Genomic DNA, 144,179 nt, shown 5'->3' on the forward strand with positions numbered 1-144,179 from the left:
AATACTTGAATCGATTCCCAAATTATGTCATATACTGTTATATACTATTTATTTCAGCTTTATTCTGTTCTACATCTAACGATTCAAGTACAAAAGTTATTACGTTAAAACGCAGTTTTTTTTCTACGCTCGTACTTATGAAAATAAGCTCATTGGGCTTTCATGGAAATTATCTCAAAGTCGGGTTTTTAAAAAAATTCTTTGAATGTCTATAGAACCCCCCCCCCCCCCCCCGATTCAAGTTCAAATCATAGAGAATATGTCGGAAAAAAGGTCTTCTAAAAATGTTCTTCTCAGGAGGATATCGGCTTGGAATTTCGTATTGCGATATACTGCGATATTTTTAACTGTACTGCGATGTGTATTGCAATATTTTCAAAAACAGTTAAAATAACCTTTTCTTATTAACCTCCATTTATGAGCAGAGTGTATATAACTATTATAAATACGTTGTAGCAAGAAAAGTTCTTGTTGATTTCACTATAGTTTTGCCACAAAATGCAACCATACAACAGCAACCTTACTGTTTGGCACGATTGAAATCGTTTCCGACATCTTGAATTTCATATTTTTACATTAGAAATCCCAAGCATTTTGCGGGTATACCGATACTGAAAAATTTAAAGATATAAAAATCACAACAAATAAATTAAAAACAGTCAAACCGAACTCAAGGGGACTAAGAAAATACTTCGACATAATCGAGGATTCAAGATATTCAGGGTAAAATACTTAAGGAATAAGTAGTTGTGACTTCAACATATCCATGGTATTTGAGATATCCGTTTTCGAGATACCGAAGTTCAACTGTATTATAACACTTTAGTTGTCATTAATCAAAACAAACTCTGAAATATTGGGCAAATAAATATTAATGCTAAATACATTGTTCTGATAGTTTCTTCTTCAAAAACAATGTCTGATATGAAAGTTGACAACATATTCTGCATTAGTCCTTTGAACACTTATGGCAAATGGTTCTCTTGGGTGAAATGTGAAAGCGACTAGACGACGAGCAGTAGGAGATGGGTTTTTACCCAGCATTCCTGCATAGATTTTAAACTTCAGTAAACCTGAATCTCTGGCATAAAACCTGCAAAAACAAATGGAAAATTTTTGCAAATAAATATCTGAAAAAAAAATGGTACAATCCAATGCATCATACAGAGAGGTATATTTAGATTTACAACTTGTTTGCACTCACCAGGTAGTGAAGAAAAAGACAACCTAAGTCATGAATCAGTCTGTGAAAACTTGACATAACACACATATATATACAGTAAAACCTAGATATCTCAAACTCAGTGAGGAGGGAGGGGGGAGGGAGGGGGGAGGGGGGTGAAAAAACTTTTGGATATCCAAGGATTTAAGATGTTGAGGTTTAAATACATAGAAAAAATGGTTTGGACTTCCAACTCACTTCATCATATCCAGGATATTGATGTTTTGAGATATCAATGTTCAACTGTATTGGATATACCAAAGGTATGCCTGATGTACATATAGAACACTTATACATTACCTAATTGGGTGATCACCACAGGCCTTTGGTCTCTCCATCATGGACACCCACTTGTCGTCGTAACTGAAGAGAGCCAGGTCAAGGTATGGACTACTGCTGTAGGATTGGGAGCTGATAGGAAGCTGAGCCAGGAGTCTCTTCACCGCCTCAGTATGGCCACCAAACTTAGCATTAATAATAGTGTGCTTGAACCTCTGCTGAATTTGTCGTGCATGGATGTTGCTTGAGGCAGAACAAGGGAACTGAGATTCGCTGTGCAGGGCTGCATTTCTGAACAAGTCACAGAAATTTTCAAAGAGCTGAAGAAGATTTTCTGAGGTATTTTCAAAGACAGCTAATACTTCTGTTGTGATCATGTTGTAAACAACAAAGAAAGAAGGTTGGGAGTTAGGGTCCTGACATTTCAAGGTCACCACATCTTCACTGGCGTACTTGATCAGCAAATGGTTTTCATCCAGAAGCTGCATCTTCCACATCCTCAGTACTTTGAACTGATCAAAATATTGATAAAATTTACGTAGTGCGTAAGAAGTTCCCTCTGCCTGTGCCCTGTGAAAAAGGAAAACCATGAGTCTGTGTTTGAGTGAATTGATCGTCTGCTCTGTATAGGGCCTGATGACTTGACCAGAACCTCTTTTGTTGCCCTGGCTAAAGAATAACTGGTCATCTTCATAACAGAATCGTCCAATGCTCCTAACATCCACAAACTTTCCAGTAGGAGTAACATGAAAGATATGAATGGTCTGTTGTTGGACAGATAAAATAGCTAGTGTGTTCTTATACAAATATAATCCTTGATTGTGAGATAGGAAAATCTTGTCAAATTTGAATTGGCGAGTGTCACACAATATACCAGTTTCCAAGTCTATTATATGTAGGGAATAGTCCTCTAGTTGATACTTGTGGTTAGGAGACATGGACTCGTTATTCTGATAAATGTCATGAAATAAAGGATGGGGGTCCTCTGGGATATTCATAGCTGATCCAACAATGACGTAATTTCCATTGTCAGTAAATAGACTGCACTCCCTATTTAACTGTTCTCCATTCTTAGCAACTAGAGTTTTGTGTCTCAATTTGAAGAATCTGCCAAAGAGTTTGGAGCGAATGTTGACAGAGGCCTGATCATTGTTCAATGACATGAAATCTCCACGAACATTTTGTAGCAAATCTTCAGCAGCAGCAGAACCCTATAAAGATATTAAATATATCAAATCCAATTTCTTGTAAAAATGGGGGGGGGGGGATAATGGGGTGGTGGTGATGGTGTGGTGTTAATTTTTAAAAGTTAAATATTCTATGAATAACAAAGTAGTTATTTAGAAAACCCTCTCATTTTTAATTGTTTTGATGACAAAATTGCAAGGTGCTCTTTCTCTGGACTTGAGAGATAGTAGGGTTCAATGTACCAATATCGCAATACACAACAAAAAAATTGTACTCCTTTTTGCAGTACAGAATCTTATACCTATGTATCACAATATATAACAATGATAACATCTGAAGCAATTCATGCAATTTCTTTCTAATTTAACCTAATGAAAGTGATTTCAGAGCTTATGAAATGTTACATAATGTATTTGTCAATTTTATGAAATAATCTACAACTTTTATCCTTTAAAGGTGGTTGGACACAGATTTGAAGTTAATATTTTCTCAAGTTTTCGGTATAATATCATGACTTATATATTGCTATAGCATTTCAAATGGAAATAAAATAAAAAACTTATTTTATCTGGAAATTATTGAAACTACAAATTTCGGGACGCATTTGATTGATACATCCTAGCACCTTTAACAATGCAATAGAGGATTTTTCATCTGAGAAATGAATTTAATAGCTTCCCAATTTATATGGTACGAACTGTGTTGGGTCAGTTTACGCTTTATAAACCGTGAAGCAGTTTATAAAAAAGCATAAACTGTTCCAATCCAGTTTATACCATATAAATTGGGTAGCTATTAATTAAATTCATTCCTCATAATTTAATTTTCATTCATTTATTGTAAGAAGATAAGATGATTGCCCTTTTAAAAATAACTTCAAATTGCACAAAATAATATAATGTCAGTCAGATTGATACGTTTTTGACACAAGTCATTGTGACATAGTCAACACAGTTTATTTGAATCATATAAAGTAATTTTTTATCCAATCAAATGGCGCGTTACAACCAGAATTAAATTATTGCAAAATAGAGACAAACAAATTATATTATATAAATTGTGAAAGATGAAATACAGTGTTGCAATATTTTTCATGATATAGTCCTAGTGTATCATGATATGCTTTAGCCATTAAATTACACATTGTTCTTGAACCCCCACCAACCTTTTACCCCCCCCCCCCCCCCCCCCCCCCCCCCCGAATTTGATTTTGAAAGCTTTTCTAACCTGAAAAGTGTAAATCTCCAGTGAAGTCTGGTCAGAAGAAAAGGCAATGAAATATCTGCCATCTGGTGAGAACTTCCTCAGAAAGCATGGTGGCTTCTCTACATTCACAACAGTGTAATTAGGGAACACATTTGTGTACAGTGAGCGTACTTGATGGAAATGGGTCCCAGGGTGCGAGGCATGTGTTTGTCTGTGGAACAGCCTGTATACAATATTCTGGTTACTAATCCTCCTTGGGAGAAGTTCACTCCCCTCATATCGCAGTCCTTGTCCAGTTTGATATGCCAAGTTATGCGAGGACATGCTTTTTCTCATACTGCCCTCTGGAAACATAACCATAACTCATATCAATTATACTGTTTGGAGTATCTTCTTTCAAATTTGTTACTTTAGTTTCAAGATGAGCCTGGGCATGAATGTAAGTACCAAAACATGATAGACCTATATGGATCACAATAAATTTACATGCAGTTTTCCAAGAATTGTACTACTGAGCAAGACAGCCTACATGAAGATGTTAGCCTATAATCATTATGTTGAAAACTTACTGACTTGCTCCTATTAAAGGCATGTGTAAAACTGCAAATCCACCATGGCGTGGTACTTGAAATAAACACAGTCTTTACCAATTAAGGGCGATTCCAAATATTTTTTTTTAAGTTTTCATCAAATTGGTCTTGAAGAGGATTTAAAAATGCCCTTTTATTAAATTATTTCGCTATTACATTAAATTGGAATGAAAGATGGCAACTCATTTAAACTTAATTATTTCCAACAGCGAAACAATTTAACCAGCAATGTTTTTTTTCTGATAATAAATATGTATCATACTAGTTAGTGATGCATATTAAAGAGTTAACCATGTTTATGGTGGTCTACAGACTGATTAGTAACAATTATACATCTGAAGTTTTACGTCTGATTGGTTGTTGATTGATTAGACACTTTATTATTATATGTTTATGTTTATTCACCAATCAAGGGCCCTCAGGGGGCATATACAATTATTTCAGAATGATTACATATAAATAATATTAAAGTATATTGTAATATGAAAGAATATAAATCATATCTATCATGAGGGTACAAATGAAAGATGCACAAAAGCACGAGTAGGATACTCATGAAAATGCAAGATTTGCAACATAATCACAATAGTCTGAAACTGGATCAAAAATATTGAGTAGGAAGAAAACTAAAGGAAGTTAAAGAAATTGACAATAATAGCAGTATGCTAATACATGTATATAGTGTGGCTTGAATACATAGGGCACCAGGGGACGATGCCTCTGCATAGTCAATCTTACTGACACACCTGTACCCTAAGTATTCAAGACACTACTCATTCAGAATATGTCTACAATGTTTCGAGTACTCGATAATGCAGTTTACCTGTTACATCTTTTGTATTATTGTAAATATTACAAGCTACAAAAAACAATCAGCACTAATTATCCAATGACAGGGTTTATAAACATCCAATATATTTCATTATTTGCATTTGTCTGTCACTCTCTACTTTCTGTTTTGGTATCAAATTAACTCGTACATTGACCAACTCGTATTGCGTAAATTCATAACAACCCATTTTTTTTCCCATCAGTACCTCTTTAAAACATTTCATTATTATTTTGAGAAATTAAAAACAATTAGTCTGAATTTACATACTTTTTGGTAAATACATTTCCTTTAATTAGAGACATTAATGTCATTATGTCTCTGCTCAAACATAATGAAAACATATATACTTATTTTTTGTGAGTTGAGATCAGATTTAGTTTACAATATCGTCATTTGACATCAGACTCTAAAATTCAAAATATCCTTTTAACAGGATTCCAGCACATCAATAAAACCATTTAATGAACGTGGAGCAGGGATCCAAGTCTGTGTAAAGAGGCAATAGACTCAACCCAGCCTATCCCTTTTCTTTTTTTTTGGGGGGGGGGGGTTTACCAAAACATGTATTTTTTTTAATATAAAAAAGGGAAACAAGCTAAATGTGTAATAAATATTATTTAACCTGCACATAACACCAACCCACCTCCCCCCACATTTGCCCTTGTGAAAGGGGCCTATGGGGAATGACAAAATATCAAATTTACCTCAAAAGTTTAATCCAAAATTTGAATGAGAAATTTGTTCTAACAATATACATACAATTTCATTCTTTAAAAGCTACACATTCATGGTAGGGATGGAAAAATAAAAATAAAATCAGTATTTTATCTGACTTTTTATTCATATAAATATATGTATTCATGAAAAAAAGTACATAATCACAAATCTGCTCTCACAACCAAAATCAATTTCCATTATCTCCATACAAAACTTTTTATCTAACAAAATGGATAACATTAAAGCTTTGCTCCAGTGTGGATATAAAAAAACAAATAAATACAAATGACAATAAACAAGAGACATAAAATCACTAAAATGCCTTAAAGTTATAATAATGGATCTCTTTTAACCATGTCATATTCAATGTAAACTGGACATCTTAACTCAGTTTAAATCAATTAAAGCACACAGTATTCCTCTGACGGTTTTGTTGCAGTTTCTAAATTTTCAGTTTCAAATTTCTATGTTTATCAATCTCTATTTTTAGTCATCTACTGTTCAAGTAACCTTAAATTCACTTTTGTAAATTTCATGGTTTTGTACAAGCAAAAACATAATGCTGCATTCAGCATAAAAAATTCATTACTATAATAATTTGTTTCCATAAAAAAATATCATTAATGGAAATCCTGTTTTGTAAGAAAGTAAATTTTTATTCCACAAATTGGGACAAGTAGACAGAATTACAATTTTATAGAACAGATTATGACTATATCCAGGAATTCTTAAGATCCCCTAAAGGTTACAATAACTTTTTTTTTTTTAAAATTAAATTCAGCAGTGTTATTTCATGTACTCTAAGCACATTTATTCAGATCTTTGAAGTCTGTAAAATTTCTTTTTCTTGTTTATAAAATTTGATTCTTTTTCTTGCCTATTAAATTTGATTCTATATCTTGCTTAACATGTTCATGCTCTAGATTATTTACATGATTCATAAAAAAATCTCAACATGTTGAGACCATCAAAAAAAAAAATAAAAATAAAAAGGAAAAAAGAACAAACTGAAAGCATTCAATACATGTACAGAAAACATATTGATGCACTGCATATCAATTTGGCATAAGCATGTACCTATCTCTTATAAGAAAATGAGATAAATTCTTGCATAGATAAGAAATAAAAGCTTTACTGAACTCCAGTTCAGTAAGAACACAACCTTGTCGAGGAATTTGATAACCAATGCTCAACACTGGATATAAAGAATGCCTTTACCTCTGCTTTAAATGTAAAAATAATAATTACTGGCATATTCCAAGGCATTGGCAATTATACTCACAAAAATTTACAATCAATTAGTCTAATCAGAAATATCAGTAAATTGTTCAAAAACTTGAATATCAACTTTGGCATGTAAGAGGTTGGAACATTAGGTGGGGTCATGAAAAATCATCCATGTTATTCACCATACATTGTACATAAAAGGAAACATATTAAACAAATTTCACTATCTGTCAACAGCATTTCAATTTATGGGTGTAATGCAGACATTTACTAAATTCTACTTTGAAATGTAATGAAATGTAAGATAAAAATGAAATTCTGTAATTACTAAATCCCAACCCCAAACTGACCTACCATCACAACAGATCCAAAAATTTAAATGCAAAAATCTATAGACAACTACCAAGGTAAATCAATATGAATCAAGAAAAGTGACTAGTCCTCTAAAATAGAGAAAAAAAAAAACAAAAAACAAAAGAAAGTAAACCAATATCTTCAAATATGAACCATGATGGTATTTCATTCATGAATCACACAAACCTACTCCTAATCAACAGCTAACATTTGGAATGTCTGTGATTTTTGAGCTGCATGATCATTAACCTTATCCTGAATGACCATTGAATATATAACTGGAAAAAATGGAAAGTTTCATGGAAAAAAAAAATGAATGTAGGGATAACAAGAAGTCTGTAAGCCAATGTTCACCAGTAATACCCCCACTCTGATGTGAATATACACTCTGATGTGAATATACACAAGTTCAGTTATGGACATACACAGGGATGAACAAGAAGTTGACATCAGATTCGTACAAAAATGAATCCCACCAATGATATGCCTAAACAAAGAGTGGGTTAAAATTTCATGCATCTGCTATGAGTAGTTGCTGAGAAAACTGAGACGAAAATTTATTATACATGTATGGTACGGACAGGCGCACGGATAAACAGGAAGTTGATATTTGATTCGTACAAAATTGAATCCCACTATATGGCATGCTTAAAAAAAGAGTGTCTTAAAATTTCAAGCATCTGCAATGAGTAGTTGCTGAGAAAACAATGATGAAAATTTGTTATGTATGCACAGATAAACAGATAGTTGATATTGGATTCATACAAAATTGAATCCCACCAAATGGCATGCCTAAACAAAGTGTGTGCTAAAATTTCAAGTATCTGCAATGAGTAGTTGCTGAGAAAACTGCGACAAAAAAATTTGTTACGGACAGACACACACACACAAAGACACACAATGGTAAAACAGTATATCCCCCTCTCCTTCGGAACGGGGGTATAAAATGATGAGAGCTCACAGCACTAAGTGTTTTAACAATCCATATGAAAAATGGAATGAAAGAAGACAGTAAGATCTGGTATATAAAATAAAAATCTATAAATGCAAAAAAATATCTAAAATCACAGTAACAAGGGAAATTGCATATGCATGAAAAAATGCATCAGTTAAATACAACCCTATAAAACAAATGCTGACTGTTACACAACCACAGGTTGTACTGTTTCACTGCTGCATTAAGAGACCATATACTTCAAAGTAGACACTCATATCCATACTATATTGCCTTGCTGTAGAATGAAATGGGTACCGGGTAACTAATTGCCTTTGGGTTTCACATTCATTGTCCAAGCATTCCTTTACTTGCCAGCTTGTCCTTCTACAATGCAAACACAGGTATAAATGTTTATTTAAAATGATTTAAATTTTCAGTACTGTTTGAGTTGATATTTTGTCATTTTCAGTCAAACCTCATTATTTCAAACTTGGAGGGATTGAGAAAAAACTTTGAGATATCCAAGAATTCAGGATATTGAGGTTAAAATACATAAAGGAAATGTGGTTGGGACTTAAACTCACTTCAATATATCCATGGAATTTGAGATATATATCAGTGTTCAGGATATCAAATTTTCAACCACAGTTAAACATTGTTATCTCAAGCCCTGATATCTTGAATACCATGGATATGTCTAAGTGATTTTGCAGTCCCAAACACTTCTTTACATTTTTTAACTTAGTTATCTTGAATTCTTGGATATCTCAAAATTTAATTTCTGTCAAGGTGGAGATAACAAGGTTTGATTGTATACATGTATATAAATTTGCAAAGTCAACTGATCCGATATTTTAATACTAAACTTAACTATGAAACATTTATACATTGAAATGTATAATTTTAAAGTGTTAGTAGGTAAACATATTGGATCTATATATTTAGTTACTAACCAATCCCCCTCGCCGGCGCACTCTGGTGTTTGGTTGTTGTAGTTTCTTTTCCCTGATTTGTTTCAGACGTAATTCCTCCTGTTGCACTCTGGAGGGGAAATCAAAAAATAAAAGTTCATATTTAGTGTTTTTAAATAACCATTAAAGAATATTTCAACAGTTGAATCTATCAAAGTGTCTAGATATCAAAAAGATTACATGATATCTTTGATATGCATATCCACATTTCTATTGACATCAGATACATTACATGTAGATGTTAATACCTCCAAGTATTATGTCGTTGGAGAGATTTCTAAAACTCACCTTAATTTGGCGACATACTGCTGCTCTTTTTTCCAGAGGTCCTTAAAATCATGACAGAAAGAGGACCACAGAGAGAAGAAATATTCCGGCGTGACCTCCTTCTCACCAGACTTTGGTTTCACAGTGTAAAACATGTACAATGAGGCAAATCTGAAACAGAGATCCGACGGTTTCTCAGCTTGTTCTATTATGTATATAAAATGATAACACATGTAGAACTTTGTGCTGACTGCAGTTTTTCTTGTAATAGTGTTAAATAGATATATAAATTTTATGTTGGGAAGACATCAGGTGATAAAATTTAAAAACTGACATGTACCACATTCGTTACATATTGAGCATGTTTCTTTCAGGAAATAACAAAATCTACCAGTACTTACACACTCTTTGCTTCCTTTAAATTCTCCTCCTGTTCTTTAAATTCTTCTTGTCCTGTAAAAATTAGACTTCAACAATTTAGAAGAATTCAGACGACAATTAATTATCCCAACCTATAAAAAATTCTTGTACTATTTACAGGTACAGCTGTAGAACTGTATACACCAACCTTTGTTAAAGAAAGTCAACATAATATCCTTAAAGGGCTGTACATATTGTGGACTGGAGTTCTTTATCACCTTCTCAGCCCTTTTCTCTGCAGCTGAAATGTTCGTAAAATTATATAACATTTACTGCGAATTCACTTAATGTCTTGTACATGTATATATGAAAATATACATGTATATATTAAGGAATACAATATATAAAATCTACGATAACTTGTTGAAAAATAGATTTATCCACCAAGTATCTAAATATAACACATTTACAGTAAACTAGAGGTACTGTGAGCAAGTTCACAAAATGATACCTCCCTGCTGCAGATTATTTTCAATTACTTTTCCAAATCAAACATTATACACACCAAATAAACTGATGTGAACACTTATGATGGTGAACTGTCAAAGCAAAGTTACATTTTTACCACTGAAATCTTTCTGGATTCTTTTGAGCTCCTTTTCAATATCATCAAACTGGACTAACATGGCCTGCGTGACATCACTGTACTCGGGAACAGGAAGCTTAGCCTTCTCTGTCCCGGCTAGATCTCGCTCAAACTTTGACACGTAAGTCGACACAATGTACTGGAGTAGAGTCATTCTGTTATCCTGTCAATTTAGATTGTTATTGAAAATTTTCAGAGATCTCAAAATTAGTTGTGGGCTTGACAAAGAAACTATAATTGGCAACTTTTTGTATTAAACTTTAAATTTTAATTTTGTTCATTAATTGATATCAGTCTTTTCCTATACCTTTGTTTTCACATCTTTTAGTTTGGCCAGGATTTCTATTCCAAACCCATCTGCCTGTCCTCGAGACCTGTTTCCTAGAATTCAAAATGTTTAACTGAAACACAGCCTTCTTCATACAAAAATACAAATTTATAATACATCAACCCGTTTCTTTTATGCCAATTACATTTCACTTCCAAATTATTAGTCTGCACTTGTTTGTCATCCAGCCTTCATACTTCTACCAGTTATCATCCAGTCTTTACTAACTCACTGCTTATGTCCATAGAATTTCACAACTAAGTTTTCAGTTACATGTACTTACCACTTGGTCTTTACTTGCTACCATTTAGTTCTAACTTACCTCCATTCATGTAGTTTCCTATGGCTAGCACTATACCCAGTATATCTCTTACACTCTTCCCTTGGATCAACATCTACAAGAAATTAATATATATATATATATATATATATATATATATATATATATATATATATATTTACCATTTCATCTGAACCTTATTCAGTTTTTATTGGAAAACAGCTTACTTGGTAAATTATGTATATAATTTTGGATCCCATGTAGGTAATTCAATTTCTCACTGTCAAATTACAGAGGTTTTCTCTTGAGTCTATAAAGCTACAAGGCACTCACCTGAGATGTCATTTTGAGATTGTTTAATTTATTGTCTATCACAGATATGCTTTCTTGGAAGCTTTCTTGAAATAACAGACAGAAAATTCTCTCTGCAAAGTCAGGAACTTGGTTGAGATCAAACAAAAATCTGTGAAAAAAAAACCCCACATTAAATCAGTTGAGAAGTACCATAGCCATTGTTCTGGTGGTGGTTAATTCTACTTTCCATTACCAATAAATTCACAGCAAGAACAATGATCTGTATGAATTAAAAGAATAAAATTATATCTGACAAAGACATGCATGCATATTATAGAATTGTGTTGCCCACAATTGATTTTGTTGATGATACTAAAACTATATACAGTTGACCTTTGGTATCTCTAGTACTGGTATGTAAAATACCATGGCAAAGTTAATCAGTGCTCCTGACTTTTTTTTTCAATTAAACATGTGCATGATTAAAAAAAACTGATATATGAAACACAAAAGTGTGAAATACCCAACTTACATCAAAATTAAATTTAAGTTTGCATCTGAAATCACTAACTTGTCAGGTAAAGTAACTGAACTTACTAGCTGATCAGGAAAAGTATCTGAACTCTCTTACTGATCTGACAGGTAAATTATCTGAACTCACTTTCTGATCAAGTAAAGTATCTGAAGTCACTTTCTGATCAAGTAAAGTATCTGAACTCACTTTCTGATCAGGTAAATTATCTGAACTCACTTTCTGATCAGGTAAATTATCTGAACTCACTTTCTGATCAAGTAAAGTATCTGAACTCACTTTCTGATCAAGTAAAGTATCTGAACTCACTTTCTGATCAGGTAAATTATCTGAACTCACTTTCTGATCAAGTAAAGTATCTGAACTCACTTTCTGATCAGGTAAATTATCTGAACTCACTTTCTGTAATCTACTTATGAGTACTGGCAGTAATATTGCATTGAGAAGTCATTAATCAGTATCTTATCTCACTTATTGACAAATAAAGTATTCATACTCACTCCTGATTGGTGAAATATCTGAACTCTCTTACTGATCAAGTCAAATATCTGAGCTCAAAGATTGAGCAGTTCAAGTACCGGTATTAGACTTCACTTACTGATCAGGTTTATCCAGCATAACATCTGGATTCTTATCTACATGTTTCTTTAGTTTCTTCATTTCATCCTCATCAGCTCTCTGAAAAAGAAAATCTATAAATCAGAAGTTTTCCTTCTATTTCTTTTATGTGCATGTTTTGGTCACACAAGTAAGTTTCAAGAATGTGATCATTATTTAAAACAAACAATGTATGCTCGCTCACATAATCTTCTCAAAATGACTAAATGGTAAATATATTATGCATGAAAGGACAATTCACACTTGATCTGAATGAAGATATTGTCATCAACTTACACTATCATAAATGGTTTTTAATTTCTCTATGTCCACACAAGATGTATCACAAGTCAAGATAGCTGCACAAGAAAAAAAAAATCACTGTTATAGTACATCTTAAAACACAAACAAAATATTTATATGTACTGGTAACTGTGCATTTTTAAAAGAGAGTTAATATTGAAAACTGTGTCCCAATTCTACCATCAAAATAAAAGAAAAATAAAAGATATACAAGATTTTCTTTTATGTCACCAAGACTTTGCCTCATGAAAACAAAAATGATTCCCATTAAACTTACCTAATTCAATATCATTAATATCCACTCGTAGACTAGATAACAGGATCCCTACCAGCTGGGAACGCTTAGGGCTTAATACCTTGGCAACCTGGAACATTAATTGGTAACATCAAAACTTGTTATCACCATACAACTTAATATTTTTGCCATGTACCTCCTCAGTTTATGTAATTTTAACAAAATACACTTGACAATTCCAGTTTAACAATAATTTCTTCAAATTAACTGAGTTACTGTCTTAATGAGATTGTATTGAGATGTCATCAATCAGCTGCTAGATTTGACCTCTGCTGACCTGTTTGGCTGGAGATTTGGTCCGGGTTTTGCTGGCTTTTTGAGAGGCTTCTGATGGAGGCTTACAGAACAGTTTGTCCACTTCTTCCACATCAATGGCCGCCTCATCAATCTCCTCCCACACCAAACGCATGTTGTTCAAGCTGTACATAGAAAACCACAGTTAACTGTCTGAATAAAGTACAATTTATATACCGTAAATACTCGTCTATGTCGCTTTTTTGGGAGTTAAATTTTGGTCCAAGATTCTGTGTCCAACTTATAGGCGAGTCATAGAAAGATTGGTATTTTTCTCAATGACGAAAGGTAGTATTTTATAAGCAATCCCACGTTGAGCAAAGTCTTTATATATTAAATCATTTATGTATTTTAAAGATTACATAGATTACTGCATAAAGTACAAGTATTTATAAATTCTAATAGTTTTATTTTTATCTAAAGTGTGTGTTACTTATTTTTTAATGATTTAAAATTAAATATCAACGTCATTTTTAAGAAATATTGATTTTATATGCGAGTATATATGGTAAGATTTGTTTACACTAAATAAACCCTCAAAAATGAACCATTCGGACAAATTGAAAGTTTGGACTTACAAAGTAAGAACTATTATGAGTGCTCTCTTAGCAACAATCTACATACAATAAAATAGGCTTATAACGAAGTGCCAGGGATGGACGATTTTGCTTCATTGTAAATGTAATTCGTTATTTACAATACATTTTAAAGCTATGGGGAATGAAAATCATTTCACAGTAAGTGTCAATTCATTACATGTCAAGTTCACTATAAATATGTTTTACTGTATCATACTTACATCATATAAAATTAATTCAGGTAAAATCTGCATTGAATATGTTTGCAAATTTGCACTGAATGTGAATACTACCATACATTACATATATTTGTATTGTACAATGTCTTCAAAACTTACTCTTTATTTTTAGATTTGAGATTATGGACCTGTATCCTCTGCCAGAAGAGTGGTTTCATTGGTGATTTAGTCTGGATAACAGGCTTAAGAGATCCTACAGGAAATTAATGATCAAAAATATTACTTCTCTTGCAGTACAACAGTCAAAGTGCAATGTGTTTTTTTTCATGAAACAAATTTTGCTTATGAACTTCTGAACTGAAATGATTTTTTCCCCCCTATGAAAAGAATTTTAGCACACTTGTTTATGCACTTCTGAACTGAAATGAATTGATCTGATTCCAATAAAATCACACAAAGTTTTCACCTTTTCTGACTACCCCTGGTCCACCTGGCACTGGAGGAGCAGGAGGGGGTGGGGGACCACCTGGTACAGGTGGAGGGGGTGGAGGAGGTGGAGCTCCTATCCCTGGGGGTGGTGGTGGTGGTGGTGGAGGGGGTGGGGCATTGGGTCGTAGTTCATCAGGAGGGGGTGGCATTGACATATCTCCTTCATCTTCATCTCTGTAAAGAAACAAAACTAAAACTCTAAAATACTGAATATGGATAACAAGTGAAACAAAGGCACTTACCAGTATACAGAATCTGTTGTTTGGGGAGAAGCACATTATAAAATCTTGCATAGAAGAAGTTCCTGATATCATATTCCATACCTTGGTATGTCAGGATACTCTCCCTTGATACATTCAGGTGTGATGGGGGTATGGAATCTTTGAGAGGCAGGTGTCCCCGTAACTGCAAATATCTCCCCTCCGGGGGTCATGAAGTCCTGCTCTAGTTGTTTCTGGGCCTCCACCAATGCTTCATTCTGTTCTTTGAGATCTTGTAGCTCTTTCTCGAGCTTGACGATCCTCTCCGTGCTTTCCTGGAGTCTAGTCTGGTACTCCTCTCGCAGGTGATCCACCAAAGACTGGTTCTCTGTCTACAACACACAGAGAAAACCATCAAACAAAACAATTACTGTAAAATCTGCACATCTGTTTGGATATTTTACACATTTCTATTAAAAAACTAACTTTTGGAATTTCTTTTTCAAGTTTTTATGATTATGTTTACCAAAAAGGAACAATCTCCTTCCTCTAGTAAGCATACCTTTAGCTTTTCAACTTCTTGCTGGTATTCCTTTTTTACATTCACAAACGCAGCCTGTTGTTCTGTATCATGGACAAGAAAACAAAATGTTCTTAAAATTGTTTATCTTGAAAATATGCTAACAGACTTTTAAAAATCTCTATTGAAAATTAATTTTCCTTCATTTAAAATTTTGGAAAGACTGGTGGATTAAGTTTTTAACAAAATATTGCAATTATTTTCAAGATGTGATTAAAATGAAACCATTATCAAAGAAATTAAATATACAATGTATTTAATAAAAACAATAATAATAATGGCAAATCTTCACGATTGTATATATATGTACTACAGTATTCTAATAAAATGTATCACTACATAAATATTCATTTATACTTTCAAACTTTTGAACATAAAATGTGCACTTATATAAATGGTTTCACAATTTTTAATGGTTTTAGAGAGTTAATATTTTAAAGAAAAAAAAAATCTCTCAAAGCTTCATGTAAATTGTCAATACCATTGCAAATGTTTTAAAGCTAAAACAATATTATGTTCATTTGTTACATAATAATTAAATCACATTGAATTTTCAAAATCAGCTACAAATCAATTCACAGTTGCCAGAAGTGGAAAATAGTTAAAATTGTATAACTTTTTTTTTCTTTTGAATAAGTTGTATCTTTATGTGTGAACTTCAGGATTAAGACTGATCATTTCAGAGGGGGGAAATGCATAAAGAACATTTGTATATTTATAAAAAAAAACTACTACTCTTAAATTGTTATTTACTGGTAATGAGTAAAATCTGGCAATTTTAACAAATATTTTCATGTCAATTTGACAAGATTGAAAAACAGACAAATTCAAAATTTTAAATGCTGTCTATCAAATAAAGGATTTCCACTGCTAGCAACTTTGAAATTACATGTCATCTATACCAAAAAAAAAAACCAAAAACACTAAAATTCGAACCCTTCATAAACTTTGTGATGTAATTCCTGTAGTAACGCTCTGAAAAGTACCACATTATTTAAATCATATAATGATACTCATTTACAGTATTTCCAATGTTCTAGACATGTAAAATGTTTCATCCCCAAAAAAATCTTTATTATGCTAAAAAATTACAGAATCCAACATAGTAGATATTCACAACAAGAAAATGGCCATACCTGCTTCTGTGTACTTATGTCCAAATTCGTCTTTTTCTGGCAAGGGAGGGGGCCACATAGGGCCAAGTTTTTTAATGTCTACATCCTGTCGGATGGGAGCATTCTCTGTGTGAGTCCAGTAATACATACAGTCAGGCTGGAAAAAAAAAATAAAATAGAGATTGAAAAGAAATTACAGAGATCTTATTATATCATAACATGGAGGCTTGTAACTTGATAAAACTTAAGGTTCTTCATCCCTTGCACACTCATATAAAATTATTTATGATTTTCAAAAAAAAAAAAAAAATCCAATATAGATTCAAAATGCACAAAATTTCAGCATACCTTGCATGGCAAAATTTTACAGAAATGGTCTGTTAACTTAAAAATTTTCTGAGGAATAATTTTCACTAATCTTTGTAAGAGTTATCTACCTTATCAAAGTATCAGTGAACCTTAAGAATAGAGATGTAAACTAGTATTCATCTCCAATATTTTATCTTACTCTGATCAAGCTTTTCTAACTGAAAGTCACAAAATTCCACATTCCAAATGTATGCACTTAAAGATCCACATTGAAAATTAATTTTAAAAAAATCATTTGAGAAATCATTGTTAAAACTCTATGTTTTAGCATTAACACAAATCCATTAAAAATTCTTTTAAAAAGTCATTTTGTTATCACTGTTCATTCATTCAACTGGACAAAGTCAGACTTTTACATTTTGGTACTGTAATTTAAATACCAAATGACAGTATAAGTTCACTTATGACTAAGAACTTTAAATGAATGTCAGTATCACATTTCCCCATCAATAATCTCTCCATATCTCAGCTGCCACTCAATATAAATATCTATGTAAGTGTATACACAAACAATTTTTTACGACCAAAAAGTCAATTTAGCCACAACATAACACTGTCACCACTACAAAAAACCTGCTTGTAAAAAACATATCAATTTCCTAAACTATGGCAGAAATCCCTTATGTCCATATTCAGAAAGCTTGTAAACTTGCTCAGGCATGAAGCATCTCCTTTGATTCATGCATATTTGATAGTTATTCTATATTGTTCATAAAAAATGAATCTGATACGCTGGAGTAACCTTAGAAATGACACTGGAAAGACACTGAAGCACTTGATTATCATTTACAGAATTTTTCACTTCATTACTGGCATATTCAACTGTTCTTCTGACCAACTGGTTAAATAGAGTTTGTCATCATTTCTTCTAAAAACAATTTTCAGGCTTGTTAAATTTTACACTCACTGGATTAACATACTGGATTACAATCTAACAAACTGCAAATAATGACAAATAAAATACCATTTTCCAGACCAGTGACCTTGAAATCTTACAATTTCAATGACAAAAGCTTTTATCCAAGATTTAATAGTAACTGTTTCTGTGTACCTTGTACCAGTATATTTTCAACTTAAATTTTGTTAAAATATCAGAAAAATAAAAACAAAACAAAACAAAGAGGCCCATGGTCCACAACACTCAGTCATCCAAATAAAATTCTCTTCCTAACAATAGAAAATGTACATGTAGATAAATGAAACCCCAAATTAAGGTCACTGATTTGAACAGTTTTAATTTACATTGTATTAAAACTCAATGTTTACTTTACAAATTAAACAAATTGAGGCTATCTTGTTCTTGGGAAATTCAAGATATTACTCTGTAAAACTGTATTTGTGGAAATTTGGTTGAAATCGATCCAGTGGAGAAGAAGTTGAAAATATGAAAAATTTTATACTGACAGACAAACGCCAGATAAACTTCCATCACAAAAGCTCATTTTTGCCATTGTTTTGGTGAACTAAAAAATATTCGAAGTTTTGAATATTATCAATTAAACAAAAAAGTGATGACAAAAAAACCCCTTAAATTAGTCTGATGATGTGAATATTTAAACTTTATGCTATATTATTTATGGGTATGAAATAGGGATGGCAACGAATATTCGAACATTTGAATATTCATTCGATGAGTTGATATTTGAATATGAATTTAAGATTCGAATATTCAGTGTTTTTCAGATTTCATAAAAAAGAAGTACTGGGATTAATAAATTTTGATTAGAACAGTGCTGGAATTATCCCTGTTTAATTTACTAGCGATCAATTCGATTTCGCCGGATTTCTTTCACCACTTTCTTATCTTATAGATTTACTAAATTATGTTGTTTTGAGTAAGGTGTTAAAGAATTATACAATAATCCTTTATGTATAATACAAAAATTACTTTCATAGTTTTATTAGTTACATGTAGACACGATCGGATCTAGAATCGAGAACAACAAAAGGAAATCCTTCTCAGAATATCTAAAAGACGTGAAGAGTATACATATTAAAATAAATTTAATTGATCATTGAATGAATGTCCGATAGAATTAGTCTGTAATTAATGTAAGGGGCTCAATTTCAGAATAAATGTGTAAATTACTTGATTATCCCGGGTTGTACATAATCCTGAATTTTTTATTCATTATCGGGAAATTAGTTAATTATATATGAAAATTTGTCTATGGAAATATTTGTTCATATTTTAAAAACATTGTATCAAAGATTATTATCATATCTCTTATTAGGCAGAATGGCAGATAATTGTAATTTATTAAAAGTATTGAAATCTGAACAGTATACCGTTACGACTATATCTTGCCTTTGGTAAGACGACCGGTTCCTCAGTTGAAGCTACTATACGCAGGTTTTATTTGTTAAAATGGCTCTTTTCTACATTTAAATCAATTATTAATTTCAAGCATTGACAAATATCAAACGGAATTTCTTATTGTACACCTACAAAAGTTTTCATACAATTTTACTTCCAATATAAGTATACCTATGCTACACCTTTCATGAGAGTAATGGGATGCATATTTAAAATAATACAGATTTTATTTATTTTATCGAATATTCGAATATATTCGAAGACTTTCATTGAATATTCGAATATGAATTATTAACAAAATTGACATCCCTAGTATGAAATATGTGTTAACATGCCAACACACACTCTTTCTGTCCTCCCTCCCTCTCTCTCTCTTTTGCTAACAAAATCCACAATCTGTAAAAATGCTAAAGCATATAATGTTATGTATAGATTGTGTATTAAATAAAGAATTTTAAAAAAAAGAAGCTTTATGCTGACAGGAATACATTTCAATCTTTAAAGATTATATACAATAAATTGAATGTGTTAAACAAATTGACCACTTATGACATAATTGGATTTGATCATATGACCTACCCTTATTTACATAAAAGTTTATAAATGATGTCTCATTTCTTAAATATAAATGTATCCTCACATGGTTTCACTTCAAATCAAGAATTGAGAAATCTTCACAAAAAATTGTTATCATGAATAAGTTCCTCAATATTCTTCATTTGTTGATACAGTTATGGGGTCTGGGTCATGAAACTCAATTTTGAAAACTAGTTTGACAATGGGCATTTAAAAAAAAAGTAAATTTAACATTCTTTTCAGCAGGTTTAGCATGGAATAAACTACTATGCATAGAAGTGAAGTCTATGCAATGCAGGCTTTCTTTTTCAATGAATTCCATAACGAAGGAGACAAGCACAAAACTCAAAAATCACTATTACTGTAAAGCATTATTCAACATTTGCAACAACACAAAAGTTACACTTTTTTCAGAAAACTGAACTCACCTTGAAAATTTGTTGGTTTCTACCCTCCTTCTCTGCCATCACCCCTGAGGCAATGAGACATGTACAGAATTGAGTAAGAACCACACTCATGTCGTGTCGCGTCATCACCAACCTAAGGTAGTGTTTGTCATCGATTGTTGACTGCAACCAGTTCAGCAACATCTGACCTAAAAAATGTATCACAAATTGCTTATTCCACCATATCAAACATTTAGTACACTTTATAATCACAAGACAGTATTTCTCAGAGTTATGATTTTTCAATGCGACTGAAACTGTATGCTCTAATTTAATGCTGAAACTGCAGAAATGAAACTCAAATAAACTGAGTAATTTTTTCTAATTACCTTCAAATACTTCAAACTTTGTGAAGTCCAAAGTTCCAGGAATGGACATAGGCCAGCTAACGGCATCCTCCAGGTTATTTGGACGTCTGCGGAGAATTTCTTTTCCTCTGGAATCACTGAGTTGTCTCTTCTCATCACAGAAAACCAATGGGGATGAAGGAGAAGGGGGAAACATTGGACTTGAGGGAGAGGACTTGTTGAGGGGTGAATTTTCCCCTGACAGCTTTCTATTTCTGAACTTAGCATGACCTTTTTCTTTACTCAAGTCATCAATGTCTGTTTCCTGGTCATCACTGCATGAATGGTTGCTGTTGATTGAAGGTGATTGGGGTGTGAGTTCAGTTTTCATGTGTGTGTCTCCAAAACGTTTACTGAGAAATTCTTGGTCTCTGTCTTTCATGGCTTTGTCCAGATCTGTTACTCCAGTCATGCGTTTTAAGGAGGGACTGCTTACGTTAGACTGACCACTCTGCTGTGGGTAACCAGGATGAGATTCTTGTTGACTTTTTCCTTGATAAAGCTGACTGGACTGGAATTCTCTTTGAGGTGGTGTTTGGTTGTTAAAGTTAGGAGGACACTGTTGACTTCTGCCAAAGTCACCAGTAGAATTTTGTTGATTATCAAGTTCAGGCTGCTGCTGATTTTGGAGAAGTTGATTAGGACTCTGACCCATCTGTTGCTGACTCTGAGTGTTTGGAGAACCTCTGTCATAGGAGTTATTTTGTTGCTGAGGACTTCTTCCTCTGAAAGGGCGGCGGCCTTCAACTGGTCTCTCAATCTTCTCCTCAGATGAATAGATAAGTGTGGGGTCCCTCAAAGGGTCAACACTGTTATTTTCCTGTTGTCTATTTACTTGATGTTCCTCCCGAGAATTCAGTGACCGATCTCTTCGCCTTACTTCTACTTGAGGTCTGCTCTCCTTGTCCCTGTTGAATGATCTAGATCTTAACAGTGTATAAGTGGATTGTAATTTGGCCATCAATGGGCTGTCTTTCCCATAAGCATTTTCTCTGTGTGCCTGAATAATAATTTCTGCTTGATTAGAAGCTGGCATACATAGTTCCTTGTTATCACAGCTTGTGTACTGTGAATTTTGACCATCTGGATTACTATTTTTATCTGGAGTTCCAGAATTTCTGTCTTTTCTGAGATTCGCTAAAACTGCAGGTGGTGGGGGCATGGCTTCCCTTCGGCGACCTCTGTCTAAGCTTTGTGGTCGCCTCTGCTTCCCTTCATCAGAACTAGGGGCCTCATTACAATTATGACTAGAAGATCCAATGGATGATTGTACTGAAGCACTTGCACCTCCATTTCTAACTACTGATCCAGTCTGAACTTGAGGCCTTGAAGGTAGAACATTAATATCACCCCTCATGGGTCCTTCCTGTCTCTGAGGTGTGGTCATTGGGGAATTTTGATCCTCAGATTCTTGTTCAGAATCTCTGGTGACATACCTCCGTCTAGGAGTTCGTTGTCTTGAGGCACGTTCACCTGAATTACTTCCTCCCATCTGAGTATCGGGATTTTTGGCAAGATCAGAATTTTCTGATGGCAGACGATCAACACTTCCATCTCTCTGTGGAATTTGTTGTCTTTCTCCACTACTGGCTCTTTGTGGATGTCCCTGTCTGTCATGACTGCGATCACTAGCTGGATATCTCTGTTGGTCTTCATATCTTTGTGGATTAATAATTGGTTGTTCATATCTCTGACTACCACCCCCATACCCCTGTTGATGCAGCTGAGGCTCACAATCATTACTGATAACTCTCTGTCTATCACTGCTACTAGCTCTTGGTTGGAAATTCCTTTGCTGTTCACCACTGTTGTTTCTTTCCCTGTATCTGTGTCGATCAGCACTACTGTCTCTATGGGGATACCCTTGTTGAGTTTGGTCACCCTGCAAGTAGCTTCGTTGATTTACGTCATCTTGATTGAAACTTGGTTTATTTGAGTCTCCTTGAGGATACCTCTGATGACTTTGGTCTCTCTGAGGATATCTTTCTTGACTTGGGTCACCTTGGGGATACCTCTGTTGATTTGGGTCCCCCTGAGGATACCTCTGCTGATTTGGGTCACCCTGGGGATACCTCTGTTGATTTGGGTCTCCCTGAGGATACCTCTGCCGATTTGGGTCACCCTGGGGATACCTCTGTTGATTTGGGTTTCCTTGAGGATACCTCTGCTGATTTGGGTCACCCTGGGGATACCTCTGTTGATTTGGGTCACCCTGAAGATACATCTGCTGATTTGGGTCACCCTGGGGATACCTCTGCTGATGTGAGTCACCCTGGGGGTATCTTTGTTGATTTGGGTCAACATGATACCTTTGTTGAATTTGGTCACTATGAGGATACCTCTGTTGATTTGGGTCACTCTGGTGATACCTTTGCTGATTTAGGTCACCTTGGAGATGCCTTTGTTGACTTGGGTCATCATGGGGGTATCTTTGATGATTTTGCTCACCCTGTGGATACCTTTGTTGGCTAGGGTCACCCTGGGGATACCTTTGTTGATTTGGGTCACCCTGAGGACACCTTTGTTGATTTGGGTCACCCTGAGGATACCTTTGTTGGCTTGGGTCACCCTGTGGATACCTTTGTTGACTTGGGTCACCCTGAGGATACCTTTGTTGGCTAGGGTCACCCTGGGGGGGATACCTTTGTTGACTTGGGTCACCCTGGGGATACCTTTGTTGACTTTGGTCACCATGGGGATATTTTTGTTGACTTGGGTCACCCTGGGGATACCTTTGTTGACTTGGGTCACCCTGGGGATACCTTTGCCTCTCTCTACTACTGTTTCTCTGTCTTCTATCCTGACTACCTGACCTTGGAGAATACCTCTGTTGTCCTCCATCTTCTACCTGAGATTGCCTACCTCCTCCCCCTCTAACATCCTGGTTTAAATTACTGTAATGTAAGCCTCCTTTATCAAAGGGATTAACACCACCCTGAATTGGAGCACTTCTTGCATTCTCAGAAATGTGGAAAGCATCCAGACTCCTAGTTAGATCTTGGACATTTTCTTGTGGATATGCCATTGCTTTAAATTATCAGATTCTTTTCCATCATGATTTGGTTCCACAATACATGTAATGCTGAAATGTAAATTCACCTGCAAAATAATTTAAGTTCTTGAATAATTCATATAAAAATCTATTAAAACATAAAACTGAAATAACAATTGTGGCATATTCTGTACATGTACATAAATTGGCATATTCAAAATTTAGTGCAATCAAGGGATATGGAGTTTTTGGCGAAATCATGAATTAGTGCTACACATGTCTGTGCCATGTATTGTATTAATAAATGATTTATTAGCGGTGTTCATGAATTGCACCAAAGCCACTTAGCCTAATATATGAGGCCCGCTTTTTTAAGTACACATACAGTATTTACTCTATTTACTGTTGTACTGTATATTTTATGTGTCATACATATGGTACACTCTAGTTAGGTCTTTCCACCTTTCTGTGGAAAGACCTATTGAAATTGTTCTGTTTATTATTATTATTTTTATTATTTTTCTGCCGAATGGTTTTTTGTTTCAAAAGTTATCGAAAAGATTTATGGTCCATAAGAATGCACTTCGTAAAAGATTTTTATAGTTGACCCTGCGTATATGAACTTTAACCCCTCAAGTTACAACCCCTTTCGCAATAAAAGCTTGTTATAGCTACTCCTTCGAAACCTTAAACCGTAGAGATACAAAACCTTCACTAATGTCTTTGACTACTTTAGTAGACTCCTCAATCTATTCAGTGAGAAAGGTTGCAAAGACCCCTTTAAAAGTTTTTGATGGTTACGAATAATTAATTTTTTTTAAACGATTAATTGTAGAGACATGGGACCAATGGCGTTGGCGTGTGTGACCTTTGACCTTGAAATTTATATAGAGATCAAAGGTCAAGGTCATTCAAAATATGAGAAAATTAGCTTTTTTAAAATCTCTTTTGTCTTTCAACATATACTGAATATCTTTGCATTTATAATATTTCCTTCTAAAACTATTTCAAAGATTTCATTCTTGTCCCCCAAGCTTGACCCATTCAAAAGTTGTCACCCCTTTTGCAACAAAACCTTGTTATCGCTACTCCTCCGAAACTGTAAACCGTAGAGATTCCAAACCTTCATCAGTGTCTTCGACTCATTTAGTACTCTCTTCAGTCTATCATTGCAAAAGCATTCTTTGAGTCCCTTGTATGAGTCACTGCCCCTGAAAGTTTATGCTGCTTGCATTTAATGAACTTTTTTTCAAAACGGTGTATCCGAGAGACATGGGACTAACTGCATCGGCATATTTGGCCTTTGACATTGAAATATAGGTCAAGGTCAAAGGTCAAGGTCATTCAAAAACATAAGAAATTCCTTATATATGTGTAAAATATGTATATAGCAATTCACCAAATGACCTTGACCTTTAACCTTGACCTTGGATCAATGGAAAAGTAAGGACATGCATCCAGCTCCAGTATCAGGAAAAAACATAGAAAGTAAAGATTTCTTGGTTGTGTGTGTGTGTGTGTTTTTTTTTTTTAATGACCTTGACCTTTGACCCTTGATCCAAAGGTCACAATCAGGCTTAAGGATGTGGAAGTAGTTACAATTCTTAGTTTAAAAGAATAAATAATTCATCCCCCCCCCTTTCTTAAAAAAAAAAAATCACATCAACAACAACGTAGAATATTTCTGGAAAATTCAAACCAGACCTCGGATCGACACCATATTTGTTACAAATGTAGTATAGACCTCAGAAAAACTTTCTGGAGAGTTTTACGGTGAGTCTTTTAAGTTTATAGAAGTCATAAAGTTTCACGGCAAAAACTACAAAAAAAGTTCTGTTGTGTTTAAAATTAAAGTGCAGGTGAACGAAGAAATGAACTAAACCTTTTATCGGCTATTTCTTCAGATGTCGTTAGTAGCATTCGATTCTCCTGATATGATACGACATTTTAATACCAAGCATCCTCTCTTTCTTTTACATTGGGAATTTATTTGATTTTTATTTAGAATTAATCGGTGTCCAGAAATAGCAATTTTCGATAGATTAAAAACAATTCTCGCTTTCATTGTCGTTTTTCCCTTCTAAAAATGCATGTTGGGAGTTTAATTTGTGCTACACATATTTAATTTAACCCAAAGAAATGCTTATTTAAATGTTTCATATTTATTTCAGGATATTCAGTCAAAAATGTTAAAATCCGAATCCGATCTTTTAAGCTTACAACGAAGCTATTTACAAAAAATTCAGCATGCTCACAATATCAATGAATCGGGCTACAGTCCATTAATACATTTTCATTAGGGAACAGTGTTAACGTTTTCTCACGCAGCCCGTCCCTTATTATTTAATATACTGCTTGCAAATTCAGGAACTATTTCCTTTTGCGGAACTTCTTTCTTCCCCTACCGATTCTAAAAATACGCTTGCATTTATTCTATAGTCCTAAACATTTTAACACACTATTGTTATCGGAATGCGTGGCCTAATGGTTAGCGCACCTGCCTTTCAACAAACCAAGGGTTTTGAGTTTGATCCCATCTGGAGGAGCAATTTTTTTTTTTTTTTTTTTTGGTGGTTGCATTTATTGCATTTTTCTTCATTTTTTTCAGCCCAAATGATGCGGAAACACTTAAAAAGGTGGAAAGACCTCTAATTGTTCTGTGAACAATTAGTTTACTAGTTTGTACTGTGTTTTCAGTACAGGAAAATTGATTAAATTTTTGACAAAAAAATATAAATTATGTATGAATAGTTTAGAAAATATGAAACCAGGTTGCAGAATTTAATGCTGACTAGACCATTCTGTTTTCAAAAAGTGACAGTACTGACAGAGCACTTAGCCACTTGGTTTGGAAAATATTTTAATTTGTAATATGTAATTAAAGATTCCATCCAAATTGTATTCTAAATAAATGTAACACTGACAATATGACAATAACATGACATTCAATGTCACTGAATTCAGTCTTGGCTAGAAGTTTCAAGTGTTATTGTTTGAGAATTATCGGAGAATTCTAGAATAGGAAGAAATCTAAAAATTAAGAATTTTTTTTTTTTTTTTTTAAATTTATGTCAGACATTGAAACCTTTTATAGGGCAATTAGCTTTGTTAATAATACAATCTACATCTTTTGATTCATACTTCTACATTTTATTTTGCATGTTGCTAACAAAACAACACAATAATTTTCAGTAAATTTTTATAGCCTGTATTTGTCTGTGTCTAATAAGGTTATCCTTTGTTCAAACTTTTGATAATTAAAAACTGAACTACTCGGTAAGGAAAGGGTCTTCTGTCCAATGGATTGTACATGTCTCCAAAAATATTTATAACAGATGGGTAACAGCATCCGTCAGATTGAGACCTTCCACTAACCATGTGGGTGCTCTATCTCTGATTGAGTTACCCAGCTGATATTAGATAGAACGTTCTTTCGTTAAAATGACATTGTCCTATGGACCCGGTTTAACAATAGAATTCGTTCCATGTATTTGCAATGTAGCGAAATAAACACGGGCGATAACTTGAACTGAGTGCTTATACTATGGTCAATCCAGAGAGTTCCGAATGTCCACATGGCGTGTAAATTTGAAGCGAGAAAAAACGTTGAGAAAATGAGTTGCATTTTCATCTTTATATGGATTATTTTTTCAGTTAAAAGGCATATACAATCTCAAAAAGGTTTGTTATGATTAATTTGGTAGTTATTTTCAGTGCAACTCCTATTGTATACTTCAAAATAATTTCGGAGTGGATCCACTCCGATTTGCTACATTGCAAGTATTTGGGACGTATTCTAACTGTGGTGAGGGCTTGTCCCTGGACACAGTTAGATTATTCTAAGCCGATATATCCAATCACTGTTACACTCTTCCCCCTTTTCTTGAGGTTTTCCACTCTATAAACCTCACTGAGATTATTGTAAATACTTGGCACCAAACATTAAAGGCAGGGAAATGTGTCAGTCTTACTGGGACTCGAACCCTGGACTTTGCCATGTGGTTGCTCTACCACTAAGCTACAGAGCCAATGTACCCAACCCCCACTATAGTGAGCTCAGCAAGCTCTGTGGACTAATGTGTAAGAACAGAGGAAATCAGAATCAAATCTGAAGTGGATCAACGTTGAAAGTGTGAGTGTAATGGTAAAGTTTTTGGTGGTTTCAAGTCATATGTGTAAAATGTAAATACAACCGTGCTCGCCCAAACCTTAAAACATATTATATAAAGGAAGTGCTTCAACAGAAACATAGATAATTGAAATCAAAGTTAGAACTGATGCATTGCTGTAAACGTCAAAGTTTCTACATAACAAAGGCATTTTATTCCACTTGGCACAAAAGTATGGTCCTAATTTGCGGTTGTCTCCTGTTTTATTTATCATGATTAAAAATGAATAAATAGACATCATAATACTCCAAAGGCACCATACATCATAACATCAACTTACCCAAACTGGCCAAAATTTTGACAGTCCGTTGCATGTTGATGTTACCCTAGCCATTCATTTTCGTTTCCGGTGGTAGCAAATTACTCGGTGCCTGTCATGCCGAATCCGCAAAATTATTTCACTTTTTGGACATGTATTTATAAAATAAATTTTTTAAGTTGAATAAACAAGTTAGATTATGAGTTAACTTATTTGTAAGGCACATATTTTGATCAATCATGGAATTTTGATAAAAATCACAATAATTTCTTTTTTAATATTCTATATAAATACCTTATTTTACCCTGTTCATTTTTCAGTAAACAAATTAAAGGAATCTCGAACCCGATATTTCAGAAAGTGAAAGTAGAACTAAAAGTAATACTGTCAGTTTTCCGAAAGCTTGAAAAGGCGGTGTATCGAAACAATGAGATCAAAGTTAATAAATATTGTTCGATTAAGTAACAGACTTCTTTCAGCTAATAAACTTGTGAGTAATTCAGACATTTTCAAAGCTTTTTCGACAAAGGTTTGTTTATTTCTTTCAAGGAGTCTTGGGATGTCATTTGTAATTATGTGTCTCTAATTATAAACGTGTCGATACTCTTCAGAATATCAGATCAGAAAGCCTTTTTTCAATACCACTAGAAGAAAGGGAACTGAGTATTAGCAGAATGTAATGATTTAGTTAAAAGGTTAGCTAGCAATGGTATTTAGAATCACGAGTTCCTTTGAAATATTTGCTAAATTTGTCATTTAGTGTTTATATCTTTCCATTTATAGGTAGCCAATACTTCTTACTATAGTCATTCTTCATACACAGCCTACACATTTAAATGCCCCTCGGCAAATTTCTCAACAGGATCAGTATTAAGAAGGTAAGCAAACTCAAAATCCATAACACTGTGGCAATCAGACAGGTTCAATCGCTTTTGGTCAGATAGCATATTTTATAGCAGACCACCTGATTAGTGATTCAAAGGTCCTGGGTTCGAATCGTGGTCTGTAAGTTGCATTTTTCTCCTTTCTTGTTACAATATATTTATTTTAAATATTTGTGACAGGATGGGAAAAATGTGACGACCAGGCCAGGAATCAAACTCAGGGAACCCTGAACACTAGACAGGTACTCCACATCAGAGTCTTTTTGCCACTGGCAAACAAATCTCCCTGACTACCACACAATTGCAAAATTCTCAATGTGCTTAGTCTGATGCATTGAATAAAATTTATTTATTTTGCATGTTAGCCAATTGTCCGAGTCAGAGTATCATGCAGTGGCAGATGAGACTATGGACTCACTGACTGAGATGTTTGAAGACCTCCCAGAAGTGGCACCATGTGATCCAGAATATGATGCTCAATATTCTGTAAATAATTCAGTCTTTTTTTTTTTTTGCTTTATTGATGTCACAATTTTAGAAGATGTATCACTTAAATCTATGGTAATCCTAATAAGAGGCCCATGGGCCACAATGCTCACCTGAGTAAGTTTGGTCCTGCTGTTCTTCACCAGATTTTCCCATTGTAAACTGTATTGTGGCCCTATGCACCTTATCCCCCTGGGTCATGATTTGAATAATTTAGAATCTTCACTACCCTAGGACGCTTCCTTGTATGTTCCAGCTTTTCTGGCCTAGTAGTTCTTGAGAAGAAGATTTTTAAAATTTTTCCTATATATTTCAATGTAAAACTTTGATTCCCCATTGTGGACCCACCCTACCCCTGGGGGTAAAGATTTTAATAATTTCAAATCTTCACTACCCCAGGATGCTTCCATGTAAGTTTCAGTTTTCTGGCCCACTGGTTCTTGAGAAAAATTTTTTAAAAGGTTTTTCCTATATATTTCAATGTAAAACTTTGATTCCCCATTGTGGCCCCACCCTACCCCCAGGGGTCTTGATTTGAACAATTTAGAATCTACACTAACCCAGAATGCTTCCCTGTAAGTTTCAGCTTTTCTGGCCCACTGGTTCTAGAGAAGAAGATTTTTAAGGATTTTCCCTATATATTTCAATGTAAAACTTTGATTTCCCATTGTGGCCCCACTCTACCCCCGGGGGTCATTATTTGAACAATTCAGTATCTACACTATCCCAGAATGCTTCCATGTAAGTTTCAGCTTTTCTGGCACAGTGGTTCTTGAGAAGAAGATTTTTAAAGATTTTCCCTATATATTTCAATATAAATTTAGAATCTACATTACCCCAGAATGCTTCCATGTAAGTTTCAGCTTTTCTGGCCCATTGGTTCTTGAGAAGAAGATTTTTTAATGACCCCACCCTATTTTTGTCTTTTCTTGATTATCTCCCCTTGTAAGGGGGCTTGGCCCTTCATTTAAATAATTTAAACTTCCTGTCACCCAAGGATGCTTTGTACCAATTTTGGTCAAAATTGGTCCAGTGGTTCTTGAGAAGAAGTTGAAAATGTGAAAAGTTTACAGACGGACGGATAGACAGCTAGACAGACGACGGACAATAGGCGATCAGAAAAGCTCACTTGAGCTTTCAGCTCAGGTGAGCTAAAAGGTTTCATATTTTAAAGGTGTAGAATAATAAATTCCACATAGTTAATTTGAAAAAAAAAATGAAAATGCTTATACTGACAGATTTTTAATCTGACATTCTTTTTATTTAGTGCCATTTGAAATACATGTATAAATACAATCCTCAATAAAAAATTGGCACACATTTCTTTACCATATGCTTTGCTCACTTTAAAGGATGAAGAGGGAAACATCTTTTAAGTTTGAATTCATTTGATTCATTATGCCTATTTTGATTTTAAACAAATTTTTTTAGAGTGGTGTGCTGACGGTAAAAATCAGTGATAAGTTTGGTACATACGTCATCAATAAGCAGCCTAGTAATGTCCAAATCTGGCTGTCATCTCCTGTCAGGTGAGGTATACATTTATTCCAAGCCATCCCTCTTCCCCTAAAGTACAGTCTTTCTGCAAAATTTGCAGAAAAGTTTTTGTTTACAAAGAAGAAGGTACGGTTTTAACTTTATTGTGCCCTAAAATTTAATTTTTCAAAAAGTTTTGAAACTGGCTTAAATATATGTTGAGTATATGACTGTGATAAATCAGGAAAGAATATGGCATGAAGGAGTACCATTCTGGAAATATGACGTCATTAATTTGATGCATTTATTATCTATTTTAATCAGAAAAACCTCAAAATGACCCATTTCAAGGGTTATTTTCCTTAAGAAAATAGTGCCACAGCCGTTGCCCACTTTTATTTTTGGATATGTTGTGTAAAATTCTTTGAAAAATCACATATCTCAAAATCTTTGTGGGCGAAGCCTGTGGACAGTATTATCTGAAAGAAAATTCCATTGAAAATTGGTGCCTTCTGCAACTTTTTCAGAAATTACAGGAAAATGCACAAGTTTATGAAGTCACAATTAGCATTTAGAAGGACATGTGAGAAAAATGATTTGTATGATCTTTCTGCATGGAATGTCAATGATTCAGAAAGCATGAGTTATAATTTTTTGCATCACTTTCATTTTTAAGAAAAACACAGGGCAATATTTGTATTGAAACCCTACCTTGTTCTTGTAATATGCTATGATAAAAGAATATCTTTCCTTGGAAAAAAAAATTATATCAAAAGACTAGACATCTTTTCTCCAACATGTGAGAAATGTTTTGGTTTCTTGAAATGAGGTTAGAGTATATATCTTTTATATAACATTAAATTATTTTTCCAAGAAATTCACTGAATTTGTTATGATTTTTAAATGACTTTTTAGCAGCCTATAATTATCCAGTAATCCAAACTGAACTATATCTAATAGTTGCCTACATGTTTTTGTTATTTTGATATTATGTACATATATTAATTTTTGTAAAAAGCTAATCAACTTTTTAAAACAAAACTGGTCTATCTAGGTTGGATAATGATGGGGCGGGGGAAAAAAAACTGTGATGTTTGTCATATATTTTTCTTTTCAAAGAAAGTAACTCAGGCTTAGAATTTGAGTAACATTATAAAATATGAGTAAACATCTTAGCATTGTGAAGTACATGACAATTCCATCGATCTAAAAGAAATAGAGCTGCTATGCCTTATCAATTAATAGATGTTTACCTTAGTAATGCTTCATCAGAGACATATTTCATACATATATTGAAATATGAATGTATTTTCTGATTATCAACAGTGGTCCTTTTCGCTATGACTTTACTGATGAAACATGGGTTTACTCACGGACATCACAGACTATGCATGAATTACTGTCAGAGGAAGTGTCCAAAGCTCTCGATACCCCTGTAGACTTTACCACTTGTTCTTATGGATCTTGGAAAAAGAGTTAGCCACCAGAGTTTGAGAAAATTATTATGAACATTGTAATGAATTGAGGCTTTGTACTGTAGGGATGATTGCAGTGTATTTTATACAGTCATGTATCCCTAGTTTTTTTGCATATATTTTAATGCATTGTTGAAAAACCACAGTCATGCAGTCTTGCTTGAGGTAAGAGACTGGTGTTGGGTTTCCAATGATGATTTAATGTTCCAGGATAATACTTTCAGTTTCTTTTGTTTAATTATAAGTGTAATAATTATAATTGTAAATCCTTGTTTTATTCTGTAAGATATTCCATCCCATTCTTTGAAAATTGTTTACTGACTAGACACATGTTAACAAAGCTAAGCTGTTTTGTTTTACTGAAATATTAAGCTCATCAAATGCTTTACAGAACATAGCTATGCTGTTTTTGCTGTTTTGTTTCATTGAAGTAAAGCCAATGAAATCTGAGTATATTCATATATATTTGTATGATATTATTGCATATTGTTTATATGTTTGACATTTTGTATGAGTATTATTTTTTTTTCAAACTTTTGATTAATTTCCATGTGGTTTATTAAATGATAATTATAAGTTGTCTCTCTTACATCAGATAGTTGTTGATCATTTCTTGTGTTCTCTCAAATCCTTAACTAGAAATTGAACATGAAATAAGCAGAAATAATTTAATTTTGTTTGTATTCTAGCCTCTGATTGGATAATATCCAAAAAGGAACACAAATTATTTCTGTATAACCTGGTTTGGTATGGGGACACACCCCCCTGACAACCAGCTGAATCATCTGTATCCATACAATCCTCTCATTTCCAGTCCTCGGGATTCATGGAAAATTCCAGATTTAATAATTGTACCTTTAACTTAACAATAATTCGATCTTACCACATGTTAACAAACAACAAGGCTGCCGCTAGGCCTATGCATCAGTTTTTACCTCCCCTCGCTTCCCATCACTTCCGTTACTACGGTTGTATTATTGAGCGGCAAATTTGAACTAATAAAAAGCAACGAAATTCTACACCCTTAGTTATTTAATGATTTTAAAATTAAATTTTAAGGAATGACTCTAATTCTTGGCCAAATTATCCGAGTATAACCTGGTTTGGGTCAGTTTACGCTGTTTTATAATCCGCTTCGCGGATTATAAAGCGTAAACTGACCCAAACCAGGTTATACTCGAATAATTTGGCCAAGAATTAGAGTCATTCCTAAAATAAATCAAGTTATTATATAGTCTATTTATAGTCCCTATATAATCTATACAAACGCAAACAGTTCATAACACTACATATTCACTGGTTTTGAAGCCGTATTCACGGGAGGGTCGGTGCGCGTGCAGTGGCATTGTGACGTCACAATCAACATCTCAAACAACGTTGTAAACAGTGGTTGCAACGGCAAGAGCCAGCTGTGTATCTGAGCAGGAAAAACAGTAGCCAAGCCTATCGCAGGATTATTTTCTAAACATTTCGATGTCTTACAAACAGCAAACGGAAAACACGGAAGTTATAACTTGTAATCTGGACATTTTTTTTTATTTTTCCACGACAGAAGTACGTAAATGAAAGTGATATCATCATGCAGCCTTCAATGTCTTATTTATTCAAATCCGGACTATATACAGTCTAGACGAACTCCAAATACAGCGTTTCCGGAAGTAAGAAAATGAGACTGAAAAAGACTCCGAAAATAGAGTCCGCGCATGCGCACACACACAAAAAATGGCGATTTTTGGCCAAAAATGATGGGTCTACAAAAACTCTCCGTGCAAAGTTTTGGGAAGTATGGCAATTATTCTAGTACTCAGAAATGCTAAATAAAAGACGTCAGAAGAGATCGTATTTGTCAGATTTTTGATTTTATTTGCATAAAAGGAGATATTTACTTTCAAAGTTAACGTTTCAAGTCAGATCAATTACAGAGAAAATGATACGTTTTGAGAAGTAAATATGCATAATAAAAGGGACATATGTGCAAAATGGGACAATATATATTGTAACTGTTAAAAACTTGACTGAATTTTACACATAAATTAGCATTACGGTTTTTTATTTGTGTACAACATCTGAATTGTACGCGCAAGTTTTTGCCATCGTTATTTACCGATTTTTTTATCACATACAAACAGATATTATTATTAAAACATTTTTATAACTATTATATATCAATACAAAAACTTTAAATACTCACTCTTCTAGATATTAAGGGCACAACATGTCTTCTAAAAAAAGAACCTGTTAATCTCTACTCCGTGGTGAAAAATGCGCATTTTCTGATTAAAATAAATACAAGTTGGGTGTCTTCAAAAACAAATAAAAGCACCCTTATTGTAGGAACGACATAAAATTAAATCAAGGAGACTATAAATTAATTAAGCAAGTATTTCTTACCGGTAGTATTGAATTCGATGTCGTATATCCAATTCACTATTATGCAAGTGTTTGAAGCGATAAATAGGTCAATATCCACAAAATAATTTAATAAATGCAATTATCCATTCAACAAAAAAATAAAATGAAGTAACAATGCACTAAATACAGCCTTTTGCAGCCGTTTATTTGGAGAAAGCGAACGACAATCCCTTGTTTGTTTACATCGGACGCCATTTTGCCGCAATGCATGATGGAGCCAAAGACTTCGTTTTAGGAGTTCACGCTGTTTTGGGAGTTCGTCTAGACTGATATAATAAAACAAATATGGACTCTTTCGGTGGTGAATATGGTTTGTTATTCACCAGAAAAATATCAATATTGACCTCGGCTTCGCCTCAGTCAATATTGATATTTTTCTGGTGAATAACAAACCATATTCACCACCGAAAGAGTCCATAATTGTATATTATTCTGCTATAAAAATCAAAACCAGGTAGAACAAAGCATGATTCAGGCACCAAATATTTCAACAAGAATAGCTAACAGATATATAGGACTGCTGATAATGACCCCCCCCCCCCCCAAAAAAAAAACCAAAAAACACAGCTGAAACATATAAAGCTTGGTTGTAATAGGCAATATCATTGAACTATGCTATTCATTGTTTGAAAACTTACAGGTATTTGTGCTGAGTTTTGTGTTAATTAGATACTACCGGTAGGTCATTTTTGTTCTGCCATATGCTATGCTATACACTACTCTGCTGTGTAGAATAATTTAGACCACTGTGATTTGCTATTCTGCAAAGCATAGAGCCCTGTGCTTAGAATGCTACAGACCACCGATTCATAACCTGTGATACTGACCATTGAGCCATGCATTACTAAATATAGATAATTGATACACTAGAGTTCTGTGATATATGCTACAGACCATGGAAACCTGTACTTTGCTGAAGATCATGAGACTATTTTTGTGACTGAGCTCTCTGTAGTACTCACTAGATTCAGGACAAATAAAAGGAGAATTTTGTTACTTATTTCATAAAATTTTACAAATCTTACTTTAATCTCAAAGACACTAATGCACTTGTTCTAACATTCTATTTATAAAACTACTTCATGTTTTACGTAGAGTGCTTGGGAAAACACTTTGAAAAAGTGCCGAAGTTACATAACAGGCTTCACTAATCTCCAAGATTTTTGACAGGGAAGGAAGTGAGTGCAAAACAGGAATTAAACCACATGACCTTCCACTGAGCCTGTTCATCAGCTGGGTTTGATAGAACAAGGAAATAATTGATGTTTTCTGGTATAATCCCTCCTGGATATTTTAATGTCCAGGGAGATTGTTTAGAAATGGAAAGTTGAGAGTAAAGAATGAATACATGTATATATTTTATGTTTTTAGGTACAAGTATCATGCATATACAGTTTAGTAAAATTAGTCATGTGGTTTAAATGGGTGAAAAAAATGTGATTTGGCCCTTACATAGAATATTTTGCAATTTCTTTCCCAATATATCCATCTGTCAAAATATCCCAATCTTAATGCGTAACAATGATATTTGATAAGACATCTTTTTCCTGCCCAATTTCAAATTACCCAAGCAAATGAATTCAATGTCTTTGAATGTTACAGTATAGATTAGTTAAATTACCAAATTTGATGATGTACATTGTATGAGGTGCGTTTCGGTATTTATTGCCATTTAGTGATATCACCTATTCAAATAGGTGATATCACCTATACGAATAAGTGATATACTTTCAAAACACTACTCCTCCTACAGTTTTCGTTTGATTTCAATAACTTGGCACACAAGTAGACTACATTGAGATACATAATTCTATTTATTGCTGCATGTTGCAAAGTTTCAAATCCAAGTGCTACTTTTCCTTTGTTATACATACAGACCAGTAGAGCTACAGTCTCATCAGACTTCTGGTTGATGGCTTAAAATATGAAGCATGATAAAACATTACCAATTTGAAAGCAAGGATTGTGATTTTCCAAAATCACAAGCAACTGATTAAAAATATTCTTCAAACCCTGGAAAACAATTTCAAACAAGCAAATTCAAAGAATTCCCCGAAAAGGTTCCCCGCTTTTGGTGTCATAGTGGTTATTATGGCATATTGTGACAGTCCTGTTTATGTGTCCTTCAAACTTCTAGGTCAAGGTTATGAAGTCAAAAATAATATACCTTTCTGAAAGATGTTGTGATAGGTAATGTACATGTAAAATATAAATGTCCCATCTTCTTTCATTCCAAAGTTATTACCAATGTAAAAAAAAATCAAAAAGACTATTGGTTAAACTTTAAGTTCAAGGTCACAAGGTCAAAAACCAGAGTAAATTTGGAAAGGTCTTGGAACTGATAATACACTTGTCAAATATAAATGCCCCATCTTCTCTCATTCAAAAGTTATCAGCAATGTCAAAATTGTTGAAAATTAGGTCAAGCTTCAAGATCAAAGTCATGGTTTAAAAATCATAGTACATTTGGAAACCTCTTGTCACAGGCAGTGCACTTGTCAAATATAAATGCCCTCTCTTCTCTCCTTCAAAAGTTAGTAGCAATGATAAACTTTTTGAAAATTTGGACAAACTTGAAGGTCAAGGTCATGGGGTCAAATATCATGGCACATGCAGAAACTTCTTGTTACAAGTAATGCACTTGTCAAATGTACACATCCTATCTTTTCTCATTTTAAAGTTATGACCAAGGATAAAGTTTTTGTGACAGACTGCAGATGGACAGACTGGCAAACAAATGAGATTTAATGTCTACTTGCTTTCGTGAAAATGGGGGGATAATAATTTAGAACAAAATTAAATTTCTGTTACAACAATTTTATTGACCAGAAATATGCATAATAAAGCCATAACAATATCATTTATCAAACAAATTGGTAAGAGATCTCTAGAGTGTTTTAATTATAGGCTCATATTTGATTTCAATAGCACAAACACAAGACACTGATCAGCTAGAGATCACTATAGTTCAAAAACAAAATTCAACAATACATGTTCTTGTAAGTTTTTCTTGTTTTGATAAGTACCATTAGCACTAATGTTCAAAAAGAGACTAGAAATAGTAAACGACAAAAATACTGTCAGACACTCAGATTATATTTCCTGTATCTGTAAACAATTCCAATACATATTCCTGAAAGGTCATATCAAAGAAGTTAATGTACATCTGCTTTCATGGTAAACTGAATTTACAATATCTGACATGTATATATGACACCTGCAATTATCTAGTAATGGGGATTAAAAAATACTATGTTCATCATTATAACATTATATTGTGCACAGTAGTGTTGTTTTGTGTATAAGAAAATTTTCAAAATATGTGACAAAATATTACCAAGGTAGGTATATTTAACAAATGTCCCTGTAAGTAACGTCAGTAACACTAAAAAGGGTTTTCTCATGATTAAAAAAAACCCCTCTCCATGTCTTATGTAATGTTAAACAATAAAATTTAGTGTTATATTAAAAATGCCATTTATGCTGCAGAAAATTTTCCACACCTTATAAAGAAAAACATTACACATAGAAATACATATTCAATAAAAATATGAAAAAAAAATTTGATTTTTTTTTTTGTCATCTGAATTTATTCAATCAGCACTTTCATTAAAGGCAGGCTAATTTGTACAACTGCACCGTATGGTAGAATCAGAAATATAAGGCAAAATTAATGAAAACAGGTGTGGGTGTCTCAGTATACAGATCTCTGTCTTATTTATGGATAAAAATCATATTTGGGTGAGAGAGAAAAAAACCACCGGTTTTTATTTGCAAAGTGAAACTTTTAAAAATAAAGTTCTACAAAAAAAGGCCACTTCATGAAATCTATTACCTCATGCTAGAAAATTTTCAGCCACATGCTTCTTGTCATTGTCAAGGTTAAACCTTTTAAGGTTTAACCTGGGACTGCAAGATTAGGAGTGTTTTATGTTGTGATACATTACAGTTGAACTTTGGTATCTTGAACATCAATATTTTAAATATGTTGAAGGAGTTGGAAGTCCAAACCACATTTCTTGATGAAATTAACCTCAATATCTACCAGGTACAAGTTTTTCTCAGTCCCCAAGTTTTGAGAAAATGAGGTTTGACTGTATGTTCTTCTTTTTTACCTAACATATTTTAATTTAGTTAGCCCAGCTGTCATAACAAAACATTTAGTATCATACATAATTTACAGGAGCACAAGACCAGCTTGTAGGACAGTTACTTAATATTTAAATATATATTTATATATCAGTATAAGTATGAATTGTTACATTGATATTCTACATCCTGATAAGTGAAATCATAGATTTCAAAATTCTAGTCATCCACTGTTAAGTGCAACTTCCTAGAAACTCTATCCCAAACTAGAGTATTCAAGGAGAAAATTCCGAGAAAAAAAATATAGTGGCTCTAAGATGACAATTCCCTACTTTTTAGAAGAATTATACATATACAAATAACATAATTTACAGAAATGGCAAAATTTTTTTAAGTGTGGGGATAATATTCACAATCTTACAAAAACAATGTAGTACAATAGTCACAAAAAGGTGTTGTAATGGTTTGCAAGCAAGTTCACTTAAATTCTGGCACAAGGGAATAGAAATGAAGCTGCACAATAGCATGAAATGACCAGATAAAAAATGTCTGTGCTTGTTAATATGCAGTGGCCCATTCTCTTGTCCTAGAGGCCAAATGCAAATACTTTGCAGTCCTTTATGATGACGGAGATGAAAAACGGAGATGAGGGCTTTATTTACAATGGAGTGTTTGGAAACAATGAAGGCACAATCACATTTTCTGCAACATTTAGTCCTGTGTATAGATAGTCCACAGTTCATCCCCCCACATACATATATATTAAGTTCTTTATAATATAAACTGTCTGTACAGCTAGAACACTTTTCACTAATCAATCACTAGCTACTACACTAAGACTTTCACTAGGTGGGCCACCCACCCACTCGCTGTCTTTTTAGATGTGGTCCATCGTAATCTAATGGGTGTGGTGATATTCCCGTGGGTGAAGAACTGTTACTATGTGTGTGATTTATATTCTGAACTGGTGATAAATGACCAGGACCTGTGGACGAGAGGGGTCGAAGTGAGTGGTGATTGGAAGGGGTTGTTGACTCGCGAGGTGGGGAGATTGGCTCACTTTTGATAGATGACAGTACATTCTGATTCATTGTATTTACAGCTAATGGAGAGAGGTGTCCAGGTCTACAAAGAAAACAAACACCACTGTTAGTTTTCTATTTATATCACAACTGAAGCAAAAAGAAAAAAAACTTCAATACATGTACAAGCATTTTGCATGTTGTTTTTACACGATTGTTATCCACGAAAAATGATAAATTTACAACATTTCTTCATTTTGTCAATTCTTTATGAAATTTTTTCCAACTAAGTTTTTGTTTTGTCCTTGACCCTATTTCTCTGGTCTTAATTTCTCACATGCCTTACTCCTACAATTATCCATCTTCGCTAGCCAAGGGTTTCTGATACGCTACTCTCCTCATAAGCCCTTGGCATACGGTGTTAAAAAAAGTTGGGATTTTTTTTTCAAGTTGTGATTGGAGTTGATCGACATCGTTTGACCTATCAGCAATTGTTTTTTGTAAATGACGATATTTGCGTTCGGAATATATCTTGACTCTTTAATATCAGGAATGAAAAACGCAAGTAAACAATGATCTGTAAGATAACATGCCATTCTATGAATAGCTATATGGTGTCATCCAATATCTTAAGCTACGTGCAAAATATGTGATTAAGAATCAATACTGAAGATCTAGATTTGCATTTTAACATGTTTAAATAACAAATTAACATAACTCAATACCTTCTTGTTAATTATTCTTTAAAAACATTATTTTTTTAAATACGCTTTTTATTTCTGTCAATGACGCAATCTGTGCGTACATGGTAAGAATTGTGATCACGTGACGAAAACAATCCTGTCTTTTGTCAGCACCGTATGCCAAGGGTTTATGAGGAGAGTAGCGTATCAGAAACCCTTGGCTAGCGAAGATGACAATTATCATCTTACCCTGACATTCCATGAAGATTCTGCCCCCCTCCTCCACCTCCTGGGGGGATTCCTGAGGTTAGAGATCCCCCGTGGTGAGCCCCACCATTATTCCATGGTGAGTGGTTGTAATTTGACATGTGACCTGTTAAGTCTGCTGAGTTAACATTATAGTCATCTACAAAAGGAGGAGAAAAATGAAATATTTTAAAGAAGTTATTTTTTTATTCTACTACTTCATTGTAGTATCTAATAAACTAATATTTCTGTATTCTAGTAAAACTTTTTTTAAAGTCTTTGAGAGAATTTAAGACATCACTTAGGTCTAACATTGCTTTGAATGGTCCATTTATAGGGTACTTACTGTGATACGATGTAGGAAGTGGGGACGGATAGTTGTTTCCAGGGACACTAGGTGTCGTAAGTGATACTGCTGGATTTGATAGTGAGGAACTAGGACGTCCCTACAAAACACAGTCTCATTGTATACGTTGTAAAACTACCATATTGCATGCTTTGTGATTTTTTACTGGAATATGGCATTAGATATAAAGGGGGATATACGATTAATTGTATATGTAATTGTCCATATGATTAATTGCGTTAACTACCTGTACATCTGGACTCATCATTCCATCATGTGAGTTGATCATGGGGCGACCCATCGGAGGCCCCCTTGACGGAGGAGACTGTCTGGATTGTCTGTTGACCATGGCTCCTGGGGAGGGGCAGGGGGAGGCTCTGTGATGGTAACCATTGGGGGCAGGTGATGGACTACTCATCTCTATCATTCCACCTATAAAGAAGATTCCAGATAACAATAGAACAAACAACAAATATTCAAATTCTACCTAATGCAACAAGACAAGAGCTGTACTAATAAATCATCTAGGTTTTTGACTTATATCCATCAGTGATTCTTTGCAGTATGTTGTCTCACCGGTAGAGTTTGGCCGTGGACTGTGGTGTACAGGAGGGGGCTGTAGAAGCCCTTGACCTGAGTTGACCTGAGAGGGGGGTTGTGGGGACATCCCGTGCCCTGACAGTGGCTGGTTCATATAGTTGTGGAGAGGGATACCAGATGTCAAGCCAGGAGGCATCCCGGGTCCTGGGTAGGGTGACATGTTCTGTTCATAAAAATGAAATTCATTTTAACGATTTATCAAAATTTATTTCTAAAAATCAACATTTGCTTTGAAGACATGTACAAACTGTTGGTAATGTTCTTTAAATGTTTGTATCTCTTAAACTTCTGATATCAGTAATTAATGTATGCTTTGAATCCTTTACAGTTGTAATAGATTTCCTGTGTATATTGGAGTAGTTTGACAACTATTGAGACTGTGATAGACATACCTTCTAAGACTGAAGTAGACTTACCCTTAGATACTACAGTAGAACCCTCTGCACACTTGGACATCTCTGGTAGTTTGACTACTGTCTGAGACACTGGTAGACTTATCTTCTAAGATTGTTCTAGACTTATCCTCTAATACTACAGTAGACTTACCTTAGGAGACTTTATTATATTTACCCTCTGAAACTGATAGACTCATCTTCTTTGGAGACTCATGTTTACTTACCCTCAAAGTCTGTAGAAGACGTAACCTTTGAAGTTTGAGATTGTGGTAAACTTACCCTCTGAAAACTTTGATAACACTAGGTCTTACAACTGTCTTAGTTTGTGGTAGACTACTCTGTAAAACTGTGCAAACTTTTAAGATAGTAGCAGACATACCTTTTGAGACTGTGGTAGCTTTACCCAATGAGAATGTGGTAGACTTACCGTACTACCAAAGACTGTGGAAGTCTTACCCATTGACTTTGTGGTAGACTTACTATCTAAGACTGTGAAAGCCCCTTACCTTTTGAGACTGTGGTAGACTTACTACCTTAGACTGTGGTAGCCCTAACCCTTTGAGACTGGTAGAATTAAAGCCTAAAACAATGGCAGCCTTACTCTTTAAAATGGTGGCAGACTTACCCTCTGAACACTTTGATATCTCTAGCAGTTTCATTACTGTCAAAGACTGTAGCAGACTTACCCTTTGAACACTTGGATATTTCTGGTAGTTTGATTACAAAGACTGTGGCAGACTTACCCTTTGAACACTTGGATATTTCTGGTAGTTTGATTACAAAGACCGTGGCAGACATACCCTTTGAACACTTGGATATTTCTGGTAGTTTGATTACAAATACTGTTGCAGACTTACCCTTTGAACACTTGGATATCTCTGGTAGTTTGATTACAAAGACTGTGGCAGACTTACCCTTTGAACACTTGGACATCTCTGGTACATTGATTACTAAGACTATGGGAGACTTACCCTTTGAACACTTGGATATCTCTGGTAGTCCTCTGGCATCCTATTGGTGTGCTGGTTGTTGTACTTCTCTTCAGGGGTCAGTGAATTGCTGTACAGGTCCCCATCAGGGTCAGGGCTTTCACAGCCTTTGTGTTCCTTCTTGTTCAAGGCCTACAGGACATACAACATCATTATTAATTATATCATTTTACAGTTAATGGAGATTTCCTAGAAATGGCAGAAAATGGTAAAGAAAGTGGTTGGCATGTCAAGTTGTAAATCCAATTAAAAATAACTTAAAATGTATACTAAAAACTAAAAAAAAATAAAGGGGATTTTATCTTGGCATCCTTGTGCTGATGTCAGAACCTGTTCCACATTATGCGAGAGTTCATTCACAAACAATTTGCGCAACAATGCTGGTCTATTCTTGGAAGAAAATGATTATGAAATTGACAAAGGTTCTTTTTTTTAAATTCATACTTCCAAGGCCAAGAAAACATTTTTCATAAATGTCTCTTAAAAATTCACATGCATTTGACATTTTGAATTATAGACAATAGACAAAATGTCTCCATACAGGAACAATTTATACCTAGTTTTCAGCTAAGATGAGAGGCATTCTAAAACTTAATTAAAATTGTTTCAAACCCTCAAAAGGTGAATTTTTTTGTTTCTGAAGAAAAGAGTTCATTGCTCTACCGAATAAGTACACATAGTATCAAATCTTTAACTAAATGGTATCTAATGAAAACAAACATTCTTTATATTTTTCAGAGCAAATAAACACAATTTGGAGAAGTGTTTTACAATTCCGAGTTTGACATTAAGTCCACTTTGTGGGCTGGGTATCTTGCCTATGCTCTGCAATGTTTACTGACTTTTCAAAGCTTACCTGCACCAATATTTGTTTAAATTGACTGACAAAGTTTCTCTTTAATGTGGTATTGATTGTGACCTACGAATGTTGTTTCATCATTGACAAACGACTCCCACAATATAAAGAGGGGGAAGATAACGAGTCTAAAGGCTTGGAATGCATCAAACCAGCAATGTGGTCTAAGCTGCACTTAACGATGAAGACAGCCATCAGATAGTGAGAATAGATTCATCAATAAATGCCTTTTTTATTACTTACTTGTATTTCATTCCTATTTGAAGTAAAATGAATTTGTATTTTTTTACCCTCAATACTTTGGTCAAAGATTAATTAAATTAAACAACCACCCTTCGTAAAAACCACATATATATTTGTTTCTGTGTTCCAGAAATGAAAAAATACAGATTACCGGTAATTAAATTTGGATGCTGATATTTTTATGAAAGAAGCAAGTATCTGTAAGGGTGACATTTTGATAAAATTAAATGTTCATAAATTAAAAAAAGAATGACCATGATGGTAATTTGCACAGAAGAAGAGGAATAAATGTCACATTCTTGGTATTTTCACTTAAAAATGTCAGCACTAACTCTCTAATCTTGTCTCTGCAAAATACTTGTATATTTTACTAGGCTCAAACCACTAAAGATTTTCTGTGTAACATAAACTAACATGTATAGATATTGATATGACTGTATTTTTCAGACTTACCTCTATGATGTCTTTATTTGTTCGACTTTCATGAGGTTCGTTGTACTCGGTGTACTTAAGTAGTACGTTGTCCATATCAGTACTGGCATACTGAAATAACTTGTTGGCGCTGTTAAATATGATGAGTGCAATCTCACAATCACATAGGATGCTCAACTCATAGGCTTTTTTCATCAGTCCAAATTTCCTTTTTGTGAAGGTAACCTGAAGATACCAAAGATGCAAAAAAAGAATTGGATTCATAAAATTTGAAAACTGCTGTTTGTAAAATACTTCATTAAAGTTGAACACAATTCGTAAAAGGCAGAGATTTATGTTTGACTGCCATATTAATCTGTACGTATTTTCCATTACCTATACCTCCCCTATATAAGCCATTCAGTTGATAACGGTTTAGTGTAATAAGTTTTCATCAATGTGGTCGGACATATTCTCACAGCTATTGTGTAGCAACAAAATAACTGTCTGCTTCTTCCACAGCAGAAGAGAAAGTTACCAAAGAAACTTACATCAGTTGCACAGGTCAGTGAAGTACAAACAAAAACGGCAATAAAATGCAAACAAAGGTAATGTAAAATAACCAAACACGGGCATGTGCTATCCATTCTGCGCAGGTACCCGTGACAGGAAAGCAGTCAGGTGTAACAAATATGAAGGGTATACCCCAATGCTGATATCGGAAATAGGAAAACTAATATGTTGTATGCCTATTTACATATTGTGTTCAGCTTTAAGGTAATAACAATTAATCAATGATGCTCATCTTCAAGAAAATAGCTCTCCTAAGACATATGCCCTTTAAAAAACTTTTATAACTTGCTAAATGCTACAAATAGTAAATGTAAATGACGTACCTATGCCAAGTTGTTCTTTGATAAGAGAGACAACTCTTCAATTGATAACAATACTGGCAGTCTGAAGTAATACTTAAATGCCACTAATATTTTGACTTAAGTTTGGACTTCTGTTCAGCAAATTAACAGAATTCATTTCAGTGAATTGAAGGATGTTGCATCTTAACATGAAAATTTTCTTTAAAAATGTAAATTTGTGAAGTAACTACATGTATTCAATTTCCCTTCATGTAATATTCATATACTTTCATCTGATAATCAACCTTGCATGGAGAAAAGAGGTTCACAGGTGACCTATAATCCTACTATCAAATTTAGTCAATCTTCTATCAATTCTATCAATCTACTATCAATTCAGTCAATCTACAATCAATTCAGTCAATCTATTACATGTATCAATTCAGAAGGATTTTTATTACAACTTTACACACATTATAAAAAGCTAAATGTTTCATTTCATGTCAAATAAATCATATAAAAAAAGAAAACTTTTATATTTGAAAATTTTTATCTTCAAATCCTTTCTTTGTCAAGTAAGAATGATATCTGCCCACCAGTATAATATCCATTATTTCAGACAACAGTTTTGCCTGAGCTGTCAGAATTACAACCACCCCCTCTAAACCAAATTCTGCCATCACCAAATGCCTGTCTCTCTAGTGACATGGCATCATCTGTCAACCCAATTGTCTCTGGCCATCACAGAGAGGATTATGCAATCTGCAGGTGCTTGTTTCGAGGTAAAAGGTCCTGCACTCTAAAGACAGGTGCAATGGTAATTAGCCCTACATAATGGCTGGGCAATTCCTCTACTTGATCCCCTACAGATGCTTCATCTTTACCCTCTCAATGTATTTATATTTAATCACTTCTACATAACACATTCAAAGATTACATTTATTTTCTAAAGTATATATATGAAAAAAAAAAAAGCAATATATTTCAAATAATTTAATTTTTAAATGTGTACTAGGTAACCCTACCCTACCTTCTAATAATTTTTTTTTAAAACCTAATCATTTAATTTCTTTATTTCCACATCTACCTTCCGCTAAGTCTGTGAAGAATTTGAACTGCATGCATACTCAGTTCGATTCATATAAATAATATGGTATTCTCAAAACATATCTAGCCATAAGTTGAAATTTGGACAGAATACAGAATCAACAGAGATTTAAACTTAATTGGGAAGAGAATATTAAAGATGTAGAGAAAACAAATACCCAGTCTTAGAACCATTCAATATAAATGACAATCGTTTTACTAGCAGCTTTTTCTTACCTGTCTGTTTCGCTCATCCCCGATTCGTGAGATTTGGATTTTTTTCCGGCCCATCTTCCCGGGTACCTTGCCGCCCCCTCTGATTGCGGAATCTGTCGCCACCTCTATTTTGTCACCTGATCTATACACAACTCTGCCAAAGAGAGAAAAAAAATAATCATTACACAAGAAACAGGAAGAATTCTCAAATTACAGCCATTCAGAACTTGTACACGTCTTGTACAGTGAGCATTCACTTACATCTATATACGTACAAAGAAAAAGATGTTGACACCATGCATGCGAAGAGACTGAAGTTATTGGCCTCAATTGAGAATTTATGTCATCTACGAGGATAGATGAAGCCTACCACCTAACAGCATGCTGTAGATTATCTACTTTCTGCTATGTTGGTTTCTAAACTCATTACGGACTTGCGTCACTTTATTGATCTTACACTTTATACAATGCTTTTGTCATCTATGTTGAAACACAAGCCTGTTTACTTGCACATACCAATTAATTGCTGCTTGCTTTGATCCACTTTCACATCAAAATATACACAGTCTAACCCATAAGCATTAATTCATACAAGTTCAAGGTTCTCCATACAAGTGCATGTGCCACATAAATTACTAAATTTTAAGATGTATCTTTTATTTTTGTAGGACAATTGCTGTTTTCATTAGAAAAACATTTGATGTTGATATCATCAGTTTACAGAGGCTAACTTTTTTTGATTGCGACAATTTCTGAAACCATACATGTACAAAGTAATCCATCATTTATCCAGCCAAAAAAAAAAAAACAGGCCTTGTAAAACAGAGAGCTTTGAACACAAAAAGGGCAATATGCAAGGGTCATTAACAGGTGGGGCACTAATTAATGTTTAAAACTGTCTTCCTGATGATGGATCAGACACAACTGTGGTAATAGGACATCTTTATTTTGGATAAGGCTGGAGTTATGGGCCTTTTTATGCATCTGCTAGCTAGAACTTCATTATCGCACCGTTTATCATCAATTTCCAGCTCCACCTTGACAATAATTGGTGTTAATCACGACTTAAAAAAAGCAAGCTCATTTTAGGCCATACCTGTATCTAACATTAAATTCAATTACTCATACTTCTTAAAACCAAACCTAAAACAGAATAGTATATAATCCCCATGGTACATAACTTGAACTATATATTTCTTTTCACATAACTATTTTATGTGACATTAATTAAACAAATCTTAATCAGGGTCTGATCAAACAGAATGTATGCTCCTTATCATTAGATTACCAAGCAGAGAATACAATCACTCTGCACTCCTGCGGCTTGACTCTTTCGCTGCGGAAAAGTCTGCTTAACATTGGAAAAAATACTGTTTATCTATCATTAATTCAACAATCATATTGATTAGGTCTTAAATGAATGTGGATCGCCTCCTAACAATAACAGGTGACCTTAAATAATTTATCGATCTTTCTCCAGTGTTTTATTTTTCAAAGTTGTCCTTAGATAAGTTCACAAAATATTGAATTTTACAATTAAGAGTGCAAAACTGCAGCAGAAGAAAAAAAATTGATTAATGCCAGAGTTTTGGGTCACTGAGCTCCTAAAACAAGAAGACGAAACAGAGAAAATGGCACACTTACTCTGTCATTTAGCTTAATATCCGAGCTCATCCAAATTATCAAAAAATCAAGAAATCATGAGGAACCAATTCCTAGTTCTTGCTCTTTTAGAACCAACACACACTTGCAGACAAGAACACAAGGAAAAAAATAAGTCACTATTATCTATCACTTAAAACACAGTTATCCCATTGAAAGAGAAATAGTACTGAACTTAAATCTGAGTTTCTGCAGCTGTGAGGCGACACGAGTCTCGGAGTGGGCAGACCTGTCTAACTCATGACCCATATGCTACAATACTGATAAACACACTAGGCAAAGTTTTTATCTGCCCTGCGCTGATAAACCCATGTGGGCAACAGTGAACCTGTGATTTTCTACCTGGCATGAAGTTTTCTGTGGACCTACACTGAGTTTGGAACTCACACCTGGGAGGGACACTTGATTGTTGATACTTCAGTAGTGTCCATCACAAACACCTGCTGTGTTAACATTATTGTTATGCCTGCCCCAAATTTCAGCTAAATAAATGTAAAATAATGTATGCACAATTTACCACAGAAAACTGCATTGGACTGAAATTCACTATTATATAAAAATTATAAGTATTTTCAGGATACAGTCAATGATTATCAAACAGCTGAAAATCACAAAGCATCGCTGATCAGTTTTAAAAATTTGAAAACCTGGAATGATTAGAAAGTTAGCTGGAGACTTTTGGATCTGTCAACCTAATTTAAAGGGAAAGATAAACTCTTCAAAAAAAAAAAAAACCCTTTCAATGATACATCAATCAGAAACTCAAAAGATAATGCAAATTTATTTCAGGTAAGCCATTCTTGATTATTTCTCTATATAGTCATTCATAAAAGTGTCTGAATACATGCATTTAATTAATGTCTGATTGATAAAAAACAAATTAACCAGCAATATTCAAATTATATTGATGAATCCATAATCATGTTTTATTCATGATTTTTTATCATTATTTGTCAAAAATTCTTTGATTTTACGTATCATGAGGCTTTTTTTTCAATAATGTAATCTATGGAACTAAGCCATGAAGTGTCTAGGAAAAAAAATGCTTAGAATGGAAGAATCTACTTTATTTTACCAGTATAAAGACTTTAAAAGTGCAGATCAGTAATGAATGAAGTAAGAAATAGCCCAATTTAATAGGATTTTAGCTCACCGCAAGGTCAAATCCTACTCATAATAAGACATATTTCTGGCGACTGCTTTGTTAAAAAAATTTCTTTTCATTAAAGATACTAAAACTGTAACGAAAAATATTGTTGTGATGTTTTCAAGGTCTTTTTTTTTTATAAGCTTTTCATATGTACTCTTATTCTAAGAACCAAAGAAGTGAGAAAGTGCCCGTGCTAAAACCACACATCACCACAGTGCTGTAAAGGTATAAGAAATCTGATGTCTTTCCTTGGGTAAAAAAAAAACATTATCACTACTGCAAACATATATCCCAAATGAGTTGCAAAAATATGTGCCAAACCACAATTATCACTTCAAGACAAACATATCATAATAAAAGAAGAGTAATGTACAAATAAACCAGGATCTCATATTGCAATTTACAAAATCAACAAAATACTATACTAATGCCGCAATTATAGGAAAAACAGAGCCATGTAAAAAACAACAACAAAATCTTGCACAGAGTTAAAGTTGTCAATGTCTATACCAGCTTTTTCCGTCTTCATAAATCAAATCTGTTGATATTAAAAGGAGAAAAGTGTTATGAACTTGCATTTTTAAATGTGATAAATGCCTAATCTTCTACAAATACGGATATTTGTTCCTATCTTGTTAAGTAGCTACACATTGAAGTAAGTGATATCCCCATCTTATTTCCTAAATGTTTTTTTTCTGAGCTTCCGCACTGTGAGATTTTCAATGTGAAATAAGACTGTCACAATCAGAATAAATCTGTGTTATAAATTGGAAACAAATGAATCCATTACAATTTTGTCCCTTCTGTACTTGTATAATTACCTTTTAAAGAAATTCCTTGATTATAACTGATAATGAGAGACCACTCATTAAACAATTAACAAGACATTGCTTCTTTGACCTTGAAATACAGATAAAATTTAGGGCTCTGGGCTCACTGTGGAGGCTAATTTCTCTTCTAGCAGCAAGTGATCAATACATAACTCTAAGTTTCATTTATATTTTATAAAATGAGATACAGTAAACTAAATCTTCTTCCTTAATGGGCCTCACACAGAGATTTCAGCAATATGCACACCAAAGGATTCTTTGGCTCAAGATTTTGTAACCTGACATAACTAGGGTGGCAAATCTTAAAGAAATATCCTTCACAGTGTCTGGTAGATTTTCTATCATATCCATGTAGGTAATGTCGGGAATATAATAATACATGTATAACAAGTCTGAATAAAGGTAAAGCTGAAAAACTCTCCATCTTAACAATCTTTATCTAAGAGAACAATCTCTTTCAAGTTCATATATGAACTTTTTGAAATAGAAAACAGCCTTATCTGTACAAGTTATCAGTGTTTTAGCTTGTATGACATTGTAGTATAGCCAATTAAATTGATGGTCATCATCTACAAATCAAAAAGCATTGAATTCTTGCACAAAGAATGTGATCATGTAACTCTAGTACAATGGATGAAAGATACGGTACACTTCCCGAACTCTACACAAATACATGTCACACGAAGATTTATTCTATCCCAATCATACTTGATATTTGTACCAAAACTAGAAGTCAAAGTGGTGCATCTATAAACATAAATGTCAAACACAAATACTCCAATATTTTGAAGAACATTTTCCACTAAATGACACATCAAACAAAATATCTATCATACCTGTCTAGGAACATTTAAAGTGGACTAATAATTGGCTGGTAAAACACACGGACAGACAAAATGCAGTCCCAAAACCATTCCAACCAATTAATTTATCCAAGATTATTTTCAACCGAGCATGTATGTAAAATATTTAAATCCTCTGAGATTTCAGGGACAAAAAAGACACTACAGTCGCTAGTCACCTAAGTTTAGACCTGGCAGAGCTAAAAATAGTCCCCGTATTACTAAAATAAGAAGTCCGATCTTCAGTGACCAAGATTTATGATTGTATATTTGCCAAGTAATTTCTTCACAGCTGACTGCTCATCTATATCATAACTGGTGTTTCTTGTATACTTTTGAGGCATAACAGTAGCTATAAAATGACCCTAAACCCCCCAAAACTTAATAAATCCACACAATTTTCTCATGATTTCCTCCTTTTCAATTAAAACAGATTGACATATAGCAATTAATGGAAGGAATGAGATAAAATAACTGAAATGATCTTACCTGTCCTTGCCTATACTATCTGAGACCTGTACATATCTCATACCACTGGAAAAAAATATTTCATGAGAAAATGAAGAGCCACATAAGATGTGACAGAGCTGTCTCCCGATCAACCCTCACCAAAGACCACAGCCGCCTGTAAGTCCGCTCGAGCACAAAAAACCCTTCTCCTCAGTTTAATGTCATATTAATTAACAATGCTAAAATATGTGTCAGTGTTATATTCATCCATAATTACTTCTTAATCAGAAAACATTAATGCATTTTGTTATATATAAAATGGTATAAATTTCAATTTGGAATAATTAATACACCAAGACAAAATTTCAATAACATTAGCATAAAATTATGAAAGGGAAAAACAGTGCAAGTTTCCACTGCCACTTAATTTCATTTATATTACAGAATGACAAAACATTTAGGAGACAATTATCATTATATGAATTAAACACACACATGCCTTCGCCCAAAAGTGCATGTTCATATTTCCATCCAAAATAATTTATTGAATTAATTCCGAAGTAAAAATAGAAAATATTCTTCTCATAAAAAAAGATTACAAACTACAGTAATATCTATATTTATGAGATGATGGTTAAGCTAAAAAAATAATAAAAGGTTAAAATAAGTGCATATATGTACTCAAAATTAAGCCATCCCTCTTTAAATCACAGGAAATTAACATTCCTCTTTGTAAACTATTTGAAAAATTACAGGAAATTAATATTCTTTGTCATTAGTGTCTTAAATGAGGTCCTCCTCAGATTAAGGGATTATTTTCAGAGTTGCATAAAATCAGGAAAGAGGATGTTCAATTTTTCAACGATCCAAAAAAATTCAACAAGAGTGACCTTCAACTAGTGACCACAAAGAAGTCCCATCGGTTTGTACTACTATTGAACCTAAAGATTTGAAGACACCTGTTATCATTATGAATTTCCTGTACTTAGAACCAATCCTTCTACAACAAGATTACAGGTTCTAACTCTATATAGCACCGAAGTTCATTGACCATGCAGGACATACATGTATCTGCAATATAGTCTTTCTATCATAAATAATATGCTCTTGCTATATTCCTTTCAAAATGCTATTACATGAACTGCATGATATGCAATGCACGGAACTTTAATTCAATTCTGATAAATTATTGGACTTTTTCAAAAATACACTGAAAATAAATATTTAATAAATTCGTTTGCTCTGGAACATGCACTGACATCCAACATGTCTGACATATTGAGTGCAACCCCAGAGAGTTACTCTTGATGGGTCGACATTTGTAAGCCAATGTTCGGGTCATGTCCCTTCGACAAGGACCTGATCCTCAAAATCACATTTTCCTGCTTAAAGTGTCAAGAGGCACTGTATCTATTCCAAATACTCCGAAGTCGAATCAATTTAGATCTTATAAGATTTGTTGCCAAGGTCTATGTCAAAGACCTCAGATTTTTAAGAACTAGTATTGATTGAATAACTTATCCAAGTCTACATTTCAATATAATGTGCTAAGATTTAAACACAACTTGTTTGCATGTCACAAGTTCAAGCTGTTATCAATGCAGCAAGTTGCATTAAAATTTGACATTGCAGGTACATGTACTGGTATTGTGGAAAAATTCCAGCAGTGATTACGTACACTGAAAACATCACCATACATACTTTTTCTCATCATATAGGTACCACAGAATAATTTAGAATTTTCAATTCAATAAATATTCATGGATACTTTCATTAAAATTCCCCATCCAGATGATGTATTACTGAGGGGCCTAATGTTGCAAACTCTTGTGTCATGACACAATGCCAACTGCAGATCCGCAAAACAGGATTCTTTAGAAGTTGTTTTTCTGCCTTGTTTAAAGCGCTATTCAGGAATTTGTGATGCCTGAAATGACATATCTGACAGCTATAAGAATAATATACTGCATACAAAATTAGCTTATCTAATGCCCGTACTGAGCGACCAGACAACTTAGATTTTGTTTTTTCCATTATGTACACAGTTGCAGACTTTAACAAAGATCAATTCCTCCCCTTCTCTGCCAGTCTTTCCTGACACAATCAGGTATTTATTTAACTTGCACTTCATAAACCATATCGGAGCTCAATGATATCACATTTGATATATTGATGATGAAATAAAAATAGTGAGCTGGAAAACACTATAGCGACCCACCAGAGTTACACAATTGTAAGGTTGCCAGATTTAGCTATCCAGTTTTAGAATACAACTTATCTAAATTTGCCCACTGTCAGAGCTAAAAATATTACGCTACTACGACGAAAATATCTTTTTGTCCTACTACAAATTCTTCTTACGAAAATAGCCAGAGTAAAGATAAATACAGACAGTATTTACAATCTAAAATTAAAGCAATGCAGTCTATAAAGCCATACACAAAGTCATTTCTCCCAGCAGTTTTTTTCACTTTCATGGAATAAGGGAGTTTTTTCTATTGAAGACAGTGATTTCCTTAAAATATTGCTGGATTCCATAAAGTATTATATAAAACATGTGGACAAGATAATTAAATGCCTAAAAGTAAGGTAAGATATTTATTGCCTAGCTTTCAATTTATTACAGACAAATTCTTTATACATCGAAGCATTTTATAACTACCAATTTTTTGACTTACAGAACATAGCAAAAAATCAATTTATTTGTCAAGATTATGTAAGTTAACGATTAACGAGATAAAAAATCATATTATTCCAAAATCCTTCTCTAAATCTTTAGGTAGGGTTAAAAGGTAAACACATTTATCACCTAAATGATGTCAGAATACTTAATTCTACAGGATGTATAGTAGACATTGTTTTGTGGAAAATTTCGGTTGTAAACAATGTCTTACAACAAATAGTCTGAAATGATTCATCCATCCATAACATCTACGTGGAATTTACAAGAAAAACTCGTACATTGTATAACTCACGACAAACAGGTTACAAAAGTGAAATAACATGCAGCTATTACCTAAATGACTTGATCCTTTTGACTCAGCGATCACTACTGACCCTCTTGAAGCTTATGCTCAAATACATAGCTATACTCAAAACTTGAGTGACAGTATAGGAAGTGAATTTGACTATGAAGTTAAATTTCCGTGTACGACAAAACAAGGTCACACTCGTTGTGCTCCGGATGCCCAGCGCCTTGTCATCACTGGTACATCAATGTCTTATTTTCCTGGTGTCAACCCACTTCATAGTTGCATCAACATTTGCGACTTTTTCAAGGAATGTCGGCTGCATAATTTCCGCGTCAGCATCTCTGTTAAAGCACCAACTGTATTTTGGCGCAATTATAGAATACTGTGTCTAAAATCATCCTGCTGTTGAAGTTTGGTTGAAATATGTCCAGAAATTAGGCAATTTTCCAAATAAATTTAAAGTTTTTAAATTCAGAATAAACAGCAGGCTCTTCAAAAGATACTGAATTATAATGTTTAGTACAGTAGTAGCCTATAATGATATCCTCAGGTGATGAATTTCAACAAGAAAACCTCAGTGGTATCATGTGTATTTTTTTTCAATCAGATTTAGGACAATGGGAAGATTCAATTTATTCACAAATCCCCAATTGTTAAATAACTCCTCTCTAGTTATCAATTTCTTTCTCTCAAATCATTTTTGTGTTCATTGTGTTCAAAACATCCAACAGTTAGCAAAAACCTCAGGAAACTTGCCATCCAACATGCACAAATTCTGTTGGTTTTGACCTGTACTATTCTTTGTGAAAGCATTCATCATTCATTGGGTGTGTTTGCAATAGAGACTTAACTGTGACATACAAAGTAGATAATACTAAAAATCCAAAGAACATATTAATTACTGCATTACCTACTCATAAATAATCATATCGCAAGTGTATCAATTGGAAACAATAGAACAAAGTACTCGTGCACCTGGAACCAAACCAGATAAACTTAATCTATAGGGGAAATACTGTCACAAAGTTCTGTGAGCACTATACTCAAACAGTTTCATCATGAAGTAGTTAATGTGACCCAAATATACATTTTCAGATCCTAATATGACACTGTTGATTTCAATTTATACTCTCTCTATACAAATAGCCTAAACCTATCTATATCACATAAAAATTCTAACCCCAATGGTATATGGTCATTATTAATATGTGTATAAATTCATTAATATCAGTGGTTAAAATCATTATCATTTTTAAAAGAAAACAATTTTCTTCTCTGCTTAATCACTTTATATGACTAATTTCCTTATTAATCATTAACTTTCCATTAGCAATTTTTAATGTTTTTCTAATGATGCCACTTTTATATGTAATATTATAATGGCCCAAAATATATTAATGAAACATAACTTCAAAAACATCAATTCGAAGACTGCAAACTAATTTGAAATCAGCACAAGCCAAATTCTCATTAGAAAACTTAATTTTTATCTCCCTAAATTGAGTTATCCCATTAAAACAAAAATTAGGCCCCCTTCCACCTTATCGTTAGTGGCCTCGACCCCACATTAGCAGGGAGGGATGAGTCATTCATGTTTCTAAGCAGTGGTTAGATCTGACGGCACCCCAATACACACACACATATATATATACATCAGACATGAATGTCTCCTCAGAAAATAACTACCACAATTTATCAGCATTTCTGATGATTAAATCTTGTATCAATTAGCTTGTAGGAAGCAAAAGATGCATTAAGATAAATCCTCTTAATAAACATACCAAACTAAAATATTTCAGCTATGGTTTAAAAAAAAGATAGAAAAATTGAATTCATTGGAATTTTGATCTTAAAGCAATCCTAAGCATATTAAATGCTCACCAAAACGAACAAAAGGGGGATCTTTTCTATTCAACTGATATGTTAGCAAACTAAACTTTAGTATACCACTTCATGTTGCTGACAAAAAACGTTTAACATCAATACAAGCAAAGTGTACTCTGAAATGCACAAAAAATATATGATCCAAATGAAAAATAGGGATTTAAAACTCAACAAGCATTCTCTGACAGATAAAAAATGCAAGTAAAATCCCCCTCCCCCCTAAAAAAAATAGATGAACCAAAAATCCAAACAAAACTTACATTTAAACACTCTAATTACATAAGGTCTGCATCTAAGACAGCTTCTGGAGTGTTGGTAAATTCCATTATCTCCCAATATCCAATACATATATAAAGACAACGAACAAGCTTGAGAAAAATGCTCAAAATTGCCAGGTAAAAGCAGTGTGCTGTTGAAATCTATGATATCACATATGTACAGACTTCCCTAATGAAATGCGAGCCTGACGTCATGGCAACTCTCTGCCTTCTGCTCTAAGTCTTATTGCTTGCCACCATGTGGTAAATTTTTTCTTCTCACAATGCACCATACTCTTAAACAACAAAGATTTTTGTGATACATCAGAATATTAAAAAAAAAATTGTATCAAATGTAAGCCTATTTTTTGTGATTGATTTTTCAGAGCTTGGGTCTTATGCACTGAAAGAAGCAGCTTCATCTCCATAGACTCTGTTCGCGTAGGTATTAATTGCTTTTCCCCCCTAGACATAAACAAACTTGAATAATCAAAATAGCTAATAAAAAAATTTCAATAATTAGAACTAGATGTTCATTCCTTCATAAAAACAAAAGTACAAGCAAACCCAATTATGTTTCATTATCGGATCTAAATCCAATTTAAAAAAAAAAATCAAGGATAACACATAGTAAATCAAAGGAAATTTTTTTTAAAAAGTACGTAGTGGATTTTTGTGCGTAATGAACAGATATTTGACACAGAATGTTCATGACCCTCAAAATAAATTTGGGATAGAGCTAAGAGAGGTTGAGTGGTCTAAGTACATCTCTATTTATCTTCATTTCTTTCCATTGTCTTTTTTTTTCTGTTTCAAATTCAAAACAGGAAGATCAAGTATTATTTTTAGCACCACTTCCTACCTTGTTTATATTCCTCTCATACTGTTGACTTCAAAAAAATTCAACACAATAAAATAAAGTAGAATACTGTACACTGTGATTTTTTTTTAAAGAAATATTTCTTCAAAGGTTACACTGCTCAGTCACGGTGAATGAACTTTAAACAAAACATTCTATGCATTCAAGGTCCTTAATAGGTTTAATTTCCTAAATTGTCTGGAACGGATTAATTAATTAGTGCCCCTATACCGGACACATAATAAAACCACCTGTTGTCACATTCATTTATTATAAGGCCTGCCACAATTTCCTGAAAGTTTTTAGATCAAGGCCCATATATATCTGTGCATTTCAAAATTTTTGGACATATAATGCTACATGTATCAATACTGAATTATCTTTTGATTCATATCGGCATTCTTTATTTATTTCAAATACCCCCATCCCCCCCCTCCCCCCCCTCAAGAGATTAGATGGGTGAAATATGTATATTTATACAAAATAAGACATTATTGTAGGGAAAAAAGAAAGAAATAGATGTGTCAGTGTGACATGAATGCCCTCGCTGACAAGCAATTTTTAAAACATTTGAAAGTAAAACATGCTTATAATGAACATGCTTATAAAGAATTGACACAGCAAATTATTATCATTCCCTGTGGCTTTAAAATTAAATGTTTAAAATGAAGTAAAATCATCCATCCCTGGCACTTTGTTATAAGCATGTTTTACTGTAAATACTAAAGGGTGAAAATGAGACAAAAATAAGATATCATTTTTCTATTTTTGTTTTTTGGAATTACTTATCAATATTACAACATACTTTAGGTGCATGAAAATGGTGATCAACTACCACATTTAAAAAGTAAATAAAAATGATAAATAGTAATAAATTTTAAAAATCTAGGGTCTATATATTTTTTTTGGGGGGGGGGGGGGGATGTGTAAATCGATATGAAACTCAAACTTGATCTGTAAGTCATCAATATAAAGACACACATCAAAAATCAGCTAATTCTCTACAAAGGTCTACAAACAGTGAAGAATTAGATATTCAAAGTTTACGGGCAATAACTTTCTTTAAAATAGGTATTGACATGAAACTTGTAATTAAGTCATCAATACAAAGGCACATACCAAACATCAGCTCAATATCTACAAGCAAAGTGAGAAAATGTCCGAAAAAAAGTAATTTTTTTAAATATGTAAAATCACTGTTAAAGAAGACTTAATGCAAAAGGAATATCGAAATTTTGTCTCTCAACCTTTTACCTAGAGGAACTACCAGGAAAAATGAAGGACTTGAGTGTTACAATTAATGGCTCTGAAGTGATCTTTATTCTTTAGTATTCTACGGCCAAACCAAACTCAGCACAAGGAATTGCTTATAGCCTATTGATTTATGCTTTATCTATATGCGTCACATGAATTTTTATATAAATTGATAGCCACAAATTGATTTGGCACTCAAATATGCATGGCAAATAATCAATTTCCATAAAGCGACCTTAAATATGGCTTAGTTATTGCAGCATGTCAGAGCAAAAAAAGACCCGACTGCACATTACATCACTGTTGGCAAGGACGGCAACACTGTTTAGTTGACAAAAAGACCCATATAAATGACCAACAACACATAAAAAATGCATATCAAAGAGTGGTAAATTCTGGTATGAAAAACTTCCTGACGTACATGTTATTGACTCCTAAATAACTTGGTAATCCTACACCAGCTTTTCACTTTTCAGTAAATTATTCTGCAGATTTTGAAATAAATTTCATCCAAATTTACATGAAAAAAAAAAATCATTCACTCACTGAGATAATATTTATATCTGTAATGTGGAATGTACAATGTAAAATAAATTTGAGCATTTTCTAATATCTAAAAATGTGTAGTAAAGTCATACACAGGCATTATGCAAAATTCTGTGGTTAATTTGTGCAGTAATGACACTATTAATATCCCCAATTATTTTTTTTTGTATTTAAGAGAACTGACCTAGTGCAACATTCATAATGTCTTCTGTTAACGTCCTTCTTTTCCGGATTACGGAATGAAAAATAAAAGACCCTGCTTTACTTTGACTCAGAATAATGAAGGTGACATCAACAAATTAGGCTGATATAAATGAAGTGAAAAAAGACAGACGACTTGTTCAAAAGCCCTCCAGCAAGTATTAAAAGGACTCGAAAAATTATTTCCTTGATGAAATGTAATTAAATTTAGCTTTTAAAGGTAGCATGATTTACCGCTCATTTCCATAATATATGAATACCTTGACAAATGAAATGAAGCATAGTTGATCACTGACATGATTTAATGAGGACTTTGTTCAAATCTCAGCGATGAGTGACCTCGGAAATCATGAAACTTATGAGCTGAACATACCTAATACCCCCGGAAATCACAAACAAAACTCAAAATTTACGTACAGCTGTGAGATAAGTATACTGAGAAATCATCAATCTCATTTTTTAATTAATATGCAACTGATTGCTGTTTTTGACTGATTGTTTGAACACTGTGCGGCAAAGGCAACACCACCTTGTTTGATAACGTAACAGCATCAAATTGACAGCAGATTCGTGACTCCCCCCAAAGCCATTTACGAAGAAACTGAGATATTCTACATGGAATGGAAATGACTGATCAATGGGAAAACACAAACTACCTGTGTAGTGACACACAAATTCTCCTACCTTAGCCCGGTTTACACAACCTCTAGCTGAAAGTCATCAGGCTTTTACAACAATTATCATAATTCAATCTTGTACACTGTATAAATACTTGAGATTTTATAAGCAAATATACTTACTGGTATACATGTAAGGAATGTACAAGTGAAAATGAAATATGTTATCACATGGTCTTACCTTTCAAAATCAAATGACTTTGGTAACTCCCTTAGAAAAACACAATATTTTGAAGAAAATAATTTTTAAACAACTCCCCTTCAATATTACGAGCATAAAAACTGTGTAATGTGTGAAGATTTATACATAGAGGGCTATGATATGGGAAACATGAATTGAGTGGTGGGCAGTAGAGCATAGAAATACAGAACAAGAGGCCACCCAGCTACAATGCTCACCTGAGCCACCTCAGGATTCATCAGCCTTGTGTAGGAATAAAATAAACACCACGACACTCCTTAACAACAAGATTACATAGCACAATCTTTAAAAGGTTAGTCAAATAATATTGTGCAAGTGTTTCCTGGATCAGTGCCCCCTCCCCCATTTTTAATGTTACATACTACAAAAAAAATTTATACCCACTAATTCTAATGAAGAGGAAATAGCCCAGCCATTCAGATTTGAATTGGCAACAGAAAACCTTCACCCCTTTCACTTTTTTTACTAAGAAAAGTTGTGACTGATCTGAAGACTGGACATAAATTTTCTAGGAAAGTATTAAAAAAAATCTTAGTTATTCAGTAACCATGGTACAGTACCTCACTAAGATTAATATAAAAAAAACTGTGTCAGAATTGGTGACTTTGCATGTAGCATGCTGGAAAAGTCAAACATATGAAAAGTTAATGCCAAATAGAAAAGGCAATCAATACATAATAAACAAAGTCTGATAGGTGAGCTAAAAGCCTCTGTATTGCTATAATCATTAATACACTATAGTGGTTCAGGTTAAAAGGACTCTTCCTCTCTTTCTCTCTCTGCAGTATTCATAGTTTGACACTGCAAGAAAAAAAAGAGAAGTGTTTGGTGATTATCAATATTTGAGCAGTAATTGAAAACTTGAGGGAATGAATTTTTAATGGTACACCTACGTTATCATTTTGTTCGATTGTTGTGCAATTAAATTAAAATGCCACTGAGGTTTCCCGACTTGTCAGTGAAAATTGCATTACCATTTTTATACTGAAAAGTAGCTCTGAATTGATATTGCTCGTTTTACTGCTTGATAAAATAAAAGGGAAAAAAAAATCATATTTTGGTCATCACAATATATTGAATATCTCCCAAAACATTCACAGAAAAGTGCTCATTAATCCAAAATGAACAAGAACAGATTAAAAATTGGTTATATTTTCCCAATATACCGAATTCTTCTTTGAAATCATACTCATTTCTATCATTTGTCTATCGTTTCATTTTCCACCTTACCAGAACTTGACACCAAATAGAAAATAGCAGCCCCTTGGCACATCAAATATCCATTTTATCAACACCCGCTTTATTCTGTCATATTTTCTGGCTCTTCTGAAATCATCTCAAGAAACAGGACCTACTTTAAATTGTTCTTTTTCTTTGATCTTTAAAAAGTCTTAAAAATTTCTCAATCTTCCACCATGATTACTGAATTTTTGGTAACACTGAGGACACCAACACTTTGATATCAAGTATAGTTCAAAGAAATAAAGTGCATTTCAAAATGTATTCTTGTGTAATGTGTAGAAATTTTTTTTTTCAAGGATATAGTTTCAAACAAAAGTAAACCTTTTTCATTACTGTGTGACATATTTAGAAAATTTATGCCAACAAAATTTCCTTTCAACCACTGAAAACAATAATGGTGGTAGTTTTTACACATCAATAATTCATATGGCTGCCTGTACTGCTAATTATATTATCTCAGAGAGCAATCGGGAATATCACCTTTTTTTTTAACTTTTCTATTAAGCATAGCCTCCCACAAATCTATTTAAATCTTATAGAGACTGGTTCCAGCTTGTGATCAAGTCACAAACCAGATCATTGCAAGAACGGTGGTATTTGCCAGTGGTTAAATATGGACACTAACTTGAGATTAATTTATCTGAGCTAAGTTACCAACATGCAAAGCTTGTGGTAAGGTAACTGATAATGATAGGCTTGTGGTTAGGTATTGATAAATGATACACAAGTTTGTGGTTATAAGTACTGATATGGTTAGGTATTGATAATGAGGCAAGCTTGTGATTAGGTATTGATAATAACACAAGCTTTTGACCACACAATCTTGTGGTTAGGTACTGATAATAAACACAGGCTTTGATTAGGTACTGATGACACAAGCTTGTGGTTAGGTATTGATAATGACATAAGCTTGTGGTTGGGTACTGACAATGACAAATGGCTTGTGGTTAGGAACTGATAATGACACTAAGCTTGGGGTTAGGAATTAATAAACATGAGCTTATGAATAGGTATTGATTATGACACAAGCTTGTGGAAAGTTATAATTAATGAAACAAGCTTATGGATGACACAAGCTTATGGTTAGGTACTAATTATGATGCAAGCTTGAGGTAAGGTACTGATGACACAAGCTTGTGGTTTGTAAGCAGATCAACTTTTATCTTTCTAGTTGTTAGTGATACAAAGCTTGTGGTTATTTGATTGATCAGTTCAGTTCAAAGTACTCAAGCTTGTGGATTAGTGGATGGTTGGTTTATTTCGGTCACAAGCTAATGATTTGTGGCTGTATCGCCCTATAGACAAATGTGTCTTTTATTATTATAAAATTAGATTACCTCTTCTTATAATAGAATCATTTCATTATATATAACTTTCTTCAATGTTTCAAAATTGTAAGAAGGAAATTAAAAATACATCATTACTCCAATGGCAACACATTAATCCTTTTTGAATTTGACAATAAAGTACAATTGACCCTAAGTACGTCCAACATTTACAAAGAAGTCCTGTGTTTTGTGAAGTGAGGGGGAGTACCGAATCCCCAGAATACCTGGGTGAAGAACTGGTTTATGAACCTCGTAAAGTTCTATCTCAAAGACTAAGTCAACAACCTTGTGAAGAAAACATTGTCCTGACATAATCAGGGGTAGTTTAAATCTCAATCTACAAAAGCTATTAAACCATATTTTGCAATAGCTTGTATAAGAAAGAGTGGTACACAAGTACTGGCTTCCTTATGAAAACTAATACAGGAAAAGGCTTTATATTTATTCTATAGAGAAGTGATAAAATCAAAATTGTTTTCTGAATTCTAGATTTTTAAATCATTTGAGATCAACTGAGGTAGTAAAAAAATTACCTAATAATTACCCAGCATCAATACTGAATGGTGATGTATGTGTGTAAAGGTAAAACCTTTGACTTGTGGAAATTATTGATCAATGTCTACAGTAGTCCTGTTATTTTCTATCCAAAACATTACCAATGACACGAGAAGAGTAAATTTACGGTACCTTTTATCAATAGACCTTTCATTACTGTAGCTTACATGTTAACTGAATACTTTATTAAGGCAAGCACAGAAGTTTAACAAGATTTTCAAAAAGCTATTACACACCGATAGCTGGGTCAATGATTAGGTCCGGGCAATTAAATCTTACCTTTTTAAGACTTTTGCACTTTGGAAAGTCTATTTATATCCACTTTTTTTCAAATCAAATCGACATATGGAGCCTTCTTCCGATTTATCTAGAACAGAATATTAAAATATAATCCTTAGAGCAGAGTCTTGTTTCCCTTCACTTCTACAAGCGAGTATGTAATATCATGAGGAATTCAATACTTGCTGAACAACTGACGTCAAGCCAATACTAGCAGGTCAGAATGAATTAACACACTGTTACTGTCAAGCTGCAAGATTACAACTCACTTTTTGTCTTTTTCAATGTTTAATCTTCTCCTACAGTAAGGGCAGATGGTACATGTAATTTGGGAAAATATATTTTTATCCTCTGTTAATTTTTCTTTTCTTTCTAATAATTCTGCAAATTTTTAATGACAATATCTGTATATCGGATGAGGTTGTGTAATCCACAAAACTCATTATTGTATTTCTTTTTTTTGATAATAAATAATTCAAACTATTTCTCCATGTGGAATTAATGGAAAACTCGTAAAAACAATTCACCCAAGATTGTAATTTCAATATTTAATGTTCAGAAACATACTAATTAGCCTTTTAAATGTCATATACATGCAACACATCACTGAATAAAAGAAACAAAAAATAATGATCATGTTAGAAAAGGCATTCTTCCTAAATGATTCACTATCTTTTTAAAGATCAATTTTTAACCATGTGGCAAATGTAAAAGATAAAATAATTAACTTCAATTATTATTAGTATGATAATTACACTACATCAGTGAATCTTTGGATTTATTGATTTCATTTGTCCAGATATGATTTTTAAGATATTCAAATATTCAAAATAACTTTCAATTTTCTTGAGATTTATCATTATAATATACCGTATGACAGATGGTAAAATTTCTTTTATACGAGATAAAACATCTAATACTTTTGCTCACAATGATGACTGTGACTTCAGTAACATTTTTTTGTTTTAATTTGAGCAAAACTAGGGATCTAGAAGAATTTCATGGTCTGATATTATATCAAAAAAATAATGGGAACATCGCCTAGGCAGATTCAGCCTTTCCAGTAAAACAAGAGATGTTTGTGAAACACTTATGCCCCCCCCCCCCCAATAATTGGAATTTTTCTAAGTCCAAGGGGCATAACTCTGTAAAAAATTGCTCGATCGTACCCAAAACAGATCTTGACCTAGATATTTTTATGATAAATCTGTGTACCAAATTTTATTTCAGTATGTGCAACCTCTGCGAATAAAAAAGAACGGAAACTGCAAAAAATTAGAATTTTTCAAAGTCCAAGGGGCATAACTCTGTCAAAAATTGCTCGATCGTACCCAAAACAGAACTTGACCTAGATATTTTTATGATAAATCTGTATACCAAATTTCATTTAAGTATGTGCAACCTCTGCAAAGAAAATGAAAGGAAACTATTGGTGGAACGACAGACAGACCAACTGACAGACTGACCGACAGACAGCAGCAAAGCAATATGCCCTCCCTTCTTCAAAAGGGGGCATAAAAATACTCATTTGTCATATACAGTCAAACTCCGTTATCTCAAACCTGATGGAACCAAGAAAACACTTTGAGATACACAATAATTCGAGTTATGAATTTCAAAATACTTACAGAAAAAGTGGTTATGGCTTTTACTCACTTCAACTTATCCATGGTATTCAAGATACTGAAGTTCGAGATAACAAAGTTCTACTGTAATGTTTTTTATCAAAGTTTTGTTTGAAATTCTAGAATCCTCCAATAAAGAATCCAAACCAAAATAAAGAAAACTCTTCCCTGGAGGCAATATTCCTGCCTACATCTTAATGTATCGGTAATAGACCAGAGGCCAAGTTTAATGAAATAACTTACAAACTAAGATCAACAATTTTAGCTGTTTCTATCAACATCTTGCATGCCTAGTATTTTAAAAAAAAAATTGCTCTCTAAAAATACCTTTCCAAATGAAAAAAAAAATCTTTCCAAAACCTTCCAAAATTCTACTATACATGTACATCCCTTTTCAAGTAGATGCAAAGAAAATAATTTGCAATTTAAGTCACAATATTTTTTTGTAAAAGAGGGCGCAAGTCTGCTAAAGATCAAGCTGTTTAAGACTACTTCCTGTTGGTCATTATAGTCATACCTCCTAGAGTAGAAATTTTTACTGAAATGTTTCCCTTCAGCAAATTCTTGTTATGAGTTTCTTGTATAAACAATAAATGTGTTAATAGGATAAGAACTAAATGAAATCAAGAAAACATCTGCAAGCTTATGATTGGCAGTCCAGCATCGTATAGTAACACTGCCTGTGCTATTAGACTGGTATCATTTTGTTTTGCCTATTGATGGAATTTAAACTTGTTTTTGTTCAATACCATATTTAATGACCATTAAGCAAGGGCATATTATATATTGAGAATTCAAGAAGAAGAAAAAAAATATACATATAACTTGCATTTTTGGGAACATTGCATTTTCAATGAATATTTTTAAACAATTTAAAGTATTAAAATTGATCATGCAATTCTTAAAATTAACCATTCAACTTACTTTTAGGATGAAAATAGTTTTCTTTTATGCAGCTTGCTAATAGCAGAGGGATAAACACATAAAGTTGATCTCTACAGGCCCAAATGGTTGGAAAATTTACAGAAGGGGAAATATGAGTTCTGCTGCCAACATTTTATATGCAAGAGACCCCTCACTTCCTATAGTTACTTCCTTTTTGGTGTCCGTGATATCACTTGGATTAAAATTCGTAGTACAACATTGCAATAAATGTAATGAATTCTTCCTTGAAATTCATTTTAACCATGTTGAAGGAATTTTACAGTAAATGGTATATTTTGGTTCATGATCATGAAACACATGAAAATTTCGAGTTCAATTCAATATAATAGTGGAGATACAGTTTGGGGAAAAGTAACATAAAGCAATAAAGACAAATCATACGTTGGAATAAAGCCTAATATAGAAAACCTATTTGTACCTACTTTTTTTAGATCATACAACTGTATAAAATTAAAGTTTGAGTAAAATTGATGCAGATTATACTTGCAGCCATTAAGTCTCTGTCTACTGACAGAGCCTATCATCTGGTCTCAGTTCACCAGGGCATCTTGTGTTTTTAACAAGAGTGGACATTGTTCTCCCATGTCTTACTGTACTGTGAATTATAAATCACTTGAGCTCTCCATGGGTTTAATACACTCTATCAGCAAGATTCTGACGTCAATATAATATTGGTTTCTGCCACTTTTCTCCCGAGGTTTTTCGTTCAAACAATATGCTTGTGTGTGTGATCTTTATCATATTTTTTTTTCGGCATTATATGGTAAAAACATGAAAGTGGGGGAAAAGTAATAATAGTGAAAATGGATCCCTGTTTCCACAGGTAGCTGATTTACTCTTACCTGAGAAGTGGAGTCTGTAAAAAAAAAAAGTGTGAAGGTTATAATGACAGCAGATCACCGACATTAGGTTATACCCAAGCTAAATCTGGACTTTTATGATGTAACATATTAGGACTTTGCAGAGTAAGATTCAAATAGTAATTAGAGGACTGTGTTTGATCTCTTTTTATATGCTTGTTATGCAGAATTGATCTCAGTAATAATTATTTTCATCAATAAACTGGCCACACCCAACCCAGTAAGGATAAGAATTAGATCTCCAAAACATGAACATTATATAAAACGGTGAAATTTTTTTAATATTGAAATGAAAACATCAAAGGCGAAGGGAAAAAAGAAGAATTCATTGTATGATTTTCAATATAATAGTTTTCATTGTCTGTGTCAGAAGTATCCATAAACCAGTTCATCGTTGAGCCACTGTAGATTATGGTTTGCTATTCCTGCAGGCCAATCTATACTAAGTTATGCATTATGGATTTATAAAACAAAACATAACCTAGCTACCTATCAAAAAATAAAATAAAGTTCCCAGATATGTTGATGAAAGCTATCAGAGATGATATGCTGCATAAATAGTTGGTTTAATACCTTGAAAACTGCTTTAAATGTCATTTCTATCTATTTTTAAAGATAGAGTTACATATTGATAATCAATTCATAACTTGTATGATTGAATAATTATTGTAAGAGAAAATTGATAATACTGATGTCTACTCTCAATTTGAATTTTCGAAAAGATAACATTACTTGATTTGGTGCTAGAGAGTAATTGCAATCAAAATTTAAATACACGTAACCATCAGCACAACAGAGGACTTGGCCAATATGTGGCAAGAAAAACAAGTGAATGCAATGCATTGGTATAGTAATACATTCATTTTCCATAACATTGATAGGTAACCATAGTAATACGATGTCAACACAATTGCTTGAAAACAATTCACTGCTTTTAATAATGTAAAAATAACAACAAAAACAAAAATATCCAATCATACACAGTACTTGTCTTAATCTTGACGAATCAGTAATTGTTTGTAATTATCCAGGGTGGAAAATTGCAAGAGATCATAGTAATGAGCTGCTATGGACCAAGGGGGGTTAAAGGTGTGGTTTGTTACAGTTAGCCTATGTACTCTACTCTAGCCTATTACATTTGGAACCTTTTACATAACATGTTATTGATTTCTACTAGAATACAGGGAACTTGCACTATATTACGTCAATGGCTTGCCACTACACTTTGCATGCGATAATTACCCGATCAGGACCAGACAAGTCATCACAAAGCCAAGTTTTTAATTTGATTACACTGTCACTGACAGTTAAGCTTTACATCTACTCTACAATTTGATTGACTGCTCAACTGTGACCGAATAAGTCGCCCACTCCATCGCAAGAGAATGATATACTAAATATGGAGGACTGCAGGTCTTTTTCATCTTCTCTGGCAAGGCAAATTAGGTGTGCTACCAAGAGATTTAACAAAGATCTTAAAGATGGGCAAAGATCCACAAGATCATGGAGATTGATCTGATTTGTTTGGAATCAGAATGAATTAAAGGTCATCCACAGCTTTAGGTCAATCACACACATTGACCTTCACATTTGACCTTTTCCTTTAAAATGCAACAAGAAATCTGAAAATGAAGAAATATAAACTATCTGCTTTGTGTTGTATTTTAGACAATCTGAATTTCCTGATAAACCATCAATGTCGCAATAAACACAAAAGCAGTTTTGAACTTTTCATTAATTAACAGTGAAATCTCCAATTCAAAATTTGATCTGTTTAAGCCATATAATGCTTCTCTTCAAAGTAGATTGCCTTTAATTTCTTTTTCTTAAAATTTCACACATAAAATGAAAACAGTTTTTTTTATTTGTTACTCTCATCTCCACAGTTTTGCTCTATATATAAACTATGTATAAGAACAGTATATTGCAAGAAAATTGACAAAATAATATATGCCACTGCATATGTTTTGATCTTTAAGTGACCTAAAATCATTACACATTTTCCTTGAACTATTCTCTTCCTGTCTAGCAAATATTGATAGGTAAGCTTTTTTAAAAAAGAATTTATTACTGATGTATCTACAGATATCTTTTAAACCTGAATTATAATGGAGTGACCACCATGAAAATAGTACTCCAGTTATTGCATATACATAAAAGTGTTGATGGATGGAGAAACTGGTGGAGATGGTAATTACTCTTGGGCATCCACACTTTATAACAGGTCCTACTTAGAGATCATTATTCTTAACATTTTGACTCTATACCATTTATTGGACTGGTTGCATTTCACCAAACCTTATAACCAGTGGCTATGCAAGTACATTTCACTTACAGAGTTTTGGCCCTAAAAAATATTCTGCTTATTTCAATGTTCCACTATAAATTCAAATTCTTATGTATTCACATCAAAAATTCTAATGTATCTGTCATAGAAATTATTTGCAACTTTCACTTCTGAATTATTTACCATTATTTTACCTCTTTAGATAACTAAACTAGTTCTTAACTACCAGAATGCATAAGTAGTTACATGCATTAATTTTTCATTAATACTATAAATAACTCTCATTATATTAAAATAAATGTTGGTTAAAATAAACTGGTAATCTTCTATTTAAAAAAGAAATTAACATATGCACATTAAAAAATCCCTTTTACAACCAATTGTCACTAGTTTTGTATAAAATGTCATTCAAATTGCAATATATTGACATATAAAGGTTGCTAGTGCAAAGACTTGCTGTTCAAATCCAATTTTTTAACAAAATGTTCAAAGGCCACCTGTAAACTGTGTGGATTCTCTTTTTCAAGACCCCCCCCCCCCCCCCCCCCAACACGGTATTTGTCCTATTAAGTGCCTCGGGCATTTAGAAAAAAGGGGTGCTTTTGTTGTAAAACTCATGTTGTGTTACAAGATATGTAATAGCATTAAAACAAATAGGAAGATACATTTATAAAAGCACCCCATCTAAAATGCATTTTAAAAGTAATGCATAAACAATTTAAACAATATACAAAAATTAGATATGTAATTCCAAGAATAAATTTATTAAATACTGTCAATGCATAGTGATCTTACCTGTTGACTTATAAGGTAAGAAGTATTTGAGGAGGAGGAGCCCTTAATCATAGTTGAGTGCTCAATAGGGCGAATATGGTACTAGTAGACTACTAGTAGTAGTACTAATCTACAGCCATAGATGCTTATATGTGACAACAAAGTAAAAAATACTTACAGAGAATCTTTAATGTCCCTGCTTTTTTTGCTTCTATCTAAGCCCCATTTTGTTCTGTATACAAGAGAAGAATCTAGAAATATGATGATTTCCTTCAGCTAGGAGTCACCTGAAACCAAATAAATCATAATACATGTACATGTATTCATATCCATACTAGTAGTACTACAAGCAAAATTTTGCAGTCTTTGAACAGTGCAACAGAGACCAATATTCCACACTGCTCACCTGAGTCATAGTTATTTTTCTCCAAGATCTTCCTGTTTAATTTCCTTTCTTAACAGCATTGAAATATCCACGTATAATTACATTTCTTATATAACAAAATAATACAGGATTTAATGTGAAAAAAAAATGACTAAAGGGGTGTTTCATGACATAAACCAACTTCATCTATTCCTATGTGTGATTAGAGGAGATAGGATAGACACAATTCATGTTTTCAAATACTGTCCAAATTTTCAATGAAAACAGACAAGTATCTCTTCTTCCAAACAGCTTCTGGCAATTCTAACACAGATTTTCACTCAGCATCTGCCTTCTCCAACTAAATAAAAGCTTGTATTCTCAGAATAGCCAAAGCTAAAGCTGGGAATTGGAGAGCAAAGTGCTATATCTCTCTTTCAAGTAACACAATGAAAAATGAATTAAGTTTGTACATGAGAAAAATCATTTCAATCTTAAAAAGTTAAATTCTGGTACATTTGTATTCAACTAACTATTAAAATTTTAAAACTTTAATATTTCTATTAGTTCAATCAATATTGAATTCAAATATTGACTGCCATTTTGTCTAAAAATGAGGAAAAAAGTCATTGTAATAATTTGAACAATGTATTGATGCCAACTTATCTTCAACATGCAGAGTGGTATGAACTTTGACCTTGCTGAGAGTTTTCCAGATAGGAATTGCTATAATTCCTTACTCAACTTAATCTAGCCATTTCTTGGTATATCTTCAGAGCACTCAAGACAAGAGAAAAGGACAAGCAATTAAAAGGAGGAAGCAGTGCGAGGATGACACATTTCCTGCCAAAGTCAGAAAAACTCTGCAGCTCGGGATCAATACATACTTGTCTACAATAAAGGTTGGCAAAAGAAGATTGTGAACTTGAAACACAAGATGGTGAAACTTCCAAGCAAAGAAACTTGCTTTATCAGTTTGTGCTTTTTAGAGAGATCTCAAGATTCTACAATGCTGCAAAAAACAGACAACAGTTCAATTTTTACTTTCATGTCTAAATGCAAAATCCATTGTTATACATGTACTTTATATACAGAACTTTCCAACACATCACCACTTTTCTTATAAATTATATGTAATTCACTAAAGAAAAAAATTTGAAATAAATTATTTTCACTATCTTCAATGTTTCAATATTTATTTCACAATGATGAAACTATAGCCATCTAGTGATTTAAAAAAATGTTTTTAGAAAAAGTATGGCTTGACTTCCACCAGAATAAACTTAGTTTCTACTTCAAGAGGGTCTTAAGTGGTAATCAATCATTATTAACAAAGATCACTCTAAAACACTCATAAAAGGCAGTAAGAGAGCCAAGTCTGCAAAATAGGAGAGACGTCTCTTGTTACTCTTGTAGAAAATGATGAAAAATGACTTGCTGAAAGAGTAATAATGTCACAGCTCTTCTAGGCAGACAGATTCCTAAAGAAATTGTTTTCAGAGGGCTCTGTATGCTAACAACCACTTAGCTATTGCTTCTATGCAAATTTTACCTGCAACCAAGTCCAAAAGCAATATATTGTTCTTCAGTGCAGATGGTCCAGTCTTGAATGCAATTATGTGCAATCATAATGCAACTCTCGGGGTGAAATGAAATGCAGAGGTGCTTCAAACTCCAATTGATCATATGTCTGAAACATAATACAGCTCTTTGAACGTGTACAGTCACCCCTGGCTCCCTTTGTTGAAGGTGAGGACTGTCGTGTGGCAATATTTTTTCTCTGAATAGAAAGCCTCCATGTCCACTAATTCAACACTGGACAATAGCAGACTGCAGAAGAAATGCACCAGGCCATGATTATGTGCACCCAGGATATTCCCCCAATTATTTATGTGCGGAGGTGTGTCACAGAGCATAATAAGCTTCAAAGCCAGGTTGCATCTCATTAATCTATACTGCAGTGACCATCAGTCTCCCTCTTTAAAGAAAGTGCATAACCCTTGCATGAGCTCTTGCATCTTTTAAAACCCATAAAAAAGAAGTTCTAGCAGGCAAAGAAGATTCAATAACATGGGCCAATATGTATCGTAAATTACTTGCCGAAATTCTAATACCTGCCTTCCTGATGCATCAGATTTCTAAGGAGAAAAATCAGTGTCAATCTATAGGACAGATGCAAGGACAGATTCAAGTGCAGTCTAGATTACTCTTATTTTACAACAAATGGAAAGTTGTCAGCAATTTCTTCTCTACACCTGTCCAAATTAGCTGATCCTTGGTCACTGCCCAGGTCAAGTGTTATAACAAAAGTGAAAATGTTTAATCAGAGGTTGACAATGGTCAATAACTCTGGACACCTACCCCAGAAAGTGAAAATCATCCATCTGCTGAATCCAGACAGGACTTTTAATGATCACAATGGACGAGTTCAATTGTTGCTTTATGTCACAAACCATACAAAAGACAGATCCACAAAACATTATGGTTTTATTAAGTTCGATTATCTTTCATTAACCAATCAATGGAATGGGGCTGTGGCTTTGTAACAGTTGATCATTCTGGAATCATACAATACTAATATCTAAATATAAAATAATACCTACTAGCAATCCTCATCCAACAATAACATAACTTTATTATATTTTTTCAATAAGATGTTCGGATTCATTACTTGAAAGGGGAATTGAATTAATTGTTACTCTCTAACTTGATAAGTAGCCTAAATTCAAATACTGAACATTAATTTACAACAACTGTCCAGAATTCACGTTATCAGGAAATTTAGTGCAGTTAGATTCAAGTTGATCATAAACATGGTCTCATGTACAACATGCAGTGATAAGCATGGCATTCGTGTAATTTATATGACATGGAACACTTTGTCATACTATGGTACATTATTGGAAGGTTCCATTCTATTATTCTGTTAATTTTTTTTTTCTAAACAGCATTACTGTTCCAAAAATAAAGTGTCAGTCTTCCATCCACCAAAGCCTTACAATGATTCTACTGATTGGAATGATTACAATAATGCTTGCATCTCTTGCCTCCAAGGTTTTGAATTTTAATCATCTATTTAAATGTCCTCCATAAATTTTACTACCAATTCATTTGTCGCATATAGCCAATTATAAGCCATCAACATTTTCTATAGGTATGCAGATTTTGACATTTTATAAATTATATGAATTTAAACCACAAAATGAATAAATCTCATAGCTTCCCCTACATCAATAGTGATGACTGTATTTAAAATTTTAAGTTTACTTGTCCTCAGAATACACATATATCATTCTTTAATACAAAGATACCATTGATTCTATACACCTACATCAAAAATTAAATAACAGGGTTAGAGAATGGGCTTAGCAACATAATTTGAAGAGGGATATCTACAATGAAGTAAACAAGATGAAAACAAAACATGAACAAGTTACACGGAGCAATTATACTGAACACTCTTGAACTTTTCAACAGTCACTATAGTTCACATTTCTGCAGTATCTTCAACCCAGACAAATTTTTTGGAGATAAACTCAAACCCATAGATATCAGCATATTTGGTGCCACTCAGCCGTGGATCAAATGATAAGTAGTAGATGTGAACTTGCATAATAAATCTGGCACAATCAGAAAAATAGCGAAAATGTGGAACAAATATTGACTCAGATTGATCCGGGAGTGTTTGAAAAGTCACCTAAGGTGATAAATAATGCTAACAACAGGAAAGCCCCTCTCCAGCTCTATCGCCTGGTGATTACAGGGGGAGATAGGGGAGGGAGATATATCCTGTCCATAGAGGGAACATAGGACAACATCCTCCCAACACTGATGTGGGATAGAAACAACTGTTGCTTTATTTCTGAGGCAAAATCCATCCATACTAATTAGGAATAGAAAAACTCTCATTTTATTTTTGAGGCAATGTTATTTGAAACTTTGTTTTTAATAAAAACATAATGATACCAGGCTTTAAATGGCTGTTACAGTAGATGATAGCCTACTTTTCCCTTTGATTGCATACTAAGGTTTGTGAGATACCTAATTGAATAACAATTATATAGTTTTGCTAAAAAAAATATGATTTTTGCAGTTCTATTGTCCATTACAAATTGTCCTTTGATCACTATTATTTATGAAATCACACATTCAACCTGTTCTTCTCGTTCAGCAAGACAGACATATTTTCTTCACCATAAAATGAAATGAGAACCATCTTTTTTACAAAAGCAAGAGGGACAGACAACAAATAAAGCTAACATAGACCAAGAGATGCACAAACTGACAACTTAAAAGATATGGCAACCACAAATGTCTCGGTTGGTAGACAAATGTTTGTCAAAACTATTACCAATAACTTGAGAAGAGAGGTACATGTTTTATTGGCCAATAATTTACTTTTTATCAAGCACTTGTAAAATACATGAACAGAAAATTCCACACAGGGGTTAAACTTCACAGATCATAAACATATAAATTATAACAGAGACGTATTCCCCACTTGATGTCTCTTCATTTGGAACTTGCCACAGTATTTGGACAATATTTAACTTAATTAACTGCATTTTTTTCCTCATCAGATGGTTTTCTTAACTTAAGTAATTTTCTGCTTATTTTACACTACATTAGACATGTTAAATGATTGAATAATTTAGATAATGCTCATTTGTAGGAACACAAAATGGTTACACGTGCCAAGGCCAAATTCGAGGTTATCTAATGCATGACTAGTATTGGTATGTTTAAATACCATGCCAAGCTATAAGGTACTGGATCTAGTCCTACCTTACATACAAACATAGGTAATGAAAGATTATGAAGCTCGCCTTGACAAATGTTATGTACATGTCAGGCAAAGCTGCAGACCAAACGAATGTTCTAGTTACGTGTGCATCCCTATAGATGTATCATTCATGCAAATTTGGTCACAACAGGCTTTACATTTAACTGAAAATGGACCTGCTTCAAAAGCTTAAAGCTGGTCATTACTCAAGCTAAAATGTAGGTCAGATCTAGTAGCTGGAGCAAGTCTGTGCTAGTGTGCATTCTTAGATTAAGCATTTGCCTTCTCCTAAAACATCAACCAGGTAATTTCAGTAAATGGTCATATCCAGCATCTGAAGCAAGTTTGTTAGGGTGAATCCCTACACAAATCATATATGCAAGTTTTGTCCAGGTGGGCCTTATGGTTTTTTGGATAATAGACTTGTTCCTAAACCTTTCTTTTGGACAATGATATCAAAGGCTTCACATAAGCTCAATAAAACTTTGTCATAGTGAACTAAAAATGAAAATTAATTTATAAATCTTAATGTGTTTTTTTTTTTTTTTTTTTTTACTCTTAGCCTCGATTCCTCAAGAAGAAAAGAATAACTATTTAATGACACTACATGTATAAGCTTCTTTCAGAGAAAAAAAATGACCTTGGCTCAAGGCCACAAAATGTGTAATATATGTGCCAGCATTACGCAAGTAGTTAAGGCTAGGTATAGGCATTTCTTTGCAAATTAACTTATTAAAACACAAAAGAGGTTTGTTTATCATAAAGAGTAGGTTAAAACTCACTTTTTTAATGCATGCTTAGATCCAACGACATTGTAGCCAATACACATTATGATGTCAATGTGTCATGACATCATTGTTCTCTACCACTCAAGGTAATAAATAACTTCAACAAAACGGTTTCAGCACAAGGGCATATCTTATTTAATTTTACAATAAGATAAAAACATTAAGAGGAAGAACATTAAAAAGGTTTATAATATTGCTGCAAAAATGTTGCATTATCTCATTTGATCAGAACGGAATAAAAAATTATGGCAGACTCTGCATTTTCTAATGATTCAACTCAAAACTCCACAAATAGTAGTTACCTATAGCAATTGAACTGTTGACATTTGTGCAGCAATATCATCTATCTTTGGAATATTCTGCTTATTATCAAATCTCGTCTTTATCAAATTAAATATGCTATGTCCTTGTGCAGAAGCAGTTTTATTGATGTTATTTCTTTGAGAAATGAGGGACAATGACATCACAATATGTACGTCATAATGCGCATTGGCTATAGCATGTCACGGGTACTTAGTATGTACAAGAAAGTAAGTTTAAACCCTTTTCTGTATAATAAAGAAACCCTTATGTGTTTTAGTTTGCCCATTTTCATACTTCCTTGCTTAGTCTTTGCTTCAATTCTAAAGATGCAATAAGGTCAGCCTTTACCATGCCTCAAGAACACTTGTCACTAAGTACTGGGGGAAAAAAACTACATTAGTATTCATTCAGCTATGGTTTCTGAATCATAAACTCAATAGCCTGTTTATCCAACACGAGAATGGAGAATGGTGTCAAACATTGGTCAATGTGACATCTATTTTCATCACAGACCAACCTGAACCCTTCAACTACCTAATAAAACATGGTAATAAGGTTATGGTCACTAAAACTAAAAAGCAGTAAAGATGTTTTAGTATTCATCAATGTAACTTAATTTATTGGAATATTCTATAATTCTTTATTTTTTGCAATCATATCTATTCAAAACATTGGGCTAAGAAACTGGAAACCAGCAGCATTACTTGTTTAATCTTTTGAAAAAAAAAAAAAACCTCAAAAAAAAGGTACACTTAGACTTGTTACATCAACTTCTCATTTCTTTTAATTCATTTGTTTTATATTATCATTTAGATTTTTCATTGGAAGGGGTGTGCTAAAACAAAGGCAACCCTCTTTATACAGTAAAAATCAATCAGATATAGCGAATTTACAGATCTAACAAATTTTGGGGGGATCCTGGCAAAATTCTTAATAATTTCTTGTAAAATTTTATGGTTTTAACAAACTCTTATTTAACAACTTTGTGAATAAAGCAAACTGATTTAATGACATTAATGTCCCTTTAAGATTTAAAAAATGAAACTTAACATTTTTATACCAATTTTTAAAGGATTTGAAAATTTAAAATACCGAGCTGACATATGTTTACAGATTTATACAGACAAAAAAACTACAAAAATGGTTATTTTATTATCAATTTTAAATGAGATAATTACAAATGAAAAAAGGCTTTTTATCAATCTAATATATGTTGAATTTTACACAGGCTAAACGTACGGAAAGTTTTAAGGGTCATTTTTTTTTTTTTATTTCCATGTGTTTTTGAAAATCTAGCAATTTTTAACGCCTGATTTCAATGGATAAAATGTTCAATCCCCCTTTTAAAAAAATTGTAAATAGAAGCAATTAAGTTTTTGACACTGGTTTTGAAATTATTTTGAAATTATTAATCAATTAATAATGAACTCTTCTTTCAATTCAATCAAGTTTTAATGGCCAAACTGCCATTTATATTGAATTAAATAGGTGTAAAATGTAGGCGGGAAATGAGAGTTAGCATGCGTGGTTCTTAAGGATGTAGCAAAGTAAAATCCCAGGTCCCCAGGACTTTGTTAAAACCAAGTTCTACCTTTCTACAGAAAGGAATTTAAAACAAAATGGAAAATTAAATGTAAAACACTAGATTCTATTTTGTTTGTTTTTTTGTTTTTTTTTCAAATAGGCAAAACCATTACTGAAATTTAAAATTTATTAAAATATTTATTTTATGATTGTCTAAAAGAGCACTAGTTTTCCTAAAAAGATAAGCATTTGTAATAATTAAATACAAGACTTTAGTAAAGAGTCAACACTTTTATTGAATTAAAATTGATTAAACAATTATGTAGTATCTTAATACCCATGTGCCACAATGCTCACCTGAAGCAACATTTCCTTTCAGCCAGAAAAAAAAAAAACTTTGATCAGAGCTTTCAGCTCATTGGAGCTAAAAAATGTTTTCTAACAGACAGACAAATAAAATGCAAAATACTTAAGTTTCCATGTGAATTGTAAAGCACTTCTATATATTCATGTCATTTTAAAAAATATAATAAACATGAATAGACCTTTCAAAAGACTTGCAACCTTTTCTGTCAACTAAATAATATTCATGTAAAAATATCCATGTACCAATTCACAACAACACCAAACAGCCCACTGACCTTGATTTTTATTTACTGTCATAGCAAGGCAGTAAATGTGACAAAATCTGACAACTGATATTTCACCTTGAAGACCACTGGCTAGTCAATACACAACAGGCCTTCAAATACTGCCCTCTGGTGCTGATTGACCATACAGCAGAGAACTTACATTCTTCCTAAAGGTCAATTTACAAATCCTAACTTGAGATGAAAAATTTTCATTACACCACTAGTCTATCTTGGTAGTGGAAGATAAATTTGTCATTGATCTGTTTTGATCAAATGAAGATTCTTTTCAGAGTGATGTGGTATTTGTCTTTCCAATTCTTGCAAATTTGTGGCATACATGTATATGGCTTAATGCCCATTTTGTTACATGTAATATGTGCCTCAAATGGTGTTTAGAAAATATCTGTCCATTGCAACACTACATATGGTGACTAAGCCCTAAGATCATCCCCTCACCATACCTCTTTGTAATTCTCTTGGCACCTTCTACAGCAATGTACAGACTTAATTTATATTGTGAATCTCTGTAAAAACAAGTGTAATATTCCAACATCCTTGGGAGACATTTTCTGTTTTAAAATAGTATTTGGATTCCTGAAAAACCCTGAGTAAAAGCATTCCAAGTGGTGTTTCTTTTCTTTCCTTTTGGTTTACTTTGCTCTTCTTTTAATGTGTAGTCATGTAATGGCATTTTCCATTGCAAAAACATCATATAGCTATACTTCTTGACACCTTTGAAAAACCCAACTCTTTTTGAAAGAGCATGTAAGAAGTAGATTAATACTATACTGAAGTGTCTGACCAACTTATAACAAAGATTAAGACTGAAAATGACAGTATGATATTGTCAATTTTGAAATTGAAAGTGAATGAAAGACAATAGTGTAAATGACACCACAGTCTGATAGCAATATGTCACATCCAGGAGGGGAGGGATGCCATTTTAAGTAGAACATGATGCCAGAAACATATGGTTGCAGAAGTAAAAAATATCAGTTTCATCTATGTAAATAACCCTAATATAGCATCAATATTATGATTTCTCTGTCATAAATCATTTATATAAATGCAGTTTTATGCCAACATATTTTACACTGGATACAATATGGTGAATTTGAAACTATACTACTTGTATAAACTTAATACTGTGTTATTTTTGTAGTAATTTTACCTCTGGATATTCAATAAAAAATGTTCATCCCCATACAAGATGTAAAATCAGATTTGAAGGGAAAGGGAAAAAATCTCTTATTATACAAATATATGCAAATTTAATATGCAACAGTTGGTTTCCATAATTTAAATAACAGTAAAAAATGAAGGTTTTTTTTTTTAATTTTTTCATTTTAATCTCATTAAAAAAACAATATGTGATATATAAGTGTAACATAATCTTAGCAGCGCTTACATATTTATTAAAATGCCCTCTCTTTCCCTGTAAATTTCGAGACTCGGGCACCTTGCGCTATATAAGCCAAATCTTGATCAGCTGATTTTGACATCTTTAAGAACATTCTGCAGGGAGTCAGAGCGTGACATAGGTTGCAGATGATTGAAAGATATCTCCTGATAATATATTTTTTTTTAACGAAGAATTTACTTTATTAGTCAGAAGATGTGCCCCTCTACTTCCAGTACAAGACAGTACGTAATGTAATATTACGTGAAACATCAATCAAAAGATTCTTGAAAACTCACAGGGTTGACAAACATCGCTGATTAAGCGGGTGACTTAACAATACAAAGTACTTACCTTATCGACGAACCAAAATAGCTCTGGACGCTTCTATTTTCATCAGACACCAAGTTAAATCGGTAGCAGGGCTATTTTAGGAAAAGAAACTAGTTGTGGTTTGTTATATTTTATTTCAATACACGTAAATTCGTCCGCAGTCGACAACCGCGGCAAAGGCGCATTCCACTGGGCTCTTGGGATGTCTTGTAATCTAATTAAACAAAAATTACCAGCTGCCGATGCTAAATTGTCTCACAAACTTTGAACGATGCGACGAAAAGATGGAACTATTTTTCTCGCGCATACTGTTAATTACCTGAGACATTCAACAATCCGTCCTACTTGCGTCATTGCTGACCCAGTTTTTCGACGCAAGAATTGTTCGCGGAAATTGGTGATTAACTGCATCAATACTTATTGATTCCTCTTTTTTTTTGACTACCCAGTCTCAGAGAAAATGACATTTGAAACTCAGGCTTTTTACCGAAGTCCGACAGATGTAGTGACCTATTATCGCTGAAGACAGTGAAGTACGTGCAGGCATTCATTGACTTGTCGTTGGTGGATCCAACACATTTTGCGAATGTGTGATTTTCTTGATAATTCAGTAAAAATCAACTATTTTTTTCTGAACAAGATTTTATTGCAAAGTAAAGAAAAAATGGTACTGCAAAAATTTAAATTTTTTTCCCGTTAAAATTTACACAAGAAAATTCTCAATTAATTTACATGGTGTGTAGTGTTGATGTATAAATGTCACCTTGTATCACAGTCCATATCTTCTTCTGAATCGTAACTTTGTACAGAACGCACCGCAGAAGTGTCTAACATCTGAACTTCCACACGTTCTGTACTGTCAAAGAGAGACTGAAAAAAATTAAAATACATTACATAGACAGTATAAATTGATATACTATATGCATCCACTAAATGATAGATAAAACTGATCAGAACAATAAATATACAGTCAAACCTCGTTATCTCAAACTAGATGGGACCAAGAAAAAAACTTTGAGATAGATATCCGGGGATTCAAGATATCAAGGGTAAAACTCTTAACAAGTGAGTGGTTGGGACTTCAAAATCACTTTGATATATTCATGGTATTTGAGATATCGGTGTTTGAGATATCCAAGTTTAACTGTAAATCATTTTCAGCAAGTAAACAAATATTTTCTTCCAAAAATGAGTTTAAAACTAAAATGAACAAGTTATTGATGAGAAACCCATCAACCCCCCTCCATTCCATGAAATGACAACTTGGACACTAAATTGTAAAAGAATTTATTCCAGTCGGAAAAAAAAAATGTCTACCATGATTAAAAAAAATTCAATAAAGATTATGAATCCTAAGTTTTTTGTCCATGAACCACTACTTGCATGGCAATTAACATGACTTCAATGGGAAAAAACTTGGTTTAAAACCACCATACAGTGATAAATGTGGTAATTTCCCTGAGACAAAATAAGGTAATTTTGAGAATTTTTATAATTTTTTTAAATTACTAGATTGACCCATTACAAAAACTGGTAGAAACTTGGTCAGAATAATCTGACAATATGTACCAGGAATTTTCTCACAATTGTCATAGTTTGATTGTCCATATGCATGTTTTAATGTCATGAAAGTCATCAATTTTAGTCACGTGATTTGCCTTTCTGTATGCGGACTATCAAAATATTTTGACTTTGTAACAGACCTACTGAGTGTTTTTTTCTTTTTTAAAAAAAGTACAGAAATATTTTTTAAAATTCTAAAACCCACTCCCCCAATCCACAACAGAAGAGCAAGTTTAGTCCATTAAATAGACCCATGTTAGCAATGTAGTGAAGTTATTATCAAGTTTCAACAGATAAAATTTTAATAAAAATTGCATGCCAAATTCTTTTAAAATAATAATAGACTACATGATGAAGTTCATAAATATAGAATTTTTGTTGTTTTCTTTTCTGTATGGTAAGGGACACAACTCAAATACACAACTGCATCGAGTAAAAAAAATCTCACAGTACTGCACCTTTATGAGTCCTCTCTGTTTTAATGTTGAGACAAGTCCTGAAGCTAGTAGCTGCGTTTGAAACAGGAAATGGACTCTGTTTCATGTTCCAGGGGTTTTACTTGATGTTGAGTGTGAATCTTTGAACATCACAGCACACAGGGTAAGTCACAGCATAACTGCTTCCAGTTGTAAATGGCTGTTGATCACAGTTCACTTTAAGGTGTTGAAAGTTTTTAACCGACATCAACTGAGGGCTAAAAAGTCTGTTAAATACAGTGTGCCTGTCTGTCATGTTAGGGATGGAGGGGGTTAAGAAAAAACTTCATGCAACTTTAACAAAAGGAACAAAGAGCTGCTGTGAAATACAGCACTATTTTGTCTTCAATAGGTGTATTAACATTTATTTCCTTTTATTTTTCCAAAATTTTGAGTACAATAAATCAGTGCTGTATACAGTAAATCAGTATTGTATATAGTAAATCAGTATTATATACATACAGTACGTTAGTACTGTATACAGTACATCAGTTTTGTATGCAAGTACAGTAACTTAATACCTTGAGTCAGAATCTCTCAAATTTGTGCAACAGAAACTTCAAAGTTATCATTAGATGTATATTCCATCTTTCAAACATTTCAAAATCTTCTAAAATCTCAAGTACCAGTACATAGAGGAACCACCATGTCTTTCGATTTGAAAAGTAGATAAAAAAAAACTTTACAGCAGTTCAGGTGAGGGATCGGTTGTCCCCCCCCCCCCCCCCCATCAATTAGGGGTCTCTCTATCCATAAACAGGACTCTTCAAGATCTGATTAATAATTACAAACAAGATGTTTATTTTAGATAAAAATATGCACAGGTCCCTAAAAAAATGAACAAAAAAAAAATCACTTTACATTTTGACCTGCATGTGCAGCAGAAATTTAGAGACACTCAAATCTAAGAAGTAGAAAGTGTCCTAATGATCTTGTGGGTTTCTTTGAATCCCTTTGGCTAAATATAGTCCTTTCATTATTAGGTAGACCGAACCTTAGTGCCACCTCTGGTGTTGGACCACTTAAGTAGACCTTAGCATCACCTCTGGTACTGGACTACTTATCTAGACCTTAGCACCACCTCTGGTACTGGACTACTAATGCAGATCTTAGCACCATCTCTGGTACTGGACTACTCATGCAGATCTTAGCACCACCTCTGCTACTGAACTACTTATCTAGACCTTAGCAACACCCTTGGTACTGGACTATTTATGCAGATCTTAGCACCACCTCTGGTACTGAACTACTTATCTAGACCTTAGCACCACCTTTGGTACTGGACTACGTATGCAGATCTTAGCACCACCTCTGGTACTGAACTACTTATCTAGACCTTAGCACCACCTTTGGTACTGGACTGCTTATGTAGACCATTGTGCCACCTCTGGTACTAAACTACTTATCTAAGACCTAACACCACCTCTGGTACTGGACTACTTATGTATTTGGTTTTGGGTGTCACATCACATACAAACTTACAATAGGTAAATTGGACTTAAGCACCACCTCTGGTACTGGACTGCTCATGTAGGTGACAGGAGTTGTGTTACCTTGTTCAAAGAACGGTTCAGAAGAAAGGGAACTTTAACAGATCACAATTTTGTCATCTCACAGACTTGACCATCTTAATCAATTTGAACAGCAGTTCAATGATTTTAAAGTAAACTGTATATGTATGTCTTTCATCATTCACAAGAATTCTTAATAAGGAGGACAAAAATATAAATATTCACAATTTTAATAACAACAACTCGTTTAGGGTACATTTGTCACAGAGCATTGACAATTTTTACATATTTTACACCTTATGACTTAAACATTTTACTGAATTCAAACAAGTTCAACAATAAATACTTGTATAAATAAAATCATAGTTTTAATACAAACAAAATGAAACAAATAAAGTACTGTATTGTTAAACGTACAATTATTCTTGGACTTCATTAAATACTTTTTTTTAAAATATGAAAAGCAATGTCTTCCATTCAAATGTGATCTTATGTTTATATGTTCATGACAAAAAACAAGGATGGAAAATGAAAATAATGGAGAAAAAAAGGATTACAGATTTACTCTTAAAGTTATTTTTCTCTTTACAAATAATCTTGAAAATAGCACAATGATGTACACAATTTATAAAATTAAAATTTAGAATTTCTCGCTTATATTGCAAAATTTAACTTTAAAACAAAATTCTACGATCTGTTAAACAACAGAAATTTTAAACATGACGATTCAAATTGTACTGTTTGAAATTGAACAAAAAATGCTGAACCCTTTGGCTTTCACAATTTGAATAGTACCAGTTTTTATATACAGTACATATGTAGAATGATCCCCTTTGTATCTAATGTCTTGTGATACACTTTCTGTACATAGTGATACATTTTGTCAAATAAATCAATGCAGGTGCAAAGTCAAATGAAATGATTGAGGTATTCTTCATCACAGCTTTAACATTTAGACAATCAATTCACATGCAAGATTTTTTTATGGAAAAAAGAATAATCAAAAAGAAAATGGCAATAATTACATACAAGTTACATCTATTTTCTAGATCTTATCCAAAAAAGAGAAAAATCTCAGTTAAGATTAGAAATTTACAAAATATTTATCAAGTACGTTAAGAAAGCAATGTGAAATTAGAAGTCAGCAGTTTAAACCGAGAACACCTCATTCAGGAAATAAATGGGAGTGAAATGAAACATTTAACTCGTGCAAAATAAATTAATATATCAAATGAGAAAACATGGAGAAATGAGTACAAGCAATGTTAGTTTGAAACCATTAAGATGTGTAATGAAATGATTGCAAAGTCTAGGTCCTTAACAATGTCTCATTAAAATGATAAAATTTAATTGTTTTTTTTTTTTTAGATTCTTGGTGCACTTGCTTCAACTTTTTATCATAATATGGAAATTCTTAAAATTAAAAAAAAAAAACTAAACACATATTTCTGTCAGCTTACATTACCTGAAAATATATGCAGAAATCTCTTATCATTTAATTTGACTCTAAATATTTAAGCAAATAGACAGTATTCTGGTTTAGATAGAATTTTCAAATGACTTTTAATTAAATTTCAACATAAGCTGATTGTGTAAGAAAGTAATAATACTCTTTGCTAATAAATCTAGGGGAGAAAGCTACATAACTGAATTTATTTTAACCAATCTGCAACAAAGTCCTGAGAAATTCAATCTGTAGCACTGTTTTCTAAGAACTGTTTTAATTTGTTTTTGAAAACTTAAACACCATTCAATGCCTTTCATTCTACACCATTCATTTTTTAAAAATTAAAACTATCTATATTGGTCCCATACAATTCCACGTAAAAAGTCTTCTATCTCCCTATCCAAGTTGGGATCATAATTTTGTATTTGGGGAGGGGGTGGATAATGGGGATATGGTGGATTGGGTAATGACAGTGGGGCCGGAATTGGTTGGAAGGGAGGTAAAATTGGGGTACTGGAGGGGGGTGTCACAGGAGAAATTCTAATTCCTAAAGGGGAGTGGATCAAAGGTTGTCCAGGAGGTGAGGGAGTGGGCAGAGGGCGAGGACTAGTAGCAAGGGCAGGTGTGGACTGCCGCGAAGATCTGGCTGGGGACAGGGAGCTTACTGATTGGGGAGCTGAGAGGGGGGCACTTACTGGGGTTCCTGTTTGAGATTTCTGTGGTGAGGGTGGTTGCTTTGGTGTGCTGGAGGATGATGAAGATGAGGATGATGAGGATGATGATGAATTTGAATTGGATGATGGTGATGCCACCATGGGAGAGTCACAAGATGGCGATGCTGTAGACGGTGCGGGAGTTGGTGAGTCAAGACTGATGACATTAGGACTAGAGTCAACAAACGCAGTTGATGACATTGGCTGTGGTGAATCACATTCACTTTCAGAATCAGTCTCCTCATCAGAACTCACTGTTAAGTCTATCACTTCCATCTTAGGCTTCTTTGGAGCTGGTCCTACAACAAATGGGCAGACCCGTTATTTCTGCGGTCTTGGATTTAGTTGCAAACTTCTATAAACTACAATAACATGTTGCACTTAGAGAGAAAATCTGCTCTTATTAAACACTAAACACATAATCATACTTTGAAGTTATTATTTAATATTCCACATGTACAAACAGAGCCCATCAGACCAGTCTAAGAAAGACAAGTTTCAATTCACTTTCAGGATAATACTTTTCTGAAATGTCGAGCTAATTTTGTGTGTGTAAACTTTAAAGTAAACAAAGCTTGTACATACCCCCCCCCCTTTTTTTTCTATGACAATCCAATAATCTTGGGTGTGGAATACAATACTTCTCAGCACTACCTACCTGAAATGGAGGCTGATTTGGATTCTTTCTGTACGGACTTGTGGGCAGCCGGACTACAGGATATCACATGGGTTTCCTTGGAGGCTTTCAGTGGACTCCAGGAACCATCTTCATGGAACTGTATTTCATTCATGTCAGATGTCTTCTGTAAAATCTCCACAAACAACCTAGTCAAAAAATGTCGAGGAGTCAGTATTGCTTCTGAATCCATTCTGTACTGATCTGCATGACTGATTATCACTTATAAGCAAACAACCCAAATCAAGCAGAATACTTATTTCTAAACTTATTTACATACAGTATCAATAGATCATTAAGTAAGACACGTAATGATTTTGTCTGAGAAGCAAATTTAGAAGATCATAATCATATCCTGATATAGCCTATACCCCTACACCATGCTTTTTATTTAGTTTTGCTCAGCGTAAGCCAAACAAATGTAAATTCAGTCTCAACATATGGAATTTTTTCCTCCTATACATACTGTACATGGATCATTGCATTTCATAAAATTTTCTTGTGGTGGCTGATAAACGGATTTACAAATTTAATTCAATCTTTACCCATCAATAAATAGGCGATGAAAAGGTGCCGGTTTATCACAGACAGGACAAATCCATGTGGACTTTTTCTCATTCATCATCAGAAATGTTGAACCATCGAAGCACTGAAGGTGAGTACACGTGCTGGCGCGTGTGGGTATAGTCATCCTCATCTTACCCAGCTGTAGAGAAATGTTAAATTCATAGCACTTTCTTGATTGATTTGCTTGAACAGGTATTCATTTAAGAAAATGAATACCTGGAAAAACTTTCCATCTAAAGTATTAAAGAGAAATAATAAATATTAACTTTAAAACTGATATAGACAATCTATATTTTCCAAGGAAAAAAAAACTACTGAAAAAATAAAAAGGTCAAGTAGGGATGATTTTGTCAGGTCAGTCAAGAGTTTAGCAAATGAATTAATTTTTATTGTTGATCTTGATTTCAAGCATTATAACATCATTCAATAATTAAAACCTGAACTGTTGCAAACAGAGACTTACTGGACAAGTGAGAGAGACCCTGAGACTAGTGGTAGCTATTTCACTGTCTGGATCATGAGAAAGCTTCTCCTTAACTGAAAAAAGATGATTAATAAATCTCTTAACAATATACAGAAATCTCACCAATATAAATACATGCACTATCGAATCCATCATTACCGATTTCCTAATCTTGGTATCTTTGTAGCAAATGATTTTTGTCTATATAAAACATGGATTTCACATGATACATTTTCACACCTGACTGTCCCAATTCAAATTGTAAATTAAATCCACAAATAATTTTGATATATACATATATGTGGGTGAGTGATGAAAATAATTGTACAAAACATTCACTAGAAAGTTAAATTAAATAAATGGATAACAACATACTTAAAGCTCTGGTATGGTCTGCATGGCGGTTACCAAACTGCTTTAATCGGCCCAGCAGGGTATCTGATGTCAATTTCTTAACCAAATAAATGGCAACACAAAATCCCTGAAACCAGAACAAGTTTACTCACTTGGCAGTCACCAATAAAGATGATATATATGGACTTGCATCCAAAAGCAAATTTTAAAATACGGCAATGAAAATTGGGATTCTAACTTTGACCACAATGAGAGGCCCATGGACCTTGAAAGTCACCAGTGTCCAATGCAATTATTTTTTTTCTCAGCCACATTTTTTTTCTTCTGATCTTAGTACTCCTTTGTAAAAATTGAAAGCCTTTATGAACCTCTACTTGGTTGAAGGCAATGATATAAAATTTATATTATACTAAATAAAGATATTTTTATCTTAATTTTACAACTGCCTTATTTTTTGGATGATTTTTAAACAAGCTTTGAGCTCAGTATACATGTAAGTGCTTCCGTTTTATACAATAAAAATACTGTTGTGAAATATGGACATTAGTACTTTCTTAATTTACCTTGATTTAGCATGTTTAATTAAATGACTTTTACTGAACTATGACGTCATAATGCTATGACGTCATAGAGGTGGCTATGACATTATGTATACAACAAGAGGTAGTTCAAAATAAACCACTATACGATACAGAGGTGTTTTACTTAAGCTACATTCCTAACATTGGTGCCGTGACCAAAGGGAGTAATGATTTCTAAACTCAAGGCAGTCCGAGCAGGACAAAGAAGTGCAGTAACTAGACTTTTAAAAAGACTAGAAGAATATGACTCTGAAGAAAATACTGAGGATATGGAAACAATTTTGGAGACACTGACAGAAAAGCAAGAAGTTCTCAGAGATCTTGATGAAAAAATCTTAACAGAAACAGCAGAGGAGGAAACTGAGAAAGAAATACTGGAGACAGATGAGTACAATTTGAATCTAAATTCTAAAATGCGGAAATTTAAAAAACAACTGTTAGTACAGAAATCAAGTTTAAATGCAACTGCCACCAGTTACTCACACCACAATGAGAATTCACAATTCGGAGAGAATGGTCAGTCATCACATAATTTCAGTGAAAATTCCAGAGCTATAAGCTTTCATTCTAATTCCAATTCCAGTAACAGTTCTAACTTTCACAAATTACCAAAACTGAACTTGCCTATTTTTGAGGGAAATATGTTGGAGTGGCAGTCATTCTGGGATTCATTTGATTCAGCTATTCATAGCAACAACACGTTGACTGAAGTACAGAACTACTTAAAGTCTTTAGTAGAGGGAGAGGCATCAAACACCATTGCAGGATTTGCACTCACACATTCCAATTACAACAGAGTGATTGAGCTTCTACACGAAAGGTTTGGACAAAAACACAAGATAATTCAGTCCTACATGCAAGCACTTTTAGAACTACCTGCTCCCAAGAATAATCTCACAAGCCTTCGTCATTTTCATGACCAAGTGGAGACATATGTCAGAGGATTGGAATCCTATGGTCAAGCTCAAGAAACATATGGTTCACTTTTTGTACCTGTGATTCTTAATAAATTACCTAGTGAATTACGCAAAAATTTGGCTCGTGAGCATGGATCCACCAATTGGTTATTAGGTGACTTGAGAAATAGTCTTTACAGGGAACTTGAAATATTAGAAGCTGGAGCAAGTATTGGTGCAACAGAACCAAGCGCAACAGCTACCTTTTATACCCACTCAAAGTCCAGTAACAAGCGACTTCAACGTAACTCTAGTCCTAGGAAACCTCAGGTATCCTGTGCATTTTGCAAGGAGTTGCATCGTTCAAATGATTGTACAAAATACAAAAATTTCAATGACCGCATGAGAATCGTCAAACGAGACAAGTTATGTTTTAACTGTTTAGGCAGGCATCGTGTTGCAGATTGTCAATCTAAATTCAATTGCAAAACTTGCAAAAAACGTCACCACACAAGTTTGTGCTCAAATCACGAGGAAGTCAAACCCATTAAGGAGAGTACCCCTTCATTTCAATCAAAGATTACAGAAAGAACTGAAACATCAGTGATGCACTCATCTTCACATAGAGATCAACCAAATGTTTTGCTACAAACTGCAGTTGCTCCTGTCACATTTGGAAAATTAACAACTGATGCTAATATTCTGTTTGATGAAGGAGCTCAGAGATCATTTATCTCTAGGAGTTTGGCTGACAAGATAGAATTAACACCAACAGGATATGAGGATATCAACATTCTTGGATTTGGGGATTCAGGAAAAGAGAAAAGAGTTCAAAAGTTACAGACAGCTCTAATCAAGGTCCAAACTATACAGAGAGAAGAAATACCTGTCAAAGTCTTGGTGGTCCCAGAGATAGCAGCTCCAATTAAAACGCATTTAGAGACTGCAGCAAAATTATCGCATTTAAGGAATTTGAGATTGGCACATCCTGTTGCCCAAGATGACGCATTCCAAATTGAATTACTTATTGGAGCAGATCAGTACTGGAATTTGGTGGAGGATGAGATAGTTAGAGGAAAGGGTCCAACAGCCATCAAATCCAAACTTGGATATTTACTTTCCGGACCATTATATGGATCACAATTCCATGTAGTTGAATACAACACATCAATGATGAATGTTATGGTGTCACACAAAATGGAGGAACACAATATTGAGAAGTTTTGGCAGATTGAGGCAATTGGAACTGAGAAAGAGTATGAGGAATCAAGTAACCAGGATTTTCACCTATCATATGAGAAGGATTCCATACGATTTCAAGACAATCGCTACCATGTAAGGCTCCCATGGAAAGAGGACCATCCTACATTGCCCTTAAATAAAGATAAAGCATACCATAGAATGGTCAGTGTTATAAATCGCCTCAAAATGGAACCCAAAATGCTAATCAAATATGGGGAAATAATTGCTGAACAGGAGAGACGCGGATTCATAGAAAAGGTAGACAGCGAACTTCCAACAAATCGTAAAGTTCACTTCATACTGCATTTCCCAGTAAAAAAGGATTCAGTTACAACACCTGTAAGGATAGTATACGATTGTAGCTGTCATGAAACACCTAACACTGCATCTCTGAATGATTGCTTAATGAACATCCCACCACAATTGAATGATATTGCTTCGATATTACTAAGATTTCGTCTCAACAAATACGCAGTGACAACAGACATCGAAAAAGCATTCTTAAATGTAGGATTAGAAGAGGAAGACAGAGATGTTACAAGATTCTTCTGGTTTGATGAACCCACAAATCCTAATGGACAGTTAGTGAACTACAGATTTAAATCTGTCTTATTTGGAGCTACTTGTTCCCCATTCATTTTAAATGCTGTTCTGATGAAGCATTTAAAGGAGAATGCATCTACATGGACACAGAAGTTAACAGAAAACCTTTATGTTGACAACATAATTTCAAGTTTTCCAACAGAAAATGAATTAATTTCATTCTACAACTGCTCTCGTACTTTGTTTGCCAAAGCTGGATTTAACCTTCGATCATGGGGATCAAACAGTGAAATCCTACAAGAGCATGCTAAGAAGGATGGAGTGTTAGACAAGGACAGTGTTGTCAAAGTTTTAGGAATGAAATGGAATGTCAAAGAGGATACTCTAACCTTTGCTAAACAAGAAATAGCCAACACAAAGAAAAACAGTGTAACAAAAAGAGAAGTGGTGAAACAATCTTCAAAAATATATGATCCTTTAGGATATATTAGCCCGATAACAGTCAAGGCAAAGATGTTTATTCAAGAGTTGTGGAAGAAGAAAATAGACTGGGATCAAAAACTGCCACAGGAACTAGCTGACAAGTGGATTGAAATTACACAGAACACAGAAAAAGCTACCTCCTTGGAAATACCTCGTATATGTATTCATGAAAACCCACCAGAAACGACTGTACACATATTCAGTGATGCAAGCATCAAGGCCTACGGAGCATGTGCATACATTGTTTCAGGAGACCAAAGTTCACTAATTATGGCCAAAAACAGAGTTGCCCCATTAAAAACACTTACAATACCTAAACTGGAATTAATGGGAACATTACTTGGAGCTAGATTATTAAAATTCATCAAGAAAAACATCCAGTTTTCAGAAGCAGTCTTATGGACAGACAGTCAAATTGTCTTGAGCTGGTTGGAAACAACAAAAACTTTGGGTACATTTGTGAGGAACAGAATACAAGAAATCAAGAAGTTAACTGAACAGTACAAATGGAGATACTGTCCAACAACCTCAAATCCTGCTGATATTTTATCTCGCGGTACTGACTTCGACAGATTTAGGAAGAATGAATTGTGGTCAAAAGGACCAACTTGGATTACTGACACAAACAAGTGGCCCATATATGACAAAACAGAAAGTCATATTCTTGCAAACATAACAGAATCTGAGAAATGTGGATACCAGGAAGAAGACTCACAAGAAAAGAGAAACGTCAAGCTTGGCGCCAGAGAACAAAAAATTTCAGAAATTATTGATATCTCAAAGTTTAACAATTACAGAAAATTGTTGAATGTTACCTCTTATGTCCTAAGATTCATACAAAACTGTTCCAAAAAACAAAAAGTTACAGGTCCACAGACAGTCTCAGAAATTGAACAAAGCTCACTGATATGGATTATAAATGCTCAACAGAAAAACTATCCAGATATTTTTGGAGAATTACAAAGAGATGGAAAATCTAAAAATTGTCTATCAAAACAACTGAAATTATATCTAGACAATGAGGAACTGATCCGATGTGGAGGGAGAATACAAAATGCACCAATCAGCAAAACAGCAAAGCATCCAATACTCCTACCGCCAAATGATCAACTGACCACATTGATTATTTTAGATGCACATAGAAGAAATTTGCACTCAGGTGTCAATAGTACAGTCACATTGTTGAGACAGAATTACTGGATACAAAGAATTCGCCAGAGTGTAAAATCTGTATTGTGAAAATGCATTACATGCAGAAAAATCATGGGAAAACCTTATCCCATTCCAGAAGCGCCGCCTTTACCTAAAGACAGATTGAGAGAAGAACCTCCTTTTATTGTAACTGGTGTGGACTTCACTGGTGCCCTGAAGGTACGAAAAAAGAATGGACATGAAGGCAAAGTATACATATGTCTTTTCACATGTGCTAGTACAAGAGCTGTCCACCTGGAACTGGTAACGGACCTCACTGAAGAACAATTCATTTTAGCCTTTAGAAGATTCTCCAGCAGGAAATCACTTCCAAAACTTATGATATCTGACAATGCAACCACCTATGTTGCTTCCTCTAAGGAAATTGAAAAGTTAACATCTTCACACAGTCTACAAGAAACCTTAAACACCCATGGTACAAGATGGAAGTTCATACCTAAGAGAGCACCTAAGAGAGCACCCTGGTATGGCGGATTCTGGGAAAGACTAATAGGACTCACAAAGAACTGCCTAAAGAAAGTACTGGGACGATCCTTTGTGAATTTAGATGCCCTAAACACAATCATTGTAGAAATTGAATGCATTCTGAATGACCGTCCTCTAACGTATGCATCAGCCGACCCATTGGACGAAGATCCCTTAACACCATCTCATCTACTATATGGTAGGAAAATCAGGTCATTACCTTATCCTGGGAGTTCTATTGATGTACATCTAACAACTGATTTGAACCACTCATCTGCAAACAAAGCGTACAATATTCAACAGCAAACTATTCAACACTTTTGGGAACGTTGGAGAAAGGAGTATTTAACGTCCTTGAGAGAATATCATCGCATCCATGGAAAAAATAAACAAAACATTCAGGTGGGGGACATAGTTCAAATTTATGATGAAAACCCTAGAATTTTGTGGAAACTGGCAAAAATTGAGGAGCTTATTCCAGGCCAAGATGGACTTACAAGATCTGTTTTATTAAAGACCAAAAATGGTGTTACTTCTCGACCAATTTCAAAACTGTATCCTTTAGAACTGAATTCTGGAGACGAGAATAAACATTCCATACCTTTAAAAGATCGAAAGACCAAACTTAAAGCAATGGAACAGATCCGCGCTTGTACAAAGTGAAATAATTTTTTTTTTGGAGACGTTGTAAATAACTTTTTTTAAGAAAACAATGCATTTTTTATTTAAAGACCGCTTCTTATTTTTTGGTCCAAGGACTTACTCAATTCGTACCTTTGTGGGCAGGAGAATGTTGTCAAATATGGACACTGTTGTGGGCCGGAGAATGTTGTGAAATATGGACACTTTTGTGGGCCGGAGAATGTTGTGAAATATGGACATTAGTACTTTCTTAATTTACCTTGATTTAGCATGTTTAATTAAATGACTTTTACTGAACTATGACGTCATAATGCTATGACGTCATAGAGGTGGCTATGACATTATGTATACAACAAGAGGTAGTTCAAAATAAACCACTATACGATACAGAGGTGTTTTACTTAAGCTACATTCCTAACAAATACTGCATTAAAATAATGCATGTACAATAGCAAGAATTGTTTACTTCAGAAGCTTTGTCTGTGAATTCCATATTACTGTGCAAATCCTTTACATCCTGAGTGTCAATTATTTTAATTGTCAATTATTAAAAATAAAAAAGTGCCCCACCACAGCATGATACGCCCGTCAAATATTGTTCAATTGTCATAAACAGTTTAGAATGCAAGAAAATCACGTCTACCTTGATACAAGGATTTTTCCATTCCTTATAATATTCGTTTATACATCTCCTGTGGTGTAGACATTAACATTCTTTGTGCCGCGGGCCTATTTTGGGCCTATTTTCAAAAACTACGTTAAGTGCCATGGGCCTATTTTGGGTCTACCGTTAACTCATTACGTCACAAGTAAAACGGCATGACTATGACGTTCCTTCATCATTCTGAGTTTCGCGCCATTTCGGCCTCTGTCAATCATTTAACCAATTTATTACTGAAAATTATAAGAAAGAATTTTAAACATATTTTTCATTTGTCTTGTTCTCTAGAAAATGTACACAATGCATTCTGATTTGAAATTATGCAATTTCATCAATATTTTCAATCCTTGTCTGAACAATAAAAGCAATTAATACAATGCTCTAAAAGTTCCAGTGGGATTTTTTCCAGTGACATTTTTTCCTAAAACACAGGAATAACTTTAATTTCTCTAGGTACTGATGTTTCAAAATTTACCGGACACGATGCCCGGCATGGTTTCAACTTTTGCCGGACATGTATGAAATCTACAGGCAATCATTGGTAGTCGGCACTTTTCGCCAAATCTGCTTGTAATGCATTGTAATTTCTGTAAATATATTTTTTTTTTAATCTAAAATCGGCTTTATATATACATGTAATACAGTTTATCAATTTAACATTTAAGCCTTGTAGAGCTTTTTAACCGACTATAAAAAGTTTTATCCTCAGGAGCATCACAAATTTATACAGAGAAATGCAGTTTACAACAGATTACATGTCGCATAATAAAAGATTTTCGGCAAATAAATAAAGAACTCTACATATACCTTTAATTCTAGAATACATGTAGTCAGTGCATGACACTTTCATTAAGAAAAATCAAAATGTCTTCTTTTGTAGCACATGTACATGTACTTGTGGGTCGTCCTGCCCTCTTCCCCAAATACACAACAACCAGTTTTGATGGTATTTTATGAATTATATTTACCATTGTAAAAGTGTAAAAATCAGGAGGGAAAGCCAAAAAAAAAAAAAATCACGACTGTGTATGTGTATAATAAACATGGTAAAAAAAAAGTCTAAGTAATATAATTTGTGGGGGGGGGGGGGGGGGGGGCTTCCAACAAGCCCGGGGTGTATATCGGCGAAAAGGGGTAGGGAGCAGAATTGTTTAAATGTTGAAACATTGAATTTAATTTTTTCAATTTTTTTTTAAAATTTTTTATTTATTTATTTTTTTTTTTGCCTTTTTTGCCCCTTCCAGAATGTTTCACTCGAAATTGAACATCGCCAATTGCCGGAAATATCCATTGAGCAATCATGGCTCTTATTTCTGCAAGAAACGCCTATGACATGTAATCTCTGCAAGTTTATAATTTCCCATCCAATTCCACTCACTCTGTTTGTCCATATGACCAATACAGGTTTCTTTTAGGTACGATTGATTTTAACTGCGGTGAGAGGGGAGGGGGGGGGGGTTAAAAGCCGGGGTCAGATATTTTCGCATGCTTCTCGTGTCAGATTAAATTTTTTGCTATTAAATTAATACAAGAATTATGGGATGTATTAACAATCAAAGAGCAGGCAAAATATCTTTTCGGTCGAAATCGGGACAAGAGGCCCACTCTCACCCCCGCAAATACATGTACCCCTAAGATCTTGATTTCCTCCCAACGTAACTTAACTAGTAGTAATAGATTAATTCACTTCCTCACAGCTAGGTGAAGCATTCCAAATGAAGTAGATAAATCTATAAATTAACGGTTCTCTTTGCTCAAAAGGTTCCACACCTCTCCGATGTAATTGTGAAAAATCATAATATACTTATATACAGTATAGTAACAGCGTCCGTTATTTTTCTAGCCTTTTATTTTAGTTGTTGGATAGTACATTAAGAATTGCCGATCGCCAAAAAGTTTAGTATGATTGTGTACTCTTAAAATCGTACTTTGACGCTTTCTGTTTGAAAAACATAATTTGTAATGAAAACTTGTATACTTTTTAAGGCCAATTACTACTCACATGTAGATGCACATTGTAAGTTACATGTTGACTGAATATTTAGTTTTAACAAATGAAATGTTTGTAATTTTTTAAGGACCTTGAAGGTGTTAATTTAGCTAGCACCAAAAACAAAGCACAGACACTTGTTTTTGTGATATTTTTTAAACCCATAAAATAAAAATAACATTATTTTACTATGGGTTAAAAACTTATTACAGAAACAAGTGCCTGATACAAGCCATAAATATTGTAGAAAAATATTGTAGTAAAATCACAAAAAGGACAAAATAATTTTTCAAAATAAATTTAAGCTTTTTCATTTGATTATATTTAACAATCCACAGATTGTATCCGAGTTGCCGATAGAGGGCCGGTGATAAAGAAACCGAAGAAAACGAACTTTTGGTAGTAATGTACGTCTTAGTCGGTGTATTCCAGGTTATCATTCACGATTACAAAAATGTGACATTAAAAGATAGTAAAAGATCAGCATATAAAGGTTTGAACAAACATAAATAACAATTATATAATTTAAAACAATACAAGTGGTCTCAGGGAAAAGAGTGTGTGTACGTCATGTGGTAATAGGTAAGGTCTATGATCAAAAATATGTAACAGTATAAGGTGTAGGAACAGAAATTAACCATTTTCAAGTCCAGTAGAATTTTTATTTTTTAGAACACTTTCACTGGTAGATCCCGAAAAGCTAAAAGTAGTTATTTATGTATCACTGTGTTTCAATTACACTGCACTTGTATATATTTTTAACTTTACTCGTATTGCGTTCAATATATGTTGTACATGTATACACTTGATCCACAGGTACCCTACCTAATAATTCGAGTGAATTGGATATGGGTTTATATTTTTTATTTAAGAAAAATATGTAACGTCAAGTGCCTGTGACTAGATCTACTAAAAATATTCTTAGCATAAATTTTGAGTATGACTTTTGAAATTCTGAGAGTTCTGTAAAATTAATGTATTTTTTCCGAAGTGGTCTGTCGTTGTAGATTGTAGAATCTGTGTATGATTGTCTCTATTTTAACGATATTCTGCAAAAATGAAAAAGTATTAAAAATACCTTTACCTACGTACATTGTTTGTGACGTCACAGTTACGTTACATAATAGATTCAACGTAATAGAAAACTGTCACGGCACTGTACGTAATTTGAACTGGGAATCTGTACGGCAGCAAAAGGGTTAATTATAACAAATATTACATTATAGATCCTCAACTGGTTGTGTTAGAGCTTGACAAATGCCCATCTACACCCCCCCCCCCCCCCCAGCTTTCAGATTTGTGAGACATGATGCTCTGAATTAGTTGATATTTTCAAAAAATTCAATAAAAATATCATATTACATAATATCAATTTAGTCTTAACAACTTTATCTATTTCAAATTAATATTAAAAATAAAAGGCTGACCATCAAATGACATATGCTATAAACTGACAAGCAGTTCTTCTGTCTAATTCCCAAAGGATACAGATAAGAGCTGCTTGATCAGAGATCCTCTAACAGAAATGATTGAGACAGCTAGCCTCCCTACACTGAACTCATTAATTAATCTTTAACTGGATGCATGTCCACTCATTACTCCCAACAGATGAATGGATCTATACATACTATCTGCTTTGTAGTGCAATAAAAATGCATATTTATGTCATTCTGAAATTAAATTTGAAAACAAAGATTTTTTAAAAAAATTGCTGAAAAGATTTATAAAAAGAAACAAAAAACTTGTGTTATCTTGATGTTCATCTTCATTTTTAGCCGGGCTCATTGCTCGAAGAGCAATGGCCGGCTTATGTTACTGTGTTCAACCAGAAATGCTGCTTCCTCACCGCCAAATCAAATACGAGTAAGAATATAGTATGTATGTTCAACCACCTTTGAGGCAATACAAACACTAAATTAAACAAATTTAACTTAACTGTAATAAAGAATTTCTCTAAACAAAACAAAACATTAATGGTAATATACTTTCTCCATTTTTCTTCGATTAATTATTTGTTAGACATATGCAAAAGATTTTCTACCAGATCTCCTTGTCTGGGTCACATTCTGTAAATAAAGGTTGTGTTACCAGTCTTAACACTGATGCGGGGAGCACGTGACCCGATGTACACTTTAATGCACAACTCCCCGCTGAGGACTCATCTGTACATAAACGTTTGACCTTCTGCATCAATGTTCATTTACTTATGTAAGTGGTATAAGACCCGAAACAATAAAAAAAACGTTTAATTCAAACTACGTTTTATTAATTTTTTTAAACATTTTATATTTATACTATATGCAATATATTTTTTTGTGTTACATATTCTTCCAGTGTCTGAACTTGTTGTTATTTACTTGTTATTACAATGTACATGTATGTTTCATGTAAAACGGTCTTTGTTCACTACTCTGTAAGTGAGCCCGGCTCTCTGTACTTCTGAGTACTTTGATTAATAAGGTTCCTGCATTACTCTTAGATTTGTAGGGACTATCTACCATAATTAAGACTTTTTTTTTTAAAATACTTGATTTTTTTAGATTTAATGTCAGACTGGTTTTAAGCTGCAATTCATACGAACAACGGGCATGCTGATTCCAATATCACCCCCCCCCCCCTCCCGAGTATATTTAGTTTTAATTAAATTATACAATATCAAATTAGTTTACTATACAATATCAAATTAATTTATCATACAATATCAAATAAGTTTTAATTACTTTTCACCAAATTCATTTTAAAAGTTAGGCTAGCCAACTATTTAATCCAACACGGCTGATTCTTTTTGCCCAGTTCCCAAGAGATATAGATAACACCTGCTTGATCAGAGATGCTCTACCAGTTAGCTCCTCACACTAAACTCATTAATTTCTCTCTAATTTGATGTGCAATTTTCTGTTATCAAATTCTCCTTGACCAGTGCTTGATAATTACACCCATGGGAGAGGTGGAATTTCTCTTATAACATTACATTTGTTACAGATTGCTGTAAAGTATATAATGAAAAAAATAAGTATTTTCTTGATTTAACATTTTTTAATAAGGATACTGCAACACTCTTGCATTTTTTGGGATTGTGTAATCTAATAGTAAAAAGACAGTTTTTTTTTTTTAAATTTCACTTAAATTAAAGGTCACAGTGACCTTGAAATAGGTCGTGACACACCTTCTCCCTAAGATGCATAAATTGGCCAAGTTTGATGATTCTAAGTCCAATAGTTTTCTAGTTATGAGCCGGACAGGATTTTTCCATATTTGGCCATAGCATCTTAATTAAAGGTCAGAGCGACCTACTTTAAATGTGCGACACACCTTCTACGCAAGAAGTATCAGATGACAAAGTTTGATAATCCTAGGCCTAATAGTATTAAAGTTATGAGCCGGACACGAAAAAGCTAACAGACGGGCAGACAGACGGATGGACGGACGGACATGAACGCCATAACATAATACGTCCCGTCTAAAGACGGCGTATAACTAGACCTGTATCTATTCAATTATCAACTTGGAAAAAAAAAAAAAACACCACACACCCGTCCAAAATCAGCAGCCCACGAGACCTCAATTTGATTGGGTAGAGTGGGCGAGAGTCTGCACAGAGGTGTTATATCCACTGGACGACCTGGCCGTTTGGGATCTACTCCTGGCTTGTTGGTTGGTATTGGATTCTGAAAATGTAATTAATGAACTTTATACATGTACTTATAGTATCAATTACAGTGTTTTCTAAAGGAATTTAAGTGTAGATCTCATTCAAAGATTGAGCTGGCATTTGACAAATGTCATAAATATGAACCAAGTGCATAGGGCACATTAGGAAGAGTACAGTAAATGTATTTTATTTGGCAAGTACAAAATTTGGCAGATATTGCTTTTTGAACAAGTTGGTGTACATTTGATTTAATGCTTTCTGAATGTGCTTTATTATAGATATACACAAGACATTTAGCTATGGACTTGATTTAGCTGAAGCTTCTTTCTGCAAAAGACACTCAATAGAATACAAGCCAAATGTGATATGTTTACAGTAATTTGCTATTTTTTACAAAGTGGAAGGGGAGGTCTGGAGGACCTTTATTAAACATTTTTTTTAATCCAGAACTTTTGACTTCATTGTTGCCAGCTATTATTTAAAACAAAGTTTTAAAGAGCTAACCCCACATTTTTCTTATGCTACACTTTGACCCTGTTATGGCCCCTCCTTAGCCCATGGGACCATAATTTGTACAAATTTTAAACTAGAACTGTCCAAAAGGGACAAATACCCCCCGCTGGGTTTTTCAGAGAAGGTACCAAATCACTAATGTTTTCTAGATGTGAGAGGTGTTCACAATTTGCTTAAACATTTAGAGTGAAAATTTAATTACTCATTATATTTTTTTTAATGATTGAAACTAAGGTGCAGCCTAATAAAACATCAATACCAGTACAATGTAATTACAGTGTTTTTTAATTACATTGAAAAAATAGTTTGCAACTATCTGTCATCTTTGTGAGACATGACACTCTGCAAATTGATTGTTGAAAAAAAAATATCATAATTAATTATACAAAATCAAATTGATCTTAATACCTTTATATCAAACTCATTTTAAAAATAAAAGGCTGGTTCCAGTAACAGACATAAATTACAATTAAGAGACTTAGATAACAGAGATCTTTATTTCTTTCTGCCCAATTCCCAGGAGATATAGATAAGACCTGCTTGATCAGAGATGCCCTAACAGCTCCCCACACTGAACTCATTATTTAATCTTTAACTGGATGCATGTCCACTCATTACTCCCAAGGGACAAATGGATTTACACTATCTGCTGTGTAATGTAAAAACTGTTTTTAATACTTTGTGATTTTTTTTTAATTTCTAATGAGTAGTTTTAAGCTGTAGTTCACATTTTTGTACAGATGTTCTAGATTTTTTGTCTCAAACCTTAGACATGAACCCGAAATGACTAAATCAATAAAAATGAAAAAAAAAAAAACACCTGTAAAATGCAGAAAAATGATCAAATAATGTTGAAAATACCAGGTGCACATCTTCATATGGTAAATAATAAGTGTACAAATTTTCATACAAATCTATGCAATAGTCTCTGGGAACAGATCCGGACAAAACCACATAATAACAAGAGGCCCAGTGGCCACATCGCTCACCTGAGCACTATGGCTAGGAAAAAGCAGAAATCAGTTCAGTCTTGAAAGGTTAAAAAGTTTAAATAAAAAAGTGGTTCAAAGGGGGGGGGGGGTGTCATGATTTGAACAAATTTGAATCTACATTATCTGAGGATGCTTCCATTTTAATATGACCAATCATGGCTTTGCTGTTCTTGAGAAGAAGATTTTTAAAGATTTAACCTATGTATTCCTATGTAAAACTTTGATCGCCCATTGTGGCCCCACCCGACCCCCGGGGGTCATGATTTGAACAAACTTGAATCTACACTATCTGAGGATGCTTCCATGTAAATATGACCAATCATGGCTTTGCTGTTCTTGAGAAGAAGATTTTTAAAGATTATTCCTATATATTCCTATGTAAAACTTTGATCGCCCATTGTGGCCCCACCCGACCCCCGGGGGTCATGATTTGAACAAACTTGAATCTACACTATCTGAGGATGCTACTATATAAATATGACCAATCATGGCTTTGCTGTTCTTGAGAAGAAGATTTTTAAAGATTTTTCTTATATATTCCTATGTAAAACTTTGATCGCCCATTGTGGCCCCACCCGACCCCCAGGGGTCATGATTTGAACAAACTTGAATCTACACTACCTGAGGATGCTTCCATGTAAATATGACCAATCATGGCTTTGCTGTTCTTGAGAAGAAGATTTTTAAAGATTTTCCCTATATATTCCTATGCAAAAATTTGATCGCCCATTGTGGCCCCACCCGACCCCCAGGGGTCATGATTTGAACAAACTTGAATCTACACTATCTGAGGATGCTACCATATAAATATGACCAACCACGGCTTTGCTGTTCTTGAGAAGAAGATTTTTAAAGATTATTCCTATATATTCCTATGTAAAACTTTGATCGCCCATTGTGGCCCCACCCGACTCCCGGGGGTCATGATTTGAACAAACTTAAATCTACACTATCTGAGGATGCTACCATATAAATATGACCAATCATGGCTTTGCTGTTCTTGAGAAGAAGATTTTTAAAGATTTTCCGTATATATTCCTATGTAAAACTTTGATCGCCCATTGTGGCCCCACCCGACCCCCGGGGGTCATGAATTGAATAAACTTGAATCTACACTATCTGAGGATGCTACTATATAAATATGACCAATAGTGGCATTGCTGTTCTTGAGAAGAAGATTTTTAAAGATTTTTCCTATATATTCCTATGTAAAACTTTGATCGCCCATTGTGGCCCCACCCGACCCCCGGGGGTCATGATTTGAACAAACTTGAATCTACACTATCTGAGGATGCTTCCATGTAATATGACCAATCATGGCATTGCTGTTCTTGAGAAGAAGATTTTTAAAGATTATTCCTATATATTCCTATGTAAAACTTTGATCGCCCATTGTGGCCCCACCCGACCCCCGGGGGTCATGATTTGAACAAACTTGAATCTACACTATCTGAGGATGCTACCATATAAATATGACCAATCATGGCTTTGCTGTTCTTGAGAAGAAGATTTTTAAAGATTATTCCTATATATTCCTATGTAAAACTTTGATCGCCCATTGTGGCCCCACCCGACCCCCGGGGGTCATGATTTGAACAAACTTGAATCTACACTATCTGAGGATGCTACCATATAAATATGACCAATCATGGCTTTGCTGTTCTTGAGAAGAAGATTTTTAAAGATTATTCCTATATGTTCCTATGTAAAACTTTGATCGCCCATTGTGGCCCCACCTGACCCCCAGGGGTCATGATTTGAACAAACTTGAACCTACACTACCTGAGGATGCTTCCACATAAGTTTCATATTTTCAAGCACAGTGGTTCTTGAGAAGAAGATTTTTTAATGATGCCATTAATTTTTCACGAATTCTTAATTATCTCCCCTTGGAAGAAGGCGTGGCCCTTCATTTGAACAAACTTGAATCCCCTTTACCCAAGGATACTTTGTGGCAAGTTTGGTTGAAATTGGCCCAGTGGTTCTTGAGAAGAAGATGAAAATGTGAAAAGTTTACAACAACAACGACAACGACGACAGACAACGGACAAATTTTGATCAGAAAAGCTCACTTGAGCCTTTGGCTCAGGTGAGCTAAAAATGAAAAAAACACCAGTAAAATGCAAAAAAATTATCCTATCAAGATGAAAATACCAGGTGCACACCTTCATATGGCGAAGAATAAGTGTACAAATTTTCAGACAAATCCTTGCAACAGTTTCCAAGAAATGGTCCGGACAAAATCTCGTCTACAGACAGACGGACAGACAGACAGACGGACAAACAGACGGACAAGCTGATTCCAATATACCCCCCCTTAACTTCGTTTGCGGGGGGTATAATAACCACACATTTTCTTTTCTTTTTTTAGTTATCATTCTTTAGAAGGATGCATTGCCCTTTCTTTTATAAAATTGATTCCCTCTGACCAGGGATGCTTTGCGTCAAGCATGGCTAAAACTAAATCCAGTTCTGAAGAAGTTGAAAATGTCATGTTAATAGACAACCTATGCCAGATAACAGAAGAAAAAAATCAGAAAAGCCTTCTTGATACTTTGGATTAGATAAGCTTGAAAGATGCAAATTGATAAAAACTGACTATTGTTATAGAAAACATATTTCAATTATCTCGAGTGTGAAAAATTACATACTGGTAAGGGAGCCATTTTCCCATTAACACGAACACAAATGCTTGGTGGGAAGTGGTCGTCTTGTTCACAGCTTGTTTCCAAGAGACAAAATCTGTAGCAAACAAAGAATTTTTTATGTTACTAATGCAACAAACATGATCTATTCATTTCTTTCATTTATCATGTTTATTGATCATTATCATAGTAAATTATCAAATCATGTAAAAGCACACACAAGTAAAATAATAATTCAAGTTGACACTCTGTGTAGGTTGTTTTTGAGATACTATGAAAAACGTGACTTTCAGCATAAAAAGCATACAAAAGAAACTGCTAAAGACACTACGACCTGTTTGCCAAGTACTGACCAAAAATCCCCTTTAATAGAATGGAACGTGTATCTAAATATTACATCATATTTTACCTTTACATGAAATAAGGAAGGAGTAATCATATAAATGAAATCACCCACAAGTTATAAGTTGGTTAACTTCTACATTGTCATGTAAAATCAACAAAAAAAAAAAAAATCCTTGCATCTATCATTTTAAAACACTCTCATGTCATATCCCCAAATTGGCCAGTAGATCTAATTCAAATATTAACTATGCCTAATGATGCCATATGATCTGATTATGAATATGAAGGTATAATATAACCACATCTAGTTAGATGGAGCAGGTAATACTGCCAAACCATTAGCAATATGTTAATATTACTGATTATATGATACATGTAGTCACATTCTTCATAATATCGAATCACACACCTTAGCTGTATCTGGGTTGTGTATTCACATCTAGCACCTGGTCTGAAATCCCTGAAAATAAAAAAACATAGGTAATCAAAGATTACGAAGCTCACTTCGACGAATGTTATCTATAAGTAAGGCAAATTTCACAAAATATTTTTTTTTCTAGTTAGGGTACATCCCAAGATCGATATCCATGCAAGTTTGGTTTAAGTAAGACTTATAGTTACTTGGAAATAGACCTGCTCAATAAACTTTTAACCTGTTTAGTTATCAAGAAAATTGTGGTCAGTTCCAACATCCAAAGCAAGTCTGGAAGTTTTCATCCTTAGATGCACCATCTATGCAAGTTTAATCATAACAGGCCACAATATTATAAAGCTTCTCCAAAAAAAAAATCCTGGTCACTCATCTGGAAAATGTAGGTCAGGTTCAGAATCCAAAGCAAGTCTGGAATTGTCCATCCCTTAATACATCATCCATGCTAATTTGGTTAAAAAATGGCTAAAATTCACTTATGTGGAAAATCTAGATCAGATCCAGCATCCAAAGCAGGTTGGTTAGTGTACATCCCTAAATGCAACATCCATGAAAGTTTGGTCCAGGTAGGGCTTATAGTTACTTGGGAACAGGACTGCTCCAAAATCTAAACCAGGCCCTGGGATCATGAAACATCTTAAGCTTAAGTCAAAATCTTCATGTTGTTCTAAAATGTTATAGAAGTCAAGCACACCAAAATTAAAATATTTTTCAATATTGCTTTACAAAAGTGTTGTTATCTGCAAATTTAGAGATTTAGTTGACAATTATGAAACATTTTACAGGCGATTTAAAATCTGACTTAAGTCTAAGTTTGTTTCATGATCCTGGGACCTGGTCTCACAGGTGGAAAATCTAGCTCAATTCCAGCATCCCGAAGCAAGCACAGTGTCCACCCCTGGATGCATCATACATGCAAGTTTGGTCAAGGTAGGGCTTATAGTTACTTGAGAATGGACCTGCTCCAAAAACTTCAAGCTGGTCTCTCATTTGGAAAATCTAGGTCAGATCCAGCATCCGAAGCAAGTGTGGTAGTGTCCCTCCCTAGATGCATCATACATGCAAGTTTGGTCCAGGTAGGGCCTATAGTTACTTGGGAATGGGACTTGCTCCTAAAACTTTAACCGGGACGCCGACGCTAACGCCGATGGTATAGCATAAGCTCATCTTGACTTCGTCCAGGTGAGCTAAAAAAAATACTCAAACTGAAAATCAAAACAGAATATGTTTTCAAATGTTGACGTTTCACAGTTACTTGCCTCTCAAAAAATTCTTATGTGTCAATGAAAGGCAATCATGACATCACAATGACCTAATGTAACATAGCAACGATAATTTTAAGTGGTAAAAGAATTCAAAAAATAAGCATTAAAATTGTAGTGCACCATTAAATTGTATACATATAACACAAGGAATACATCAGCCACAGCTTGAATAAAATTTAAATCCAAATCTTACTTGTATCTTATCAACTTTAAAAACATGGCAGATCCCCCCTCCCCCCTTGCAAGAACTTGATCAAAGCTTGCATCTCAATAATCAATAAAAAATAATTAATTATCAACAAGCGTAAATTGATTTGTATACTCCATGAGATAAGCTAGAAAGTGATCTAAAGCAGAGCTAAACCTAGCATCAATAGATAAACAGATGGATGGAGAAACAGTTATTCATGTAAGCCCACCCCACCCCACCCCCTCACCAATTTTGTTGCAAGAGTATAAATATTTATCAACATATAGGAATGGTGACATTCTGACCTGGACATGGCAATATCTTGTGCTTGTTGTGGAGTCAGATGAAAACTGTAGTGGCTCTCCTGAAACTTTGTTGGTCCTTTTGGTACTAAATGAAACATGTATTTGTTATAAAACTATAGTAAGAAACTGAAATAAGGTACATGAAACCAAAGAATGTACAATTAAGACACAAGCAGAAACACAAAATATATGCAGCTTATAAAAATGAAATCGTCAATGATCGAGAGTCATTTTATCATCTTAAAAGTTTTCTGATAGATTAAAATACAATATTTACAGCTATTTTTTGCAGTGTCCTCCCTAATATATGAACTTTATTTACCTAAACTTGTCGGTTTCATGAGCTCTGTGATACAATCATAGAAAGGTAAAAGTTTAAGTCTGACATCTGGATGCACTGGCAACATGCCAAGGCTACTTGAATGTGGTGAAGGGTCATGGTTCAATATCCGATTGGAGTAATCCATAGGACCTTCAAAAGCAAAAGTTTCCGGTCAATAAGATTTGTGTCTGCTAACTAAATACGGTGACCCCACATAAGAAGGCAATCCAATGACATACCATACCAAGTTATACCATTGATGCCAAAGATTCAAACAGTGATTGGTGGTTATTTCACCAGTTATTTCACTGGCAATAACTGACAAAGAATATGTACACTAGCTCTCTCCAAATATAAAATTAATACAGTTGAACTTCGGTATCTCGAACTCTTGATATTTCAAAAACCATGGATAGATTGAAGTGATTTGAAAGTCCCAACCAATATTTTCTTATTGACAGTGTATTCTGACTTCAATATCTCAAACCTTCAGATGCCTTGGATATTATATTAGATTTTTGCTTTCGCAACGGTATCTGCCTGAGAATCTAATATAATATATTATCACCCCACTGAGTTCAAGATAATGAGGTATGACTGTATATGTACTTTGTAAAAAACACATTTTACCAATGACCTTAACTACACCAAAACAATATCACATTTACAAATTTTTGCATAAAATTGAAATAAACAGTTGCTCAATTTTTTAACAGTATTCAGAAAAAATTAATGCACAATTACACAAGTACAATATCAAACATTGTTTAGACAATATGTATTTGTGAAACACAATGACTCTCATTCTTGTAAAGTTTTTGACCTCTAAGAATGAACTTAATCTGTCCTGACTGATGCTTTCTGTATACATAACTACTATCAAAGTATTCTCCTTAGAGAAGTGGACAGGCTTTTGTCTACATCCACATGGATGTAGGCGGAAACCTGTCCACTTCTCTAAGGAGAATACTATCAAAGAAACGGCGGAGTGTGTATGTCATATAAAACTCTGCCTGAGAATCTTGTATAAAAACTCTGCCTGAGAATCTCATATAAATCTCTGCCTGAGAATCTCATATAAAACTTTCTCAGAATTCATATATAACTGTCCCAGAATCTCATATAAAACTCTGCTTAAAAATATTATACTCTGCCTGAGAATCTCAAATGGAACTCTATGCCTGTCAGGGGATCTCATTTAAAACTCTGCATGAGCATCTCATTTTAAACTCTGCCTGATAATTTCATATAAAACTCTAAGCCTGAGAATCTCATATCAAACTCTGCCTGAGAATCTCCTAAAAGTTAATTAAAGTTCAAAGGTTTTATTTTATTTTGTAATTTGTATACTGACAGACCAATCTAAAATAAATAAGTATGCTGCCTGATTTTTGATATATGGGGAAATAAAAAATACTCATGCCCAAAATCAAATGTACACAAATGCAACAGAGATTGGTGATATATTTACAAATCTATATTGAACTTCTACCAATTAGGCAGTAGATATAAATGTGTTCTTTAGACTTTATGCATACTTATTGATGACCTCTACATTTCACATTAAGAGTGCAACGATAAACTGTTTGACGTTATATCGCGGTATATTTTGCCACGGTTCAATTCACGATACACTAAACTGATACCGCGGTTCTGTTCCATCGGTCAAGAATTATCCGAAATGCCCGTTTTGTTTCCTTGTTTACAATTTCAAAATGGCTTCCGCGGAAAACGTGGGGTTGACATACCGCATTAACGGCAGTTAAACTCATCTCCAGCATCTTACAGACCTCAGATTTAACACGGAGAAGGACTTAATGTGATTACTAGTTATAGATGTTAAAACATGATAAACCCTTTAGATCTAAACATATTCTTTGGTAATACACGATATCTCCTCACGCATGTATTTCAATGAAAATTCACTGTCTTGTTGACTAAAACGTGTTAACACGAGAAATATGACAACTGGTTTTCTACGTAAATAAAAGGAATAAAAGAATGAATGTCTTCCTTTTTCATTCCAATTTAAAAGGAAGATAATTAATTAGGAAAGGTCCCCATAGTTCCCTGTAAATGTTCACCACTGGTTTAGAATATTGTCACAACTCAAAGATCTACCTATCAATCTAGTTCAAGTTAACAAAATGATATTTTAATTATATTCAAAAATATGAATATTTGATATAACCCTGTCAAGTTTAAAAAAAAAATATGATGACAAACTTTTTTATCCTTGTCATGTATCGTGATACATATTGTATTGTGAACTAAATACCGTGATACATATCGTATCGTGAGGTTAGTGTATCGTTGCACCCCTATTTCACATGGCTAAAAATATGCACAACATTTCTACCGCATATGTCCTTGAGAATAAATATATAGATGAAAGTAATTTTATACCATGTTTAAATGCAACAAGCACATGTAAAAAAAAAAATCATTCAATGATTTGAAAATTTTGGATAGATTAATACTAACAGCAATTTGAAAAATATGACTTTACTAAAATTTGTAATTACAAATTTTTGTAACCAAATGCTGCCTACCAATTTATTTGGTGACACCCCTATTTTATACATACAGGCATGTGTAAAATATGCAGTTCCATCTTAAAAAATTTTCACAATACAATCTGAATGAGATTATTGAATATTTTGCAGTGGTTACACATTATTTTTAATATGTATTTGAAATTATTTTTTCAAACCCTTTCTGTAATATTCACAAAATGTACACTTTATATAACAGCTTTCCATTTTTTATACCATGATATCTGACATCCAGTCCAATTTATTTTTTTTTAAATGGTCACTGGGCCAGGCATCCCAACTACTGTTACAGGACCAAACAAGGTTTACCAGATATTTTTTTTAAAGTAATACATGTATTATTGAAGTTGAAACATATTCCATAACACACCAAAAGTTTGGAGAAAACACCAGTTTTTTTTTAATTTAAGGGATACATTCACAGGAAATTTCATTTTAATTTGATTAAAAATTATACAATCATACATTTTACCAGATTGTCTGATGAATATTGTATGGACTGGATATCTTTATTGGATTATAGATTTAAATTTTTTTCCCATAAGAAGCATTCCTTAATGATGGATATTTACTGCTCCATATTATAAACAGCTAATTAATGAAAAACTTTTGAGAAAAGATAACGACTAGTGTGTGAGGGGAAGGAAAATTACAGAGGGTCAAACAACCACAGAGAATTAAAATAAATATGTCCGACTCTCCCTCCCATTTCCTTATCCTGACAAGACTATGTTCTTCATAAAGATTTTGTTCAACCCTCACATAACATTGAAAGTCTAATGATTGTCACCAAATATGTTCATGAATGTCTAAGAAATTTTCTAAAAATTTAAATGTGGTATATCTAGTTTATATAACTTAACATTATCATTAGGAAGATACAAAGTACTACTGAACAACAAAGACTGACATGTTTTACTCCAGTTATAAAAATGTATTTTTTTTTTTTTACTTTTCATAGTTTTGCCTTACTTCCTGTGTGCAAAAATGAAAAATCCATATGCATGCAACATCCAAAACCACACAACTGACAGATTTAATATATCTCAATTTTACTTTTGATATTTTAAAAGGTGCTAAAGGGGACTATTTCTAGTTCTTTCTGACAGGTTCAAAGCCAAAGCCACTTCCTTACTAGCAAACTGAATAGGTGCATTTTCAGGTCGTTTTATATTTCAAACATTAACAAAATGATTTCAATGATGGTGCCAAATTTTGCTAATTATTGTAAAAAATTATGCATCTGAGCACAAGAGTGACCGTTTGAAGGGTTAAGTGAGATGCTATAAGATGTTAAATATGATAAATTATTTTACGCTTTAATTTTCTGACAGTCTACTTTACAGGGTTTCATAAAAAAAAAAGTTTAATAGTCACCTGAAAACCATGGTCCTTCAGATTTAACTGAAAAAATGCAAAAATAAAACAACATTAAAATAAACAGAAATTTAAGGCCTTTCAAAAGGAACACACATACACAAAAAAAATTTGTGAAACAGCTTTTGAATCAATGTCCATGCAAATTAAAAAAAAATTATATAAAAATATATATGTAAAACTTTTTCTCACAAGAAATTTACATATACATAAAATGTTACAGAGATAAATTCTTGTGGAGACATGTTTTATACTGTCTAACATGAAGATGAATGTTTGATGAAATGCCCAATCCACAAAAAAATCCAATAAAACATGATGAATTCACACATTTGTCTGTGAACCTTACAACAAAATAATATGCAAAATGACTATGCATGCTAAAAAAAAATAACATAATGATTTCTCAGTACCCTTAACATCAGAAAATTGAGAAATACAGCAATGAAAACTACAGATAAAGCTGATTAAACAATTCAAAGAATAAGATAAGGACCATGGAAACCTGACTATTAACCATGCCAGAAAGAAAAAATAATTTTTTTTCATTTACACATAGGAATGACTTGATTCAAATGGAAAACAAAAAGAGAGCAACTGATTGAAGTAAATGAAAACCAAATACCATGATTAATGACTGGGCAATAATATGCCAAGTCAAACTGTGAATCTGACTGAACTGTAACAAAAGTCGCTGCTGAACTCTGGAGAAACACCCTAATGTGACATGGAATAAAATATACCTCAGCAGCGGGGAAGCTAAAACTTTTTTTTTAATTTTTGGATTTTAATAACATTAATAAAAAAAAAATTAAACTGTAAAAATCAAAAATGCTTTAAATAAACCAAAAGTATAAAAGCAAATATACTGCAAATGTATTATATTTACCATGTATGTAACTTTGCAGAAATTGATTTTTTAACATGATAGAGTAGATTTCATTTAGCATATTTCTGAAAGTGCTAGATATAAATATCTATATACCATACATTTAGAAATATACTTAATTTAATGGAGGCTGCTTTCCAACAAAAGTGCTAAATACAGTACACAGCTAAATGTAATACATTTACAGTAACATGTGCAAAACCTAGAAACTGAACCCAAACCTCTGTCAGATTTAGCCGAGTCAGAGAAATATGATCAAGACACAATTGTTCAAAGACAAATGCATGTGAAATCAAAACTGATAACGGTAAAATCCACTTTGATCAATGGATTTTTAAATGATCACTTAACACTTACAATTTGAGGAACCATCTTCTCCTGGCTTGAGTGCTGGCTTGCGCCTGTTTGAACCAAAAATTTGACTGCAATAATTAATAATTGTCAATTAAAATATCAATAAATACCCCACTGGAATCAGTTTAATATGAAAAATGAGTTCAAGTGGAATACCTGTAAATTGATGTTAAAAAATTGAATTTGAAATGTTTTTATCCATAATTTCCAGCGATTTTTTTCTACCCATTGGGAAAGGGTCCGGTACCAGTTCAATTGGGAAAAATAGCATTGAAGTAAAACAAAGGAGAATTTTCTGTCATTGAAACAAATGAAACGTTTTTGTGTTAATTCCAATCTCATTACCTATTACTCCATGCTTTAAAGAATAAACAACAATTATTTATTGTTTTTATATCAATATCCGTTTTTTTGCACTTTCATGCTTTTAATTTGTGTATGACACTACACTGTTTACACAACAGGTCCCGCCATATTTATTTTACAACTGATCTCTACTTTTGATTTAAGCGAAAGTGAAACAATTAGTCAATTTGTACACTGTTTCATATGAAAATAAATACGATATCGTAGTCAGTTGCTTGGCAGTTGAATTGGGAATTTTTAGTCTAAAAATTAACTTTTTTTGGCATTGGGAATGGTACCGTTTATCGGTACCAGTTATATAAGGAAAAAAAACGCTGATTTCGGTAACTTACTTAAAATGCACATTAATGATTTATAAAATATATAATGTAAATATCAATACAGGAAAAAAGAAGAATGATCTATTGGACAAACTTCTAATCATTTGATTGACCTTCACTGCATAGTTATTAGGGAGGGCTTTTGATGAAGATATGTAGAAGGAAAACAGACTTACAAACTACAATATGCTTTCTCATCAATTTTCAAGAGGCATAAAAATGTTTTTTAAAAACTCCCTTTTTTATTATTACTAAATTGAAAATGATAATTAATCAATATATCATTATAATCATTATATAAGATAAAATGATATTTTTTTTATTGATACATTTTGTCTTTTTTTTAATTTACACTTAATCTTACTTGTATAATTCTCTGATTTTAATCTGTATGGGAACTGAGCATCCCTTCTGTAGTAGTTGCAGAGCTCGTGACAAAAGTTCTGTTTTTCTACCTGTTTTATTTCTTCCTGCATATCCTAATAATACTTGCAACTCCGAAACCCGAAAACTCATCACCATATGCTACAAAATCAATAAAGATTATACAAGGAGTAAAAAATATGAGATTATTATCTTTTTAAGTTTTTTTTTTTTTGTTTTTTTTTAATTTTATTAACACTTAATCATGTTTATAAATGATACAGCTCATCTGTATTTTAATAATCTATTTACACCTGTGGTTAAAAGATTAAGACTATGTCATTTTATAAATATCAATTATGATATATTCATCATTCTTTGAAACTAAACAACAAAGTTAAAATAATTGAGATACATGTCTAAATCCCCTATGAAAGTACATGAACATTATGTCCCAATTTTCTGAAATATTGAATGAACAAGTATAATGAAACCTTGACCTAGAATAAGAAAAGGGAGGTAACAATTCCATTTTTATAATTGTACGAGTTGTCTCCCGCAGAAAAAGAAATAAGACCTTCCTGATAAGATTTCCAGGAAAAATACCGAACATTTTGTCCCCCAAAGTACACACAAACGACTCCATACAGCTGTCTCTGAGATAATGTCGTAAAGAAAGCATAAACTAAAAACGAAAGACGGAATCTTCTGTCCACTTCAACAAAAACATCTGTATTCCTCATTCAAATTATACAATTGAGAAAATAAAGCACTGGATTCACAAAAATGAGAATGTTTGAAGAGAATCTGACACCCTAAAAGCGTGAGTATACTTCTTTATAAGTTTATTAAAATACTACACTCTTAAGTCTTTTGTTTTTCCCTCTCAACTTACCTTCAACTCCGCCAAGTCCGCCATTGCAGTGTGTATATGTCGCGCATGCGTGAGAGGGGAAAATGGCGACCAGAACGGGTAGGTGACATCTCTCTGTTCCGAAAATACTTTTTAACATATATTCCTTTATAACGCATTTATATCAAAATGATATTGGGATTCATTAAAGTTTAACATGCACTAAAATTACAACAGAAAGAGTGTCAGTGTGGTCCCAGATTCCTCAAACTCAACTGACCTTTACCAGACTTGTTATGAAAGTGATCTCTGCATTTGGAATAATTATATAGATATAGAGTTGTTAGATTGTTACAAGTTTTGCTCTCATGTATGTCTTAAAAGCTGGAAATTTAGTATTTGAGTATAGGAACCTTGATTTAATTGGTTGTATTATTATTTACATGCAGAAACAACCTTGTTTTTGTGGTACAATATAAATTTGTATAAATAAATCTACTACTGTAACGTTTTGTTTTGTAAATGTCAAAATTACCAAAATTTTGGTAGTAATTGTTTATTTATATACATTCTATAAAGTAGACAAAAATGATTCTTGAACAATTTTTATATTCAATTAAACTATATATTGTTTCCCATTTGGGTCACATCCATTAAGTGATATGAGATCAATCTTGACAAAATTAATGATGACATAAATTTAAATAACAATATCATTGGAAAGTGTGTATAATAATATTGTATTGAGTGTAACTATTTTAACATTAAAGCAGTATATGGTGTATCTGAGCTAAGAAATAAAAATACGAGATTGAGTGTAGAAAAACATGATATACGTTATTTATGTTCAAATTAAAATTTTCACCAATTTTGAACTTGAATAACCTTATGTTCCCATAGTTAGACTGATTTTAAACTGTCTGTTAATTAAATGTGGAGTCAGTAAATAAATCAGTTATTGTTTTAAATTTCTAATATCTTTGAAACATGACTGATTTAAACTGTGTAATTTAAAGGAAAGTCTTATCTTTATACAAAGTAATAAAAGAAATAAAAAAGATCTTTTTAATTTTAGTAAGTCTAAACTTATAAAAAAAATATACCATATATGACTTTTAATAAAAGCATTCACTTTTGTTATGGGGATCTTGAGAGAGTCATTTTATTTTATACTTTTTATAACACTTGTCGTAAAAGATATTTGAAGTTCTTGTTCTTTTACTTCAGTTAATATTAGCCTATCTTTCTGTTTTAGTTCTTAGATTTTCGGGATCATTTAATCACCTTTTGGGACCTCTTCTGAGTCGTCGCAGCCCAGCTCTAACATGTTCTGTAAACTTGAAGACAAAAGCATATGAAAAAGAAAATGAGAAGCAAACAAGGTTATCAATTGATTATGATTGCACTCTCTTGGAGAATGTGAACTGCCACTCTGTTTTACTGTGTTGAAATATATTTCAAATACTAGATGTTAAATTCCAGTCTGGTGCCATATAGAAGTCAGGGTACAGACGCCAAAGCACAAGTTGTACAACCAGGCCCCCGGGATCCATACTCCCCTCATCAGTACCCAGAGAGCAACATGGACTTTGTCATGGCCAGAGCTGATGATCTTTTGAACTGGGGAAGAAGGGTATGAATTATGAGGATGTTAAGGAAAATTATAATGACGTTAGGGAAACATTTTCTTGAAACAGTTGTTTTGAAAATGCTCTGTGAATACAGTTAAATTCCTGTGTCTCTAACATCAATATCTCAGATATCATAGATATATTGAAGGGATTTGTATGTCCCAATCACTTTTTTATTTTAACTTAGATATCCTTGACATCATGAAATGTTCTTTCAGACCTGTCCAGTTTAAGATAAGGAGGTCTGACTGTATTTGTCATTTGTGGCACAACATAATTTTGAAATTTGAAAGGGGGTGGGGTTATAGGTTATAAATGTAATTTTCTTGAGCCCTCTAATTTACATTCATTTCTTAAAAATTATCAAAACTTTGTATTGACCACCACTCTCAGAGGACCGATATACAGGAATGTTAATGTGTATAATATAATCTTTGATTTAATTAATTCAGATGTTTCCATGATGGCATCTAATAAAAGACATATCTCAATCTGATGTACATAGTTTCTAGGGCTGAAACGATTCACCGAAATATCGATATTGTTCAGTATTGCTGTTCGGTTCAATGTTCAATTCACTATCTCGATTTTCAGTTCGGTACTTTTTTTTTAAATCGGGATTGATTACTCCTTGAAATAGATTGGGTTCGACCTCATTTTAGTAGTTTGACACACACAAGGGAGAAAATTGGGACGGAGAAAGTTTCAGAGCAGGCTGCCACTGCTAGTATTGACACGAACAAAGTGCTCTTTTAATCTACAGCAGCACAAATAGTACTCTTATTGTATCACCACCTTTTACGTGCCTTTTGAAATCTGAATACATGTTTTCTTTAACCTTATGATTTGTTTCTGTTGAAAATGTATCGTATTGAAAAAAGTATCGCGATACGTACCGTATCATGGAGGGGGCATATTGTTTCAGCCCTAATAGTTTCGTGATATCTATGTAGCTCAGAGTTTCAAATTCCAAGCTTTTTTTCCTGGTCATTTACTTTTTAATTTTCAATGAAACACACAGAATTTAACAGTTTCTTTTTCTATTGATATTAATTATCAGTTTTCAGACTTGTACGTAAGTGTATTCTAAATACCATTTTATTTACAGACTTCTCTGTGGCCCATGACATTTGGTTTGGCATGCTGTGCTGTTGAAATGATGCATTTTGCAGCCCCCAGATATGACATGGATCGATTTGGAGTTGTATTTCGAGCTAGTCCACGCCATGCTGATGTTATGATTGTAGCTGGTACTTTAACAAACAAAATGGCTCCTGCACTTAGGAGGGTAAGATCCACACTTCTTAAAAAAAAAGGTATCATTTTTAAACATCTGTCAGGATAGATATGGGTTGGTCAGGTGATTAAATCCCATTAAGCCACCAGGGTGTTATGGTAGATTTGAACACATATTGACCTGTATCTATATCCTGATAGATGCTTAAAAATGATACTTTATTTCTGCCATTTACATTCATGACATACTTCCAGCAAATATTTGCATATAAAATTTTTGATGTATAAAATATTTTATTTTTCAAAACTCAAAGGTATAAGTTAAGTCTGGTTTTACTAAGCGTTTTTCATTCCGGTTTTGAAACTGCAGCATGAGTGATGGCTGCTGGTTGCAACCGAGAAAAAAATATAGGCGTCAGATTTACTAGTCAGTCTAATGTGTGTCATATTTTTCTAACAAAGAATAACCAGGGTACCTATTACTTTCTGAATGGATTTGAGTGAAACTTGCAGATTCTTTATAATTGTGATAATACATTATCTACTTAAGCTACAGACACTCAGACTCTTTAGTCTCCCATACACCTAAACATAAATATTAATACATTTAATCAAACAACTGCTACAAAAATGCAACAAAAAAATTGTTTGAAAATCTTTATTTACAACAAATTACAAAAATCAAGGAAGTTTAGATGGATAGGCTGTGTGCTACTCCCATGATTTTTTTTTTTTGGCAAATGGGCTCCTTAAAAGTGTCATATTGATAACAAATAAAACAAGTCAAAATATGCCCAGAGAGGTCCCAGATGCAATGTAAATTTTAAAAATTTTCCTGAACCCCCCTATTGCAGAAAGGGGGGAACTCCCCTCTTGGGCTGCTGGCCCTCGGTTTGGGCCTTTGGCTCTCAAGCCAACAGTGCCCCCTACTTTTTCCTTTTTCTCCACCTACTGTAAACATTAATGAGAACCCCTGATGACGGGAAAGCAAAAACTATTATGGGGGACAGTTCATGTGTTTTTATGTACTATGGTGGTAGTATGAAGTGAAGATATATGTTATGTACTGTAGGTGTATGATCAGATGCCAGATCCTCGGTGGGTAATCTCAATGGGTAGCTGTGCCAATGGAGGAGGATACTACCATTACTCATACTCAGTTGTCAGGGGCTGTGACAGAATTGTTCCTGTAGATATTTATGTGCCAGGTATTCTCCCTCTTAACAAAGCATCCCTGATGATTGTAATCCAGCCTCAGCTTGAATTTGAAAAGAACTGAAGCTCACATGAGTCAAGGGCTTAGAGCAACGAATCAAAATTTATGTACTCTCTGTCTGTATAAAATAGTAAAGAAAAGCTAAAAACAGGGAAGACAATTAAAATATTTAAAAATACATCAACATTATTGTTCAATATTTCAGGTTGTCCTCCAACAGCAGAGGCCCTTTTGTATGCAACACTACAACTACAGAAAAAGATCAAGAGGATGAAGATGGTACAAACGTGGTACCGCCGCAATTACTTCAACCCCAAGAAGAGGGACGTATTAGAACACCCCCCAGAAGTCCCATTCCAGAAGTTATTCAACTTAGTGAAAACTAAGACACAGCCAAAACCGTTGGAATGAACTTGTAAAATATTTCTTTGATGTATCATATTCCTTGGATCTGCAGAGAGAGTTGTGCTGCAAATGGCATACAAACTATGTGTGACATTGTTCACTTTGTTATTGCACATTGAGATGTGCTATAAATATTAAATTGTTTTAGAATTTGATTAATCATTGTTTTTTTTCTGCAAGATATTGATTACTTTTAAGCTGTTAAGGTATTTCCACCCTCACAATTTTATTGGTTCAAAGTAGAAAACTGCATTTATTTTCACTGAATATAGTTTAAATTAATAGATAATCGCAAAAAATAAATTGGATGCCATATTTTTTAAGATGTAAGTCATAAATAAACAGAAGCATATGTCAACATTAAAAAATCGTACATTTTTAGTAATCAGTGGTATAGAAATAATGTAAAAACTGGTTCAAATGCATAATTGTGATGCTGAAAATTCCAAAATAATTGCTTCTTTATAAATACATTTGAATTGTAAATATCAGGAAAACAATTTTACATTAGAAGTACATTAAGGAAAGTGCCTGAATTTTGATATGTGAGAAGGAGTTATTGCCCTTAGCAACATTTTTTAAAGATTGAATAATTATTTAAATGATTAAATAAAGAAAATATTCAATTTTTCAATTCTTTTACTAAACAATGTTATTACACCCATTGAAAAGCATCCTTCCAAAAATATATTTCTTTGGGGTATTAATTTAAATTAACAGTTTTTGCAAAAACCTGTGACATCACAGGAGGGTGGAAATGCCTTAAGCATCAAACATCTCTGGATGTATGTGGGCCATAAGCATACCAAAATTTAACGAGTAACATCATTTATCTCTAATACATCAGCAGACTAATTAACCAGTGCATTGAAAGTAAAAAAAAAAAAAAAAGATCAAGTAAACCAGTCTGTTGTGTCGTCAGTCTGTAGTTTGTGAAAATTCTTCAAATTGACAAGTAATATAGGGTTATTGAACTTATATTGGTGAATATTGGCATGAGTTGGCTGTACAAAAACACAAGCTTGCAAATGAGTTCATTAACTCCTTTATTATAGCTAATAAAAACATCAACAATTGACTTGGATTATTTTAACTAAATAACTTGAATTAAAGGACATATGCAATGTACATTACCTACTGATAATTTTTCAAGATATTCTTAATTAAAATTATAGTTCCATTAAATGTTCACAGACAAAAAATTCAGCATGCATTACCAGGGGTTTTGAATAGATATTATATGATGAAAACTCTTGTATTATTCAAAGACTCATGTCATACAAAAATTACTAAACATATATTCTAGATGTTTTTTTTTCATCAAAATTTGTTTTAGAAGAGGTGTACTGCATCATATATAGACATTAAAAAAGTAGCACACAGGTCCTTCAAGTATTGGAACTCTTCAACTCCAGGGAAAAAGACAATGTTCAATCTACCTTGAGTATGTCATTTATAAGAATTTTTCAGTATCAGTATTGAAATTGATGTCTGTCCTGCAAGTGTTCAATTAAAGAATCACTGTCTAGTTTGTTGGGCAAGCCAGGGCATCAATGATAATGTTGGAAACGTGGGATAGTTTGCATAATGGGCAAAGCCCGTTATGTATAAATTATCCAATGTTTCCAATATTTATAAGGTCATTGCATCATATACACTGCATCAGAATTTTGACCTTGACCCCTTTCTTCCTGCAAGTTCAGAGACAAAAAAAAAACCAATTTGACCATAACTTGAGAATCCTTTGACATTAAGACTTCAAACTAGGAATTGTAGAGGTGGCATGGAAGAGGGGTGCACGCCATCAAAATTGTTTACCTTGATCCAATAATGTTAAGCTAAAGGTCAATCTTTTACATCAAAAGAATCCAGGCCATAGCTCAAGTATCCTTTGATATAAAGACTTCAAACTTGTAACATAGAAAGAAGACATTGATACAAGGTCCAACGCAACAAAATTTTGACCTTGACCCCTTTCTTCCTTCAAGGTCAAATGGAGAAAAAACTTGATGAGACCATTACTTGAGAATCCTTTTTTATAAAGACTTCAAACTTGGAACATGCAGAGATGGTATGAAGGAGGGATGCAAGCCACCAAAATTTTTGACCTTGATCCAATTTATTAGGTCAAGGTCATCTTTAACATCAAAATAAGAGCCCAAGCCATGCATTGCATCAAAATATTTTACCCTGACCGCTTTCTTCCTTCTTCAAGGTCAAATTATAAAAAAACACGACCAGACAATAACTTAAGATCCTTTTGACATAGACTTGAAACTTGTACACAGATTGAGGAATTTGAGCCAAGTGCACTGAATTATTATTTCTTATCCTTATTGTATTATTGCACTTGTTAATGTTGGTAAAGAAGAGGAGACTTGCGGTTTTTTTTTTAAACAAGAGGCCCAAGGGCCTTAACGGTCACCTGAGTATAATACAACAATTTTGAAGTTAAATACACTGATAGATGAAGCAATGTGCCCTAAAGCAAGAGAAGTAGGAAGATCAGGATCAACAAAAATAATTTGTCTAGTATTCAGTATCAACTCATAAATTAAGTTCTAATCTGTCCCCCACTTAACACTATCACCATGCAGACTATTGACAAACTATTAGTTCTTCTATACTATTTTTAAACCCATATTAAGATCTCTAGCATTGACCTCTCTTATGGTGTTTGAAGAACTTTTAATAAGATAAGTTATTTTTGTCTCATTTTTATTTATCTATTACTTACAGGTCTACCTGATTATTAAAACTAAGAAAGTACTTTTTTAATTATATGATAAACATTCTTGCATAATTATCTTATTCTATTAACCTTTGAAATACATTATTTACAGTGATTAATTATCAAAGGTGAATGGAAAAGGGGGAATAACTTCTCTCAGTAGAATACAAATTAATAGAGTCCTGCCCAGGACCAGAATGCTTAGACGAATGGTCCAGATGTTTAAAAATCTGGTAGAAATACACTTACTCATATCATTAAAACTTTTACTCAGTTTGCTTCCGATATGCCCAGAAGCAGAGAAGAATTTCACAGGTACAAAGCATTTTCACTACAGATTCAACAAAGCCTTACCCTAACACCAGAACCCAAGACCAAGGGTCAAGAAATTTACAAATTTGGAAGAGTTACCCTCATCATCATAACTATGGACTTCAAAGAATTAACACTTTTCCACTATATTATCAAAAGCCCCCCCCCCCTCGTTATGCCAGAACCCCTGACCCTAGGACCACAAGATTTAAAAATTCTGTTCAAAGCTCCCATTTTCATCATAGCTAAGCAATTTATTTATCAGCTCAACACTAAGGAGCAGACAGGACTAATTAATAGAATTAATGCTTTTTCACTATATAATCAATAGAGCCCCACCCTAACACCAGAACCCCTGACCCTGGGGCCATGAAATTCACAATTTTTAAAAAGGCATCCTTATGCATCATAACCATGCACTTCGTTTGTTTAAATAGTCTCCAGTAGCAGAGAAGAAGATTTTCAAAGAATCAATGCATTTTCACTATATAATCAATAGAGACCCACCCTAACACCAGAAACCCTGACCCTTGGGCCATGAATTTCACAATTTTTGGAAGAGGCACTCTTGCTCATCATACCTATGTACTTAGTAACTTTATTTAATACTCAGGAGCAGAGAAGAAGATTTTCAAAGAATTAAAGCATTTTCACTATATAATCAATAGAGCCCCACCCTAACACCAGAACCCCTGACCCAGGGGCCATGGCTTTCACAATTCTGGAAGAGGCCCACCTCCTCATCATAACTATGTACTTAGTTTATCACCTTAATGCCCAGGAGCAGAGGAGAAGATTTTCAAAGAAATAATGCATTTTCACTATATAGTTGATAGAGCCCCGCCCTAACACCAGAACCCCTGACCCTGGGGCCATGAATTTCACAATTTTGGAAAAGCTACTCTTGCTCATTATAAGTATGTACTTAGTTACTTTATTAAATATCCAGAAGCAGAGAAGAAGATTTTCAATGAATTAATGCATTTTCACTATATAATCAATAGAGCCCCGCCCTAACACCAGAACTCCTGACCCTGGGGCCATGAATTTCAGAATTTTGAAAAGGCACTCTTGCTCATCATACCTATGTACTTAGTTACTTTATTTAATACCCAGGAGCAAAGAAGATTTTCAAAGAATTAATGCATTTTCACTATATAATCTATAGAGCCCCGCCCTAACAACAGAACCCCAGCCCTGGGGCCATGAATTTCACAATTTTGGAAGAGGCACTCTTGCTCATCATAACTATGTACTTACTTCTTTTAATTAATACCCAAGAGCAGAGAAGAAGATTTTCAAAGAATTAATGCATTTTCACTATATAATCAATAGAGCCCCGCCCTAACACCAGAACCCCTGACCCTGGGGCCATGAATTTCACAATTTTGGAAGAGGCACTCTTGCTCATCATAACTATGTACTTAGTTTCTTTATTTAATACCCAGGAGCAGAGAAGAAGATTTTCAAAGAATTAATGCATTTTCACTATACAACCTATAGAGCCCCGCCCTAACACCAGAACCCCTGACCCTGGGGCCATGAATTTCACAATTTTGGAAGAGGCACTCTTGCTCATCATAACTATGTACTTACTTCTTTTAATTAATACCCAAGAGCAGAGAAGAAGATTTTCAAAGAATTAATGCATTTTCACTATATAATCAATAGAGCCCCGCCCTAACACCAGAACCCCTGACCCTGGGGCCATGAATTTCACAATTTTGGAAGAGGCACTCTTGCTCATCATAACTATGTACTTAGTTTCTTTATTTAATACCCAGGAGCAGAGAAGAAGATTTTCAAAGAATTAATGCATTTTCACTATACAACCTATAGAGCCCCGCCCTAACACCAGAACCCCTGACCCTGGGGCCATGAATTTCACAATTTTGGAAGAGGCACTCTTGCTCATCATAACTATGTACTTAGTTCTTTTATTTAATACCCAGCAGCAGAGAAGAAGATTTTCAAAGAATTAATGCATTTTCACTATACAACCTATAGAGCCCCGCCCTAACACCAGAACCCCTGACCCTGGGGCCATGAATTTCACAATTTTGGAAGAGGCACTCTTGCTCATCATAACTATGTACTTAGTTCTTTTATTTAATACCCAGGAGCAGAGAAGAAGATTTTCAAAGAATTAATGCATTTTCACTATATAATCTATAGAGCCCCGCCCTAACACCAGAACCCCTGACCCTGGGGCCATGAATTTCACAATTTTGGAAGAGGCACTCTTGCTCATCATAACTATGTACTTAGTAACTTTATTTAATACCCAGGAGCAGAGAAGAAGATTTTCAAAGAAATAATGCACTTTCACTATATGATCTATATAGCCCCACCCTGGGGCCATGAATTTCACAATTTTGGTAGAGGGCTCAATGCTTATTACAATGATGCCAACAGTTTGACTGCTTGATGTCCAGGAGTAAAGAAGAAGATTTTTAAAGATTGCATTATTTTTGGTGGTTTTAGCCCCACCCCTCAGGCCCCAGGGGGGCAGGGACCATGAAATTCACAATTTTTGTTCCCCTTCACCTATAGATGCTATATACCAAATTTGGTTGAAATTGGTTGAGCGGTTCTAGAGAAGAAGTTAAAAATGTTCAAAAGTTAACGCACGACGACGGACAAAAACAGATAGCAATAGGTCACCTGAGTGACTCAGGTGACCTAAAAAACAAAACAAACAATACACACTAAGTTTTTCATTTTCCATGCCACTATCATGAGTCAATCAAGTGTTCTTGGGCTGAATTCATATTTATGAGCCATTACATTTGCAAATTATAGAAAAATCTACATATATGTAGAGTTGGAAATAGGAACAAACAGTATAACATTACTATCATTCACTCATAAGTTATAGAAACCAATTATAAGATATACTTGTAATCCTGCTTTCATGTCAAAAAAATTTAAAATTGCATTTTTTCCCTTAAAGTCCACAAAAGCTTCAATTCCTCTGTATTTTTGTTAACCAGTGGTGTGTGGATGTGTGCATGTTGATTATGCAGTACCACAATGTTCTGTTTGTTTTCAAGTTCTAACAACTTGCCATTGTGTTTATTACAGCAACTGCTTAAAAGACAAAACATAAGACCAATATACATAATTTTTTTTTATTATCAGAGTTTACTTCAGTGGTATAAATCTAGAACTGTGGGTGGCACCAATACCAGGTCGACCATGCTTGACTGGTTTGTATGTGATGCTGAATTCCCCAAGGTAATGTCCAATCATCTCGGGCTGAAAAAGAGAAAAAAATGAGAATCTAAAAGCAACAGATTTACCATATATACTCTCTTATAAGTTGGTTGTATTTTTTTTTTTTAGATTATTTTGGAAAAATTTGCCATTGACCTGCTTTTAAGTTGGTACAGCATTTTGCCAAAATCTGTTGCCAATTTCAGATTGATATATTGTTGTATTTATCTGGATTTCAAAATATGTTTTAGTTTATAACATAGATATTTGATCCTCTATTTACAATGTCAACAAATATAAGATCATTTCAATCTGTGAGCACACGTTTTATGCATATATACTAAAACACAAAAGAAACGCAACATCCTATTTTAGGGGGAATAATACAGGATATACTTTTGTATCTAAAAAGTAAGGATATCTTCAACTTTGTAAATATTGGTAATTTAACGGTTGAATGATTTTCATACCATTACCGGAAGTTAAGTTTAAATATGCTTAACAGATATCAAAAATTGCATGTTTAACAAAACATTCGACAATAATGTGGTGTTCTAAGGGTTTGTATCTATTCAGCATAAGTAATGCAGCAATATTCTGAAAAATAATTTTTTTCTTTTCCGTAAATGATGCCAAGGCTTCTTGACAAAGTATGCATCTTCATTTTCATTGCTCTAGCTGGAAAATCTCAAAATAAAGGTGATGGAGAGTTGCAGATGCAAATATGCACTACATCACACTTCAAGAGGCTCTTATATCATTAGCATGAATGACAGTCCTTGGACCGGAAGTCCAAGGGTTACTATACTGCGCTTGGCTAGAGAAAATTCGAACTCATCATCTGAAAAACAGGCATTTAAAAATGGCAAAGAATATTTCTTTTGCTCAGATCTCGAGATTGATGAACCTATTGCATCGTAGAAGTCAAGTTGCATCTGTTGTGCATGGCAGTCTTACATGCTGTAATTGAATGACCGAAGTGGGGGGTGTTTTAACAGTCGTGTTACTTTCTAAAGTTAAAAGATAATCATTTAACATTTTTATCAAATCTCTGATGTTTTTAAATTGAGATTTACCTTACTATTTTTGAAAATCATTAGATAAAACATTAAAATATTTGTAGATTACTGCTTGTTGCTTTTCTTTTGCGTTTCAGTATAGTAACCTTAGATCTTCCTTTCCTGCATTACATTAGGTTCTGATCTTTATAAACAATTATCGTTGCAGTTGTTACAAAATTACTACATTTTCTATTCCAGAAAAATACCGAATTTTCAAGGACTTGCCTATAAGTCATAGAGTTTTTGACTAAAATTTCAATCCCAAATATATGACTTATATGTGAGTATATACAGTAATAAACCTGGGAGAGAACAGGAGATATTCTTTAAATGCAAAATCCCTATAGCAAACTTTCATCTCCAACTGACCTATCACCTTGTGCTGAAATCTCATCACTGGAATTCTTGTCTTTAATTCTGTTTTGGGTCATCAAATATTTTCAATAAAAATTAGAGTCAATATTCCTACATCCTGCTGAATCTAACACATTAATGTTGACTCTCCTTTTAAGCAAGGCAGTTTTTTTCAGTACTTTGGGACCTCGGGCTGGAGCCCTCAGAAAATTTTCAATAAGATTTTATGTCTGCAAACAGGTTTGGGATTGAGAATTTATTTAATTAATAAATTTGTCATATACAGAGAAAAGTCAGTATGATAATTATAATAGTGTTATTATTTGTATGTACTATGCCAAAACAGTAGTCAGGTTTTGACACATTGTGCACTTGCCTGCAGCTAGTGCACAATGAGTCTATAACACTAATATATAAATAAAGCTTTGATATGCTACAAGTACCTTGATTTCCACCTGATTGAAAGTTTTGCCATTGTAAACTCCAATGATGCTTCCGATCATTTCTGGGACAATGATCATGTTACGCAGGTGAGTTTTCACTACCTACAAACCAAACAAGCATACTAAATGACAGAATAATACCTTTAATAAAGTCAGTAACTTCAGTGCTAATGCACTTATCCACTTCAGTTTTTTTTTCATTTATAGTCAATAACTTAAGTGCTTATGCACTTATCCATTTCAAATTTTTTTCTTCATTTCTCAGATTGGAAAATTGGGTCACGTAAAGAAACCATTTTTAAAATACATCTCTGTGCCTAATGCATGTTCGAAGCATCAATTTACCTCTGGTTTCTCAAGTGGACCTGCTTCTTTCTTGGCCTTACGAAGACGTTTGATGAGGCCGAGAGGCTTGCGCTTCAGACCATGAGAAATCCTGCGTCTGGCTCTAGAGGGGAAGAGTTCCATCAACTGCTCACTAGAAATTAAACAAAATAACATATGAATACTTACACAATAATATTAAAAGCACTTTCAATTTTCTTTACATCTTTGATAACGTCTAGGTCATTAAGAATTTAATTAGTTTAGGTATCATGCACTCTTTGAAGAAGTCTCAAATTGAAGATCATTTTTAGAAAAAAAAATGAACTTAATATGATATCAGGGATCATCTCACATTGAAATGATAAAAATTTCCAAATGAATATGAAGGATTACAAGTTCTCTCATTGGAACAGTTATATATGCTCAAAGATGTAAAGCTTATTTCTGTACCCCTAATGTGTATGACATTGATCCAAAAGAAGACCTAAAACTTCTAGGGGATCAATCTCACAAACTTTAGAGTTATACAAAAACTTGATTGCCAATGATGCCCAATGTGTAAAAGGTGAAGATAATGAACAGTGATCAATCTCGGAAATCTAGTTAACAAAATGAATCATGAACAGGGCCAAGACACAGACCCCTGGTAACACCAGAGAAGGGCTCAGGTTATATCCCAAACAGGCCATTATATATTCCAATTGGGCAAGTTGAGTGATGGTTTCAAACATACTTGGACATATCCAACAGCTGGTCAAGATCAACTCCCCTGTACGCATATTTCCTGAAAGTGCGCCTCTTCTTCTTCTCAGCCAATTCTTTCTCGTCTACTTCTGCCTGAAATACATCAGATTACTTGGGTTCAATGGGCATATTGATCACAGGTTTTGAAAGATCAAGTGAAATGCGAATTAAATTTAACCCCATTCCTCCTAAACATCATACAGTGTGCTTTAGTTGAACTAATTTTTCCAAACAGCAACTGAGCAAGGGACTTATATGCGACTTGGTATGTTTAAGGCTTGTATTTATATGTCAAATTTATGAATTTTTACATGGAATTCTTCACACACTTTCATTCGCTCAATCATCATTTCTACTTTATCTTTTAGGAACTGTTAAACGTTCTTATATTTTCAATTTCTGAAAATTGTGCAAGACGACTATTAAATCGTCATGTCTCGATTAAACAGGTGTTTCTATTGAAAATTAAAATCATCTGATGTTCCTGTAACCTTTATTTGTTGCGCCATTCATTCGTGTATATTTTAAATAAAATAAAAAGACCTCTTCGTATGGACAAAAGTAGATTGTGACAGATTTTATAGTGAATAATCATTAAACCAACCATGTTTACGACGATTTACCGGAAAAGGAAGATAGTTACATATAACGAAAACAAAATGGATACGGAACATAAATTCCCGAAATAATGAAAACGGGAGAACTCAAATGCCATATTTACATGAAGACGAAAAACTTACAGGAAATTGAAAAAATTGTTCACAAAACTGTATACGAAAAAAAAAACTTGATGTTGTTATTGGTTCAAAAGCTAAACAGGCCTTTAGTATCTATAACAGGATTTTGAAAATAATTGGAGAAAATATTTCGAGAATTTAGTTGTCAGAGACATTGAAAATAACACGGAAAAGGTAATGGAAAAAGTCGCATACTACAGCTAATTTATAAGTTCATAGAAACTAAACAAACTGGAAATTTAACTGTAACGGTATTTAAATATTTCCATTTCCAATAATAATGGAAATTTTTGTATGAAAGTTTTTAACCAGAGACTGGTTGACCTCCAAAGTTATTATAGTTACCTAAAATCAACCCCTCCTCCCCTGGATTACAGAATTTTAAATTTTGCATTTTTTCTTTCTTTTTTTCCTTGTTTGTCATTTTTGTCATTTCGTGGACTTTTTTTCAATTTAAGAATTAAAATTCCAAGTCAAAATATTTACAGGGAAATCTGTCGTTTATTAAATGAATTAATATTAATGAATTTTCAATCAGAGTTAACAGTCTCGGTAGGTGTAGCTCAGTTAAGTAATAAATCCTCTAAAATAACCAAATAAATCTTTCCAAAAATATATATTACCTAAAGGAGGGATTCTTCTCATATTTCTTGTATTTAAAAATTAATGAAATTTTTATAGATTCAAGAAGACAATTTCACTAAGTGATGGAATCAATTAGATTAAATTTGACCATTTTAAATTTAGAAGCAAGGTCAGGTCAAGGTCATTATCTTTTCCCTTGACATTAAGAATAAAAATTACAATTGCCAATCAGGTCATGCCTACTTCTATTTCAAAAGATTAAATGTCTTTCTTTTTGCGTAAAAAGATATTGTCTTTCCACAAATTTTTGTTAAAATAGAAAATTTGGTGTATTGTCATATACAAATTTGAATTGAAAAATTCTAAATTTTTGTAGAGGACAATATTATCAAATACAAAATACCATATACGAAAGTTTTGACCGCTTACTTAGAGAGAAAAAACTTTCAATTGATTGTTTTTCTCAAGTTTATACTCAGATTGGAAGCTTTTAAAAGCTAATAAAATTGTAGTTTGTTTGGAAAATCATATTTATTTGATATATTTCAAAACTTTAGTTCATTATTATTAATTTTACTTACATTTGAAAATTTTTCAAGTCTCTGATTGTTTAAACGTTTTAAGTAAATTCGTTGTTCTATAGTAACTTTGAGAAGCAGAAAAGGAGATATTTTCATACGCCGCCGTTCCGCCAAAATATAGTCCCTGCTAGATTTCAAACTCAGTTTACCATTTCTATTTAAAGTTGTACAATTATGATGAGTTAACTCTAATTGAGGAAAGGAAAATATGATCTTTTAAATCCCTTACATCTAAATATATAAAGACATGCGGTGATCTATTCCCCTTGGAATTTGGAGAGTTATTAAAAGTATATGCTGAAGCAAATAAAAAATGACTTTGGACCCCCTTAGAAAACGCGGACCTCATCATCACCACCACGAAATCGGTGTTTTTCACGTTTGGGAAATGGAATTTACGTTTTTGTTTTAGTTTGTTTGTTTGTTGGTTTTTTTTTGTTTGTTTGTTTGTTTTGGTTTTTTGGTGTGTTTTTTTTTTTTATTTGATGTTTATTTGTTTGTTTGTTTTTGCTTTGTCTTGTTTTTTTTTTTTTTTTGCTTGTCAAGAAATTTTTGGGTTGGAAAATTTTTTTTGACTGGGGTTGGACCCCCCCCCCCCGGGAAAAGTTCCTGGATCCGCGCCTGTAAGACATATAGGCAAATATACTTTGAATATTTCATCTAGTCAGAAACCAGACAAGAATCCCTCCTTAAAGAAATTAAAAAAAAATAAAGGAAAAAAAATTATTAATGAATCCAACTTGATGACAATATTTCTTCATAAATAAGACAATGTGCATATCTCTCGTGTACTTGTTTTCTAATAACTTATTTGTTAATTTATACTTTTTGAATAGTCTTTAAATAAATTGTGATTAAACCAAAATTATACATCTACAAAAGCAAGTCTACGATTACTTTATTACAAATAAAATCTTACATATCGACCTTATATATCCTTATTGTTCAAAATCAACTCTAAAAAAAGTCAAGAGGTATAAAAAAAATTCCAAGAAAAGAAATCAAAAAAATGTTGTTGTTGTTTTTATTTTGAAATGTGCACGTGTGTATTCATGTATTCATAAATATAGTAATCATCGACATTCGTGTGCCAATACAGAAAGCTCAAAAACGGAATTACGTTGATTTTGTTATAAATTAAGTATTGATTGAAGTATGACTTTTATGTGTTAAACGGGCTTGGACACAAATAAATTAATTTGAAGTTAATGTTTTCTGAAAATTTCTGCATAATATGTTTGCAAGTCCAATTCCTGCATAATATCATATATGTTGTTAGAGCATTTCACACGGAAAAATGATAAAAGCATGTTCAGAAACTTCTTTTATATAGGAATTATTAAAAACAACGGGACGCGCTTCCTTGCACTTTCACGAAACTCAGTTGGCGATTAATTCTCTCTCTCTCTATGTGACAGACCCGTACGTCCTCACAAAAAAGAAAAAAAAAACTTAAATGACCGACTGCTTATTATTAAAGCAGATTAAACTTCTATTGAATTCCTCAGCTCCGGGCTCCAGCTTAATCGCCTTGTTGTCGATAGAAAAAGAATTGATTCACACGCGGTCTTTCTTTAACTTATAGCCCTAAAGCCTGAGGAATTAATCAATAGAACACATACAAGCATGCGCACAGTCTGGCGTTGACCTTATGGATGCCGGTTATTTCACCTTTCCCAAGATGAAGACGCTTGTAAACATTGTGTTGTTGTTCTCCGTTTTCTGTGTGTCGTCTGTCTTTACTCAAGGTATGCCTCTTGTAGTTGAAGATTTGTTTGAATATTTTTGAAATAACTATATTGATTTCTACAGCATTACTTATTTAAAATTCATTATCATTACAAAGTCAAATGCTTGGTTGTGGAAGGACACCAGCTTCTGTTTAGGGGGGTGTATTTCACAAAGAGTGTCCTTGTAATAGTACACAGTAATTAAGGCAGTCAAGCTGGATTAAATGTGTGATAATGAATTAAATTGCCGAAACATTTATCTCGGTATGCCTGTGTAATTTTGTGTTTCATACCCTGTTTAGGGTACTTGGAAACAAAGACCACCAAGTTTTAATTATGCTCTGTGTGTGTGTGTGTGTGTGTGTGTGTGTGTTGGGCGTATGCCTTTTACTTCCCCATAGGCGTTTCATTGTATGTGATGTGTTGTTGTAGTCAAAGACTTTAAGCTTTGAACCTCAAAGAAATTGAATTTTAAAGAGGCTATCAGCACTTAAAAATATTTATTTTTTTTCACGTTGAAAAAATCAGATTACATCACGTACATATTGAATAATTCAACTTAGGGTACCTGCTTTTTCTCCAGGAAAAATGATCGATTTAGTGAACAGAAATCACTGCTAGCTGTTTGCATATATTGCGAAATCTTATCTTGGTCGAATGTAATGAAAAGAATACTTTAATATATTTTGATTTGCATCATTCACTCCGTTTATTAATCTTACATCTAAGGGCAGATTGCTCTAACTGCATGTATAGAACTTCCATGAATTTAGAACTCTTCAGTGTGCAGTGTTTATAGAGCCTCCTTAAATAACCCTTTTTTGTTTCAGAAAACTTCTTTTAGAGTTAATACAAGTTGATTTCGTATTCCAATGATGTAGACTACATAGAAAATGACCAGAAACACCATCAAAGTCTTTTTACTTATCGGGGGGGGGGTGTTAAATCTTGAGTAAAACTATAAATGTAAGTTGTGCCGTTTTTCATCGATGATAATGACAACCCAATACATGTAACTTTATCCATTTTATTTTTAACTTTTTTTCTAAATAATTTACTGGAATTTCAACTGTGTAGATTTGACAAATGAGAAAGTAAAGCAAACGGATAATAAAATATAATACTGACCATCTATTATGATGACTACAACATAAATTGATTTGGAATGTAACGACTTAGGAGTTCTCTCTCTTTCACGAAAGTTTGTAAGAATACATTTGTAGACTAGTACATGTACATGTATATATTTAAATCCACAAATTGGGAACCAATACGAATGTTTCTTATTTTGAGTTGCTGAACTAGACATCAATCATTGTACATGTATCTTTTATAATACCGTCACATTTTCAGTAAATACTAAATAGTGCAAACCAACCTTGATTAATATCCCATCTTAGTATTTCAAAATTTTTAAAATTCGTCATCTCTCTGTTTAATCTTATGAAATTTTGATTTTATGCTAATGTTTTTTTTTTTAAAAAAGAAGTTTAATTTATTATTTAAACATACAACTTCAGCAGTAGGAGGTGTTTCTCTTATCAGAAGATGAATGATCCTGAAGTTGCTCTCTTTGTGGTGAAGGAAAAAGACATAATATATAACAGCTAGAATATTTTCGTTTGCAGTAAATGTTTGCAAGTCCAATTCCTGTAAACCTTATGTGGAGACTTGCTTCCCCTGGAACAATCCTGACGGCTATATTTGCTGCGAGTGGTCGTCCGCTAGGGGGCAGTACATCAAGAAAGTCCGGAACCCATTGACGGGGGAGATAGATTATCTCAACTGTGGTGAGTTAAGAAAAATTATTTCTGCAGACCTTATGTGACTTGGTAAAGTGTCTTCGTCCCTCCATCTGTCTGTTGTTGTTGTTTTTTAAATTCTACTCCTGTTGTTTTAATCCGATACAATTTCAATTAAACTTGAAAAACAAGTAGGCTATATACTAAGATGCATACAAGATATTCATTGTTTTAAAATTGGATATAGGTGGGCTAATTTTTAAAAAAATATTTTCACGAGTGAAAATATTTATAAAAATTCTTTGAAACGAATGAAACACATTCCATATCAAACTACGAAACATTGATTTTTCTGTCACGTTTTAACAGTTTTCTTTTGACCCTACTCGCTGTCTCTATATGGAAATTGTGCTGTGAATATGAATATATTCAAATGTTAATATTTTCATATTCACATATAAATATGTGAATTCATATTTTCACACAATGACACTTGTTATTTTTCACAGAGTGAAAATAAGCCTGTAAAAATATCAATATGTATTCACCTGTATATTTAATTATTTTATAGTTGAAAGCACTATAACTCGTACAGTCTTGGTGTGATTACACTAAAACTTGGTAGATAGGTATACTAAAACTATAAGGCTTATAGTTCTCCTTCCACCAGATATTCTCTTAAGTTCACTTTAACTTTGTAATAGTTTCTATATCTTGAGTCAACTTGTGCACATCCTTTTGACACCCTCTAACGTGTTTTAATTTAATGAAATAGGTATAGATAAGGAAAAGTGATCGATCTCAAAAAACTTTTTAAAAATACAAATCTGTGAACAGGGCATAAAACACCGACCCCTGGAAATTCAAGGGGTGGGATCAGCTGCCTAGGAGGAATAAGCATCCCCTGAAATTAAGTTTTGACCTAAATTCCTTTTCTACAATAACTCTATTTCTGTTTTTTTTTTTTTCTCAACAGATCCATTAAAATGCTACGTCTGTAGCTCTGCGGATACGAAACATGGGGATAAATGCGGCAGGGAGTTCGGGTACACCAGGGATGAGGCGATGAAGGCCGGAGTCTTTGTTACCTGTGACGATATCGGTGTTAAGAATGCACGCGCCTGTGGCAAAATGATCACCAATGCCTACTTCGGAAGTATGTAACTTTATGTTCAAGCACAGGGATTTTTTTTTTCATTCGATAGGATAAGTATGATATTATACTGTAGATATTCTATTTCTATAACCTCGGACTTGCCTGAAAGAACTACTTGAATTGAGTTTGCTTTTTTTCAAATTTCTTATTATGGTTATGAATGTAAAGGTCATCCAGTCAGTCTCTTCAGTTTACATGATACAAGAGAAAAAATGAATTTGCATTAATGTGCATTGAGTTTTGTTGAATAGTTTGAACTGAAGCAATAATTAATTTTGTTTGTTTGTTTTTTTTTTTTCCAGAGGAAATTGTCACAAGATATTGCTACAACACCACAAGTCCTACGAAATCATGGTACCCCAGCGGATGTGCCGAGTATCTTAGCATGGATACCTGCTACTGCAACAAAGAGGGTTGTAACTCCCAAGATGCAGTTCGATCAGCTTCCGGTCTAATTTTAGCGGCAGTGCTAGCTACGTTTTTGATTTATATATCTTAATGTTGAATAGCCATATTATTACAAGCAGAAATACGATCCTATGCACTGCATTTACTTTTTTATTACATGTATTTCCAATTTTATAACACTTGCCAAAGCAATTTAAAGATGAAGAGATTTTTGGTTTTTGAAAGACGTGTCAAAAATGAAATTTGATTGCTATTGATAAGTCATTTTACATGATTGTTAATCTATGAGTCAGGTAATCATGTCTAGTCAATTCTGTAAAACCATGTGCCCACCGATAAGAAGGTGAAATGTACCTAAACAGCTGTTAATTTTGGCAATATGTATTTACTTACGAATTATAGATGTTAATAATATTTAAAACTCGTATTAGGCATAATACTTGTTATATTATTTTTTTGCTTTTTTATTTTGAATAGTCCATTTACATGTGTACATGTGTTCTTGTTATGAAGTATGAATACCCATACTCCTGCAGCATCTCAGATATTGGAAAGAAGAATTTTCACCAACTGAGCATTTATTCTTGAAAAAGAGGAAATCTACCATTGATATAGAAATCCAGAACCTGATATTAATCTGCCAGATATGGTCATGAAATCCAACAGAATTTTGTAAATATTGTATATCCCACCAAACCCAACCTGTTAAAACTTACGTTTATTTTTAAGGTCAGACGACACGTTCCTCAAATATTTGCATTTTTGTCTCTTCGTAATTTACCAAAAATGTTTATAAGTATTGTTAACTTGCTATTTCTAAACTGTTTTTAAAATATCTTTTAAAAATAAAGACTAAAAAATTGTGATATAAGCAATTCAAATATTTCCCAAAAGGATTATATAGGAAACACCATCCTCCGTTACCTTCCACAAATGCCTGGTAAGGTGCCTCAATTTTTTGTGAGGAAACTTGTTAAAGTAGAAATACTTCAATGACAAATTATATTATTGAGGAAAGTGTCGTCTGACCTTAAGGACAAAATAGAATTTTGGATCCACACCTGAGAAGTTTTGTGATTTTGATATGTCATTATGAATGTCTGTTCTGTAGAGGAAATAATGCTGTTCATTAAGCACTTTAAGAGAGTAAAGGGAGGGGGGGGGGCACTGTTACTATAGTATTATGTAGATGTAGGACCTATTAGCTACCTCCAATTGTTACAGTCAGGAGATGACATAGATTTGTACCTGTGTATTTTTTCGGTCAGAGAATTGTGTATGTTTTCTAAAAACTGTTTTTAGAGTTTTAGCAATCATAGAGAGTTTAGATTGTAAATAATTAATAGCTTGTACCAATAAAAATGAAAAGTGTCGTGTGAGAATAGATTCCTGGTTTTTCTCTTTTATATTAATAATTGTAAACAAAGAAATTAGACAGCTCAGTGCATTAAGCAGATTCATTTTTGTGTTGCTTTATTGAGAATACTCAGGTTGATTTTAACATTAAAAAAGTAAAGTTTTATACCTTTGATAATATGAATTAATTCCGCCAATTAATTGCAATGTGTATTTGTCTTGAAAGCATAATACTGTCTTAAAAGCATATTAGTATCTTTTTAGTCAGTTGTAGAATATATATATATATATATATATATATATATATATATATATATATATATATATATATATATATATATATATATATATATATATATATAATTTCCTTCAAAATATGTGTATTGATAACGTCTTTTGGATGGAAATCTATTGTGAAACAGTTTGTGAGAAAGTTCATGTATCTTAAGATCGATTTTCCGTTTTGGTTTCTAGTACATGTTTTTGTATTCACAATAAATGTTATCTACACTCGTTGCGTTAATTAGTAATCTATTATGTTTTTTCATGAAAGTATTGAAAGTATTAACTGTGCCAAATAGCCTACATGATCTTAAAGACTTTGAAAAATACATTGCAGAATAAAGAAATACTATTCATCACAAATGAAACTTTGATATTACGTCATTGCTAATCACATCTAAATTGATAAATTGAAAACCTAAAACCTGTTCTACAATAAGTCTTTTTACTTGTTTCACTAATCCTTTGACTTGCATGCTGTCTTTTCTGATTTTTATTTGAAAATTATAAGTACATGTACACGACTTTAATTTTACATGTATAATAAAAATCAGTAAACGAAAATACTAACAAAAATATATGTATCTGGACTTGCAGACTTTAAAAAACCTCTTTTCGCATAAATTTCTTCCCAAAATTATTTTTAAACAGGCTTAAATATGCATCATTCTTTGATTTCAGACATATTAATGAATTTGTTATATAAAAGACTTTAATGAGAGGCTCATGGCGCCACATGCTCACCTGAGCGTTTTATGCTCAATTTGATACATATTTAAATTATAGAAAACTATGGAATCAAAGTACCGTCAGGGTAGGCTAAGTCGGTAGGGCACTCTCTCCGCTGTTAGGAAGTCCTTGGTTCGCACAATTTTATTTAAACAAAAAAAAAAAAAATGGGTAGCAACTGTTCCTTCGCATAGCGCGCGACACTTTTCAGTGAAAGTTGCAAGTTTTCGGATGAAACCTTAAAAAATGAGTTTGAGCCCCTTCACCGGTATCTAGTGACGTCTCAATCTTGCAAAATTTTAACAATCAATCAATCAATCCTCGCGAGTTACCCAGGTACGATGGAATGCATTTGGAGACAAACACTCAAGTGCGGAGTTTACTGTCCTATGACACCGTCTAGTTTTTTTATTCGTTTGTCAAATTTACCAAGTCAGATTTTTTTGGAGTGGGTAGGAACCCCAACCCGCCCCTCCCTTGGAAAAATTCTGGATCCACTCATGGGACAGTGTGACACATTTAATATATATCAGCTGCTTCTTTATTTTAAGCTTGTGGATACGCTCTTATCTATATTAGGCATATATAATATAAGCGCATTTATATAGATAATTGATTATCTTAACTGGAAAAAAAGAAGCAGATATCAGAAAACCTTGATAAACTGAGAAAGTAAGACCGATTATCGTATTAGCATGGATTAAAACAATGTCATGGTGTCATCTTTTCTTCTCTTTGTTCAAAGAATCACCTTTTGGAGTCCAATAATAACACAAAGCAGTCCCATAATATGTTAGGACTGAATTGAATTTCTTCTATAATTCAGTTATGGGACTATGGCTGGTACCTTTGAACTTGCTTAAGATTATATACCCCATACGTTCAATATAAAAGAAATTGTCAGATTGTTTCCAGTGCAGTCTGACTTTTTTTATTTAAAATTTCCATTACTGAAATGAGACTTAATACAGGTGTCGAAGTCACCAAAAGTCAGACCTGTATGAAAACGATTTTTTTAACTAAGGATGGGATATATCATATAGATGGGATCACAACTTATCTGGATAAGTGTCACTGAGGCTTCGTGACAAGTAAACTTTTCCATTGTCAAGACAATTCCAAATCATACTACTCTATGCTAGGAAATTTCGCTCCCGTTTATTTTCGTCCCTTTTGCGCGCTTTGTAAGTGGGCGATTTTTAAAAGGGGCGAATTCAAGGAAGACAGCATTATCTCCTACGCATAACTCATTTACTGTGAGTGGGCAAATTTTAAACGGGCAAAACTTGGTTGAAGTTGTGATTGAGCGAAGATAACACGGGGCGAAAATGTCCCTATATAAAGTATTAGCTCTGGGTCGTGAATATTGGATAAGTAATCAGCATTCTTGATATAGGTGTTTCCCGCAGCACCTGACGTTACTTATTTTTCTTTTAATAAAAATCTTAGACAACGCTTTCATCTACCTAAAGGTGAAGTCTCTTTTATTGCATTGGAAGTAATGACAATGTAAAGGTTGTAGATAGAAAGAGAGACAAAAAATGACCGCCAAAAAGAGATAGATTGCCTGACAGAGAGTATGACAGACTGGTAGACAGAAAGAATGACAGACTGACAGACAGAAAGAATGAAAGACTGACAGACAGAAAGTATGACAGACTGGCAGGCAGAAAGTATGACAGACTGACAGACAGAAAGAATGACAGACTGGCAGACAGAAAGTATGACAGACTGACAGACAGAAAGAATGACAGACTGGCAGACAGAAAGTATGACAGACTGACAGACAGAAAAAAATGACAGACTGGCAGACAGAAAGTATGACAGACTGACAGACAGAAAGAATGACAGACTGGCAGACAGAAAGTATGACAGACTGACAGACAGAAAAAAATGACAGACAGAAAGTATGACAGGCTGGCAGGCAGAAAGTATGACAGACTGGCAGACAGAAAGAATGACAGACTGACAGACAGAGAGTATGACAGACTGGCAGACAGAAAGAATGACAGACTGGCAGACAGAAAGAATGACAGACTGGCAGGCAGAAAGTATGACAGACTGGCAGACAGAAAGAATGACAGACTGACAGACAGAGAGTATGACAGACTGGCAGACAGAAAGAATGACAGACTGGCAGACAGAAAGAATGACAGACTGGCAGACAGAAAGTATGACAGACTGACAGACAGAAAGAATGACAGACTGGCAGACAGAAAGAATGACAGACTGGCAGACAGAAAGTATGACAGACTGACAGACAGAAAGAATGACAGACTGACAGACAGAAAGAATGACAGACTGGCAGACAGAAAGTATGACAGACTGACAGACAGAAAGAATGACAGACTGGCAGACAGAAAGAATGACAGACTGACAGAAAGAAAGAATGACAGACTGGCAGGCAGAAAGTATGACAGACTGGCAGACAGAAAGAATGACAGACTGACAGACAGAAAGAATGACAGACTGGCAGGCAGAAAGAATGACAGACTGACAGACAAAAAGTATGACAGACTGACAGACAGAAAGTATGACAGACTGACAGACAGAAAGAATGACAGACTGACAGACAGAAAGAATGACAGACTGACAGACAGAAAGAATGACAGACTGGCAGATTGAAAGTATGACAGACTAAAAGACAGAAAGAATGACAGACTAAAAGACAGAAAGAATGACAGACTGACAGACTGAAAGTATGACAGACTGGCAGACAGAAAGTATGACAGACTAACAGACAGAAAGAATGACAGACTGACAGACAGAAAGAATGACAGACTGACAGATTGAAAGTATGACAGACTAAAAGACAGAAAGAATGACAGACTGACAGACAGAAAGAATGACAGACTGACAGACTGAAAGTATGACAGACTGGCAGACAGAAAGAATGACAGACTGGCAGACAGAAAGAATGACAGAGAAAGAAAGTCAGTCATTGAGACGATATAGACATAGATTGATAGACACTGGCAGACAGAACTAGAGAAAGAGAATCAGACATTAAAAGGGTGACAGGGATTGACAGAGAAAAAGAGACACAGTGAGATTGACAGACAGACGGAAAGAAATACAGAGACAGAATGAAAAGGAGATTGGTAGAAAGAGAGATATTGATAGACAAAATAATAGACAGACCTAGAGACAGATTCACATAAAGACAAAAAGAGATCAGACGTTGACAGACGCAATAAAAAAGTGGCAGAGAGAGAGAGAGAGAAAATGACGGACAGAGATATGAGATTGAGAGGCAAAATATAAGACAAAGAAAGAGATATATGCCATGTTTTGAGTTACTGCGAGGGTGATATGTGTCATGTTGTGAGTTTCTGCGTGGGTAATATGTCTCCTGTTTTGAGTTTCTGCGTGTGTGATATGTGTCTTGTTGTGAGTTACTGCCTGGGTGATATGTGTCCTGTTTTGAGTTACTGCGAGGGTGATATGTGTCCTGTTTTGAGTTACTGCATGGGTGATATATATGTCCTGTTTTGAGTTACTGCATGGGTGAAATGTGTCCTGTTTTGAGTTTCTGCATGGGTGATTTATATCAGATTTTGAGTTACTGCGTGGGTGACATGTGTCCTGTTTTGAGTTTCTGCGTGGGTGATTTATATCAGATTTTGAGTTACTGCGTGGGTGACATGTGTCCAATTTTGAGTTTCTACGTGGGTGATATGTGTCCTGTTTTGGGTTTCTGCGTGGGTGATTTATGTCAAATTTTGAGTTACTGCGTGGGTGACATGTGTCCTGTTTTGAGTTACTACGTGGGTGATGTGTGTCCTGTTTTGGGTTTCTGCGTGGGTCATATATGTCTTGTTGTGAGGTACTGCCTGGGTGATATGCATCAAGTTTCCGAGTTTCTGATGTGTGTATTTTTGAGTTACTGAGTTCGTGATGTGTGTTTTGGTGTACTGCATGGGTAAAATGTGTCCTATCAACACAGTGTCAACTTTGTCAAAATTGTCAACATACCACGCTTGGGGGCACATCATATATTATAGAATCATCTGGTCAGCCATACAAACATTCGACCTATCAGTCTAAGATAACAAGTCCTCCCTTAAACAGTTAAACTGACTGCCGGTGTCTGCATCACTCAAGGATTATTTTCGACATGGAACAATTTCCACAACCTATACGTAAGCCAGAGATTAAATACACGAAGGTAAGCATATAATTTGTGGATTTTTAAACTGTTCCTCAAACTGTAAAAAAAAAAAATCCGTTCAGGACGCCCATATCGTAGAATTAAAATAGAATGTGTGTTAAGGCCACGATAATTGACAGCTCAGATGTACGACATGTTTATCTTATGATATTTTTACTATACGGGCAAGGACACTTGAAAGAAGCGTAATGGATAGGTAGGTCAAAAATAAGAAATAACTTTTCGATCTATGACTGGTGTATAGCTTCCCACAGGCCAAGGTCGATAAGTAGAACTCGGCATATATACTGTGTATGTAGCACACATACGGTGTATCTTATTCTGCAGAAACAAGGTCTTGTGTGACGAGATTTGCATGCAAGATTTATTTTAAGGTTACTAGTAATATGTTGAAATGCATGTTTACAGATTTTAGTTTTTCATAACTATATATTTATATATATATAAAACAGGGTTCTCCATGAGCTATTTTACTGTGTCGGCCCAGACACAGTAAAATTTTCCCCGACACAGTTACGATTCAAATTTTATGCGTGCGACACAGTAAAAATTTTGCGACACAGTAAGATCTGTGATAATCAGAATATTAGAACATAAATTCTCTCCAACTGAAACTTTTATCAAACAAATTTCAATTTTTTATTTATCTCTTAATTAGGGCACTTTGTCTTGCTTCACCTTGCATAATCAATATATCTCCTAGACCATCGCTGGACTTTACGTGTGAAAGAACAAAGACACATAATTTGTTTCCACACTTCTATATAACCGTACAACTGCTTATTGCATTTTAAAATATTATTTATAAAATTATTATAAATATATGCCTTTGCACTTAAGAACCAAGTCTTTAGAATTATGTTGGCACAGTGACTGTGAGTCAAACATCGTTACGATGGTCACGATACCGTAATCATTTTATTGATGTGAATGTATTGTTTAAGAATTCAAAGGCACCCCATAAAAATATTTCACTATTCGAGTTTCTTTTTTTAAATTCGTAAATTCGATCAACTGACAAAAATAACGGCAAATTTACTTTTAGAGTGTGGAAGTAGATCGTTTTTATCGACCAGAATTTCCTCTGCTCTTCAGAGCATGTGTGAAATATTTAGTTAAATATACATTGTATATACAAAAATATCAAGGTTTAATATACACGTACAATTTTTAGACAGTGATACAAGTATATTATTTAAGTGGTTTTTTTTAATATCATACTTTTTTTTTAAGTTGGGGGGGGGGGGGGGTAACAGTTGTTTTTGTCTTATAGTACATTGTACATATGTTCATGATTATATGGAAAAATTCTAATTGTTTTAAATGCCCATTCCATTAATTAATTTTTTATTAATATATACGATCATACCATTGTGTAACGAATTGGTGATTCAAAAAAGTTGTGTGTGTGTGAGGGTGTATGTGTGTGCTTTTGTAATATTATAATGAATAGTGGTTCGGTTGCGAATTTGATCGTGAAAATACCGCGAATATTAGTGGTTCACGTAAGTCTGCAACACAGTAAAATATCAATGTATGTATGTATGAATGTATGTGTTAGGGGGAGGGGGGTGTTTGAACTCGTTTGATTGAGCCGCCCCATCGATCCCTCCCCCTCTCCCTCTCAGAAAAAATGCACACGAAATGAATGCACAATATCATTTCGTCATTTGTTGTCAGCCTTCGTCTTTAGCATGTTTTGGGGCATCTTCAAAAAACCTTGACATTATAAAGATTGTTTAGAGTTGGCTAAAGAAATGACTGGCAGCATTGCGATTCTTGAGTTATTACACGTAATGTTCATGTTAGTTGCATCTAGGAATGATGCTACCAGCGACATCTACATAAAACGAATTCTGTCTGGATAAGCCATCGTGTTCAAATTTTGAAGCTG

General features: G+C 33.6%; 11 protein-coding genes and 1 long non-coding RNA gene across 20 annotated transcripts in view; 6 read left to right on the forward strand and 6 right to left on the reverse strand.

Moving 5' to 3' along the window:
• Positions 1-854: 854 nt before the first annotated feature.
• LOC133172828 (DET1 homolog) lies at positions 855-5,398 on the reverse strand. The gene is made up of 4 exons (XM_061307687.1): positions 5,309-5,398; positions 3,917-4,239; positions 1,523-2,712; positions 855-1,093 (listed from the first exon to the last, which is right to left on the reverse strand). Exons 2-4 carry the CDS (start codon positions 4,229-4,231, stop codon positions 907-909), a joined length of 1,692 nt encoding a protein of 563 aa, XP_061163671.1. The 5' UTR covers positions 4,232-4,239; positions 5,309-5,398; the 3' UTR covers positions 855-906.
• A 741-nt stretch (positions 5,399-6,139) lies between these two features.
• LOC133172931 (uncharacterized) lies at positions 6,140-23,993 on the reverse strand. Its single transcript, XM_061307786.1, has 22 exons — positions 23,648-23,993; positions 23,364-23,524; positions 20,898-23,303; positions 20,551-20,717; positions 16,882-17,017; positions 15,728-15,789; positions 15,289-15,557; positions 14,943-15,139; positions 14,636-14,729; positions 13,703-13,844; positions 13,408-13,495; positions 13,125-13,186; positions 12,829-12,908; positions 11,738-11,867; positions 11,447-11,519; positions 11,104-11,177; positions 10,776-10,959; positions 10,359-10,451; positions 10,192-10,243; positions 9,812-9,961; positions 9,506-9,593; positions 6,140-8,936 (listed from the first exon to the last, which is right to left on the reverse strand). Exons 1-22 carry the CDS (start codon positions 23,938-23,940, stop codon positions 8,898-8,900), a joined length of 5,040 nt encoding a protein of 1,679 aa, XP_061163770.1. The 5' UTR covers positions 23,941-23,993; the 3' UTR covers positions 6,140-8,897.
• A 4,726-nt stretch (positions 23,994-28,719) lies between these two features.
• LOC133200533 (frataxin, mitochondrial-like) lies at positions 28,720-33,234 on the forward strand. The gene is made up of 5 exons (XM_061336321.1): positions 28,720-28,825; positions 29,119-29,213; positions 29,585-29,705; positions 31,137-31,234; positions 32,508-33,234. Exons 1-5 carry the CDS (start codon positions 28,763-28,765, stop codon positions 32,659-32,661), a joined length of 531 nt encoding a protein of 176 aa, XP_061192305.1. The 5' UTR covers positions 28,720-28,762; the 3' UTR covers positions 32,662-33,234.
• Positions 33,235-37,869: 4,635 nt separating this feature from the next.
• LOC133172844 (myocyte-specific enhancer factor 2C-like) lies at positions 37,870-71,070 on the reverse strand. Of its 6 annotated transcripts, XM_061307697.1 has the most exons (10): positions 70,964-71,070; positions 64,295-64,382; positions 47,126-47,258; positions 44,991-45,194; positions 43,421-43,570; positions 42,031-42,217; positions 41,702-41,886; positions 41,455-41,554; positions 41,112-41,268; positions 37,870-40,282 (listed from the first exon to the last, which is right to left on the reverse strand). In XM_061307697.1, the coding sequence occupies exons 3-10, from the start codon at positions 47,177-47,179 to the stop codon at positions 40,003-40,005; spliced, it is 1,317 nt and encodes a 438-aa protein (XP_061163681.1). In that variant the 5' UTR covers positions 47,180-47,258; positions 64,295-64,382; positions 70,964-71,070; the 3' UTR covers positions 37,870-40,002. The 6 variants fall into 6 exon arrangements, with proteins under 6 accessions (XP_061163681.1, XP_061163699.1, XP_061163692.1 ...); XM_061307715.1 differs by lacking the exon at positions 64,295-64,382 and having other exon boundaries at positions 70,964-71,067; XM_061307708.1 differs by lacking the exons at positions 64,295-64,382; positions 70,964-71,070 and adding an exon at positions 57,155-57,252.
• Positions 53,744-72,328, forward strand: LOC133172888 (uncharacterized). Its single transcript, XR_009718977.1, has 3 exons — positions 53,744-54,627; positions 57,538-57,592; positions 71,926-72,328. It is a non-coding gene; the product is annotated as an uncharacterized LOC133172888 (long non-coding RNA).
• Positions 72,329-84,675: 12,347 nt separating this feature from the next.
• On the reverse strand, positions 84,676-115,212 carry LOC133172954 (E3 SUMO-protein ligase PIAS2-like). 4 transcript variants are annotated; one of them, XM_061307818.1, is made up of 14 exons: positions 115,175-115,212; positions 114,281-114,441; positions 113,234-113,298; positions 111,988-112,014; positions 108,056-108,205; positions 107,734-107,818; positions 105,953-106,003; positions 105,205-105,295; positions 100,930-101,064; positions 88,703-88,808; positions 88,328-88,401; positions 87,843-88,003; positions 87,280-87,446; positions 84,676-86,920 (listed from the first exon to the last, which is right to left on the reverse strand). In XM_061307818.1, the coding sequence occupies exons 1-14, from the start codon at positions 115,196-115,198 to the stop codon at positions 86,256-86,258; spliced, it is 1,962 nt and encodes a 653-aa protein (XP_061163802.1). In that variant the 5' UTR covers positions 115,199-115,212; the 3' UTR covers positions 84,676-86,255. The 4 variants fall into 4 exon arrangements, with proteins under 4 accessions (XP_061163802.1, XP_061163810.1, XP_061163818.1 ...); XM_061307826.1 differs by having other exon boundaries at positions 113,234-113,277; positions 115,175-115,198; XM_061307834.1 differs by lacking the exon at positions 111,988-112,014.
• On the forward strand, positions 115,210-119,775 carry LOC133172982 (NADH-quinone oxidoreductase subunit B 2-like). Its single transcript, XM_061307853.1, has 6 exons — positions 115,210-115,252; positions 116,388-116,514; positions 116,615-116,765; positions 117,872-118,051; positions 119,072-119,207; positions 119,421-119,775. The coding sequence occupies exons 1-6, from the start codon at positions 115,237-115,239 to the stop codon at positions 119,624-119,626; spliced, it is 816 nt and encodes a 271-aa protein (XP_061163837.1). The 5' UTR covers positions 115,210-115,236; the 3' UTR covers positions 119,627-119,775.
• Positions 119,776-125,780: 6,005 nt separating this feature from the next.
• Positions 125,781-129,468, reverse strand: LOC133172896 (small ribosomal subunit protein uS19-like). The gene is made up of 5 exons (XM_061307732.1): positions 129,413-129,468; positions 128,798-128,901; positions 128,083-128,215; positions 127,738-127,839; positions 125,781-125,921 (listed from the first exon to the last, which is right to left on the reverse strand). The coding sequence occupies exons 1-5, from the start codon at positions 129,413-129,415 to the stop codon at positions 125,808-125,810; spliced, it is 456 nt and encodes a 151-aa protein (XP_061163716.1). The 5' UTR covers positions 129,416-129,468; the 3' UTR covers positions 125,781-125,807.
• Positions 129,469-132,314: 2,846 nt separating this feature from the next.
• On the forward strand, positions 132,315-137,131 carry LOC133200543 (uncharacterized). The gene is made up of 4 exons (XM_061336330.1): positions 132,315-132,459; positions 134,070-134,231; positions 135,160-135,339; positions 135,642-137,131. Exons 1-4 carry the CDS (start codon positions 132,363-132,365, stop codon positions 135,836-135,838), a joined length of 636 nt encoding a protein of 211 aa, XP_061192314.1. The 5' UTR covers positions 132,315-132,362; the 3' UTR covers positions 135,839-137,131.
• Positions 137,132-140,007: 2,876 nt separating this feature from the next.
• Positions 140,008-140,907, forward strand: LOC133178047 (nuclear speckle splicing regulatory protein 1-like). The gene is made up of 2 exons (XM_061312814.1): positions 140,008-140,621; positions 140,823-140,907. The coding sequence occupies exons 1-2, from the start codon at positions 140,008-140,010 to the stop codon at positions 140,905-140,907; spliced, it is 699 nt and encodes a 232-aa protein (XP_061168798.1).
• Positions 140,908-141,048: 141 nt separating this feature from the next.
• LOC133178049 (uncharacterized) lies at positions 141,049-142,106 on the reverse strand. The gene is made up of 3 exons (XM_061312816.1): positions 142,090-142,106; positions 141,415-142,048; positions 141,049-141,099 (listed from the first exon to the last, which is right to left on the reverse strand). The coding sequence occupies exons 1-3, from the start codon at positions 142,104-142,106 to the stop codon at positions 141,049-141,051; spliced, it is 702 nt and encodes a 233-aa protein (XP_061168800.1).
• A 36-nt stretch (positions 142,107-142,142) lies between these two features.
• LOC133172906 (aldehyde dehydrogenase 1A1-like) overlaps positions 142,143-144,179 on the forward strand; it is an 8,704-nt gene continuing 6,667 nt past the window's right edge. The window contains exon 1 of the mRNA XM_061307744.1: positions 142,143-142,282. Within this exon, the coding sequence (XP_061163728.1) occupies positions 142,232-142,282 (51 nt within the window). The 5' untranslated portion in view covers positions 142,143-142,231. The remainder of the gene's footprint in view (positions 142,283-144,179) is intronic.

Source organism: Saccostrea echinata, unplaced genomic scaffold, assembly GCF_033153115.1.
Source record: "Saccostrea echinata isolate AGI-Se365-2 ecotype Australia unplaced genomic scaffold, CSIRO_AGI_Sech_v1 ptg000002l, whole genome shotgun sequence".
Classification (NCBI taxonomy): Eukaryota; Metazoa; Mollusca; class Bivalvia; order Ostreida; family Ostreidae; genus Saccostrea; species Saccostrea echinata.

What these genes read in the sequence shown, in the direction of transcription:
- LOC133172828 (XM_061307687.1), bottom strand. Translation starts at nt 4,231, where the DNA reads ATGAGAAAAAGCATGTCCTCGCATAACTTGGCATATCAAACTGGACAA. An exon ending in TGGAGATTTACACTTTTCAG is followed by an intron (nt 2,713 to 3,916) that starts GTTAGAAAAGCT and finishes ATATCTTTATAG; the next exon opens with GGTTCTGCTGCTGCTGAAGA. An exon ending in TGTGGTGATCACCCAATTAG is followed by an intron (nt 1,094 to 1,522) that starts GTAATGTATAAG and finishes TTGTTTTTGCAG; the next exon opens with GTTTTATGCCAGAGATTCAG.
- LOC133172931 (XM_061307786.1), bottom strand. Translation starts at nt 23,940, where the DNA reads ATGGCATATCCACAAGAAAATGTCCAAGATCTAACTAGGAGTCTGGAT. An exon ending in ACATAAGTACACAGAAGCAG is followed by an intron (nt 15,790 to 16,881) that starts GTATGGCCATTT and finishes TCCATGATACAG; the next exon opens with AACAACAGGCTGCGTTTGTG. An exon ending in TATTAATGATATTGAATTAG is followed by an intron (nt 13,187 to 13,407) that starts GTAAGTTTAATG and finishes TTTCTTGTGCAG; the next exon opens with CTATCTTGACTTGTGATACA.
- LOC133200533 (XM_061336321.1), top strand. Translation starts at nt 28,763, where the DNA reads ATGAGATCAAAGTTAATAAATATTGTTCGATTAAGTAACAGACTTCTT. An exon ending in ACAGGATCAGTATTAAGAAG is followed by an intron (nt 29,214 to 29,584) that starts GTAAGCAAACTC and finishes TTTGCATGTTAG; the next exon opens with CCAATTGTCCGAGTCAGAGT. An exon ending in AATATGATGCTCAATATTCT is followed by an intron (nt 29,706 to 31,136) that starts GTAAATAATTCA and finishes AAATTTTTTTAG; the next exon opens with AGTGGTGTGCTGACGGTAAA.
- LOC133172844 (XM_061307688.1), bottom strand. Translation starts at nt 52,118, where the DNA reads ATGAGATATGTACAGGTCTCAGATAGTATAGGCAAGGACAG. An exon ending in ACTTCCTACATCGTATCACA is followed by an intron (nt 41,269 to 41,454) that starts GTAAGTACCCTA and finishes CTCCTTTTGTAG; the next exon opens with ATGACTATAATGTTAACTCA. An exon ending in AATCTTCATGGAATGTCAGG is followed by an intron (nt 40,283 to 41,111) that starts GTAAGATGATAA and finishes TTTTCTTTGTAG; the next exon opens with ACCTGGACACCTCTCTCCAT.
- LOC133172954 (XM_061307818.1), bottom strand. Translation starts at nt 115,198, where the DNA reads ATGGCGGACTTGGCGGAGTTGAAG. An exon ending in CGGACTTGGCGGAGTTGAAG is followed by an intron (nt 114,442 to 115,174) that starts GTAAGTTGAGAG and finishes TTGATTTTGTAG; the next exon opens with CATATGGTGATGAGTTTTCG. An exon ending in ACAACCCAGATACAGCTAAG is followed by an intron (nt 105,296 to 105,952) that starts GTGTGTGATTCG and finishes TGTTTGCTACAG; the next exon opens with ATTTTGTCTCTTGGAAACAA.
- LOC133172982 (XM_061307853.1), top strand. An exon ending in GAAAATGAGAAGCAAACAAG is followed by an intron (nt 116,515 to 116,614) that starts GTTATCAATTGA and finishes GTTAAATTCCAG; the next exon opens with TCTGGTGCCATATAGAAGTC. An exon ending in TGTAGATATTTATGTGCCAG is followed by an intron (nt 119,208 to 119,420) that starts GTATTCTCCCTC and finishes TCAATATTTCAG; the next exon opens with GTTGTCCTCCAACAGCAGAG.
- LOC133172896 (XM_061307732.1), bottom strand. An exon ending in GTCCACTTGAGAAACCAGAG is followed by an intron (nt 127,840 to 128,082) that starts GTAAATTGATGC and finishes TTTGGTTTGTAG; the next exon opens with GTAGTGAAAACTCACCTGCG. An exon ending in TCAATCAGGTGGAAATCAAG is followed by an intron (nt 125,922 to 127,737) that starts GTACTTGTAGCA and finishes TCTCTTTTTCAG; the next exon opens with CCCGAGATGATTGGACATTA.
- LOC133200543 (XM_061336330.1), top strand. Translation starts at nt 132,363, where the DNA reads ATGGATGCCGGTTATTTCACCTTTCCCAAGATGAAGACGCTTGTAAAC. An exon ending in GTCGTCTGTCTTTACTCAAG is followed by an intron (nt 132,460 to 134,069) that starts GTATGCCTCTTG and finishes TTTCGTTTGCAG; the next exon opens with TAAATGTTTGCAAGTCCAAT. An exon ending in CACCAATGCCTACTTCGGAA is followed by an intron (nt 135,340 to 135,641) that starts GTATGTAACTTT and finishes TTTTTTTTCCAG; the next exon opens with AGGAAATTGTCACAAGATAT.
- LOC133178047 (XM_061312814.1), top strand. Translation starts at nt 140,008, where the DNA reads ATGACAGACAGAAAGTATGACAGGCTGGCAGGCAGAAAGTATGACAGA. An exon ending in GACAGACTGACAGACAAAAA is followed by an intron (nt 140,622 to 140,822) that starts GTATGACAGACT and finishes AAAGTATGACAG; the next exon opens with ACTGGCAGACAGAAAGTATG.
- LOC133178049 (XM_061312816.1), bottom strand. An exon ending in TGACACATATCACCCTCGCA is followed by an intron (nt 141,100 to 141,414) that starts GTAACTCAAAAC and finishes CTCTTTCTCTAG; the next exon opens with TTCTGTCTGCCAGTGTCTAT.